Below are 144179 nucleotides of genomic sequence, written 5' to 3' on the forward strand. Positions count from 1 at the left end.
CCTCTTGTAAAATATAAGGATATTATAAGTTACCGAGGAGTTTCATGACCATATAAAAACATGAGGCCGAAGGCCGAGTGTTTTTATACAGGTCATAGAACTCCAAGGTAACTTCTAATATCCTCATATTTTGCAACAGGGGGTACTTTATTTATTATAATACACAAATTTCAGTGAGTCGTGACAGAAATGAGATCAGAATTCACCGTTTATAACTGATGACATCAGAACACACCTTTTATAAGGATATAATTTACAAGATATTCATGGCTTTTGTGTATTATATAAATATATATAACTACATATTATAGTTAGACTTTTTAACTAGCTCATGCACGTGGGCGCAGAATTCCCGAAATACCCATCTATAGACTAAAAGCACCTGAAAGTGCCTGCAGCAACCTTTGTTAGTTAATGGGGTGGTTCACCTTTAAGTTAACCTTTACTATGTTATAGAATGGTCAGTTCTTAGCAACTTTTCAATTGGTCTTCATTGTTTCTTTCTAATAGCTTTTAATTTATTAACTTTCATCTTCTGACTCTTTCCAGCTTTCAAATGGGAGGGCGGGGGGGTCACTAACCCCCATTTAAAAACAAATGCTCTGTAAGGCTACACATTTATTGTTATTACTCTTCTTTCTATTCAGGCCTCTGCTGTTCATATTCCTGTCTATTATTCAAATCAGTGCATGGTAGCTAAGGTAATTTGAACCCTAGCAACCAGATTGCAAGTTGGAGAACTGCTGAATAAAAAGCTAAATAACTTAAAAACCACCAATAACAAAAAATGATCCTCAATTGCAAATTGTGTCAGAATATTACCCTCTACATCATACTGAAAGTTAACTCAAACGTGAACAACCCCTTTAATTCTCTCTTTTTGGGCAAAAGCCGATTGGCTGCTAGGCCTAAATCAAATTTTACACCTGCTATCGCTTTATAGCAATATAGTTTTTTATTAGAAGTACTTATACTGGATTTGCCTGCTTTCCAGTACAGCTATGGGATCAGTTATTCAGAAACCTATTATCCAGAAAGCTCCGAATTACGGGAAGGCTATCTCCCATAGAACAAAATATAATCAAATAATTCATTAAACAAAGATTCCTTTGTTCTCTGTAATAATAAAACAGTAGCTTGTACTTGATCCTATCGAAGATATAATAAAGCCTTATTGGAGGCAAAACCATCCTATTGGATGTGTTAAATGGCCTGCAGTAAGTATATCGTTTTTTTACCTTATCTTTTATTTTTATCTTATAGTTTTTTTATCTTATCTGTTAAAGGGCATGTAAAGTCTAATATAGAATAAGGCTAGAAATGCTGTATTTTGTATACTAAATATAAACATGAACTTACTGCACCACAAGCCTAATCAAACAAATAATTTATGCTTTCAAAGTTGGCTACAGGGGGTCACCATCTTGTAACTTTGTTAAACATCTTTGCATGCTCAGTGTGGTCTGGGCTGCTTAGGGATTGTCATAAACAAAGCTGCTTGAGTTCTGCATGGCTGGGAAGTAAGGCGGGGGCTCCCCCTGCTGTTCATAAGTATGATTGTTTCCCTGCTCAGCAGTTAGGGACCGTCTGACAATTCCTATCCACAGCAGTAAATGAAGGGAGAATTTCACTGCATACAGTCAGGTTTCTTATAAAACGGTACACATTTTTTAATTAAAGTATATTGGAGATAGGTTTCTTTTTCATTAAAGAAAGTAAAAATGGGATTTAATTTTTTGCCTTTACATGCCCTTTAAGTATCTGTTAAGTGGTCCGCAGTAAGTATATCGTTTTTTTTTCTTACATTTTTATATCTTATAGTTTTTTATATCTTAGTTTTTTTTCTCTCATCTGTTAAGTGGTATGCAGTATGTTTATAGTTTTTTTCAACATTAGCAAAGTTAACATAAAAATAACTAAATATAATGCAGCCTATTTTAGTTTTTAAAAATACAGTTGTGTTCACAATAATAGCAGTCACATCACTAACCTGATCAATCACTGTTTTTGGTAGAAATTATATTTCTACATAACACATAATTTACTAGTAGATGTAGAAGTAGTCATGACATGCTTGCTTATTCAATGTAATTGAATCATTAACTGAGGTTTTTTACAAATAACAGCAGTGTTCAAAATAATGTAATAGGCAGACAAATGAGGACAATGCAAAGGTCACCTCCAGCTTGCAGACGACAGCATTGGGCAATCAAGAAACAGTAAGGCTGATGTCGTGTGACTGTGTAAGGGACGATGGAAAGAGGAAGGCAAGTTGTGAGTAGGCACATATCTGGCAGCAGCAGCAGGGAGACAGAAATCCCCTGGGATATAAAGTTAATAACGTGCAGGAGAGACTGCACCAACTGCAGGTTCCACTTAGCGTGCCAGTGAGTGTCAGTCAGGGAAGGACTTTAGGCCCCTCATGTTCCAATAGGACTTTGCTGTAGCAGATCTAGGGCTCATTTAGGGACTCAGGGAATGGTCTCATAAGAACCAGAAGGTTCATTAGTCAAGCCTCTTCTCTGAGCAGAGTAGGTTAGAGTTCCAGGTTCCAATGCCCATTAGGAAAACCGTATGGATACACATATTTGTGTACTGGATTACATGGATGCTAAAGCTGGGATTACAGATAAGTGCACACCAATTTAAAGTGTACACATAGTGCTGTAAAGTAAATGTGATAATACAACTAAATCACATGAATTCTATACATAGAACATATGGAGTTACATACATCACAATCAATACCGGTATAAAAGGTGAGGAAGGCCCTATGCAGAAAGAGCTTACACTCTAAAGGGAAGAGAGTAATACACAAGGTGTGGGAGTGGGCAAGATCGAATTAAGCGGGTGAGAAATGTGGTACTGTATGTGGTGTTGTGTTTGGTAGTTGAGCAGAGTGAGGGTAGGCTTCTCGAAAGAAGTGCGTTTTAAGAGATTTCTTGAAAGCAGAAAGGTTGGGAGAAAGTCGGACAGACCGTGGGAGAAAGTTCCAGAGGAGGGCTGCAGCCCTTGCAAAGTCTTGAATGCGAGCATGTGAGGAGGTAATGAGAGAAGAGTTGAGTGCAGGTCAGTAGAGGAGCATAGTAAGCGGTTGGGTGAGTATATAGAGATGAGTTCAGAGATGTAGGGTGGGGCAGAGTTATAAGGTGCTTTGAATGTCAGGGTCATTAATTTGAATTTAATCCTGAGAGGTAGTGGAAGCCAGTGCAGGGATTGACAGAATGGAGTGGCAGAGGAGGAGCAGTTGCTGAGGTGTATGAGCCTTGCAGCAGTGTTCATTATGGACTGGAGAGGTGACAGTTTCTGGAGGGGAAGGCCAATTAAAAGAGAGTTACAGTAGTCTAGACGTGATATGACAAGAGAGTAAATAAGAATTTTGGCAGCATCTTGGGTGATAAGGAGGAGGAGAGGGTGATCTACAGTGTCAAATGCAGCTGAGAGATCAAGCAGTATTAGTAGTGAGAAATGATTGTTGGCTTTTAACGGTTAAAAGGAAATTAGTTAGTCGGGTCAGGGCAGTTTCAGTGGAGTGTTGTGGCTTAAAACCAGATTGTAGGGGGTCCAGCAGGTAATTGTCAGAGAGGTTAGTCGGTTGTAGACTAGGCGCTCAAGTAGTTTAGAAATGAAAGGTAGCAGAGAGATAAGTCTGAGGGATCAAGAGAGGGTTTTTTTCAGAATGGGGGTAACAAGAGAATGTTTTAGTTGAGAAGAAAACAGTCCAGTTGAGAGTGAGAGATTAAATAGGTGAGTTAAGACTTTGATTAAACAAGAATTGGTATTGCAGAGAAGTTTTGAGAGAATTGGATCAAGCGGGCAGGTGGTAAGGTGAGAAGAGGCCAAAATCTTTGAGACTTCCTCATCAGTGACAAGGGTGAAGCACAGGAGAGACTGGGGAGTGTGATGGAAGTCTAGGGGTGTTGAGTAGTGTAATGTCCCTTCTGACATTCTGTCGATTTTGTTTTTGAAGTGCTCAGCAATATCTTGAGCAGAGACAGATGTGCATGGAGGGGGTGAAAAAGGGGAAAGGAGAGTGTTAAAGGTGGAGAAAAGTTGTGCTGTTTTTTTTTAGAAAGGGAGTTAATGAGTGAAGTAAAGTATGTGTTTGGCTTGGAAGAGGCTGGTGTTTTAGGAGCGCAGGGCAGATTTGTAGCTCTAAAAGTCCAATTCTGAGCGGGATTTGCGCCAGCAACGCTCAAGTGCACGCAAGTGTCTTTAGAATGCTTTTGTATGAGCAGTATGCCAAGGTTGAAGTGTTTTGGGTCAAATTAGGTTAATAACCGTCTTTACTGACATTATTTGGATATGTATGTTCATGGTTCCGATTTACATGTTTTAGTTCTGCATTCACTCTCATTACCTAAGTGTGGCATCTTTACTTTGTACCAGGCTGTTAAAGGAACCCATACCTTGCCAGGCTACCTAGAAGGTGTCAGATAATTTGGTAAAATAATAGCTTGTTTGAAATAGCAGCAGTACGGAGTTCGATTTATGAGGCATTCATTCTGTGAAAAAACACGTGTCGATTACATTCCTTAATTTAAGGAAGAAAGGCAGCAAATGTTGTCCATGCTGGTTATAGTGCATTTCTCTCTGAAAATAAAATGTAAAATGGGTTGTTCCAGACATTGTTCAGAACAGAGTTCTTTAATTAAAAAGTTGATTGGAAAGGGAAAAACATATAAGTGCACAAAATTATCTCAAATGCTTTAAAATGGCAACTACAACCTGAAAGAAAACAGAAAACTACCATTTGAATGGATAGAAGAAATGACTGAGCCAGTGATCAGCTCCAGGAAGATCAAAGAAGGTCTAAAGTTACCTGTGAGTACTGTTACAATTAGAAGAAGCCTATGTGAAGCCAAACTATTTTCAAGAAGCCCCCGCAAAGTCCCATTGTTGAAAAAAAGACATTTGCTGACAAAGTTACAATTTGCCAAAGAACACACTGACTGGCCTAAAGAGAAATGGTGCAACATTTCGTGGACTGATGATTTTTTTGGGGTCTAGGGCTGCAGACAGTTTCTCAGATGACCCCAAACACTGAATTCAAGTCACAGTACAGTGTGAAGACAGTGAAGCATGGTGGCACAATATCATAATATGGGGATGTTTCTCAAACTATGGAGTTGGGCATGGGAAATAGGTATTTCAACAAGACAACGACCCCAAACACACCAGTAAACATCTTGGTTCCAGACTAACAAGATTGATGTGCCAGAAGTTGGTTGACTCCATGTAACACAGATGTGTAGCAGTTCTCAGAAACACTGATTATACAACTAAATATTAGTTCAGTGATTCAAAGGAAAGCAAAATCTTGAATTTTATCAGTTTATACAGTGAATGTAAGTTTATAAAGAAGAATTCAGACACAGCTATTTTTTGGAACAGCCTAATATTCCCTTTTCTTCACTTTCTGTAAAGGAATAACATTTGATAAACGTTTCTTCATATTTTGATTTGAAATAGAATGTGCAGTGTTCGCAATGCATTTGCTTGTATGGAAATAAAACCTATTTTAAGGATTTGAGCTTTATTTGCTTTTTTTTTTTAAATACACTGCTATTATTGTTAACACAACTGTATATCACAAAATGCATTAGTTATAAGGTCAACATTAGGGACTGGTGAATTTGACCCATTTCGCTTTGTCCAAATGCATTTCAGTCAATGGGGCATTTGTCGCACAACATTTTTTTTTTTTTAATTACACATTAGAATCTATGGGCCTTTATTTTTGGGGTGGGTTAAATGCAGCAAAATATTTCCCTCGTCCCTAGTTAACATCTTTCAAAAATTGTTAATTCTAAGAATTCTGTGTGTCATAAAAAAAATACACTAGACGGGGCTAAGGAGGTATATAGGCAAGCAAGGGAATAGTGATGTGCGGGCCGACCCCTGGATGAAATGCGCGGGTCGAACTCTTCTCCTGCTCTCCCCGCCTGCGACCTAGTACTGCCGGCGCTGGAATTTACAAACTTCAGCCTGCCCCACCCCTTTTGTCACTGTGGGGCAGGCCTATAAATAAAGGAGAACAGCGGGCCCGGGTCGGGTGCGGGCCGAGAAATTCTCGACCCGCACATCACTACAAGGGAACTATTAAAAGAACAGTCTTGTAAAAACAATAGTACAGTATACTGGTTTACGGAGAATCAAAAGCAACCAGGGAGATATCTTTAACATCCCTGTGGACTTTATATGTGGACAAATTTGATACATGCATTTGATCACTTAAAATTGTGAGTTTTGTTCAGCTCTTCTTTAATGCAATAAAACTGGGTTTGATCTACAATGTCCCTCCCCCCTTTCTTTTAATACATACATGGCATGGTTAGAAGACATTATTGTGGCCCTGTACAGGTTTGGGACCCGTTATCCAGAATATTCGGGACCTGGGGTTTTCCGGAGGATCTTTCCATAATTTGGATTTACATACTGTTAGTCTATTAAAAAATCATGTAACCCAATAGGTAGGCTTTGCATCCAGAATTAATTATATCTTTGTTTGGATCAATTACAAGGTACTGTATCACTATTACAGAGAAAAAGGAAATCATTTAAAAAAGAGAAATTGTATTTTTTGATTATAATGGAGTCTATGGGACAGCCTTTCTATAATTCTGAGCTTAGCAGATAACAGGTTTCCGGATAACTGATCACATACCTGTAGCAACAAATAAAAAAGCCTGATGTATATCTCCTTCTACTGCAATATATTTCCCCCTTACACCTCCGCATGCTTCAAGTGCTGGTCTGCTTGTTCAGCCAATAAACCAGTTGTCATTTATTTTTATTTTCCCACTAAGCACTGATCAAAAAATCAATGCTGCATTTAATCTCATCGAGTATCTTGTGATGAGTGTAAGGGTAGGGGCACACTGGGCGAGTCGGGGAGATTTAGTCGCCTGGTGACTAATCGCCTCGTCTTTGCGGCGACCAATCTTCCCTTACGCCTTCCCTCTGTCTTGCGCCGGCTATAATGTAAAGTTGCCTGCGGCATGGCACACGCGACGCTTCATATTCTGAAGTTGCCTCACGAGGAAACTTTGGCCGACTTCGGAATACGAAGCGCCGCGTGTGCTATGCCGCAGGCAACTTTACTTTACTCTCCTTTGGGGAGATTGGTCGCCGCAAAGATGAGGCAATTAGTTGCCAGGCGGCTAAATTTCCCCGAATCGCCCAGTGTGCCCCTACCCAAAGGGACCTGCTTATAAAGTGTCCCTGCCACTCATGCTGTGATGCAGAAAACCAAGTAGGGTCTAGACCCCCATCTGTCACAACTTCACTGGATCAGCAGGGGCTGGAGGCTGTAAGACATCCAGGGAGTCCTTTAGAGGTTTGTGTGCTGAAACAATTCTGTGATTGTATAGAAGTGCAATTATACAGCAGATTTTAGCAGGAAGGGGACATATGTGAAGTCCAATTTCTGCTGCCAAAAAAAGAAATAATCAGGTTGTTTCCCAACTGTGGGAGTGGCTTCTGCATTTATAAAGTTTGTCACTGCCGATACTGTTTTATGGGGGACCCAGAAGCATAAATTCATACGATAAGACTGCATTGAAATGGATAATGGCAATTGAAAATGGTCCCATGGACACCATTAAAAATTAATGAAAAAGCAGCCCAAAAACCTGTGTAGCTCACTCCAGCACACAGGTCCTACAGTTTTGGCAAAGTTATTATTGTGTTGAATCAGAAGATAGATTTTTTTAATGAAATGAATTTACTTATATACATACCACCAGACTGCTTTCAACATGATGTTTTATTTCAGAGAAATGGCTTCTTATAAAGAGAAAAGGGGCACAAAATGACTTTAGGTGGACATAACCTTTCACACTCAAAAGTTGGGTTGCCAACCCAGCAGATGCCAAATTTGGCACTCATTCCTCTGACTTAAAGGAATTATTCAGTATAAAAATAAAAACTGGGTAAATAGATAGGCTGTGCAAAATAAACTTTTCAATTTAATAAGTAGGCAAAAATGTAATGTAAAAAAGACTGGAGTGACTGAACACTACTACTATAATACTACTATAATAGCTGGAACACTACTTCCTGCTTCTCAGCTCTCTTGGTTTCCACTGATTGGTTACCAGGCAGTAACCAATTAGTGATTTGAGGTGGCGCCACATGGGTCATAACTGTTTGCTTTAAATCTGAGCTGCATGCGGAGGATCAATTGCAACCTCACTGAACAGTTATGTCCTATGTGGCCCCCCTTAAAGTCACTGATTAACTCAGCCTTAGAGTGCTGCAAAGCAGTAGTGTTCTGTACGACATCCTTTCACTCCAGCCTTTATAGATTACATTTTTGGCTACCTAACTATATTAGAAACATTTTTTATTTTGCACAGCCTATTTACCCAGTTTTTATTTGTATCCTGAACGGTTCATTTAAAGTTAATGGAATAAACCTGTTTAAAATAAGGTTTTTCTTTTTAACTCTTTCTCCAAACATATTATTTATACTGTATCCCATCCAAAATAAAAGTTTCCAGATTAAATTAAACTTTCTCATGTTGAATTTGCCCAGTCAATGCTCCTGCTGTGGGAGTAACAAATGAAAATACATACATATAATATTCAATATGCAGATGCAGCAGATTTTGTTGATGCACCTGGCACACAAACACATTTTTTTTTTTCAGGGAAACAGGTGTGACCCTGTGTACCATATTCTTTAATAAAGTATGCTCCATCAGTACATGCGTATAAAACACACATACATTTGGAGCAGAGAAAAAGAAAGAGGGCTTTTGCCGCAAACTGAAAATAAACCAAGGCAAGAGGGGCTTATGATACAAACAAAACATCTCCAGATGCCGGGAATGAGCATACTATTTTAACCTGATCTGTAATCTGAAGTTTAACACCCAGATTTATTTGAATACCAGTATTTAATCCTTCTTGTGGGTTCTGGAAGTGCATTTAAATCACACAAGTAAAGGGACTGTAACCCTCTTCTATTGTCCTTCAACAAGATAACTGCAGGTCCCGTTAGCTAAAGTCCATCTTGTCTCCACCGAACATCTTTTAAAGGGGACATAATTTGGTGGATGGTCCTGAAATTCAAAAGAATAGATCTGAGTTAATGGTTGATATCTAAACACTTCTTTGCAAAATACAAAAATCTTAACAGGTTTTTAATTATTCGTATGAGACAAATTAGGAACATACCTAAAACTTCATACTACAGTTCAAACGACCAATTCCCTAAGATTTAAATTATTAATAACGAGTATTTGGCTTTCTGACACGTAAAGGCATGTGTGAATATAACAGCAATATTACACTGTAAATACCACTATTTATTTTTTCCAGAGGAATGTGGGAGATTAACCCCAGCAGACAGTAGAAGACGGCTGCATCCATATAACTCGACTTTGGTTAAGAATAATATGTTGTCTACTTACATGCACTCTGCATGCAAGTACACAGTATGTGAGCCATTAGCTCACCGTTAAAGGAGCACTAAACCCTAAAAATGAATATGGTTAAAAATGCCATTTTATATACTGAACTTATTGCACCAGCCTAAAGTTTTAGCTTCTCAATAGCAGCAATGATCCAGGACTTCAAACTTGTCACCATCTTGGAAAGTGTCTGTGACACTCATATGCTCAGTGGGCTCTGAGCAGCAATTGAGAAGCTAAGCTTAGGGTTCGTCGCAAATTATCAAGCAGAAAATGAGGTTGGTCAGTAATATAAGATGATGCTGCAAGGCTGATTATTAAATTCTGATGCTAATTGCACTAGTTTCTGAGGTGCCATTTAGTAATTATCTGTATTAATTAGTAATCTGCTTTATATTGTGACATTTATATTCTATGTGTACTGTATATTTTGAGTCAGTCCCTAAGCTCAGTAAGTGACAGCAGCACAGAGCATGTGCAGTGAAAGAAAAGAAGATAGGGAGCTACAGGGTCATCTTTGGAGGCACAGATCTTTACTGTTAAAGAGCTGTGGTTTCCTTGGGCTGGCACAAAAGCTGAAACCGTAATGCACAATATTTCTAGCCTACTTTTTTAGTTAAGCTTTAGTTCTTCTTTAAGGGCTATTTATCTGTCAATGATATAAACTATAGGATGCAGTTCTCATATCACTGTTGTCTAAAGGTTCTGTTATACAGTAAGGCATTTGCCAAACCAAGCATGAAAAAAAAGTATGCTTTCTGGAAGAAAAATACAAGGATCAAAAGGGATAATGTTAAGATTTTTTTTCAGGTAAAAGCTATATGTAATGGAGTTAAATTATGCAAGTTATGGAAAAATGTTTTTGTTTATTCCAAGAATAGTTATGAGGAATGTATTTCTGGTGCACATGGACTATAAATCTCCTATTGCCTAGGCTGGCAAGCAGAACCAAAACCTGTATAAGGACAATGGAATAACAGAATTTTGTAATAATCATCTTTTCAGGGTGACCTGCATGGAACAAGTCTTCCTTTCCATGGCATTTAACATTAAATAGGAACCATTATGACCATGCCAAATCTGAAATGCCAAAGGAATTTATTTGGTTACTCATTTAGAATTCTATTAATTTATAGAGTACCTATGTTGGAAAACAAACCATATCATCTGAATTAAATACAAAAGCATTCTGAAAGTATATGGACCTCACCTGTTTTTTTCTCCCACTAATTCTTGATCACCTAAAAGGAAGAAGAAAACACAAGAACTTTTGAAACAATTACAAGCAAGAATTAAAATAAATAAACTGATGACATCTTTGAGGTTGAGCAAGTGACTGCTCAATTCTTTAGAATGACATGCCTGAATAATACACAGGTAGAATTTAGCAGTGTGTAGAAAACACACACATTTAACTAGGGAACAATTAAAATGGCTGGATGTTTGTTGGGGTGTGGCAAGAAATTGTGTACCCAAAGTCTCCCTAGGCATTCTCATAGGATACAAACTTTGAAGCTAGTAACCAAACCTGTGGTCTTAATCTGGCTAATTCAAAGATTATCTGCTTTGTTAAAACAAGTATTCAGAAATTGCTTTGATTCCAGCATTCTGTTATTTAATCACTAACAGCACTATCATTGCAATTAAAATTTTCCTTTAACAGACAGAAATAATGCTAAATAGCGTTACACAACATTGTTTTGGCAGGATAATATTTCCAAATTACTCAATTTGACAATTTGTGAAACAAAATATTGTGCTAGTCCACACTATTCATATTTTTAGACGTGTACAAAAAAAAATTTACTTATACAGATACATTTAACTTTTTTTTTTTCAATCAAATTATAACAGCAAGCGTAGGCCTGATAGGCAAGACCTGCATCAACATGCCAATATAGCCATCAGCTGAATTTTCCAACCTAATTGGGAGGGTAGTTTAGCAAGTGTCATACACAGGTAGATAAACTGCCAACTTTGTCTAGAGGGGTTGAATCAGCAGCTTAAATGTACCCATGAAAGGGAAGCTTTAATCTTCAATTTCACCCTCTTAGAATACGGACACTGACTTTATGAAGTGTTTGACTGACCTCTCTATTACATCATTATTATTATGCGTACTCTTTACCTAGACAATGTATGACGGCTAATCGGTTTTTCAGTTAGCTGCCCATCAACCGGAAGAATACAAAATTCACTAGATTTATTGTAGGCCCTTACCTTTTTGACACTATCTTCTTCCTCTTGTCTCTTCTCATAATGAGAGAAGTCATCGAAGATGGAGGTTGTGTGCTTGTAGCTGGCGATGATTCGAAGCACCTGACGTGCTTTTTCTAACGGGACCTCCTGTGTGTCCCGAGAGTTGGTGACTGGCTTGTTTTCATTATTCTCTAGACGAATGTGACGTAGCTGTCCATTAGGTACATCCTTGACAAACAGCCAGCGCACGTCAAAACGACCCTTCCATTTGTCCTGTGACCACACTCCTGCACAAGTATTATAGTCTACTGCTGAGCACATTTCTGCTACTCCACAGAAGTGGCCACTACCATTAACACTAAAAAGCAGGTAAAGCGGACCCTTTCCATTAAGAGAGCGAAAAGCTGCATCAAGACGCTTGTTGCCATGCTCTGTGGAACACCAAACATTGTACTTGATGGAACGGTGAATGTCATCCTCTGAATAGCTTTTTATAATGAACACACGACCAAGTTTAAGGCTGAAATCAAAGTCCTTGGGATTGTAGTTGTTGACTAAACGCAATTTCTCCAGGACAGGGTGAGGCTCAGCATTTGAGGGTGGAAGCTGTGTCTGCTCTGAGCTTCTGTTACGATGGGCAGACCAACGTGTAGGGGCCTGGGGTGCAGTGGGAAGAGTCTGCTGAAGCATCGGTGGAGATGATGTCTGGCAGACGCTGACTGAGCATACTTTGTTGTCCCAAGTTCCAATCTCCATGTTGTGTTTGGAGGATGGAGGATGTGGAGGATGAGGAGGAAGAATTTTAGAAAGGTTTTGCTTAGCAGGTTTGCTTGCAATGTCCGCCCAAGATGCCTGCTTCGGTGGTGCCACAGATGCAGGTGGCAGACTACCCACAGCTGCCTTCAGACCACCCCCTTCTCCACTCAGTTTCAGAGCCCCCATTCCTTGTTCTATACTTCCCACTGCTTTTCCCCCACCAAAGCTTGCTTGCCCTTCCAAAACAGCTCCCCCTAAAGTGCTAGGGGCATATGCATAGCTTCCCCCATATCCAGAACTAGGAGCAGATGCTCCTGGGGAGTTTCCTCCACTGCCCCAAGCTGAGAAGTCTACACCACTTGGAAAAAAATTGAACCCGGGCTGTCCTAGGAATGGGGCACTGCCCAATGTTCCAAACACAGCATCTGGCAAATAATGCGGTTCTCCATTGCTCAGCTGGCCATAGGAAGTTAGGTACGGCATAGTAGGTGGAGGATCGCCTCCAGTAGACCAAGCTCCCTCTCCTAGGGAGTATGAGAAACTTATAGATGGGCTGTAATAACTCGGCAAGTATGAGTCGGAGAGGGCTGTGTAAGCACTGTTCTAAAAGAGAGGGAAAATAAATGCAAGTTTAAGAAATGAAGTGATCAGAAACAAAAATTGTGATACAGTAGTTGAATAAAATACTCCTCAAAATAATAATGTACACTAAAAATTATCATTAGATCATGTTGATCGTTTTTCCACTGATGCGTTTTTTTCCTACTTGTCACTTCTTGACCTGTCCATTTGAATTTCTAACAATCATGGATTACTGCAGTTAAAGTAAGATGTACAAAAAAAATATTTTTTTTCATTTGTGAGGTCAGAATTTCTGAATGAGGAAAGGACAGATGGAGAGGTTCTTTTTTTAATAAAGAAAAAAAACAATGTCCACAAATGCAGAACTGTTAAGTATTAGGTTGGATTGGTTGGAATATCTAATTTAGGTCTAACTTACCTGCCGCTCTTGTGCATGTAAATATGGCTCAAATTCATCATCATTCAAGCCATCCTTTGGGTGGAGAGATCCATTTTGCACTAAAAAATTAAGACATTTGATATTTGTAGTATAGTATTTTTTGCCTTTATAAGTATTATTTTGCCTTGGACTGCTAAAGTCTACATCTCCCATTGTACCATATTTTTAATACTTCTCCCAACTACTTTTTTTTACATAACATTTTTACTGCACCTCAAAAAGAAACGGGAAGCTTACCAGCATATTTAAAAGTGGCTAAAGAAAATGAAACTGTTCTTCTACAACCCTACCCCCAGCAAAATTCTAATTTGTGACCCCTTTTTTTCTTGGTTGTGCTCCACTTTTCACCTAATCTCTAAGGCTCTACCATTCCAGCTGAAAGTAATGTCCACAGTGCTGGATGCTCCAATCTCCAAGATTGTGTTTGAAATATCCCATGTTCCATTGCCTATTCCTGCCTCTCTTATAGCATTCACAGAGCTTTTTCTCATTTGCTCATACAATGTGTGTCCATTTTCTTACCTTTGTTTCCTTGTCCTTTCGGTCTCTGCAAAATAAAACAGAGAAAGATAATTAACAAAAACAGCTATACAAACCATTCAAAAAGCCCAACAGAACTAACAAAGCTATATATTCATTGGTAAAAACACAGAAGAAAGTTAACTCACAGTGCATTAAATGGAACCAATAACACTTTTTACACAAAATGTTAGGCACCCTGCAGTGATTAACGTTGTTTACCCGATACCTGCTCCTGTTCACTAAACACTTTTCCGCTCCAGAATATTGCTGCACAAGTCCACCATCATCTTATTTGGCTTCTTCTGTCTTCTCTTTGATTAGGTCTGGGTATGTGCAGTAAAGTGAAAGCTGAAAATGCCCAAGCACGAAGAAAAGATAGAAGAGGAAGAAGATTGTGGTGGATCAGCTTCTACAGAAGTACTCCAATGGTGCAGTTTACTGCAAACAGGAGCACCAGTCTGGGGTACAGGTAAGCAATTATACTCACTATTGGGTGCCTAATATTTGGCCCATTGCCCAGTTAGTAATATGTCTATTTAATATCCAGGTGTCCCATATTCCAGTGTATAGCTCTATCTGGTTATCCAAGTGGCATTGTAGTTATTTTCTGTGTATTTCCTTTACTTTTACAAATCAAATGTGTTTGTGTATTCCAAGTGTGGCCCCAGACAATTTTTCAAATGTGGCCCGGCGAGCCAAAAGTTTGGAGACCCCTATTTTAGGGGTTGTCGCAAATTATCCAACCGAAAAGAGGTTTGTCGTTAATATAAGCAGATGCTACAAGGCTGATTATTACATTTGGATGCTGGTTGCACTGGTTTCTGTGATGCCATGAAGTAATTATCTTTATTAATTACTAATCAGCCTTATATTGTGGGGTGGTCCCTAAGCTCAGCAACTAACAGCAGTACAAACCATGTGCAATAAATCAGCAGAAAAGAAGATGGGGAACTACTGGGGCATCTTTGGAAGCACAGAAAACATAATGTACAACATATCTAGCCCAATTCTTTATTTAAGCGTCAGTACTCCTTTAAGTTATTTGTATATGTATTGCTATTGAAAGCAGTGTTTGTCCGTCCTTTCGTAGTAGATACGCTGTTGCCTCACACCCAAACAACGGTCCAAAATTGTGTGAGCAGCTAGAATAAAGATGGGACTGTACCAAGAGGAATGAGAATCAACGCTAAATGTTATAAATAAATGAGCAACACATTATTTATTTTGTAGCAGTCAGTGTGGATACCTGCAACTCTAGATACATAACCACTGGAAAATATTAGATAACACAAGAAAAGGAAATCATTTTAACGTAATTAAAATATGATGTACTGTTGCCCTGCATTAGTAGAAGTTATGTGTTTGCTTTAAAAAGACTACAAGTAATAGCAAAACAAAACAGTACTCTTGATTGCCTATTTATAATTGTATATCTTAGTTTCTGTTGAGGTCTGACCTAGGTCAGCAGTAATCAAATTCAACAAAATAATTTTTCCAAAGGGGAAAAAAAAGGAAAAGCACCCCACAGAAAATACTCTGTCACACGTCACCTTCTCTTCTACCCACCACTATAATACATACAAATTAGGGATCAGTGATTCTTATTACAACCTAAACCGTGGTATCTACTATAGTAGTATGATTATTATATACTCAAGAAGGATTATTTGGTTTCACCTTTATAACGTGCAGTGTAACATATGAGTTTTACTAATTTAAACCCACAAAGGTTCTCTATTAGCAGTGCTGACAGTAATCAAGTGAACAAACCACAATTAATTATAAACTTGTAGTACTACAATTTAATTACCACTTAATACACATATAATTCATCCCCATTAATTAGGATAATAGTTTATCCATATAAAGTGCCGCGCAATAAATACCCCTATAATTTGAATCCCCAATTAAAAATGCAAATTGTAATAGGAGAATAAATTAATCAATGTGACCAGCACCAATCTGAGATACAGTTCATGAAAATAGGGATAGAAAACGGAAAAGATCGATGACGTTGTCTCAAAGTTAAACTGCCTATATTTTTTCTATCAAGGGACATCACAAAGCAAAGGCAGGCAGGATAACCACGACTGTGGTCTCAAATTTAAAACTAAACCTATGCTCGAATGAGAGGCTATCTAAAACTAAAAAAGAAAACACGTTATAAAGGTGAAACCAATTAATCCTTCTCGAGTATATAATAACCATACTACAATAGTAGATACCACGTTTAGGTTGTAATAAGAATCACTGATCCCTAATTTGTATGTATAATAGTGGTGGGTAAAGACTTCAAGTATTTATATAAATAGGCTGCTGTCTAACCATAGGGGCAGCCATTTAAGCCGAAAAAGCACAGGATATGCAACGGATAAGCTCTGTAATGAAATACAATGGTATTCTACAAAGTATCTGCTATGAAACCTGAACCTTGAATGTCTGCCTTCATGGCTACACAGTGGCTTGTTTGTATGAACTATAGTTGAAAACACCAGTTTTACTAGCGCAGGAAAACAGTACATTTTATTTTAATTACTTTAACTTTTTGGTATTACTGTTTCTTTAAAAGGGATTATGTCATGATTTATATAGTGTAGATTTATTTCTAAATTACACTGCAAAGAATTCACTCTACAATATAAAATGTAATTCCTGAATCAGCAAGTGTATTTTTTTTTAATTTGTAATATTGGTGTGTAGGCAGCCATCTCAGGTCATTTTGCCTGGTCATGTGCTTTCAGAAAGAGCCAGCACTTTAGGATGGAACGGCTTTCTGGCAGGCTACGGTTTCCTACTCAATGTAATTGAATGTGTCGCAGTGGGATGTGGATTTTACTATTGAGTGCTGTTCTTATATCTACCAGGGAGCTGTTATCTTGTGTTAGGGAGCTGCTATCTGGTTACCTTCCCATTGTTCTGTTGATAGGCTGCTGGGGGGGGGGGCAGTGATATCACTCCAACTTGCAGTACAGCAGTAAAGAGTGACTGAAGTTTATCAGAGCACAACTCACATGACTGGGGGCAGCTGGGAAACTGACAACATGTCTAGCTAGCCCCATGACAAATTTCAAAATTAAATATATTAAAAAAAAAAAAGTGTTCTTTTGAGAATTCTGCTGGAGCATCACTATTAACTGGTGCATTTTGAATTTATTTTCCCCCATGACAGTATCCCTTTACCTACTACTCACTGTCATGTGTGAACATAATGAACAGCGACAGAAAGAGCATTTAAAAAAACAAAAACAAACCATGACTGATGTGTCAGGAGCATTTAGGGCACGGATATCATATTTAAATGTATTGAGTTACAATAAGTAATTTATCACTTATCCAGACAGACTCGTACAGCAGATCCTTCCTCTGCAAATGTTTCGGGTGGAAGAAATGTTGTATGTATTAACACAATAAAATAGTAAATACAGAGGAAGAGTCAGCTGGCAAGTCTTTGCCTTATTCAATATTTGGACAAGAGACTTAAACACTAACATCTAAAAATAAAAGGGTTTAAATTAATGCCCATATAATGTACTTTAAAACTGGTATGTTTGCTTCAAAAACACAACTACAGTTTATATAACAAGCTACTGGGTAACCATGGGGGCAGACATACAGGCACCGGATACAAAGTAGTTAACAGATAAGCTGTGTAGAATCCCATTGTATACTACATAGCTTATCTGTTTTTATCAGCTTTGAATGGCTGTCCCTATGGCTATACAGTATCTTGTTTATATAAAATATACAGTAGTGTTTCTGAAACCAACACACCAGTTTTTATCAAGGCAGGGCAACAGTACATTATATTTGAATTACTTGAAATGCTTTAATTTTGTGGTGTTCTTTTAACAGGCACAAAGTATTGTTTTGAACAACAAAGATAGTAAGTGGGGTATGAACTTTAGGCAGAACCGGTTTCATTTGAATACTGTGAGCTACAATAGGCACAAGATGAAAGAGGCAGAGTTAAGTTTCTCCTCTGGGGTTATTCTGAACTATGAGAAATGAGTAGTGATAAAGGATCCTTGTGATCCGAAACATGTTGTGATGCAATAAAGCGGCAGAGACTGCGTCTTACGTGCTCCATCCATACCTCTGTTTGCTGATAGTGATTAAAGGGGTTGTTCACCTTCAAACCATTTTTCCAGTTTAGTTGTTTTCAGATTGTTCCCCAGAAAGAAAAAAACTTTTTGCAAATACTTTCTATTTGTGATCCTTTTTCTAATACTGAAGTGTAAAGTTTCATTTTTCACCTTCTAAAGCAGCCCTGGGAGGAAAGGTCACCGACTGTAACTGTTATAAATTGAAACATTTAGTTGATACATTTGTTATCATTGCCTTTGCTGAGCGGAATCCCTGAGTTTCATTAAAGGCAGCTGTTAGAATTGATACTATTGTTGCGAATATTACAAAGATACTCCTGAGAAATGTATCAACTAAACGTAGGAAATTGTAACAGTCCAGAATTTGCTCCTGGATCACTGATCTGCCATACTGAGACACCAGAGACAAGAACATTGCAATTTTGGAAAAACGATAAATTTAAAATGTAAAGCAATTTAAAAAAAAAAAAATCTTTATTTGTGGTTTGTGTTTGGAAGGTGAACTACCAGTTTAATAAGCGTCTGTGGGGGAAACAATGTTTTTGCTCATATGATTGATAATGGAGTTGGAGTCCAAAAAAAACTTGAATTCTAAAAACGGTTGAGAAAAGTGTGATTTCTACAAGCAGCATATGTAGAGAGCAGTTAGGTTTAAGTCCACAAACATGCCATGGCTAAACAAAAGTAAAGTAGTGAGGCTAGACAGAGAAATCAAGCGTTAAAGTTATGGGATCCATTGTCCGGAAACCAATTATCTAGAAAGCCATCTCCCATTGACTCAATTTTAATCAAATCATTCTGAGTTTTAAAATGTATTTCCTTTTTCTCAAATAATAAAACTGTAACTTGTATTTGATCCCAGTTAATATATGACCTTAATGGAGGCATAACAGTTCTTTTGGGTTTATTTAATGTTTAATTTACTTTTTAGTAAACTTGAGGGATATATTTTTTTTATTTGGATCTCCATACCCTATCTGGAAAACTCCAGGTCCTGGGCATTCTGGATAACAGGTCCCATACCTGTACTACGAGCAAGGATGGAACTGACAACTGCTGCACAACTACACAATATTTATGAATGTTCACAAAAATAAATGTTATCGGCGGTACTATATTTTTCACTACAGTCCTGTCTTGAAAGTCCGTCTTGGGACCACTAGCAGAAGTACAACTCCACTTTAGATCATGGAGGAGTGCTGGATATTGCAGTATAGCAACTTCTAAGATGTTCTGCCCAACCCTGTGGCTAAGTTACCCAAATGTAATCAGTGTATGACAGATGCAGTAAGCTGCGAGAACCAGCATTTTCTTTGGCTTATCACTTTTTTTATGATAAATAATGTTACTTTGGACATTTCCCAGTCACTAAACATAAACCCAGTTGCTCCTCTTTAAAGGGATACTGTCATGGGAAAAAAAATTTTTTTTCAAAATGAATCAGTTAATAGTGCTGCTCCAGCAGAATTCTGCACTGAAATCCATTTCTCAAAAGAGCAAACAGATTTTTTTATATTCAATTTTGAAATCTGACATGGGGCTAGACATTTTGTCAATTTCCCAGCTGCCCCAAGTCATGTGACTTGTGCTCTGATAAACTTCAATCACACTTTACTGCTGTACTGCAAGTTGGAGTGATATCACCCCCCTCCCTTTTTCCCCGTAGCAGCCAAACAAAAGAACAATGGGAAGGTAACCAGATAGCAGCTCCCTAACACAAGATAACAGCTGCCTGGTAGATCTTTGAACAGCCCTCAATAGTAAAAACCCATGTCCCACTGAGACACATTCAGTTACATTGAGAAGGAAAAACAGCAGCCTGCCAGAAAGCATTTCTCTCCTAAAGTGCAGGCACAAGTCACATGACTGGGGCAGCTGGGAAATTGACAAAATGTCTAGCCCCATGTTAGATTTCAAAATTGAATATAAAAAAATCTGTTTGCTCTTTTGAGAAATGGATTTTAGTGCAGAATTCTACTGGAGCAGCACTGTTAACTGATTCATTTTGAAAATATTTTTTTTTCCCATGACAGTATCCCTTTAAACCAGCCCATGGTATATTTCTTTCAGCATAGCACCAGGATGTTATGAAAGATTTCTTGTTACAGTCCTGGATGACCATGCGCAGTATAGTAAAAGTCAACAATTTTACAGTACTGCACATGTGCTTGGTCCAGACAGCCACGGTGGACTGCTGGGGTGTTTCACACCATTGCAGTGCAGCATCAAGAGCATCAGCCTGAGCTTTAACATTAGTTCAAGCACTGGATGAGGGGAATCCAAATATACTGTACAAGGGGCAGTACATGGCACATCTGCCTATTGTGCTTGTTCAGGCTAATGCCCTTACCAGGGATCCCCAACCTCTAGAACACATGAGCAACATTCAGAAGTAAAAGGAGTTGGGGAGCAACACTAGCATAAAAAAATATTCTTGGGGTGCCAAATAAGTGCTGTGATTGGCCATTAAGAAGCCCCTATGTGGATTGTCAACCTACATTGAGGCTCTGTATGGCAGAGTTTTTATGCAACCAAAACATGCCTCCAAGCACTGAATTAAAAAATAAGCACATGATTTGAGGCCACTGGGAGCAACATCCAAGGGGCTGGAGAGCAACATTTTGCTCACGAGTTACTGGTTGGGGATAACTGCCCTAGACAATACACAAATCATACAAGCACCAAAATTTGGAGTTTGTATGACCAGCTTCACCTAACATAGGAATGCCACTTAGTGCATAGCAGTTTTCTAGCCAGCACCCACTTTCCACCTCTTGTTGAGATTTTAAGTTTAAAAAGCCTTTATTTAGCACATGGCTTTCTGATCTGCAACAATACCACGTTTTAGGCCTGAAAAACTGGGCGGAAGCTGGCCTGAAATGTTGTATTGTTGAAGATCATAAAGCCATGTTCTAAATAAGGGCTTTTTAAACTTAAAATCTCTGAAGGGAGCGGTGTCAATATTGGAGCTTGATAAATATCACCCAAGACGCTGCCAAAATTCTTATTCACTCTCTCGTCATATCACATCTAAACTACTGTAACGCTCTTTTAATTTGCCTTCCCCTCCAGAGACTGGCTTCCACTACCTCTCAGCATTAAATTCAAATTAATGACCCTGACATTCAAAGTACTTCATAACTCTGCCCCACCCTACATCTCTGAACCCATCTCTATATACTCACCCAACCGCTTACTACGCTCCTCTCCTGACCTGCTACTCAACTCTGCTCTCATTACCTCCTCACATGCTCGCATTAAGACTTTGCAAGGGCTGCACCCCTCCTCTGGAATTCGCTCCCACGGTCTGTCCGACTTTCTCCCAACCTCTCTGCTTTCAAGAAATCTCTTAAAACGCACTTCTTTCGAGAAGCCTACCCTCACTCTGCTTAACTACCAAACACAACACCACATACAGTACCACATTTCTCACCCACTTAATTCGATCTTGCCCACTCCTTGTGTATTACGCCCTACCCTTTAGACTGTAAGCTCTTTTGCATAGGGCCTTCCTCACCTTTTGTACCAGTATTGATTGTGATGTATGTAACTCCATATGTTCTATGTATATAATTCATGTGATTTAGTTGTATAATCACATTTACTTTACAGTGCTACGCAATATGTTGGTGCTATATAAATACATGTTAATAATAATAAATTCATGCCACAAAGTCAGCTGTCCCCTATGGGAGAAACTAATAGCAACAGGAAGACAAGTGCATACCACTTTACTAGTAGCAGCACTACCTAGTAACTAGAGATATGTCAATAGCCCTCTCTACTTGCAAAGCGTCTAGAGCAGCTATATCCAGTGTATTGAATATTCTTGCCCTGGGTGCTTCCTTGCCAGCATACTTACACAATATGAATAAAACCCACCTTGCCCATGCCTTACAAATGAGGCCTGACCTACCAGTCTTCAGTACATTTAAAAAGAACGAAAACAAAGATCCTAATGATGCCCCTTTGTTTAGATGGGATATAAATAACATGAAATGGACGTAAAAGGTACACTAATCCAGTGAGGAGGGAAGATAGCGAGTCAGAATAAAGGGAACCAGATTGTTCTTCAGGTTTGCAGGAAGCAAACGAGTAGGAGAGGGGGAAGAACATAGACTAGGCACGAGGAAGTTAAAAGGGATCAGGGTCGGTGGCAGTGGAGGAAACAAAGTCGTTCGGAAAGACCAGGCTATGAAGGCGACACACCGGGAACGAATTACGCGAATAGGCAAAGGGAAAAACCACGGAGCTAAATTTACTACCGCAGACAGAAAAACAAAGACGCGTAACATTATGAGAGCTATAAAAGAAGAAAAGGAAAACAAACTCTTATTACCGGCTCCAGAAGACTACTGGCGGACATGGCGGCAGCTCAGTGACCGGAAGAGATGCCGGAGCTGCGCGCCCTGAAAGCAGGAAAGGGGTGGAGTTTACAGCCAGGAAGCGCATGCGCTGTGAAGGACAGAGGCCCGTCTCCCCCCCGGAGCCGTGTTAGATTATGGTATGGAAGCTTTATTGGTTTATTTGCTGTGAGTTTTGTTGTATATTCCTGACACACTACTGAACTAAGACTTTGTCACTCTGTTGACAATTGCCGGGCTATTTTCGGCTACTTTTTCTTTTAATGTCGGTCATTTTTTTTTCTTAATGACTTCTTAATAAATCAAGTGATTGCTCTGCAGTTGCTCAACGCAACCATTTCCTGCAACCTTCTTGGCGGGGGATATCGGGTGTGTCGTCGTTTCTCAACACCCAAAGGGCCGAACGTTGAGGATCAAATTAAATTCTCTTTGCGCATGCGCCCCGCCTGAAGCACACGGAAGTGTTGGAACGGTGAGCTGGTGCGCTTGCGCAGTAAGCGCCTGCATCTTTGCGTACATTTGAAGTAAAGATTGGGCATTGAGCGTAAACACTTTTTCTATGAATGTCTAAAGATTTGCATGACGGATACTGCTATTTTAGACAAGCTATTTGTTGACATTTTCTTGAGATCTACTGATCCCAGTTAAAGGTCTGCTGGTAGATCCCAATCTACCTTTTGGACACCTCTGATATAGAAGATAAAAGGAGAGACAATATTGCTGGGAGAGCAAGGAGGTGGAGGCATCAGAGAGGGTTATAGAGATAAGCAGAAAACAAAAGAGAAAATGAAGGTATTAAACAACAGCAAATTAAGGAATAGTGAGAGAATGATGTATATGAAATAATTGGGTATTATAGAACATGATGGGGTAGTTATGACACAATACACAAGCAAGGAGCTGTGTTTGCAAAAGCTGAATTGACCGCCAAGAAAAGTCATATGCACAATTTTAGTTTTAGGGTTCCTATAGGTCAATAATAAAGAAAATCTATACATACTGGGCATTTAACTGGGCATTAGAAGGAAATACCAAAATGGAAATAGCAAAATGGTTTTACTAAATTAGTATTGAGGCGTGAGGCTTGTAATAACAGTGGGTGTGGCTTATGGTTGTGGGAGGTGCTTGTTTTAGCACGCTGCGCTGCGCTCACCACACAAAGCATCCCCCCACTTTTCTCACTCCAATTCAAGCACTGACTGTATGAGAATGGAATAATGCTCTAGTAGTAGGTGGAAGTCTGTGACATCTTCCTACTTGGAGGGTAGGCACAATCGGAAAGGATATGGTGTCTCTAGTTAATTTACAAATTCTTGTTGTTTTTCTTTATGGAGATAAAAAAAAAGTGTATAATTCACATCCCATCAGTCCCTGCCCAAGTTGGTCTTACCATGAAGATTGTTAATGTAATGAAGGTACCTCTGATAATCACTTAATCCAATGTGCAGATCAGTAGGGGACTACTAGGTGCAAAACTGTAGTGCTGCAATGGGAACCTGTTGTGACAATGGAAGGAGTTGGGGGTCTATTATACATTAGTTCCTTCACTGGAGTGAGTAGCCTTTTTTTTCAACCGTTGCACTATTTATTACATTACCCCAGAGCAACTTCTTATGTTCATATGGGTTTGTCTCCTGAGAAGAGAGGGTTGCCTTCCCATGTTTCTTGGTAATAACAATTATTTTTACTGGCTTGGTTGTGAGTACCAGCCAGGCATCAAACATATCCATAAACTGTTAACTTGCCTGCTTTGATTTGGAGCATTGTCAAAATTCAGGGAAAATCCACACAGACAACCCTGTGTTGGTAGCTTCTAATTATGTTAGAAATTACTACAACTTGGCTGAAGAATCCTGCAGGCACAACAGTGTGATGGATTAACAAGCATCAACAAAGAAAAGTAATTTTATTGTGCCTAGCACAATATTTAATCATTTTATCACTTCGGTTAAAAAATGTCAGCTTTAAAAGCAGAATTACAAAAAAAATCCTGGTTTCCTCCTGCGCAAGAATTACAACAACTCTGTTGTATATGGCATTAAATGCAGTTCAAAGCACTGTTCATCTGTGTCCTGATCCTTATATACAGTAGGAGTAGATCATGCAATAAAACTGCCTCTTCCTTCCTGTATGAATTAGGTTTCAGAGTAACGCTGCTCAATCTGTGTAACTCATGGCCAATGCTGAGGTGACAGTCCCTATGGGGGACGTGGTTGTGATTCCCAGTGACTGTATTGAGGGGGAAGATCCAGAGGATACCAAGACACAGGTCATTCTGCAGTTGCAGCCCATACCTCATGGGTAGGTGTAATTTATTTATCTCTTGTCTTCTATGTCATTTTAACCCCTATTTACCTTTGCCAGAGAAATGAGCTTTCTCTCTACCGAGGGATTTGTTAGGTAATCAGTTTAGCAAAAATTATTATTTAGTCTCCAAACTGGGTAATCCCCAAAAGTCTTTAAACATATCAGTCCCAAAAACTTGTTGGTGGGGAGTGAATCTGAAGGAACTCTGTGAAGGCAAATACATTTTCCCTGGGTGTGTAAAATGGTGGGATAGGTAACGGGTATGTGTTGCATGACATGATGCTGTCACAAACGCTTTTTCTTTGGATGATAAAAAAACAGCTATCTTAAAAGGCACAATATTTAATAATTTAGTAAAATGTAAAACCTGGTTAAATTAGTTAATGGAGACCTTGGCTCATTTGTGTTATGGTGCCAGTAGAGTGGAGAAAAGCAAATTTAATCCCAGTATTTTATTTAAACATAGTAATTATGAACTTAAAAGAATAGTTCAGTATAAAAATAAAAACTGTTTCCAATATAGTTAGTTAGTTAGCCAAAAATGTGGCTGGAGTGACTGGATGTTTAACATAATAGCCAGAACACTCCAGCCTTTATACATTAAATTTTTGGCTAACTATTTTAGAAATATTTTTTATTATGCACAGCTTATCTATTTATCCACATTTCACTTGAAGTGAGGGATATATTTGAAAATATTTGTAAATAACAAGATTGCAGTATTATTCAGTAGGACAGTACCTCATAGCAACCAACCAGTTAATAGCTTTTTTTTCCAGCCAGGTTAAAGTAGAACATTAAAGGGGTTAACTTCCAAACACTTTTTTCAGTTCAGTCGTTTTAAGATTGTTCACCTTAAGCAAAGACTTTTTTTCAATTGCTTTCCATCTTTTATTTTATACCGTTTCCCAAAATTGAAGTTTAATGTTTCTGTTTCTAGTGTTTCAGTCTGGCAGCTCAGTGATCCAGGAGCATTCTGAACTGTTACAGTTTGCTACATTTAGTTGATACAATTAGTTGATGCATTTCTCAGCAGTATCTGTGGAATGTTAGCAACTATTGTATCAATTATAACAGCTGCTTTTAATGAAATGCATCCACTAAATCTTATAGGAATGAACAGAACATGGGTGAGTTTTTATTTATTAAGCTCTAAACTCACATTTTGATAAATCTGCCCCTTAAATTAAATATGATTTTATTTACATAGCACTAATTATGCACATAGCGCTGAACAATAAATTGATAAAAAATGTCATTGAAATAATAGTTAAATACATACAAAGTACAGGTGCTAAGTGTTAGACACAAGGATAAAGAGGTCCCTCCCCTCCAGAGCTTAAAATCTAAGTGGTCTTGGGGTCTCGTCAGGCTTAAAACACACATAAAAAGTGTCAACAAGGATTTAGCTTGCCAATGTCAGTAAATAATATTTCTGTACTAACTTGTTCTCAATACCAATTCAACTGAATTTGAACATAGTGTTGCTTCCTCTGACATAAAACAGAACTTTAGTAGATTTTTTCAAGTTGTGTATTGTTCGTAGAAGGATCTAAACAGAATATTTTGGCATGGGTGGCAGCAGAGATACTTTTTCAATAAACATAAGGTTATACATTTGAAATATAAAGCATGTATCCTTTTTTATACTTGTTGGAAATGGTTAAGGGAAACATTTTGCGAAAGACCAAGGATTACTTTTATAAGAAAAAAAAAAAAAAACAACAACTTTGCTTTAGAAAATATTGCATAGACTCATATTATTTGAACTATTCTAAAATAAACTGTTAGGGTTACAAAATATGCCTAACTGATAAGAGAACTGATAAGAGAACCATACAATAAACCTTTCTTAATTCTTTTATATTTCAATCTTCATGCACGTTTTTGATTGGAACTTGCACCAAATTGATTCCTTTTAGGTCTGTTATGTGGTTTGTTTCTCTCATCTCTACACAATTCTCTGATTAGTCAAAATAGTAACCAAGGGGCACATTTACTAAGGGTCAAATATTGAGGGTTAATAAACCCTCGAATTCGACCATACAAGTAAAATCCTTCGAATATCGAATTAGAACGATTTTGTGAAAATTCTACGATTGATCGAAGTAAAAATTGTTCGAACGATGAAATCCTTCGAATCGAAGGATTTCAATCAATCAATCAATCTATCAATCAAAGGATTTTAATCAATCGATCGAAGGATTTTAATCAATCGATCAAAGGATTTTTCTTAGAAAAAAAGCTTAGAAAACTGATGGGGAAGGTCCCCATAGGCTAACATTGTACCTCGGTAGGTTTAAAGTGGCGAAGGATGTAGTAGAAGTTTTTTTTAAAGAGACAGTACTTCGACTATCGAATAGTCGACCGTTTTTTACTTCGAATCCTTCACTCGAGCTTAGTAAGCCCCCAAGTGTACACGACTTGTGTGTCGGCTAATTTTTACTGGTATAATGCTTTGGTAAATTTAAAGCAAAAAAACAATAATGATGATTTTTTTAGTAAAAGTACACTGATAAAAAAAACAAATGCAATATAATCCTGCTAGAAAAACTTTCCTCTTAATTTTTTTTATTTAAGCTGTGCGGAGAGGGGTTGTAGAAAGCAATACAGGCTGGCACACAAAGCGATTCAAACCGGGGTGCAACCCCTTGTACGTTTATTACGGAGAGGGGTTGTACTCTTTAAATTAACTTTTAGTATGATATAGAGAGTAATATTCGGAAACAATTTCCAATTGGTTTATTTTTTATTATTTGTGGGTTTTGAGTTATTTAGATTCTTATTCAGCTCACAGTTTGCAGTTTCAGTAATCCAATTGCTAGGGACCAAATTAGTAAAGCAACCACACATTGATTGGAATAAGAGACTGGAATATGAGTAGTAGAGGGCCTGAATAGAAACATAAGTGATAGTAGCGACCCCCATTTTGAATGCTGAAAAGAGTCAGATGAAGAAGGCAATAATTAAAAAACCATAAAAGAGAAAAAGTGAAGGCAAATTGAAAAGCTTAGAATTAAAAATTATATGATATACTAAAAGTTAACTTAAAGGTGAACCACCCCGTTAAGGGAGGACATCGCCTGAGATGAGAGAATAGTATGGCAGCTGGGACTCTCAATTTAGTACAGACTACAGATGTGCTATTTAATTGGTCAACCACATTAACACCCCCTGCCATCAATTTCTACCTAGATATTCTCCTTTTTGCTTTTACTACTTGTAACACTTATAACTACTTGTAATATTTATTTAATTTCTATGCATATAGGATTTATGGGGATATGTCTGACACCAATGCAGCTGTTGTTTCACTGGAGACTCACACCTTAAAGATGGGTGACACCCTAGGTGAGTTTCTGTTAATTTTCGGACTTAACCGTTACATGACATTGGCTCATTATTAAATCTCTGCACAGATGGTGGCACGGTGGAGCTGAGTGAGGACATTGACATTGCTTACCCAATAACATGTGGTGATAGCAAGGCTGTCTTGCTGTGGAAGAAATTTGTGTGCCCAGGAATCAACGTTAAATGTGTTAAGGTAACTGCCAGAGAGAGGTTTTCCTAGCACATAACAATTTTTACAATTTTGTAAATTATTTTATTAAAGCGATACTGACACATTCCTATAAAAATTATTGGAACGTGTCAGTATCAAGTAAATGCTGCACCCAGAATAGTTCCCTGCAAAGCCGCCCCCGCAAACCTGCGTTCATCCGACCCTCCGACACTGCTTAATGATCTTCTGTACCGTTTCAGTGACGTTTAGCTGGGGGCGGAGCGATCTTTCCATAGGCTGATTATGAATGAAAACAGGAATTCATCCTATGGAAGGATCGCTCCACCCCCAGCCCAGCGTTACTGAAGCAACGCAGAAGATCTGTTAGTAGTGTCAGCCAGTCTGCTGTACACAGGTTTGCGGGGCTGGGGGCAGCTTTGCGGGGAACTTGAATGTGTCAAAATTGCTTTATGTATAATAGGACTGGTCCAACATTTCCTTCTTGAACCACTAACTAGCAGTAATTCTCATGCACACAGTCCTCAGAAACATATCTGATGTTCAGTAATTGGGGGGGGGGGTGAAAAGGGCTTAGGAGCAACCCAATAGCTAATAAACAAATAGTACTGTCACACAGGAAGTGGTTGGTGATAACCCCTGTTACATAACACAGACAAAGGTACACACCCCAAAATATTGTGTGACCTTGTCATGATACAATAACTGTGCTAAACAGCTTGCAGTGTTCCAAAATTGTTTTACATGCTTTGGTTATAGTAAACCTTACCAAACAGTAGGTGTCATTTACTGCTTTTGTGTTTCAAAAGAAAAATACTTCCCTTTTCCCTTATTTATATATTGTATTTTTACCTCTTTTGTTTTTAGTTTAATGATCAGCTGATCAGTCCAAAACATTTTGTTCATTTGGCTGGAAAATCCACCTTAAAGGACTGGAAGAGAGCCATTCGTCTTGGGGGAACAATGCTAAGGTAGGCAAATTGCTTGGTCTGTAGTAGAATCAATATATTTGTTCTGTTCAGACTGTGGTTTGTGCTCATAGTTTTTGTGTATTTGTAGAAAGATGATGGATACTGGCCAAATTGACTTCTACCAGCATGACCAAGTCTGCACAAACACATGCCGCAGTACTAAGTTTGACCTGCTGATCAACAGTGCTCGTGCCCCTGTACCTGGACAGGGTACTATAGTGCAGACTCCCAGCACTACAGAAGGTATGGAGAAAATATTTTAACATACACTGTGGTTGCCAAGCACATTTTTAACATATTGTGCTCTTTCAGTTTAGGGGCTTTTCCTGGGGCAGTTTTTACTTCATCTAGCAAAATTATAGGTCAGTTTTTAATTGTAGTTCTGAAACAGACAATATATGACTCATAATGCATAAAATATAATTAATATAGAGGATTGTAATGCAAACTTTACTGGATATTAAAACGTGTCTATTCACATGTCCAACTTCCCATTCTGAAATCCAGGGTTTTAATATGAAGTTGGTCCTCCTGTTATAACCATCTCTGCTCTGAGATTATATTATACAACAATGTTTTTGGAATTTGCTTCAGTTAATTCCTAAGAGGATAAGTGAGGTTTGAAACTGGTGTTGATGAATCAGGCAAAGTTTGCACTTGGTGATCCAATTCATGCCAGTGGTGTTGAGTTAAGGTCAGCGATCTGAACAAGTCAAGTTTTTCCACTTCCATCTTTACAAATTGACTTGACAGACCTTGGTTTGTGTATGGAGGTATGGGTTCTGCAAGCATCCACTAAACACAGACATGAAGCACAATTTATCACTTCAGAAAACCTATTTTCACTTCTCCAGTGGTAAAGATCCATACATCACCCCCAATAATTATTGCACATGGTGTAGGCTTGGGTATTGTCCAGAAACACTGTTAATATTGTTGATTGACACTTGGGCTACATGCACATTATTGTTTTTTTGCACTTTAAAATTATGTTGAAGGTGCATTGCGTTTGAGCACAGCTTCAGGGCCTGTCCCACTGGATTTGGGAAAATACTGTAAAGACTAGTACAATAATATTGTACTATTATTGTACTAGTCATTTGTTTTGTGCTATTATTCTTTCAAATTGTTTTTAAATTAGTTTACACATAGTTTTCTACTGGAATATTATGGACATGTGTGGAATTGAAAATGTAAATGTATATATGATTTTACTTCTTTCAGGCAGCCTTTCATCTGTTACTGTATCAGAACAGACAGTGGAGGATACTACAGTTGAGTGGGGCCCAGGTCTTACTGCCACCTTGCAGATGAACAGAGAAGAGATGACCAAGGAGGGGGAAGAGATATCTGGTAATAACTAGGCAAAAGAGTAATAGTACTTTTAAATGGTTCTACTCAAGCACTATTTAATGACACTCAAAATATTTGCAGACATAGTGGGGGACTGAAGACCCATGGGTCAATTGGAGCACCTGACCTCTGCTGTTCTGTGGGCATTACAATGTTTTCCCATGGTTTTAATTTTTTTTTTCGGTCGCATAACCAAGCAATTTTTCCCTACTGCATGCTTGTTGTTCTATCAGAAGCCAGTAAGAATTAAAGCTTCCTTTAGTGCACAGTTGTATTGGTGTCTGCAATCTTCCTGATATTATTTTTTGGGGAAGGGCATCATTATTTATTTATTTTTCTTCACCAACTCTCCTATTTTTTTAGGAGAGAATGTAAATGTATTATAAATAAAACTGTACATGTTGTAATTTTCTCTTTCTGAAACACAGCTTGACAACTGTCATTTTAAAAACTACCTTTCATCACCCACACATTAAAAGTCATATGCTGACTTGTAATTACTATTCAGTAGCTTGGGGAAGTGGGGAAGGAAAATGAGTCAGACAAAAGTCCAAGGTTACTGCAGCCCTGATGAGCACATTAATTAAACAGGAGGAACAGGGTTAAAAATAAATACTTAAGCAAAAGATGCACATCATATTAAGTGGCATATTAAAGAATTTTAACAAACTGGGATTCCCCAATGGCACATACTACAAAAAAATATATTATTGCATGTTGTATTTACATGGAGCAAGGTTTTACATATGAGCTGTTTAATGCAATATATTAAGTGACCTACGTTGACCTACTATATGGTATTCGATATGGTTCTAGATATTACCTGAATTAAATAGAAGAAATTATTAAACCTCTTCTGTGTCTCTCTTTAGAAGAAACACTGTTGTTTTGGAAAGGTATCTCTGATGTGGGGCTAATGGATGAAGTAATAAACAAGATTCACAATGAAATTGAGGAACTTTTAAATGGTGTCCAGCAACGAGCGGGACAGATTCCCTTCCAAGTGTCTGGTATGTGTCCGTATTCTTTCGTTCTTTTTTTTTTTTGTTTTGTTTTTAACAATCCGAATGGTTAATCCTCCAGATACAAAGAAACTTTTGTAATAAAATTTAATTAGAAATATTTATAATAATGTGCCTGTGTTCTTTCAAAACTTGCTTTTTGAGGTGCATGGTCAATATTGTATGTGCATTCGTTATGGGGACTAGCATTCTCATATAATTTGGAAAAAAGATCTATCTCATTATTCAATCACATGCATCTGTATGCATATAAAAGTTTGGTTTTCCTCGGGAACTTGATTGACCTGAATCTTTGGACACAGCCGTTCAAGTTGGAAAAAAGGAGAAAGGGCACAGGTTACATAGCACATAACAGATAAGCCCTGTCCAACACAATGGTGTTTATCTGTATGTATCATGTGCCTTTTCTCCTTTATTCTAGCTTGAATGTTTGCCCCATGGCTACACAACAGCTATAGTAGTCTTTCTGAAGCAAGCACACAACTTTTACCAGTGCAGCACAACAGTACATTATATTTTAATTACTTTGATACATTTTCAGTTTTTGGTGTTGCTGTTCCTTTAAAAACAGATAAATCGGGGGGACCATAAACTGAGGAGCCTGAGTTGAAGGATTTATGTAGCCACTCCACAGCTCTGAAGGAAAGTTTTATTAATATTAATATTTGCATAAAAACCAGGTGTACTACCAAACAGAGCATGTTGCCAGTCCACATATGGCCAATCACAGTACGTATTTTGCCAGGAACATTGTTTATCTATGCATTGTTCACCAACTCTTCAATTTTATTTTTTTTTTTTTTTACATCTGAATGTGGCTGACAAGTATAAAAAGTGTGGGGACCCCTGACCTAGATCACAACTGTTATATAGATGTGGAAACTTTTCGGCTGGTGCAATTTCGCTCCATAAATAAAATATGGCATTTCTATCCATGATAGGTTTTAGAGTTTAGTTCTTTTTAGTGGAGGAACAGATCGGAAACCTATAGCTATTTTTAGAAGGAAAACCTAGAACCCCTTTGATATTGCTGTACTCGAGAAAGAAAGAAGAAACCTCATTTATTTCCTGAGCAGAAACTTCAGAACAATTCTCTGTTCTCCTTCTAAACATATTCTCTGCAACTGTACATGCCAAAGAACTGACAAGCAGGTGGGACTGTTTCATTAAAATGTGTGTATTACCAGGTTATAAAAAAAAAAGCTTAATAGCTTTGAAACAAAAAAAAATTATGTAAATTGCAAAAGTGCTCAAAAGAGCACCCTGAGCAATTTGTTTAATGGGAGGCCAATGGAAACTTGTTAGGAGAGGTCTGCATCAAAATAACCAAATATCCTCCTTCACCTCCTTCCACGGTGAAGTGATGGATTCTGGGAGGACCTTTAAAGGACCAGTAACATAAAAAAAAATGTTTAAAAATTCGTTAGTGCACAACGAAAAATAAACACTAAGACAAAAGAAACTTTTAAATAGCAAAGCCTTTATTAAAAAATAACTTACAGAATGTCCACTTCCTGTCTGCTTCAGAAACGGCGAAAAGGCGACCATCCATCCTGCAACAATCAATTTCTTCTCCCTGGCTAGTCACTGACAGGCATCGCTTTCATCCACCTGCTGCTGTGTGTCTGTGGCTGCTGCTCCCGCTGTGTGCCCGTGACTGGCTGCTGACACTGCTCCCTGCGCTGACTCTGCCAAGCCGTCCCTTTCCCATGGTCCGAGCGCAGCCGACACTTCAGTACTGGTGGCGGCGTAGTGCAGGAAGCGGAGGGGTAGCGGCTGGGGCAGGGAGTGGTGGAGGCCCGGGCAGTCCGCAGCTCGGCGCTACCACCTGTGACTGCCCCAACTGCCATGAAGCTGAGGTTCTGTCCCGCTGGTGCCGGCGATTCATGTGCAGCTGCTGCGCCAATGAGTGCGCAAAGCTTTCTGCGGCCAATGAGTCACTGTTGCATCAGCCTGGCGCTGAGTGTTTTTACGCCGCCACCAGTACTGAAGTGTCGGCTGCGCTTGGACCACGGGAAAAGGACGGCTTGGCAGAGTCAGCGCAGGGAGCAGTGTCAGCAGCCAGTCACGGGCACACAGCGGGAGCAGCAGCCACAGACACACAGCAGCAGGTGGATGAAAGCGATGCCTGTCAGTGACTAGCCAGGGAGAAGAAGTTGATCGTTGCAGGATGGATGGTCACCTTTTCGCCGTTTCTGAAGCAGACAGGAAGTGGACATTCTGTAAGTTATTTTTTAATAAAGGCTTTGCTATTTAAAAGTTTCTTTTGTCTTAGTGTTTATTTTTCATTGTGCACTAACGAATTTTTAAACATTTTTTTTTTATGTTACTGGTCCTTTAAGTCACAGAATTCATCGCTTCATTGAAGAAGGTATTGAATAACACTCCAAGGGAGTGTTGGGAAATGGTTCCTGCAACCTCTCATCTGAGGAATACTTTGTGCAAAAAATAAATGAATAATCGAATGTCATACACACCGTCTGATAACTTTGCTTCATTCTCGTAAAGGAACAGTAACACCAAAAAATTAAAGCTTTTTAAAGGAATGACAATATAACGTACTGGTGCCCTGTATTGGTAAAACTGCTTCAGAAACACTACTATAGTTTATATAAACAAGCTGCTGTGTGGCCATTGGACAGTATTTCAAACACAGGATACATCGTAGATAATACATAAGTTCCCATAGTTTACTACAGAGAAGATCTGTTATCTGCTTTGTATCCTGTGTCTTTTCTACTTTTTCAGCTTTGACTGGCTGCCCCTTGGCTACACAGCAGCTTGTTTATATAAACTATAGTAGAGTTTCTGAAACAATCATACCAGTTGTAAGAGAGCGTGGAAGCAGTACTTTATATCTTTAAAACACTTTTTTGGTGTTACTTATCCTTTAATTTGTGCAGTTAATGGTTGTTGGCAGATCACATCTATGCATATTTAACATCAAATATGCTTGTTCATGTTTCACTTCAAGCTACATGTAATAAATATTGGGGATATATGTACTGAATAATCTTTATGTTAATGTTAGATGATAATTATTATCCCAAATAGGGAACCTACAATATATACTGTTCTTTCAATGTTCCAGTCTGCTTATTCTTTGTCAGATGCCACTGCGCTAAATAACGTTGCTCACAGCTTTGGATTATTGGACTCTGTGAAAAAAGTACTGGAACAAAAGAAGAATCAAACCGAACAGAGTGAAGAACAATATCATTATGCATTAGCAGGTAATCTTTTTAGCTTGGTAGGTACCTAAATATAACATAAAAGACATATAATATAACTAAAATATAATATAACTAAAAGACATTGGTGGTACAGTATCAAGGTTTTGTTGTACTGATGCAGCATTCTTTAAATACTGGCGCATTATTACATCCTTTATTTTCTTAAACAAAGACGATCTAAAGGAGTGCTATTGTTGGTTTGATGCCAAACCAAGTTTTAATCTGGTTTATTTCTGCCCTGTCCTTTTCTACATAATAGATTTATCCTGTCCCCTTCTTACCTGCTTCATTCATCTTCTGATCTGCTCTGGAAAACTTCAGTTTGCTTTCACCCTCTATTTTGCTCACCTCCATCCAGCACCTTCTATACATATATATTGAAACTAAAGACGGTATACTATTTACATAGTTAAATCGGGTTAAAAAAAGACAAAGTCCATCAAGTTCAACCCCTCCAAATGAAAACCCAGCATCCATACACACCCCTCCATACTTTCACATAAATTATATATATACCCATACCTATACTAACTGTAGATTTTAGTATCACAATAGCCTTTGATATTATGTCTGTCCAAAAAATCATCCAAGCCATTCTTAAAGGCATTAACTGAATCAGCCATCACATCACCCGGCAGTGCATTCCACAACCTCACTGTCCTGACTGTGAAGAACCTGACTGGTATTAGGCTATATAAATAGAACTCCAGTGCACCACTAGAATTTTTTGTTATAGACTTTGACCCATGTGAAGATTTAGGTCTCTTAGTGAGCACCTGCTGCCACAAATATTTATTTGCTTGCAAGGTTTGAGTACTCTATCTTATCTTATTTTATTGAACTAATGAAAATTATTAGCAAAACATAATTATGGACATCTCAACCTCTTATGCTTCTTTAATGTGCTTGAATTCTCTCCATCTTCTCTTTGTTGCGTACCATTATTTGCTAAATTTTATTATTTTCCAGCTTTGAACTGTGTTCTATAGATACACACTATACATTAGATACACACATTTGATATTTTATTTTGGTAATTCTCAACAAAACTGTACATTTAGGCCATTGTTTCTGACATAAGTGAATTGAATTTTTCTTCCAGAATTGGAGAGGCAGCTAGAGGAGCAAAAAAAGCAAGAGGGCAGCAAGTCCCCTCTCCTTCAAAATGTTGTCTTGATGCCTGTGAGCGCACAGAAACCACCCAAGAGACCACGTCTCCAGCGCCCAGTTTCTGCTGGTTCTATAAACAACCCTTCCTCCCAGCCCCACTATACTGTATTGTCCCCTTTAACACTGGCATCAATTGGTCAGCAATTCTCCTTGGGTGGGGTACGCTATGCCACTCTACTGGGTAAAGCTGGATCCGGGGATACACTGGCAGTACTCACAACAGATATGCAAGAATCGGGTGAACTAACTGGGGTAATGAGCCCTGTAGAGTTGGTGGCCATGGATACAGGACTTGGTCAAGATGGGGTGGGTGAAGAAGGCCAAACAATCATACAGATAGATCCAGCACCAGACCCAGAGGGAGGATCTAAAGTGATGGAACTGGGAGATGGAAAAGTCCTAGGTGTTAATCCTGATGGAATACACAATGTGGAGATTGTGGTCCTGGAGGATGACTAGAACTGAGGGCAGTTTGTGAATGGTCCAACCTAGAAAGAAACATAATTTGGTGACCCTTTGTGGTTAGCCCTAAGGAGAATCAAAGTAAAATAAAATAAAAAAATGTAAGTTTCTGGTAAGCTCAGTATACCTCTACATTTGAGAATGAACTTTTTGAAGTCAGAAACTGTTCTGCTAGACTAAACTGAAGGAAAATAAAAATGACAAGCCTAATTCTCCTTTACAACATTTTCTGTATATAAAGTGTGTAAAAACATAAAAATGAATGTAGAAAGTTATTGAACTTTTTTGTATTAATATAAATTTCAGTGATACATTATTGTTTTCTTTCTGGGTGTCTTTATTCAGTATTGTTCCCAAATACTGAAAACAATTCAGTATAATGCAGTTAATTCAGTGTAACACTTGCATGCATAAGCGTCAGAATTCCTTGCAGATCCGGAATACCAGGGACTACACACAGGGGCAACAATTTCTTAGGTTTCTGAACAGCACTGAATATATATTCCTACCACTTTTTACTTGTCTCATTCCTCTGACATGAAATACAAGCATATGGCAAGAATTGGCAGTACAAATCTGAACAAAGGTATGCCAAACTTCATTTACATATGTGTACATATATGAAATACATACTACCTGTTACATTTAGGGGCCAATTCATTAACTTCGAGTGAAGGATTCGAAGTAAAAAAACTTCAAATTTCAAAGTGTTTTTTGGGCTACTTCGACCATCGAATGGGCTACTTCGACAACGACTTCGAATCGAAGGATTCAAACTAAAAATCGTTCGACTATTTTACCATTCGATAGTCGAAGTACTGTCTCTTTAAGAAAAAACTTCAACCCCCTAGTTCGCCACCTAAAAGCTACCGAAGTCCATGTTAGCCTATGGGGAAGGTCCCCATAGGCTTTCAAGTTTTTTCTGATCAAAGGATAATCCCAGTCGAATATCGAGGGTTAATTAACCCTCGATATTCGACCCTTGGTGAATTTGCCCTTTAGTGTTTAATGTTACTCCAGCATTCCTCTATAGCTTCTCTTTATCTACCTTACAACAAGGAATTGCCTTTTTTTTTGTTTTTTAAAGTTGTATGTATAATGCAACTTAATGTATTGGTATGGTTTTAATTCTGCTGCTGACATTAAACATACGTTCATCCAATGTCATCCACCCCCACTGCAACCTATAATAACAGGCTTCCATACACATGAGGTAGAAAGAATAAAGGAGATGACAATAAGTGGGAGGCAATGTTAAAGCAACATTAACACCAAAAAATTAAAGAATGTACTGTTGCCCTGCACTGATAAAATGGGTGTGTTTGCTTCAGAAACTCTACTATAGTTTATATAATCAAGCTGCTGTGTAGCCATGGGGGCAACCATTCAATCACAGGATACACAGTAGATAACAGATACTTTCTGATGAATTCCATTGTGTACCACAGAACTTATCTGTTATCCTCTGTGTATCTGGTGCCTTGGTTACAAAGCAGCTTGTTTATATAAACTATTGTATGAGATGCTGAAGCAATCAAACCAGTTCTACCAGTACAGCACAACGGTGCATTACATTTTCATTACTTTTAAACACTTAAATTTTTTGGTGTTACTGCTCCTTTAAAGGACTACAAACAACAACAATGGCATTTATTAACCTGAGTTTACATTTTATTTATATCCTGTACATGTAAACAGATTTTCTTTGATGTAGAAGTTTTGTATCTTGGTACATTTGCTGGTTCTTCTTTTATCTATTATCTAGCCAGCCCAGTCTATTGTGTTCATGAAGTGCCCCAAAAAGCTGTACCAGATAAACTAAAGGTTTTGTCAAATTAAATATTCTTTAAAGAAATTGTGTCAAATGTCCAAAAGCAGTCTAAGAAAATGTCATTATAATAAGTGCAATCTAAGAAAATGTTATCAATTGTCTACTAAAACATTATTATTATATGTAGATATTTTTAGCACACTTTGATTGGCAGGTACTTTGTATGTATAACTATATTTGTAAAGAGCTGTTAAGGAGCCACAGCGCTGTACAGTTCATAAAAGTACAATATATAAAAAGAACACACGGGAGGACACGTCACATACACAGAGCTTATATAAGGGCACAGAGTTAAGAGACACAGTAGGTAGGAGGTCCATGCACCATAGAGCTTGCAATCTAAGTAGGTTGGTGGCCAACATGCAGGCACAAATTGGAGGGTACTTGTACCCTGAATTGTTATTTATCTAGTAAATCTTATAGTATAGTAAATCTTAATACAATATGATAGTATGTGAGATGTTGCTTCAAATGAGCTTTGGAAAACCTCAGGCCAATGGTAGAAGTAAAAAAAAACACAAATGCCACTAAAATTGTGTCTCTTTGATATCTTGATAACATTGCTTATTTTTTTACGTGTGCTTGTTAGTTTTTTTTATTCTTCCCTTTTCAGGCCTCACTCTTCAGGGTGTTGGACTGGCCTGCTGGGGTACTGGTATTTTTCCCCGGGGCCTTTTGACCTTTCTGGAGCACAAAGCATTAACTCCTTTTTTACCCTTTTTTTTTTTTTACCCCTTTTACTGGTTTGCTTGTGTTTTTATTTATTACCAGCAGTTAGAAAGATAATTTAGAAGTTAATAAAGTCTGTGTTGGTGTACAGTAAAAGACAAGCTAAATTTATTGCCACTTACAAGCAGGAGAATTCAGGGTGAGTTTCTCAGGAAGGATTTGCACAGAGAGAGGAAGAGCAAGAGCTAATAGAGATATTATAGGTATCGAGCACTTCAGTCTGCACACTGTCTGTACTACCAAATGTGTATACTTCCAGATAAAATATGCACAAGGGATCAGCGCCTGTGGCAACAGAAATGAGGAACTCGCATAGCGTAATACGTTCGATGTACAATGGTATATATCACCGTGTGCTTTTAATTAGCTTACTTTATGTGTGTTCCCCCTTTTTTGGGTTAGGTTATTCTATAAGTGCTCCCATTTCCCTTATACACAGCTGGTTAAAGGGAACAGGTGCAGGGGGGGTGCAGATTAGAAACAACTTTAAAAGCCAATTTAAAAAGCAGAATTTAAAAAGCAGATTTAAAAAGCAGAGTTCTTCGGTGCAGCGATGGGTGAATACAGTTTTCAACACAACACCTCCACCGTTTGGTAAAATTGCCTACTTACAAACCACTCTCGTGGTCAAGCGTATTCATTAACTCCTCCCGAGTGGTCTTAGCTTGACTTTGTATCCTCCATAGGCTCCAGGGGAAGGATAGAAAAACCGGAAATAGTGTAATAACGTTTTATTTAAAAAATCTTAAAAACAGTAAAAGCACTCACATTTTGTTCTCAATAAAATCGCATTCAGTCCAGTTTGGTATGGTTTTTCGAAATCACCAGGGATGGTCCTTGCCAGCCGGATCCAGACCTCCTTGTGGTGTGCGTGCTGAACTGGTAAGTGATCTCCTTCTCCTAACGCGTTTCACTGTTATTCACAGCTTCATCAGAGGCTTAGTTTCTAAAAAATCCGTTACCCTATTTAAACTATTTCCGGTCGTTCGTGTTTCAACTATTTCCGGTCTGTACTATTATATGCAGTCCGGGCATATAGCAAATAATATGATTTTTTGTGCTGTATATAAAAATATAGTATATAGTGTGTTTGTTGATCTGAAATGCTGCGTAGAAATGACTTCTATTTTGCTAAATACATGGAGTATAATTATTACCCAACACTATACAAATCGTATACGCATTAAAGGAAAATATCTGAATTTAAGCATATGTACAATGCACATGTTCATTGACACTTCCCATGAAGGTAGTGTCCTTGTGCTCGTCCCAAGTAACTCTATTATATTATGCATCGGGAGGGGTCATATTTTCTTCTCTGTTTATGTTTTAGTGGACAAGCTGTCATGCTCAAGCCTATCATATAGCAAATAATATGATTTTTTGTGCTGTATGTAAAAATATAGTATATAGTGTGTTTGTTGATCTGAAATGCTGCGTAGAAATGACTTCTATTTTGCTAAATACATGGAGTATAATTATTACCCAACACTATACAAATCGTATACGCATTAAAGGAAAATATCTGAATTTAAGCATATGTACAATGCACATGTTCATTGACACTTCCCATGAAGGTAGTGTCCCTGTGCTCGTCCCAAGTAACTCTATTATATTATCCATCGGGAGGGGTCATATTTTCTTCTCTGTTTATGTTTTAGTGGACAAGCTGTCATGCTCAAGCCTATCATTACTACTTTATATGCAATGCGAAGCGTTTGCTGAAATGGTGTAAGAGTTACAGTCCTTGGAGTCTTGGGCAATGGAAATGCATTCTCTGGAGTGATGAATTTTGCTTCCCCATCTGACAGTCTGGTAGTTATGGGTTCATTACATGCCACGAGAATACTACTTGCCTGAATCCATACAATTTACTAAAGAAGGAAGAATTGTCTGGCTGTTTTTTAATGCTTGTGTAAAGTGAAGTCTGTTCACTGAAATGAGAATAGAAGAACTTGATTGGCCAGCACAAAGCCCTAAAATCCAGAAATCCAAATCCAGATGAACATCTTTGAGATGAAATGGAATTCAGACTAGGGGTCCAGTCCTCATTTCTCATCATCAGTTCCCCACCTCGTGAATATTAGTGGCCAAGTGAAAGCAAATCAAAAGCTTTTCCAATGTCAAAGTGAGCAACCCTCACAAAGGGAGGACCAATTCCATGTTAATATCGTTGTTTAAAATAAGCCTTGGACAGGCAGTTGTAGAGATACTTACAGTATATACAGCAGGAGTGCCCAGACTTTATTAATGCAAAGTCTACTTTTAGTCATGATTTCCCATTATAATCTACATGCCTAAAAGCTTTGTTAGCATACTGTTCCATGTGACATATTACATAAATATCGATTTATGAGAAAATGTATGATGTTATATTTAACAAACACCCATTTCTTATGTAACCTTGACGTAATAAAAATCTGAATAAAAAGCATGAAATAGGAGATTTAGACAAGCTGTTTGTTAACAGTGTCTTGAGATCTACTGATCACCAACTAAAGGTCTACTGTTAGATCCTGATCAACCTTTTGGACACCCCTGATATACAGTAACTAATGATAGTAAGCTCTAGGGACAACTCTGTTGGCATATACAGGTAGATGTGTTTTACATAGCAGCAGAGTAAAGCTGGCCATAGATGCAAAGATAAAGAATCTTTGATTTGTGCAAATTTCGGACCTTGTGAAGATTGCACCGACATTTTTTGTACTTTGGCGATCAGGTTAGAGCAGTGTTCCCCAACCAACAGCTCGTGAGCAACATGTTGCTCTCCAGCCCCTTGGATGTTGCTCCCAGTGTCCTCAAAGCAGGTGATTATTTTTGAATTCCAGGCTTGGAGACAAGTTGTATTACATTAAAACCAGGTGCACTGCCAAACAGAGCCTCAATGTAGGTTGACAATCCACATAGGGGCAAGTAAATGGCCAATCACAGCCCTTATTTGGCACCCCAGGAACATTTTTCATGCTAGTGTTGCTCCCCACCTCCTTTTTCTTCTGAATGTTGCTCACGGGTTTGAAAGGTTGAGGATCCCTGGGTTAGAGGATTTCTGACGGCTAACGATACTACCTCTACATATATTGCCTATCTGACAATATCAATGGGTGACTGTCACTACTATTTGTCAGACATAACTTGAGTACGATTGCTGTAAAGCTTTCCATAGATGTTGAGATTTTTAAAAGATCAGATCCTGATCGTGAGACCACCATCAACTAAAAAGACCAATTTACCAGGAAAACAAAGGGGAGCTGCCTGCTTGGCCCTGCAAACATAGATAGATTGCACTGGGACCGACAAAGATTTTTTGACCTGGCCGATCAATTTCCTGACAGATGTCGGCCGAAAACTCGTAAGATGTACGATCATTTGAATACCACTAACCGCACGATAATTTCGAAGGATTGGTCGGGCTTCCCTAAAATCGGTTGTTCGGCAGGAAGAATCGTTGCGTCTATGGGGAGTTTAAGGGCCAGAACAGTAGTTATTTTACTACTTTATTTGATTTGAAGGGTTAGTGGCAGGTTGGAACGTACAATCATTCGATACAAGGCACGTCTGCACGTCTATGGCCAGCTTAAGCTGCTTGCATAAAGGAACTTTCTAGCCTACTATAATTAAATAAGGCATAAAGAAGGCAAGGAACACCCAGGTTATTATCTCCAAGACAGTGTCTATGCCTTAAGACAAAAATCTGTGAAATTATTCAGGAATAAGTTTTTGCATGTTTTGTATAGAATAGATGCTCTTGACTCGATTGCTCCTTCTACCACCTGTCACAGTGTACCAGCAAAACACCAACCCTGGCACACTAGTGTAACTCTGTACCTCAGAAGATGTAGTAGATCAGCTGAATGACGGTGGAGAAAGTCACAAACTGATTCTGACTTCACCCACTTCAAGGTCATACTATCCTGCATACTATCCTGCTCTATCAATAGCTAAAAAACTGTACTTCTCTTCTTTAAAGGAGAACTAAACCATAAAAATGTCTAAAAATGCCACATTTTATATACTTATTACACCAGCCTAAATTTTCAGCTTCTCAATATCAGCAATGATCAAGGACTTCAAACTTGTCAAAGGGGGACACCATCTTGGAAAGTGTCTGTGACACTCACATGCTCAGTGGGCTCTGAGCAGCTGTTAAGAAGCTAAACTTAGGAGTTGTCTCAAATTATCAAGCAGAAAACTAGGGTTGTCTGTAATATAAACTGTTGCTACAGGGCTAAATATTCAGAACAGTTCTGGGAGAGAAAAGCAACAGTTTGTTGTTTTGGCATAAGAATTACTTGCTGGACAACTGGGGAAATATATTCTCTGGTAGCAAGGACTGGCTATTATCTGCTGCCATTGAGAGTGAGCTGCAACTGCTTCAGATAATGTACTGGGAATCTTCAGAGTACTGTGAACTTAAAATGCTATAGAATCTCATCCTTTATGTGGGGAGAAGAAGAACAAGAAACTGCTGTATATCCCCCCTATAAGCTCATCAACCACTAGCAAGTACAAAGTATCTTTTATCCCCTGACTGACCCCGTGAGGATATGACCACGGTTGAACTAGGAAGTAGATGAGAAGACGCCGAGACTGTGGGACATGAGTCAACTAATGCTCCCGTGAGCAGGATCGCAAGGAAAGCGAGCACAGCATATGTGAAACCGTAAGGAGAGCAGTGACACCGCGTATAAGGAAAGGGTTCAGCTTTACCACACTGTGGGTCTATACTAACTTGCAGCTGTGTCCGGGAAATCCTGTAAGTACCAACCAAGCAGGGCCCTGATACTGGCTTTTACGATATTTCACATTGGTGTGCCTTTTTCTCTTGTTTTTTAAGACAAGAAACGATCGCTGGCTGCAGGGATTGTGAACATAATATTCGGACAGATCCTTTTGGCTCCGGATCTCTGCATAATACAGGGACTTTTGAGACATTTGGGGCACGCAAAAGTTGGTGTATTTTTATTTGTAAACGGAAGCGCATACAAAACCAATTTTTTAACATTATTTAAGGGGTGGAATCCCTCTGTACCTTGCGCATCCAGTGTTTTATTTTTGCGCAAGACATATACTGTTATATACTTCTAACGACTACCAACCTATTATGTTGAGGAATAGGCATTTAGGATCACCTTAAAATCTAAATAATTAAAATATTATAATTGACTGATCACTGCTCAATAAAGGAAACCCATAATTCCATATCCATTAGCTTATTGTTTTCCAAATTAAGCTTCTCAACAGGCTCCTTAATTTAATCACATTTTTGGAGGGGTTAGAACAAACAAGTAGTGAATGTTAGGGCTCAAATGCAGAGCATTAGGGCTCAGATTTCTCCCGAGGGCTAGAGCTGGCATTATATTCCATTTATATGGGTATTGTCTCCTACAGAGATCATTGTTCTGCTAGGACTGTTTAGGACAGTAAAGTTTTTCAGCCTTAGAGATCAGGTGTGCTAGATGCCCCAGAGCTGTGTAAGGGCATATTGTGAATGAGACTACCGAATCTAGTCGCGCTAAGAACAGTTTTGGAAATTGGTAGGTCAGTTCCATTGTATCTTCTTTGCTCTTATTTTATAGGTTTTCATGGAATGGCTCAATAGGAGGAGCAAAAACCGCAACCGGTATGATGGGTTAGTGGGAGATAGCTAGAGGCCCCTCTCCAACAAGTGGAATAAGGGTAGAAAGCAACATAAACTACTTTTTGTAATAAAACACTAAATTTACAGAGGCAAAGGTGTTTTTTCGTCATGCCTCTTTAACCAATAAGATGCAAGCAAAAAGAAAAAGCGGAAGTAACATGATTCGGAAGAGAAGAGGAAAATATTTCTGCAGTGTGAGTTTCTTGTCCAGACATGGCAGAAAGAAACAAGAATGTGGAAGACAAGAAGAAACATGAAACAGAGTCTGTTAACTGGATATACTGTAAACGCAGTAAGTGAGTGAAGACAGAATGAACCGTTCAGGCTTCTGCAAGCCACTGTGATTTACATAGTCTGCAGATCACGTTTTTGTCTCAGCATGGCATGTGCCTGGGACTTTCAGTTTCGAGTACTTTTGTTGGGAGACTCAGGAGTGGGTAAGACTTCTCTACTCCATCGTTACACAGATGGACAGTTCACAGACACAACAACAGAGACAGTAGGAGTTGATTTCTGCTGCCAGGAAGAAGAGCCAGAGCCTGGTGTCAAAGTCAGACTGCAGTTCTGGGACACTGCAGGGCAAGAGCGATATAGGTGAGATGGGTGCATGAGATTGGTGCATGAGATTGGAAGGGGGGTTGTTTAGAAACACTCGTATACTATAACACAACATTGTTGTGGGATATTTGTGTACTTATGTACAGTAAATTAAACATAAAACATTACAGTATACTCTGATCCGGTGAAATCAGAATACCAGGTACGAATGCTGTACAAGCTGATACACTGTAGCTAATACCATATACATTATTATTTATGGGCCTCTAGTCCCTGTGCAAGTCTTTTCAGCTAACTACAACTTTCCTATCTTCTATTTGTCAAGTTACAACAGGAAAATATGTATCCCCTGCACCTCTGCAACCTGCGGGCTTGGAGCAAACCTCCAAATTTTCCCATATTCATCTGGACACAGCAGAATCGGACTCATTTCCTTCTAACTGTTCACTATATAGCTTATGAGCAATATCTGCTAACTTTTAGTATGATGTTATAAAATTTACAGTTAGTTTTCATTTTTTATTATTAAAGGTTTTTGACTTATTTAGCTTTTAATTCAGCAGTTCTCCGGTTTGCATTTTCAGCAGTCTGGTTGCTGGGTTCCAAATTACCCTAGCAACCATGCACTGATTTGAAAAATAGACTGGAATATGAATTGGAGAGGTCTAAAAGATAATTAATAAAAAGTAGCAATAACAATACATTTGTGGCCTTACAGAGCATTTGTTTTTAGATGGGGTCAGGGACACCCCCATTTGAAATCTGGAAAGAGTCCAAAGAAGGCAAATAATCAAAAAACTATAAAAAAAATAAATAATGAAGACCAATTGAAAAGTTGCTTAGAATTTGCTATTCTATAACATACTAAAAGTTAACTTGAAGGTTAACCCCTTTAACTGCACCCTCAACTTTGTTTATGCCTGTAACAGAGCAACAATTGTTGAATTGGTTCCTGGCAGTGCTCTGGGAAAACAATTACGATTAATTATTTGTGGTGTACTATTAGAAAATATGTTTTGTGAAGATGACCTGCACCTTTATTAACTTCTGAGATGCCTCATTATTATTGGTGAAACAAACATTAGCTGTCAGGAGGGGTAACGGGAATTGGGGGAGATGTGCACTTTTGCATTTGAAGGAACTTTTTGTCATTAATTGGAACCCAATTTTCCAGTTCCCTGAGTGACTGCAACAGACTATGTTCTGTGCACTGCTCTCTTCCTGTATGTGAAATAGCTTCCAGTTGATTCTTTTTCTCTTTGCCTACAGAGCTGTGACACGTTCCTACTACAGAAATGCTGCTGGGGTTCTCCTTCTCTTTGATCTCACCACACGGCAATCTTTTGATAATGTCACTGAATGGCACAAGGAGGTATCTGAGCGAACCCAAGCCAAACCAATGGTCTTCATGCTGCTTGGAGCAAAGAATGACCTGAAGCAGAAACGGATAGTAACCCAGGAGGAGGCACAGAGACTAGCAGAAAATCTGGGGGCTCCTTATTTAGAAACCTCTGCCCAAACAGGCAGTAATGTGTCTGCGGCACTTTCACTTTTGTGCAGAGAACTGCTCAGAGCTGCTCGCTCACAGACCCAGGCATCAGCAGAGGAGTGTAGCAGGGCCTACTGTACAAATGAAGAAATGCAGAAAAAGCAAGAAACAAAGTGCACATGTTGAAAACAAGGTTGATTATGCCTATATAGCAACTTTGCATTTCTATTACACTTTTATTCTCACTACAGGAGCACTATCAGCACTATCATACTCTTTGCTGCTTTAACCTGGACTGATATTATGGATGGACAAACAGAGTCAGTAGCCACAGCAATTATGTCAGCCATGTTTAATTAAACAAACAATCCTATGTATATACAAAAGGTAGTCAGGGGATCGTTTAACCCTTTCCCAGCCAGAGGGTTGTAGAATTTCTGTCCCCTAAATTAGGCTCTTCTCTGAAGAGGTTGCCTCCGCACTCATCTGTGGCAGTTTGAAGGTGTCAAGATCAGAATGCAAAGGGACTGCAGAAGTCCAAAGTCACAAATAGATTTTATTTCTTTTGCGTTTTCTTAATTAAAGCCATTCTCTGTTGGAAAAACACAAGAAAAAAAAAAAAAGGATGAGGAGGGGATGGTAAGTGGGCAGGTAAAACATAAAAATCGGCAGAGCAAATTGAAAGTGAAAAAAAAATTAAAAAAACTAATTTAACTGCAGCTGAACTGATATTGTTTAAAGGACAATGAAAGTTCCTATTTTCTGAAACACAAGTCATATTTACAGCCACCACTGACGTTCTACCAGAATGGATGGATAATGATTTTCTTTTTACTACCTATTAGGCTAGGACGAAATCAGCCTGCTGAAATTCAAAGGCCAACTTTAACCCCTCACCATGAGCAGCATCTTCCTTCTTTTTATGTGACCAGTATCCTTTTGTTGGTTCCTGCTCGATCACACTCAAATGATTTTGGCAAAGAAATGCGACACTTTGCATTTTGTGCCAAAATCCACGAGAGAGTTTGGGCCGGAGCAGACACAAAGGTTCCAGAGGCAAAAGAAGGATACATTGCACGGTGAGGGGCTGAGATTGCCCAGCGGATTTCAGTTTCTCTTCTCGCTCTAGCCTTAGACCATTTTTCTCTCCAACTTACTCAAAGGGGCCGATTCACTAAGCTCGAGTGAAGGATTCGAATGAAAAAAATTCGAATTTCGAAGTATTTTTTGGGTACTTCGACCATCGAATTGGTTAAATTCTTTTGAATTCGAACGAAATCGAACGAATCGAACGAAAAATCGTTCGACTATTCGACCATTCGATAGTCGAAGTACTTTCCCTTTAAAAAAAACTTCGACCCCCTACTTCGGCAGATAAAACCTACCGAAGTCAATGTTAGCCTATGGGGAAGGTCCCCATAGGTTTGCTAACCTTTTTTTGATCGAAGGATTTTCCTTCGATCGTTGGATTAAAATCCTTCGAATCGTTCGATTCGAAGGATTTAATCGTTCGATCGAACGAAAAATCCTTCGATCGATCGATCGCAGGATTAGCGCTAAATCCTTCGACCCTTAGTGAATCTGCCCCAAAATGTATCCAATTTTCTACTCATCTCACCTTTTAATTTTCTTAAGCCATGCTCACATTACCCCAGCAATGCCCCAAAGCAATATGGATACATATATCTTACGTCTATTGCAAATATTCCAGCCAAAGTTCTAATCAACCCTTTAGTGCAAGGTATCTCAGATGAAACGCACCCCAACTGTAAGAAGATCTAAGTGTCTAACTATACATTTATTGGAAGCAGCCATACATCTTATGTTTATACAAGCTGCTGTGTAACCATGGGGGCAGCCATTCAAAGCTGAAAAGGCACAGGATACACAGCAGATAACAGATACGCGTTGTAGTATACAACGGGATTCTTCAGAACTTATCGTTTATCTACTGTGTATCCTGTGCTTGAATGGCTGCCCCCATGGCTACACAGCAGCTTGTTTATATAAACTATAGTAGTGTTTCTGACACAAACACACCAGTTTTACCAGTGCAGGGCAGCACTAAATTATATTGCCATTCCTATAAAATGCTTTCACTTTTAGGTATTACTGTTCCAGACAGTATTTTAAAAGAAAATGGATAGTTGATTACCTGTTTGTGTGCTTCAGTAGTACAAGCTTTTTTATAAGGCCGGATTTCTTCTGAACCAAACCCTGGAATCCACATGTTCCACTGTCTCTCTGTGTAACCAAGAAGACAAAATGAACATCTATGACTTGTATGTATGGTTATGGCTAGTTTCACATTTGATGTCCGTATCATATGCTATACAACAGTCAAGGTGGAAGGATTTTTTGTTTTAAATATGTCTATTTTACATTATTATAATAAGAGAATATGGTGAAAGAATAATAAAAGAAAAAACAACCAAATATACTTTTATTTCTACTCATAATGAAATATAAATAAGCACTGTGTTCCTTAGGTTCCACCAGTAGGTGGCACAAACCGGTATATTCATTTCATAAATAAATGCAACCTTATCGTTATTAACAAAGGGGCAGTATACTCCTTTGTTCAGCGTGAAAGCAATGGATAGGGCTTGTGCTGAAATTACTTTTTGACTATTGTTTCAATCATGAAAAATCTATGTTATGTTATTTTTTTAGCTAAACAGGCAAATGTTGAAACTACTCCAGTTTAGTCCTTGCAAAGTAAATCCATGAACAGACAATGCATAATGGACAATGCTAGGCAGCTTCTCTGGTGAATACAATTGCTTATTCTTTAACCTAGTGTACTTTCCTTCTGAACACTGCACTGCCATGTTGATGGTTTTTCCCCAGGATCCCTTTTTATACACATGATAATAAAGTCAAGAGTATTCTGTGCATGTTCTGCTCCAGCATCAGTGCAAATGATAAATATGAACAGACAGAGTGGGGCTCAAAGTGCATGAACAGTGGCCGGTGTTTTTTTTTTTTTTTATATATATATCTTTATACAATAAAGCAAATCTCTAAACTAAAAAATGTCTATTGCTCTGCATTTGTTTGCCAATTTTTTCAATTTCCTACTATATTAATAAAGATGTGCACAGACCCCCAACAGGCTTATTTTTTTTAAATTCATCAAACAGTTGCTTGGAGAAGTACATGGTGGTTGAAGTGTCACAACAAGAGTATAGAAGGCTTAAAGTATCTGGTTATCCCCTGAATTTCGTTCCTTGAAGGGCAAGTCAACACCAAAATAAGAATTTGAATAATAAAAGAAAACATACTTGTAAGTAACTTTCCATTAGACATTCATTATTAAATTTTCAGTGCTTTTAAAGTTATTTGTAAAAATGTTTGCTATTAAAAGCAGCATTTGCTTAACTCCTGCTTTTTACTTTTTAAACAATGTTGCGAAAGTCTTGGTTCCCCAGCAAAGACAGGTCTGTTAATCAGCTGCCTTGTCTTACATTGTATCAACAGTCTTAGCCATCAAGGCAGAGAGGAGAAAGGGACAAACACTGCTTTCAATAGCAATACATATACAAATAAATTCATATATTGCAAAGTTACTTAGAATAATGTTTTCTTTTATTAGGCAAATTTTTAGTTTGGGGTTGACTTGCCCTTTAATATCAACAAAACCTTTGCATCTGCTGCTTTCCCCATTACATTTTGCAAGGTAAACACATAGGAACTTTTTGCTTAGCTCATGACAGGATTTTTCTATACACAGTGAGAAAGCGGATCACGTGTAGCTCATCTAGATGGCATATTGGAATTAAAAAAAGAAAAGTTGGCATCATATCATATGATTAGCATACCAAGATGGAGCTGTACATCCTTAACTTCTAATGTGTTGGATTTGCGGTGTCGGGCAAGCTGGCAGGCTGCAGATACCACGCTCTCAATGAAATCATCTGCGATCTGTAGAAGCATCTGTGTGGACAGAGGAAAGTCATTGATATTCAGAGGAGAATTTGAGTACGAGGCAGATTTCTTTCATTCAGCTTTGGATATCTTACCTCCTCCACATCTTCATCCAGCTGTTCGTTGGGATCTACTTCTCTAACCAGTTCATGAAGCTTCTTCTTAGTAAGAACCTAATGGATAAATGTGATGATGGTGTTGAATTTACAGTGTAAAATTTCCAAGGCAGATCGATACTGGAGGGTGGTGACCGCAGCAAATGTCTGAGACACGGAGTATTTTACATGGTATAAAATGGCTGCGTTAAGCATCTGATGTAGCAGCTAAGAATTTCTGTATAAGTTTATATCAGTGCACCAAATATTACTTTATCTATGGTGTTGTCTGGCACGATTGGAACATCCTATATAGATGGTTTCAGGTCTCCCATTAAATGGAACTGGGCTATCATATTATGTGAGAATAGTAGTTCAGAAGCCACTGAACATTTTTGATAGTGGATAACAGCCTTTATATACTTTTTTTTTGTTTTACTTGCAAGATAAACCTTATAAAACTTTGGTATATTTTTTGGTTCAAACATGTACAGATAGAGACTAGGCAAGTCCCTACAAGTGGCAGCAATAAATGCTTTTAAAAATAACATGCTATATTATATCAAACCTATTTCCTGGTAAGAATTTGCAAACACTCAGATTATACATTTAATACATTGTACCATTTGGCAAAGTCTTTTTTGCATTATGACATTTGTACATCCTATATTTATGTTTACATTTACATTATATATTATGACTAGAATCCTGCTAACGGTACATAGATAATACAGGTGTTGAAAGTTTTGTTTACCATGGAGGTAAACAAAGGTATTTTTTTGTCACTACATGATAATCTTTTCACAATAATGGTTGACTTTTTGACTGTTAATTGTCCCATAGTATGTGGCAAGGAATATCCCCATGTTTAGGATTTGTTAGATTCTATACAAACAGGGAAACCATTTTATTTCTGTGTGTTGAGCAGCTTATTTAATTAAAAGGGAAATAATTTAAATTAATTGCAAATGGCAGTAGATGGCAGTAAAGAGGGGTCCACCTGGTTGGATGTCCTATAACTCACTCCATAGATTAAACAAACAGTAACACTAAAAATGTATATGGGAAAACCCCACTCTACCCCACTCCAATAACACTTCTATCCTGGACAAAATCAACTATCTTTCATGATAAATAATGCAATAAAATCCCACTTCCAGTTGTGTACTGTGTTTTAGAAAAGGCAATGTGGCGACATTCACTTAAGTGCGCACTCCAGTCTCCTGCTAGCCGACTTTCTTTTTAAAACCGGAAGTTAGTTGTCCTGGCTTCAGGGAGGCTTTGCCTGCATTGTTCTCCCCCTTGTTTGTATCCCTGCATTCATGTTCAGGTCAATAGGGTGTGCGTCTAGAATTATTTCCTCAGCAGCATTTATTTCTCTAAAGGCAGTGAGCAGTGAGCAGAGAAGACACCAGCCAGCTCAGCGATAAATCTTGCAAGGATCAGAGAAGACCCGCCAAATAAGTTAGCGTGTCTCACATTCCACTGCTTCACCGCTTGCAGTTCTTCGCAAAATAAATCGTAGACAGAAAAGTCATCTAGCAAGAGATTGAAGCGCACACGTAAGTGAACGTCGCCACATTGCCTTTTTTAAAACATAGTACACAACTGGATAGTTGACTTTGCCCAGGATAGAAGTGTTATTGGAGTTTTAGTGTAACTGTTCCTTTAAAGCACAGTGATCTACAATCTATTAACAGTGCTACATGTCAAAGGAAAGAAATGCAGAGTTAACTAATTATTTCAATACCTCCACTGTGTTCTGTCCTGTTCCTAAAATATGAGTGCACAAACAAAACACAAAACATTGGCATCAACAAATCTATAAACTACTATAATCTTGCAACATTAACCTTGCAGATATGTGGGACCCCTACACACATCAAACCTTGGAGCTGATCCCTAAAGTAAGTTGATTGATGTTCCCCAATCATGGTTTTTATGTTTTTTTTACCATTAGGAAATATTCAAAACTCATGGTGTGCTGCAAACCCCTTACACAGTTATTACACAATTATTGTAAAATATACTCACTTGATTTGCATCTGGACTTGCACGCCCTCCTCCAGCTGTTGGTACTGGCACTTTACCCACTGGAGTACTATTTGCCATGGCTGCCTCCTGCTTGACAGCGACTGAGGTAGGAGTGGTGGTAGAGGAGGAGAAACTTGCCAGGTTGATCAATGCGGATGCTCCAAACTGGTTCATAATCTGGAGGGCTTTTGCTCGCAGTTCACCCAATCGGGACACGTCAGCACGTTGTTTTGGGGTATGAGGCCCAGGGCCTAGAAACTGTGAAATATGATAGAAAACCGTAGGCTTCAAGTCAAAAAGCCCTTAAAAAAATATTCTTTATTTGCTCTTATATATCAATTGAGTGCCTATACTGCAGTTACTAAGAATAACCAAAAGGAATCCTATACAGAAGAAATATATGGTGGTAGTGCTTTTTATACTACAGTCATTATGCATCAGCCAAGACAAATAAGAGGGCTCATTTACCTAAATATAAATGTATCAGTTACAGAAATACCTTTAAATAGATATTTGCATTTACTTTGCAATTTAATGCTCATTATAAGTTGTTAAATGCTAGACCTGTTCTAGTGTTTAAAAGTCACCCATCGACATTACTAAGACAAGATACCGATTATGTTTGCGAGCCATGTTTACCCAACGATTATAAAATGTTATAATATAGCTAATTAGATGTAGGTTTCATATGATTTTAGGTACATGTATATTAGGCGTATTTGTACCAAGGATAAAGGCAAATTGGGCACAAATAAACATTTTGACTAGGCTGAATTAAAAGAGTGCCAATACATTTTTTTTTATTGAAGCAAAAAAGAAATAGCTGACGTTTCGGCTAGCCATCTAGCCTTTCTCAAAGTGCAGCACTGTAAGGGGCCCGAAGGCTCAGCCAGGAGTAGCGGACCAAGGAGGAAGCACAGTTCAACCGGTTAAAGGTATCCAAGGGGTTTAGAGAAAGGTGAAGTCAGGTCAAGGCAAAAGGGTCGGTTCTGGCGGCAAAGGTTCAATGTATGGTTTTCAGGCAAGGTCAAGATCAGAATCAATAGAAGTAGTATAGCGCACCCAGGAACTCACGTTGTGGAACCTATTGTTGGGCAAAGTCTGGAGTGCTCTGGCACCTTAAATAGCCGTTCATTGGCACCAAAAATGTATGTGATGACGTCATCACGCTGGCGTCCCTGTGTTGGCGTCCAATCCGGCACTGGCATCTTTACGCTGGCGTCCAGATGATGACATCACAGAACTGCGCCCAGGAAGAATTGCATGGGAGGAAGGGACGCCACCATCTTTGGAGGACGAAATGCAGTCATGCTGTGGAAGGTAAGCCTTCCTTACAAACACACAGTACAAACCAATCATTTAATCACCCAGTGGCGGGAAACCGTAAGTGCTGACGTCATCTGGGTTTTCCCGCCACAAAGTGTGTTGCACTTTGAGAAAGGCTAGAGGGCTAGCCAAAACGTCAGCTATTTCTTTTTTGCTTCAATAAAATTTCACCTTATTTCTTCATAAGACCTGAGAGTGCTCGTCTTTTTCATGGATATCTATTTTTCTTGCTGATAGCACCCAGGCACAGTACACCTGTTATACGAGAAGTGCCGGCTCCAAACAATGCTGGCACAGTGCGTCTGGGACTGTAGGTTGCCTGGGTGCAAAGCTATGAAAATCATGTACATGCTCGATTGAAGCTCCTACTCTCAGGTCTTATAAAAGCAAAAAAGTTTATTAAGCAAAAAGAGAAACTAATGTTTCAGCTAAGACAATAGCCTTTATAAAGGCTATTGTCTTAGCCAAAACGTTACGTGTGTGTATATATATATATATATATATATATATATATATATATATATATATATATATATATTGGGAGTTTTACTTTGAAAGCAGCTAGTAAGTTGCAGGTAAAACGTATTCGTCCCTTTTATAAAATGTATAATTAAACCATAGAATTCTTAATGAATCAGATGAAAATTGAGCATAGGACTGGCCAGATATGGGATGACTTTGACGTAGTTGGCCAGCTTAAATATATTGCAATATATGGACAAACAATCCCTGTTTTGTTTAAAGGGTAAGGCATTTTTCAGTAGCAGTATGCACAAAATGTCTCTGTCTTAAATATATTGATAATGGGTTGAGTGCAGAGGAATCTTGTATTTGTCTACATGTATTTTGTGGTCACACCCTCATTGCACCCCCGCCTAATGTTTTTAAAAACTAGTGGTGAGCACAACTTTCCCTTGTTTGTTATAGTTCTACAAGAGCAGTGACCAGCTCCATGTTGTAGCTCCCACCCCCTCCAACTATAGTCAGGTGATCCCACTGGTGTCTAATAAAAGGGCAGCCAAGTTTGGGAGTTTTACTTTGAAAGCAGCTAGTAAGTTGCAGGTAAAACGTATTCGTCCCTTTTATAAAATGTATAATTAAACCATAGAATTCTTAATGAATCAGATGAAAATTGAGCATAGGACTGGCCAGATATGGGATGACTTTGACGTAGTTGGCCAGCTTAAATATATTGCAATATATGGACAAACAATATATATATATATATATATATATATATATATATATATATATATATATATATATATATATATATATATATATATATATATATATATATATATATATATATATCCTAAATCCAGCCTAGCAGTGGTCTTACCAACAGTCATGACACAAATACACTACAATACAAGCAGGAACATGATAATTTGTTAGGATTTGGTGAGATTGGTTGCTTGATAATAGTAAGAGAGGATATGTTATCCAGAAACCTGTTATCCAGAAAGCTCTGAATTACAAAAAAGGCCCACATACTTCACTTTATCCAAATAATTCAGATATTTAAAAATGATTTCCTTTTTTTCTCTGTAATAATAAAACAGTACTTTGTACTTGATCCAAGCTAAGATAGCATTAAACAATATTGGAAGCAAAACCAGCCTATTAGGTTGATTTAATGTTAACATGATTATCTAGTAGACTAAAGGTATGAAGATCCAAATTATGGAAAGATCCGTCATCTGGGAAGCCCCAGGTCCTGAGCATTCTGGATGGCAAGTCCCATACCTGTATATACAGAGTTGTTAAAAGGTGTCATTTACAAAAAAAGAGCACTTGATTTAGACGGAAGCCTCTTGAATGAGAAGTGATTAATGCAAAACAGTGCTTAAACAAAACATACTACTATACAAAGGGGAAGTCACACTCATTGTTTAGATATCTTCAGGAATAAAAAGTAAGGGCTCAATAAAGGTGTGGCCACATTTTGCAAAGAAACAATCGATCCTCTCCACTTACCCACCCACTATGATCCAGACTTCATTCAATTTCCTAATTCATGTGCATAGGGACCAGAGATCACAATGGGATCATCCTAATATCGCCCAGCGTGTGGGTTGACAAATCAGGTCCAAATATGTTAATTTTGACTACTTTGCCAAATGAGGGAATCCAGCCATGTAGAACCACCTTTATATCCACATCAACAGCACCCTTTCATTGCCTGGAAATGTCTTTAGAGAGCAGTACCTTCTTGAACACTGGATGAAAGCCTCTGCATTTATGTGTTTAGTGTAAAGAAGTAAATATAATCACTTTTAACAGTACGACTGTTCTCAAAACATTTACTGGAAGTACTTTATATACACTGCACACTTCTCCTCTTGTTTCCACCAGTTTATATTTAATTGTTGGTCCTGCATCTTTAAATGCAATATTTTATCTTGCAAGATTTTATGGCATGACATGGCCAGCTGCATCTGTTGTGGATAGTCATCTGTCTGGGTGTGTGTAGGCTGTAGGCTAATACTTTCAATTACAAATGCCTTTGAAATATACCTAATGTAGTGTTGCACTGGTTTTTACGCAAACTGCTTTTTTTTTTTAAAACTCATTAAATAAAAACATAAATTGGCAATGCTAAATTGCACTTGAATTGCTACCAATGAAAAGTGAAGCATAGTGGGTTTACTTACAGATGCTAAATTTTACCAGAATTATCAATTCTTTGGCATTTATTTTGTAAATTGATCAGTTGCTATGGGTAACTGCAATGTAGCACCTATGTTGGCAAATTACATTCATTATATATATATATATTTATGCTGTATATATAGAAGTGATCAAAATGCCTTATGTGCCATAGATCTAAGGTAAATATTAAACAGCTTTCTAACATGACAAGATGCAAAAAGCACAGTATTAAGAGCTACAGCCCACAATTTTCCTTGAGGGAATTCACAATACACTAGGTGTACCTTAACTCGGATTATTACAGTTACTTTTAAGTGTAACAGTAAATTTATTTTTTTAGGCTTTAGAGGTTTACTGTACAATTTGTGAAGCATATGTTTAATGTCTGTTATGTTGTAACTGGTAATTTGCTGCATTTTCAGCAATAATGTAAGATATATGTAAAATATTTTAAGTCACCAAGATCCTCCATGACCATATAAATTTACACAGCCCTAGGGCAAAAGTTTCTATACTGTCAAGGAACTACATGGTGACATCACATTTTAAAGTTAAATGATACATTATTTCTCATAAGACACAGCTTTAAAGGAGACAAGTGACGAGAGGCCTCACTATGCACAGTTTATAAGAAACAAATCATAATTTCAACTTTCTGCATAGAGTGCTGTGTAATTGTGTCAGTGCTATATACAGCATAATATTAAGAGATACACAACCTCCCTTATGTTTAGATCTAGTGATGGGCGAATCTGACCCGTTTTTGCGAAATGGCGAAAATTCGTTGAAATGCATTGAAGTCTATGGGCGACAATTTTTTTCACCCATTAAAGTCTATATTATAAAAAATCCTGAAGCACACCAAATAATTGCTTGTAGGCTTGATAAAGGGGCCGGAGGGGTCCAAAACGATGCCTTACATTTGAATTATGGGCTAAATAAATCCCATATTTTCACACAGCAATTTTTGGTGTGCTTCTGGATTTTTTCTAATATTGACTACTGTCCCCGTGCAAGGAAGGGGATTTCTGGTTGAGCACCCACCACTTTCAACAAGTGGAAATCCTACAGGTGGAGCACTCCCATTATAGTGCATCATTAAAGTCTATGGGCGGCATTTTGCATGAAACTTGGTGAAAAAAATATCTCATCACTTTTTATATCCCTTCAGGGTAACAAATCTATAACACATCTATATTAATAATTGGAGTGAGAATATCTTATGCACCTAATAACTGCAGCAACACATTTTTAACAAGGTTGCTTGTTGCTCTTCTGCTAACTATAAAGCACAACCTAGTGCTACTTACTATATAGCTGCTCTGCCTAAATACCCAATGGAAAATATCCAAAGTCAGGCTGAAACACAATAAATGACAGAGGGGCTCATTTATTAACACTGTGCAAACTTGCCTCTGTACCATAGCAACTAATCAGCTGTAAGCTTCAATTTCTGCAGTGTGAAGAGAGTCCCAGTGAGTAGGTTTTCATTGTGCATACATTAAAAACCAGCACTGAGAGACACGCATACAGTATTACTACACACACACATCATTGCACAGCGCAGAAGATGGTTAATAAGGCTGTATGGTACAGAGATACTCTGTATCTCTATACAGTGGCACATGCTAATACACTTTTTACTTACAGCCAGTTGAGTATCTAGCTCTGCAATGACATCGCACACGGCGGTGGAACCGCTGAGCACACACGTCATGATCACCGGCCTTCTGCAGACAATAACAGCATCAGTTGGGCAACATTGTGTGAGGTTGTTCGTATATTCCACAGGAACACTGGCATTTACTTGCTATAACTCACACTATCGAAATGATTTAACCTGGAAGTTACTAGTATATAACTAAAACAATGCAAGGACACACAGTGATGTACAGGTATGGGATCAGTTATCCGGAAACCCATTATCCAGAAAGCTCCAAATTACGGAAAGGCTGTCTTCCATAGACTCCATTTTATCCAAATAATCCAAATGTTAAAAACGATTTGGTTTTTCCACTGTATTAACAAAACAAGACCTTGTACTTGATCCAAACTTATTGGAATCGAAACTAGCCTATTGGGTTTATTTCATGTTTACATGATTTTCTTGTCGACTCATGGTATGAAGATCTAAATTGCAGAAAGATCTATTATCCGGAAAACCCCAGGTCCCAATCATTCTGGATAACAGATTCCATAACCTGTACATTAAGTACAGACAGGGAGGACAAGTAACATAATAAATACAATTTATATAGCTATAATAGACAAAAGCCATGAATATCCTGTAAATTATATCCTTATAAACGGTGATTTCTGATGTCATCAGTTATAAACGGTGAGTTCTGATGTCATTTCTGTCACATGACTCACTGAAACTTGTGTATTATAATAATAAACTCCTCGGTAACTTATAATATCCTTATATTTTATAAGAGGGGGTACTTTATTTACTATATAAGTACAGAGGAGCAAATTTACGAAAGGCGAAGTGCCTAACGCTGGCGAAAATTCGCCAGCGCGACGTCATTTTGGGACTTCACTGATTTACTAACAGGCATAAATTCGCTAGTGAAGGAGATAGACTGTATCGCTAATTCGCACTCTAACGGCAGACGAATTTTCGCTCTGGCGAATAAACGCAACTAAACAAATTCACTAAGATGCGGATTTTAATGAACGTTACCTCTTGCGCCAGAGTTGCCTTCCTCTCCTCAGACCAGGCAAAGTGCAATAGAGTAGATGGGACTTCCTCGAAAAAAATGTGAAAAGTCCCAAAAAATGCTGGCGACTTTTCAGTTTTTCAGAGTGATAGGCTGCAAAAGATCTTTAATTTTATGGTACCTGGCTTTCCCCCTACATTTCCTAACATATGGCACATAAACTATACACTGGGCTCATGTGTAGGGCAATATAACAACTTTATTTTATTTTATTAAGGTTCCTTGGGCTTGTGTAGTGTAATGTATTTGCTGCATTGAAATGTAACTTCCCGCCGTATGCAAATTAGCCAACGCTAGCGCAACTTCGCTTTGCTTGCCGAATTAACGCTAGCGCAACTTCGCCATCGTTTGGTGCCCTGAACGCAACTTGCATTTTAGTGAATTAGCGTTGTCCTGGGGAATTGTCGCCTGACGAAGTGTGGCAATGTGAGCGAAGCCGCCGCTGGTGAATTTCTGGAAGTTAGTGAATTTGCCCCATAGAGTGTACAAGTACCATGTGTTGAGAGAGGGAGTAGGAAGGAGGTCCCTGCCCTGTAGAGCTCATAGTCTAAGTGGGTAGATAACATTTGCAGCTCCTTTATAAGTTCTGATAATGATGTCATTAATACAATATTCCAAAATAGGATGTTATTATACACACATTTAAATGAGGGGGAAAAAATGACTAATTGATATCCTTTTTTTTGTCCCGTTGCTCAACAAACTCATCACAGAATGCACAAATGCAGAAAGAAAGAACATCCAGAATAGAAGATTATGTGTGTGTGTTTTTTTTTCTTTTTTTTTTGCAAGTGACTACAGTATTTTTGTATCCCTCCTGCTCTCTGGTTCTGACTCCTGACACAATCCTGAAAGGCAGTCCTCCTCCGGGTCTGTTAATCAGCTGGCTTCTAATACACTGTGTCTGGAGTCAGAACTAATGAGACAGAGGATATAATCAGCCAAATAGATAGTGCTTTCGACAGTTATAGATAAAAGTAACTTATATATGGTGTATAGTGTTCAATTGATATCAAAGTCGCACTGAATTTAAACAAGTTAATAGAGACGGGGACCAGCATTAGTCTATGTTACCTGCTACGCACCAGCAGTTGGTCACTGTAAGCAGTGATGCGCCAAGAAAATGGCTGCACAGAAGTTACACACAGGAGTATCCTGTACAATTCGCAAATATACATAATAAACACAACATTCACTTACCAATCTCTCTGCTTTCTGGTTCCGCTATCGCTTTCCCGGCGGCGGACGTTACGTCATGCATTCTTTCCGCTCAGGCGCTCATAGCTATAGCTCTCCAAACTTTATTAACACGAACAATTCAGACAATGAGCGGGGAACCGGAACAAGTAAGGTTAATAAACGTCGCAGTTACGAGAGCTGCCCTCTTATCGCGATTTTTAATGGCGGACTTCCCATCATCCCTCTGTTTAGCATATATTTGCATAAGGCAAACTATTGGCAATAAAGAACAACGTAATCTACTGTTGTGTTCGTGACAGTAAAGTATATTATATTCTTAGGCATTCCCATGAAAGACTAATATGCAAATATAAATCTTTCATAAGCCGAATATTTGTCGCCATATAGTAGTTGATGGTGTGGCTGCCCCTGGTGGTTGCGGAACGCAATGAATCGGTAAAAAGGGCTTGTGCTGTGTATGGCACACTGTGGTTCTTCTGTTTGGAGAATCGCGGTGCGGAATCGATATCAAGAGATTTCGAAAGCATAATTTTTGTGAACAGGGCTGCTTGTGGTCGTCATCCCGGGCGCCCAATATACTTGTTTAAAGAAAGATTAATGTTTATCTCACTGTATTTTGTAGTGTTAGTTTATTTTGCTCATTGAGGTGGGAACGCTGATGGGTTCAATTCCTTTCGGATTTACTTTATATATTCATTTACAACACCGTCACTTAAGAGTTCTCAGGACTTTCTAGTGAATGCCAATGGGTCGGACGAGTCACTACTCCCTTGCTGGGGGTACGTAAAACAGCAAACGAATTGCCGAGGCAGCTGAGAGTTATAGTTAACTTTAGTTAAAGTTATAGTTAAGTGCTGGCTGGTGAAAGAGTAATTTAGGGACAGCGGCTTGATGTACCAGTGAAAGGGGGCGGTGCTGCGTTACTCGAAGCCACACCCCCTGTTTTCTATTGGTCCATGGAGCAAGCAACTGACGAAGAACGTGTCTGGCCAACTTGCAGAGCCAGGTATGTCGAGGGGAGAAAAGTTTAACAATTTTGAAGGCAGTTTTGAAGGGTACAGTACAGCTGTGTTACATTTGTGCATGTGATGATATCCTTACATATTGCTATTGCACTCCCTTCTTTAGTTCAGGCGACTTTCATGGTACTAAATCTGATCCCATTATCCACAGTGGGACTGCACGTTGTTATGGATTAGAAATTGCCCTGTTATTATTGGGGTATGTATAACAGCTGTAGGGTGTGTGTCAGGGTGAGCTCAATATGTCAGGCAAGTGGTTTCTTGTCATGTGTGAATATGATTCACTGGTACAGCTGCAAGCTGGGCATGGGATCCAAGGAATAATGCAGGGTGACAGTTTTTCTGAGGTGCAACTGTCTCTGCCCATGTGCTGTACACATAGCCCTCCTTTCTAAAACCACGCCCACAGCAATGACAGTTAGGTCAGTTGGAAGGAGGAAGTCCTCCTTTCTTAAGCCACGCCCACAGTAATGACAGGTCAGTTGGAAGGAGGAAGTCCTTTCTTAAGCCACGCCCACATCAATGACAGTTAGGTCAGTTGGAAGGAGGAATCAGGAGGATGAACTGCTGGTTGGGTGGTCTCGCTAGTATCTTGCAGCATGTACCCCAATAATGGCAGGAAGGTGAGATATTATCTTTTTATAGTTATATTGCAGCAAGGGTTGAAAATATATGATCATCAAGGTTATCTTTTTGATTAACTAAATTGTAACTAACTTCTGTGATAAGCTGCCCAGCAGACAGCAATGACAGTTAGTTTAAGGAATAATAAGTAGGATGGATTCATGGTTGTGTGGTCTGACTAGTTGGAAGCAGACAGCAGCATATACCCCAATAATGGCAGCAATGAAGGCAGCGGAGGGGATGACTGGAAGGTGGTGGGTAAGGAGAAAGAAAAAGGAGCCCAGTGGGGAAACTGACAATTGAGAGTGAGAAAGAAAAGTAAGAAAGACCGGGGGAGCAGCTTTTTACAGTTATAGCAGCAAGGGTTGACAAAATACACATAACCATCAAGGTTAACTTTTTGTTTAACTAAATTATGCCTAATTTCTGGGCTGACCTGCCCAGCAGATAGTGATGACAGTTATATCTGTTGGCAGGAGAAATCAGGATGGTTTGCAGCATGTTGCCCAGCATGCCTAAATTCTGTAGCATGGGTCCATCTTCTATGCCTGTTAGAAAATAATATCTGTGAGTATATGTAGGGGTGTTGGCATTATATTTACATATGTATGAATATCACTATTACTGTAGCTAGTAGCCCAGCAGATAGTGATGACAGTTATTTCCGTTGGCAGGAGAAATCAGTAGGATGGGTTAATGTAATGATTTAGTTCTTTGTTAATGGATAATATCAGTTTTGTTTGATTTTTGTTTCTGTAATAAATAATTTTGTATATTGTTTTAATTCCAATAGAATTCCCAATAATGGCAGGAAGGTGACATAGTATCCTGTTATAGTTTTAGCAGCAGGGGTTGACAAAATACACATAACCATGAAGGTTAAATTTTTGTTTAACTAAATTATGCCTAATTTCTGGGCTGACCTGCCCAGCAGATAGTGATGACAGTTATTTCCGTTGGCAGGAGTAATCAGTGGGATGGTTTGCTGGTTTGCAGGGTGTTCCCCAGCGTGTCTAAATTCTGTATTGAACAATAAGTAGCATGGATCCATCTTCTGTGCCTGGTTGGGAAATAATATCTCTTCGTATATGTAGGGGCGTTGGCATTATATTTACAAATGTATGAATATCACTTTTACTGTAGCTAGTAGCCCAGCAGATAGTGATGACAGTTATTTCAGTTGGCAGGAGAAATGAGTAGGATGGTTTGCTGATTTGCTGGTTTGCAGCATGTTGCCCAGCATGCCTAAATTCTGTAGCATGGGTCCATCTTCTATGCCTGGTTAGAAAATAATATCTGTGAGTATATGAAGGGTGTTGGCATTGTATTTACATATGTATGAATATCACTATTACTGTAGCTAGTAGCCCAGCAGATAGTGATGGCAAGGTTATTATAACAGCAGTGGGTGTGTGTTGATGGTGGGCTTGAAAAAATAGAAATGTCCTAATCTATATATATATATATATATATATATATATATATATATATATATATATATATATATATATAGGGTGGCTAAATGCTAGTGCAGTTACCCATAGCGAAAAAATATGGAAATAGTTCTGATCCGTCTACTACAAGGAAGATTTTGATTGGTTGTTATTGGAATATGCTCTGATGCAGTTACTCTTTTTATAGTAAAAAAATATATATATTTTTTGTGTTAATTTTTTTTTTTTTTCTACAGCTGCTGGTTCTTCTGGCTGGTTCATTCCAGAAGAAAAGGATAAAGCTCCAGAGAAAAATACATGGCAAGGTATGTTGGAATTATTAAAAATTTTATCAGGTCCCAAAGCAGTATGGGCAGCTCACTCAGAAATGACTATTTTAGGTACTTATACACTAGGCCCCTGGCACACAGGAAATTTTGTTTGTTTGGCTATTTTAGGTACTTATACACTAGGCCCCTGGCACACAGGAAATTTTGTTTGTTTCTCCGTTCCCTTAGGGCAGGGGTCCCCAACCTTTTTTACTCGTGAGCCACATTTAAATGTAAAAAAGACTTGGAGAGCAACACAAACATGAAAAAGTCCATGGGGATGCAAAATAAGGGCTGTGATTGGCTATGTGGTCACCCCTAGGTGTACTGGCAGCCTAAAAGAGGGTCCGTTTGGCAGTAGACCTGGTTTTTTTGCAACCAAAACTTGCCTCCAAGCCAGAATTTCAAAAATAAGCAACTGCTTTGAGGCCTCTGGGAGCAACATCCAAGGGGTTGGTGAGCAACATGTTGCTCGCGAGCTACTGGTTGGGGACCACTGCCTTAGGGGCATAGTTTTGAAATGGGGGAAATAGGGCAAACTCTGTTTTAAAAACTTGATATTTTAGATCCTAAAAATTGTATATGTGTGAACAGAGAACTAGTGATCTGTGGCAAGATATATTTTTATGCTTTATTATATTTTTACCTATTTATCTCTAAATTGCTAGAGATGTATATACAAATCTGGTAAAGTGTGAGTGGGCACTTTGCTTACGATAAATGGTGATACTGCTCTTTCTTGAGAGAGAATTTAGATGTCAAATATATTGCAATGTGATTGTATTTCTTTTTAGCTGTGGGAGTAATGTCAATGCACTGTCTATATATTATCAAATATTGTATACTTTATGATAGTAGTTCAGTTTATGATGTAGTTGTTTTTAGTGTTTTTTTATGCGTAGCCTGTTGGTATGTTAAGTCAATATTTATTTAGCATTACAGCATAGAGGTGTAGTAAATTTGTAAATTTGTCGTCTTTTATGGTTTGTTTACGAGTCAATTTATACCCATGGAGGGGACAATAGGGCTGAACTGTGTAGATGCGGCTGCTGCACCCTGTTTGATCTTGCAGTTCTGCATCTCTGTTGATGTAATATAGTTTATCTGCAGTGTTTATATCTTTCTTTCGATATGTTTTAATAGTTTATAGTATTTTTAATGGTTTGTAGTATTGCAGCCTATAATGTGTATAGCATTAGTCAAAAGCATGCATGGGCAGGTAGGGGTGGCATTGGAGGAGAGTGACCCTCACACAGGTCTTGGCCCACTGTCTATTAATATGTAGAAGTAAAAGAACTAGACTATGCTGATATGCTACAGAATGTAGCAGCTCTCCTTAAAATTCAGAAGAACCCTCCCATTTGGTGCTGAACAGTGTGAAAACAAATACAGCACTATGCACTATGATACAATTTTCCGAAAGGGCTGCGTCTGTGCTGAAAAATGGCAATATGAATTGGATTTGTGTTTATGTCATTGGTCTAGTTTGTGATGAGTTTTCTGTATCAATGTATCAATTCATGAAAAAACTTAAATAAAAAGGATATCCCGAGGTAGCTTTAAAAGTGACACAGTAGCTACAAATTAGGCTGTTTTAGATCCATCAACCTTAATATTAACACACGTTTGGAAATTTCGCTCTAGTACTCAAATCACTTTACATTAGAGTACATTATCCTTTCACATGTGTTTGTGGTAAGGTAGGATTAAGGAAACTGCAGGTGCAGAGTGTGGCTGACGTGTGTGCCTGGGGCATTTGCTTGACACACAGGTTGCTCCCCGCCCCTTTCGTTTGCTCTAGGATTATCGTGGAGCAATGCGAAGGGACCCGCTGAATATTTTTTTCACTTGTGACTTAAAGTAGTGTTGCACTTGGTCTACATCCGCATCTTGTTTTGCATATGACCAAAAATTTTCGATATTGTCGTTTTTGTATTGGGTTTATCTCTTGATATTTCTGTCTCATGGGTATATTTTTGCTAAAAGTATATTGCATTTCATGTTTTCTTATTTTTTGTCCAGTTTATTTCTTTCCAATATGTATGTAGAGTTATGGTCGTTAAGAATGCGTTTAGATGCGTAGTGTGTCGTTTTTAGGTTTCTCTATTTCTTTATGGTCTTGTGGTGGTCATAGAAACTTGATGCCTGTGGACATAGATGCAAACAGGCATTTTTGCTTATTATTACAGATATGGGTAGGTTTGCCACCTTTCTGGATTTCACCCGCACAGCCCAGTTTTTGGAGGGGCTGCCTGGGTTAAAAGTGCCTTTCCTGATATCCACATTTGGAAATCCGGACAGGACATTGAAGAGAATGACATGTTGATCAGCCAATTGCTGATCGACACGTCATATGTCCCTCCCCCACGTCATATGTCCCGCCCCTACGCCATCTGTCCCTCCTCTACGTCATCTGTCCCGCCACTAAGTCACCCGCCCCGCCACCTGTTCATCCGTTCTGCCCTCAACGTCACCGTCCTGCCCCGCTATCATACGGCCTGCCCCCCAACATCACCACCCTGCCCTTGATGTTATCCGGTGCGTTCCCCGACGTCACCCGGCCTAAACCCCAACATCGCGGCCCGCCCCCTTTCGGGTTTCCCCAAGGATGAAAGGTGGCAACCCTACATTCAGGGGCGGAGAGAGGTGGCATCAGGGGTCTGACGTGTGTGCCTGGGGCATTTACTTGGCACACAGATTGCTCCCTGGCCCTTTCGTTTGCTCTAGGATTATCGTGGAGCAATGCGAAGGGACCCGCTGAGTATTTTTTTCACTTGTGACTTAAAGTAGTGTTGCACTTGGTCTACATCCGCATCTTGTTTTGCATATGACCAAAAATTTTCGATATTGTCATTTTTGTATTGGGTTTATCTCTTGATATTTCTGTCTCATGGGTATATTTTTGCTAAAAGTATATTGCATTTCATGTTTTCTTCTGTTTTGTCTAGTTTATTGTTTCCAATATGTATGTAGAGTTATGGTTGCTAAGAATGCGTTTAGATGCAGAGTGTGTCTTTTTGAGGTTTCTGTATTTCTGTATGGTCTTGTGGTGGTCATAGAAACTTGATGCGTGTGGACATTGATGCAAACATGCATTTTTGCTTATTATTACAGATATGGGTAGGATTGCCACCTTTCTGGATTTCACCCACACAGCCCAGTTTTTGGAGGGGCTGCCTGGGTTAAAAGTGCCTTTCCTGATATCCACATTTGGAAATCCGGACAGGACTTTGAAGTGAATGACATGTTGATCAGCCAATCGCTGATCGGCACGTCATCAGTCCCTCCCCCGCGTCGTCTGTCCCACCCTTACGCCATCTGTCCCTCCTCTACGTCATCTGTCCCGCCACTAAGTCACCCACCCCGCCACCGGGTTCATCCGTTCTGCCCCCAACGTCTCCGCCCTGCCCGCGATGTTATCCGGCCCGCCCCCCAACATCACCACCCTGCCCTTTATGTTATCCGGCGCGTTCCCCGACGTCATTCGACATAAACCCCAACATCGCGGCCCGCCCCCTTTCAGGTTTCCCCAAAGACGAAAGGTGGCAACCCTACATTCAGGGGCGGAGAGAGGTGGCATCAGCGGGCTGACGTGTGTTCCTGGGGCATTTGCATGGCACACAGGTTGCTCCCTGCCCCCTTTGTTTGCTCTAGGATCATCGTCAAGCAATGCGAAGGAACCCGCTGACAATTTTTTTTTTCACTTGTGATTTGAAGTAGTGTTGCACTTGGTCTACGTCCGTATCTTGTTTTGGACATGACCAAAAATTTTCGATATTGTCGTTATTGTATTGGATTTATCTCTTGATCTTTCTGTGCCATGGGTATGTTTTTGCTAAAAGTATTCATTCATTATTGCTCTAGGATTATTGTGGAGCAATGCGAAGGGACCCGCGGACAATTTTTTTCACTTGTGACTTGAAGTAGTGTTGCACTTGGTCTACTTCTGCATCTTGTTTTGGACATTAGCAAAAATTTCTGATATCGTCGTTATTGTATTGTATTTAACTGTTGATATTTCTGTCTAATGGGTATGTTTTTGCTAAAAGTTCGTTGCATTTCATGTTTTCTTCTTCTTTGTCCAGTTTATTGCTTTCCAAAATGTATGTAGAGTTATGGTTGCAAACAGGGGTGTAACTATAGAGGAAGCAGACCCTGCGGTTGCAGGGGGGCCCAGGAGTGTAGGGGACCCAGTGAGACCCTAATTAATTAGCAATTTTAATATATCTTGGTAAAATAGGCCAACTTATAAATATTTTGGGGCCCTAAATTGAATTTGCTATGGGGCCCAGTAACAACTAGTTACGCCACTGGTTGCAAAGAATGCGTTTAGATGCAGAGTGTGTCTTTTTGAGGTTTCTGTATTTCTGTATGGTCTTGTGGTGGTCATAGAAACTTGATGCGTGTGAACATAGATGCAAACAGGCACTTTTGCTTATTATTACAGATACGGGTAAGATTGCCACCTTTCTGGATTCCACCCGCACAGCCCAGTTTTTGGAGGGGCTGCCTGGGTTAAAAGTGCCTTTCCTGATATCCACATTTGGAAATCCGGACAGGACATTGAAGTGAATGACATGTTTATCAGCCAATCGCTGATCGACACGTCATCAGTCCCTCCCCCGCGTCATCTGTCCCGTCCCTACGCCATCTGTCCCTCCTCTACGTCATCTGTCCCGCCACCGGGTTCATCCGATCTGCCCCCAACGTCACCGTCCTGCCCCCGCTATCATACGGCCTTCCCCCCAACATCACCACCCTGCCCTTGATGTTATCCCGCGCGTTCCCCCGACGTCACCCGGCATAAACCCCAACATTGCGGCCCGTCCCCTTTCAGGTTTCCCCAAGGATGAAAGGTGGCAACCCTACATTCAGGGGCGGAGAGAGGTGGCATCAGCGGGCTGACGTGTGTGCTTGGGGCATTTGCTTGGCACACAGGTTGCTCCCTGGCCCTTTCGTTTGCTCTAGGATTATCGTGGAGCAATGCGAATGGACCCGCTGAATATTTTTTTCACTTGTGACTTAAATTAGTGTTGCACTTGGTCTACATCCGCATCTTTTTTTGCATATGACCAAAAATCTTCAAAATTGTTGTTTTTGTATTGGGTTTATTTCTTGATATTTCTGTCTCATGGGTATGTTTTCTTATTTTTTGTCCAGTTTATTGCTTTCTAATATGTATGTAGAGTTTTGGTCGCTATGAATGTGTTTAGATGCAGAGTGTGTCTTTTTGAGCTTTCTGTATGTCTTTATGTTCTCGTGATGGTCATTGAAACTTGAAGCGTGTGGACATAGGTACAAACAAGCATTTTTACTTATTATTAAACATACAGGGGCGGAGAGAGGTGGCGTCAGCGGGGGCAACGTGTGTGCCTGGGGCATTTACTTGACACACAGGTTGCTCCCTGGCCCTTTCATTTGCTCTACGATCATCGTGAAGCAATGCGAAGGAACCCGCTGACAATTTTTTTTCACTTGTGATTTGAAGTAGGGTTGCACTTGGTCTACATCCGCATCTTGTTTTGCATATGACCAAAAATGTTCAATATTGTCTTTTTTGTATTGGGTTTATCTCTTGATATTTCTGTCTCATGGGTATGTTTTTGGTAAAAGTTTATTGCATTTCATGTTTTCTTTTTTTTTGTCCAGTTTATTTCTTTTCGCATATGTATGTAGAGTTATGGTCGCTATGAATGCGTTTAGATGCAGAATGTGTCTTTTTGAGCTTTCTGTATTTCTATATGTTCTCGTGGTGGTCATTGAAACTTGATGCGTGTGGACATAGGTACAAACAAGCATTTTTGCTTATTATTAAACATACAGGGGCGGAGAGGGGTAGCGTCAGCGGTGGTGACGTGTGTGCCTGGGGCATTTGCTTGGCACACAGGTTGCTCCCTGGCCCTTTCGTTTGCTCTAGGATTATCGTGGAGAAATTCGAAGTGACCTGCTGAATATTTTTTTCACTTGTGACTTGAAGTAGTGTTGCACTTGGTCTACATCCGCATCTTGTTTTGGACATGACCAAAAATTTTCGATATTGTCGTTATTGTATTGGATTTATCTCTTGATATTTCTGTCTCATGGGTATGTTTTTGCTAAAAGTATATTGCATTTCATGTTTTCTTGTTTTTTGTCCAGTTTATTGCTTTCTAATATGTTTGTAGAGTTATGGTCTCTATGAATACATTTAGATGCATAGTTTGTCTTTTTGAGCTTTCTGTATTTCTTAATGTTCTTGTGGTGGTCATTGAAACTTGATGCGTGTCGACATAGGTGCAGACAGGCATTTTTGCTTATTATTACAGATACGGGTAGGATTGCCGCCTTTCTGGATTTCACCCACACAGCCCAGTTTTTGGAGGGGCTGCCTGGGTTAAAAGTACCTTTCCTGATATCCACATTTGGAAATCCGGACAGGACATTGAAGTGAATGACATGTTGATCAGCCAATCGCTGATCGACACGTCATCAGTCCCTCCCCCACGTCGTCTGTCCCGCACCTACATCATCTGTGACTAAGTCACCCACGCTGCCACCGGGTTCATCCGATCTGCTCCCAACGTCACTGCCCTGCCCTTGATGTTATCCGGCCTGCACCCCAACATCTCCACCCTGCCCTTGATGTTATCCGGCTTGTTCCCTGACATCATCCGGCCTAAACCCCAACATCGCGGCCCGTCCCTTTTCAGCTTTCTCCAAGGATGAAAGGTGGCAACCCTACATTTAGGGGCGGAGAGAGGTGGCATCAGCGGGCTGACGTGTGTGCCTGGGGCATTTACTTGGCACACAGGTTGCTCCCTGGCCCTTTCATTTGCTCTAGGAATAAAGGACCAGTAACATCAAATTTTTTTTTTTCAAAAATTCGTTAGTACATAACGAAAAAATAACACCAACACAAATTAAAATTTAAAATAGCAAAGCCTTTATTAAGAAATAACTTACAGAAACTCCACTTCCTGTCCTCTTCAGAAACGGCGAAAAGGCGACCATCCTTCCTGCAGCGCTCGATTTGTCCTCCCTGGCTAGCTCCAATATTCTACTGACAGCGTGTGAAGTGAGGTGAAGAGAGTTGAAGCTGCGGATCAAGACCCTGCGGGACCGACACATGAAGACCTTTCTGCTGTGACACGACGGGGAACTTGTAGAGGAGACGCGCGTAGAGCCAGTCGAAGTGTTTTTGTAGCGGCGGTGAACCTGCAGCCCCGTGTGACTGGGGAGGAGTCGGTACGAGATGCAACTCTTTATGCCCTTGAACTTGGTCTGCTTCGTGGGCTCGTCTATGTTACAGCGGAACGGGTAGGGATTCTCCTGCCACTCAGGCCCGTCCGGCCCCTGCACCAGACACAGCTTGTCCCCGTCACGCACAAACCCCGCCGCCTCCCCCAGTACGAAAGCCTCCCAGCCGCTCTGCACGAAGGCCGAAAAGAATGGGACGACAGTAGCTCCACTGCGGCCGAGGAACCAGCTGGTCCGACGTGTGGCAGTTACTCGGGCGGTTACCATGACTTCGAAGGCTCCGGCAGCAGCAGATTCCGCTTATCCACCCGCTCCGACCTGCCGCCCGGCCCTTACTCCACCTCCGCCTCCATCGCCTCCTCACAAGCCCCTGGCAAAGGCTCCGCCACGGTCAGCCGCAACCTCAACCGCTTCTCGGCCTTCGTGAAGAGCGGCGGGGAGGCTTTCGTACTGGGGGAGGCGGCGGGATTCGTGCGTGACGGGGACAAGCTGTGTCTGGTGCAGGGGCCGGACGGGCCTGAGTGGCAGGAGAATCCCTACCCGTTCCGCTGTAACATAGACGAGCCCACGAAGCAGACCAAGTTCAAGGGCATAAAGAGTTGCATCTCGTACCGACTCCTCCCCAGTCACACGGGGCTGCAGGTTCATCGCCGCTACAAAAACACTTCGACTGGCTCTACGCGCGTCTCCTCTACAAGTTCCCCGTCGTGTCACAGCAGAAAGGTCTTCATGTGTCGGTCCCGCAGGGTCTTGATCCGCAGCTTCAACTCTCTTCACACGCTGTCAGTAGAATATTGGAGCTAGCCAGGGAGGACAAATCGAGCGCTGCAGGAAGGATGGTCGCCTTTTCGCCATTTCTGAAGAGGACAGGAAGTGGAGTTTCTGTAAGTTATTTCTTAATAAAGGCTTTGCTATTTTAAATTTTAATTTGTGTTGGTGTTATTTTTTCGTTATGTACTAACGAATTTTTGAAAAAAAAAATTTGATGTTACTGGTCCTTTAACGTGGAGCAATGCGAAGGGACCTGCTGAATATTTTTTTCACTTGTGACTTAAAGTAGTGTTGCACTTGGTCTACATCCGCATCTTTTTTTGCATATGACAAAAATGTTCAATAATGTCTTTTTTGTGTTGGGTTTATCTCTTGATATTTCTGTCTCATAGGTATGTTTTTGCTAAAAGTTTATTGCATTTCATGTTTTCTTATTTTATGTCCAGTTTATTGCTTTCTAATATGTATGTAGAGTTATGGTCGCTATGAATGCGTTTAGATGCAGAGTGTGTCTTTTTGAGCTTTCTGTATTTCTTTATGTTTTTGTGGTGGTCATTGAAACCAGTATTCGGATTCGGCCGAATCCTTCTGCCCGGCCGAACCAAATCCTAATTTGCATATACAAATTAGGGGTGGGGAGGGAAATTGCGTGACTTTTTGTCAGAAAACAAGGAAGTAAAAAATCTTTTCCCCTTCCCACCCCTAATTTGCATATGCATATGCAAATTAGGGTTCAGTTCGGTATTCGGCCGAATCCTTCGCAAAGGATTTGGGGATTCGGCCGAATCCAAAATAGTGGATTTGGTGCATCCCTACCAAAATCTAGTTGGGAATGACCAACAGTGTCTGTTTTTTAACTTCTAAGGGGGTCCCTGATTTTACCACAGGGATACTGTGGAGTATTTCTCTACTGCAGTTTTGTCTAATAGTTTCCTAGCAGTTGATTATTATACACATGTACTGTTGTCAGAATATAATACATTGATGACAGTGGTGGGTCAAGCCGGCCGGGCATCCTTGGCAATTCAGCCTATAAAAATATAGTTCACTTGTAATTAATGTTCACTCACTTGTATTACCCAATTTTAGGCTGTATAGAGGTATATACACCAGAATAGGGATACTAAAAACAAGAAAAAGCAGTAAAACCCCACACTTTAAACTTTTCAACTTTATGATCATAACTTTGTAACTAAAAACCCCTGTCTTTGTTAAACACATGCATTTGCATATCTACTGAATTACTTAGACAGGGGCCCAGGGAATGTGCACTGACCCATTTGGTTATGCCAGTAGCACTTCCCTTATACTTCTATATATTTTTACTTAGCATGCGGGTGCTCCCACAACCCCCCCTTTTGTAAAACCCCACACTACCTTACTAAAATTAATTGAGATCTAACTATATAAGTGTGTTACATACAAATAATTAAAATTATTAAAGTGCTTAAGTGCTATGTATTAGGTGCTGTGTATCTACACACAATTTGTGAATAATCTAAAAGGTCATGGTTCTTATATGAATTAAATAAGGTGCTAGTGCTGTAGTTATAATATTAAAGTGAGTTCATGGTATCAAACAATTAAAAATAAAGCGTCAGCAATTCATGAATAAAAGTTAGAAATTAGAAAATAGTATAGAGGTGGAGTTGTCCCGAAGAAACTGGCTGGGTTGTTCTTAGTCCTGGGACACCACACGTGGGAGAAAGGCAGAATACTGAGGACTGTCGTCTCATTACTTCGTTTAACTGTCTTGTAAGGAGAGCTAACTTTGCTATAAAACCAACAAATCCTCAGTGCCTTAGAGATAAAAGAGAATAAAAGGAATGAATGTTGCGCTAGTAGCGCTACAATTCCATTAAATTTCTCTGGATCCGAGATTCAATTCAAGTTTAAAAAAGGTAAGATTTCAATAATAAGCTTTTTTTAAAAAAAGGTTTGAAGGCTCGCGGATGCATGTTTCGCATACGCTTTATCAAGGCAAATCGTCTTTTCATTTTATTGAAAGTCACAACATCTAATCTGATTTAGAACTAAGCATATGATTATAATAGCACTAAGCACTTATATAATTAGATCTCAAATTAATTTTAGTAAGGTAGTGTGGGGTTTTATTGCTTTTTCTTGTTTTTAGTAACTCAGCCTACTATGTCACTCTCCCCCCCTTGTGTGCGTGCACGTGAAGTCAAGTGCATACACGCACAGACCATTGTTAATGGGAACAGAACAGAATAGATGCAGGTGGTGGGTGATAAAAGCAACAGGATTAGGGGATGAAGGAAGAAGAGGTGTGTGCCTGGCACCCCCCACATTTGCACCCTAGGCATATGCCTCTTCTGCTCACCTCTAGTTCTGGCCCTGATTGATTGCATCATAAAAACATGAATGCAATTCATTGGAAACGTTTTTCAGTTTGTCATGTTTAAGATTCTTAGCTACAAATATATGGTGCATTGGCAGATAAAAGTGAAGTTCACAGCTCCACTCACTTCCTGTTGTTTCTAACATTTGTCTGCCTAAATGAGTGGAATCATAAAAAGGTGCCTATGTTGTGTATGGCTGTATCAATCCATTTGGCCGCAGGCTGATTGATCGTTTATTACCTGCTTGGCCCTTGTATGGCCACCTCTAGCCCCCACACACAGGGTCCAGTGCCCTTTCCCCAACCACATCACTGCCACTGATTCAAACTTTACAGGCCACATGTACTTAGCCTACAAATGCAGAACTGCTTAGCAGGGTGGTGGCTGCCATGTAGGACTGGCCTAAAAAAACAAAAATAATAAAGTAAATAAAATATAATGACCACAATATGTTTTTTAATCAATCGTATTTGGTGAAGTTCTGATAGTAGATATTATATGTGTTGTTTTTATACTGCTGGGGCAGGTGCTGTTGAAATATTTCCATCTCCCATTTGCTTTTATGTAATATGTGTTTTTTTCTGAGAGTGTATAGTACTTACTGTATAGTGAATGAGCAATAAAATAAGTGAATATTTGGACTAACAGTCACTTTGTGCTATAACAGAGGCATTGCAGTGACTGATTTTGTAGAAGTGGGACCTTTGATCTCCAGTCTAGATACTGGCATGTGTGTAGAAAACTGGGAGACAGCACCTGGGATATGGCTGTATTGGAGTGTGTATATGTGTATATATAGTAAGCTTTATTCTACTTAAAGAACATACATTCTTGTCCCCTCCCTCTCTCTCACTTAAACGATAAGTAAACCTTTAAAATAAGTGAATGTAAAATTGACAAGGGTGCTATCCTAATGTACATTCATTATTTACAGTATTTTGTTTTCATTCCATATTTAGGGATACATGAACTGTTAATAAGAATTAATTTTGTTACAACAGCTCCATCTGCTGGTCAGTATCTGACCAGTCTGGCCACCAAGTAGTCAAGGAAGTTGTCAGGAGAAAGAAAGAGGCTGCTCTGATGTTCTTCTGCTTTGGAAAAGAATTAGACACCTTCCTCAAACTTTTACTAAGCAGAAACTGACCAGCAGGTGGCTTTGTTGTAACAAAATTCATTAATATTAACAGTACATGTATTAATTAATAATATCTTGGAGTTAAAGAAAAATAAATGATGAATCTAAATTACATAATTTCTTAGAATAGCACTCTCATCAATTTTACATTCACTTATTTTAAAGATTTACTTATCCTTTAAAGGGCACCTGCCACCCTGAAATTGTTTTCCCCCTCCAGAGGTGCAGTCTAATTGAGCCCACACTCTGGTTTGCAGAATCAATATTTTTTTAAAAAAACTGTGGCAGTGCGCAGGCGTAAACTGTACATTTATGAGCAGATATAGGAAGCTGATTTCAGCAGATCTGCTTCTCTCATCTGCTCACCGCATTTATTTTCCCTCAGGCGGAAAGAAGTGTTCAATACCCTAGTCTGCCCTTGCCGTAAAGCAGGCATTTTGGTCCGACCTCCACATCCACTCTGCTGTGGAAGCTGTGATTGTGAATGCAGCTATACGGAGAGGCAGATGGGAGCAGATCCGTTTCTCTTAGCATGCAGAAAAAACACAGGCTGAGAGCAGCAGAACTAACGCTCCACGTGCCCTTGCCCTTACAAGATTTTAGTGAAAAGGGTAGCAGAAGCATCAGCAATTGCTTTAATGCACAGACTGAAGTTTAGTGTCTTGCACTCCAGAATGAATATATTTAATGTATTTACAAAAAGAAGGAGTAGTTACAGGCAGCCTAAGCACCCCAACCCCATTCTCCTCCAGAGAATCAGGATTTCTGGAGTATGAGTCTTGCCGTATCCTCTACCCACTGCATGGAAGGCCATGCAGTGACAGCTTCTGTAAAATATCTGTCACCATGAGAGTTTAATTCCTGTTACTTTGACAGAAATGTAGGTTCTCCAAACCGGAATAGCAGGTTTAAAAATCAAAACCCGCTGCATCATCAGTCAGGTGCACCACTAGGTACTGAAGGAATGGGGCACAGGTCGACGATTATTACAGTTATAATCATGTATATATATGGAGCATTGATTCTTATGTTCTTCTATATTTTGCTCTTCCTTCTGTTTTTCACTTCTTTTTTAAAGACTAATTTGTTTTTATTATGTACTTTGTTTTTCTTTTTTATTCTGTTATATTTCTCTCTTTCTCAGCACTAGAGATGTCGCGAACTGTTCGCCGGCGAACTTGTTCGCGCGAACATCGGGTGTTCGCGCTCGCCGGAAGTTCGCGAACGTCGCGCGACGTTCGCCATTTTGGGTTCGCCATTGTTGGCGCTTTTTTTTGCCCTCTCACCCCAGACCAGCAGGTACATGGCAGCCAATCAGGAAGCTCTCCCCTGGACCACTCCCCTTCCCTATAAAAACCGAAGCCCTGCAGCGTTTTTTCACTCTGCCTGTGTGTGCTGAAGAGATAGTGTAGGGAGAGAGCTGCTGCCTGTTAGTGATTTCAGGGACAGTTGAAAGTTTGCTGGCTAGTAATCGTTTTGATACTGCTCTGTTATTGGAGGGACAGAAGTCTGCAGGGGTTTGAGGGACATTTAAGCTTAGGTAGCTTTGCTGGCTAGTAATCTACCTTCTACTGCAGTGCTCTGTATGTAGCTGCAGTGGGCAGCTGTCCTGCTTCTGATCTCATCTGCTGACTGCTGCAATAACAGTAGTCCTTGTAAGGACTGCTTTTATTTATTTTTTTGTTGTTTTACTACTACTACTACTACTACTACTACTACTACTACTATAAGAGCCCAGTGCTATTAGTCTAGCAGTGTTGGGGAGTGGGACTGGTGTGCTAATCTGCTGCTCCTAGTAGTTCAGCAGCACCAACTTTAATTTTTTTTTTTTAATATTCATTTTTTTTTTATTTTACTTTTTTTTATTTTACTACCGCTGTAGTAGTGTATAAGTTGACCTTTTAGGCATTATTTGCCCTGTAGGCATTATTTGCACACTGTTTTCTTCAACCCGCCATCGAGCTGTGTGACCTTGTTCACATTCTGTCTAAATATCCATAATATTACCGTCTCCAGAAAAAACACCGGAGTCACTTTTTTCAAGCAGCCATAATATATTTTACGTAATCCGTATCCACCGCTGTAGTAGTGTATACGTTGGCCTTGTAGGCATTATTTGCACACTGTTTTCTTCAACCCGCCATCGAGCTGTGTGACCTTGTTCCCATTCTGTCTAAATATCCATAATATTACCGTCTCCAGAAAAAACACCGGAGTCACTTTTTTCAAGCAGCATTCATATATTTTACGTAATCCGTATCCACCGCTGTAGTAGTGTATACGTTGGCCTTGTAGGCATTATTTGCACACTGTTTTCTTCAACCCGCCATCGAGCTGTGTGACCTTGTTCCCATTCTGTCTAAATATCCATAATATTACCGTCTCCAGAAAAAACACCGGAGTCACTTTTTTCAAGCAGCATTCATATATTTTACGTAATCCGTATCCACCGCTGTAGTAGTGAATACGTTGGCCTTGTAGGCATTATTTGCACACTGTTTTCTTCAACCCGCCATCGAGCTGTGTGACCTTGTTCCCATTCTGTCTAAATATCCATAATATTACCGTCTCCAGAAAAAACACCGGAGTCACTTTTTTCAAGCAGCATTCATATATTTTACGTAATCCGTATCCACCGCTGTAGTAGTGTATACGTTGGCCTTGTAGGCATTATTTGCACACTGTTTTCTTCAACCCGCCATCGAGCTGTGTGACCTTGTTCACATTCTGTCTAAATATCCATAATATTACCGTCTCCAGAAAAAACACCGGAGTCACTTTTTTCAAGCAGCATTCATATATTTTACGTAATCCGTATCCACCGCTGTAGTAGTGTATACGTTGGCCTTGTAGGCATTATTTGCACACTGTTTTCTTCAACCCGCCATCGAGCTGTGTGACCTTGTTCCCATTCTGTCTAAATATCCATAATATTACCGTCTCCAGAAAAAACACCGGAGTCACTTTTTTCAAGCAGCATTCATATATTTTACGTAATCCGTATCCACCGCTGTAGTAGTGAATACGTTGGCCTTGTAGGCATTATTTGCACACTGTTTTCTTCAACCCGCCATCGAGCTGTGTGACCTTGTTCACATTCTGTCTAAATATCCATAATATTACCGTCTCCAGAAAAAAACCGGAGTCACTTTTTTCAAGCAGCATTCATATATTTTACGTAATCCGTATCCACCGCTGTAGTAGTGTATACGTTGACCTTGTAGGCATTATTTGCACACTGTTTTCTTCAACCCGCCATCGAGCTGTGTGACCTTGTTCACATTCTGTCTAAATATCCATAATATTACCGTCTCCAGAAAAAACACCGGAGTCACTTTTTTCAAGCAGCATTCATATATTTTACGTAATCCGTATCCACCGCTGTAGTAGTGTATACGTTGACCTTGTAGGCATTATTTGCACACTGTTTTCTTCAACCCGCCATCGAGCTGTGTGACCTTGTTCCCATTCTGTCTAAATATCCATAATATTACCGTCTCCAGAAAAAACACCGGAGTCACTTTTTTCAAGCAGCATTCATATATTTTACGTAATCCGTATCCACCGCTGTAGTAGTGTATACGTTGGCCTTGTAGGCATTATTTGCACACTGTTTTCTTCAACCCGCCATCGAGCTGTGTGACCTTGTTCACATTTTGTCTAAATATTGATAATATTATCGTCTCTAGAAAAACCACTTGAGTTACTTTTTTTCAAGCAGCATTCATATATTTTACGTAATCCGTATCCACCGCTGTAGTAGTGTATACGTTGACCTTGTAGGCATTATTTGCACACTGTTTTCTTCAACCCGCCATCGAGCTGTGTGACCTTGTTCCCATTCTGTCTAAATATCCATAATATTACCGTCTCCAGAAAAAACACCGGAGTCACTTTTTTCAAGCAGCATTCATATATTTTACGTAATCCGTATCCACCGCTGTAGTAGTGTATACGTTGGCCTTGTAGGCATTATTTGCACACTGTTTTCTTCAACCCGCCATCGAGCTGTGTGACCTTGTTCACATTTTGTCTAAATATTGATAATATTATCGTCTCTAGAAAAACCACTTGAGTTACTTTTTTTCAAGCAGCATTCATATATTTTACGTAATCCGTATCCACCGCTGTAGTAGTGTATACGTTGACTTTGTAGGCATTATTTGCACAGTGTTTTCTTCAACCCGCCATCTAGCTGTGTGTATTATCGTTTCCAGAAAAACCAACTGAGTTTTTGTTGTTGTTGTTGTTTTTTTAAAAATAATGCCAGGCAAAGGCAGGCCGCCACGCAGAGGCCGTGCTAGGGGCCGTGCTGCTATGCAATCCTGTGGCCCTAGCAAATTGCCCAGTTTTAAAAAGCCAATGACCCTGAACTCCCAAAATGCTGAAGAGGTAGTTGACTGGCTTACACAGCACACCCCATCCTCTACCGTTTCTAACTTTACCACAACATCCTCCTCATCCTCCACTGCTATGGCCACCCCACGTAACACTTCCTCCACCACCGGTGCCCCTTCTTCACTGGGGTCAGAGGAGTTATTTTCCAATGAGTTTCTTGAACTGAGTAATGCGCAACCATTATTGCCAGAAGAAGATGAAGGAGATGAGGACCTTACACCAGATTTAATTCTGGCAGAGAACACGATAGAGATGGACATAATGAGTGATGAGGAGGAGGTCCCCGCTGCTGCTTCCTTCTGTGATGTGTCAGAAGAAATTGATGCATCTGAGGAGAATGATGATGAGGAGATTGATGTTTTGTGGGTGCCTAGTAGAAGAGAGCAAGAGGAGGGTAGTTCAGATGGAGAGACGGAGAGTCAGAGAGGCAGTAGGAGAATAAGACTTAGAAGAAGCAGGGAGGACAGCCCGCAGGGATCAGCAGGGCAACAACATGTATCGGCACCTGTGTTCAGCCGGCCAACGCACCCGCCATTGCCGCCAATACCGCCAACTCCGCCAACTTCTACTGTTACCGCCAGATCGCACACTTCCAAAAAGTCAGCAGTGTGGGATTTTTTTAATGTGTGTGCCTCTGACAAAAGCATTGTAATTTGCAATGAGTGCAGTCAGAAACTGAGCCTTGGTAAGCCCAACAGCCACATAGGTACAACTTCTATGCGAAGGCACATGAGCGGCAAGCACAAAGCACTTTGGGAGCAACACCTCAAAGGCAACAGGCAAACTAAAAGCCACACTCCTTCTGGTCCAGCATCTTACTGCTCTACCTCTGCTCTCCTTGACCCGTCTGAACCACCCTCCACTCCGCCTTCCACCTTGACCACCTGTTCCCATTCCCAGTCATCTGCCACCAGCCAAGTTTCTGTGAAGGCCATGTTTGAGCGTAAGAAGCCAATGTCTGACTGTCACCCCCTTGCCCGGCGTCTGACAGCTGGCTTGTCTGCACTCTTAGCCCGCCAGCTTTTACCATACCAGCTGGTGGACTCTGAGGCCTTCCGCAAATTTGTAGCAATTGGGACACCGCAGTGGAAGGTACCCAGCCGCAATTTTTTTTCTAAAAAGGGAATACCACACCTGTACCAACATGTGCAGAGCCAAGTTACCGCATCTCTGTCACTTAGTGTTGGGCCAAAGGTCCATATGACTACTGACGCATGGTCCTCCAAGCATGGTCAGGGCAGGTATGTCACCTACACTGCCCACTGGGTGAACTTGGTAATGGCTGGGAAGCAGGGAATGGGTAGCTCAACAACAACAGTGGAGTTGGTGTCACCGCCACGGATTGCACGCGGTTCTGCCACCACCTCTACTCCTCCATCGCTCTCTACCTCGTCTTCTTCTTCTTCTTACTCTGCTGCTGGGTCCTCCTTCTCCTCCTCCACACCTGTGCACCCCCAGCTCCCCCTAGGCTATTCGACGTGCCAGGTACGCCGTTGTCACGCTGTCTTGGGGATGACGTGCCTGGAAAGCAAAAACCATACCGGATCTGTACTCCTGTCATCTCTGCAGTCACAGGCCGATCGGTGGCTGACCCCACACCAACTGCAGATCGGAAAAGTGGTGTGTGACAATGGAAGCAATCTGTTGGCAGCGTTGAGACTAGGCAATTTAACACATGTGCCCTGCATGGCACATGTGTTAAATTTAATAGTCCAACGTTTTGTCTCCAAGTACCCAGGATTCCAGGACGTTCTCACCCAGTCCAGAAAGGTGTCGGCCCATTTCAGACGTTCCTACACAGCCATGGCACGCCTTGCTGACATTCAGCAGCGCTACAACATGCCAGTCAGGCGTTTGATTTCTGACAGCCAGACTCGCTGGAATTCAACGCTCCTTATGTTGGAACGTCTGCTGCAACAACAAAGGGCCGTCAACGAGTACCTTTTTGAACTGGGTGGTAGGACTGGATCTGCACAGCTGGGGATTTTTTTCCCCCGTTACTGGGTGCTTATGCGCGATGCCTGCAGGCTCATGCGACCTTTTGAAGAGGTGACAAATATGGTCAGTCGCACCGAAGGCACCATCAGCGACCTAATACCCTTCGCTTTCTTCCTGGAGCGTGCCGTGCGACGAGTGACAGATGAGGCTGTAGACCAGCGTGACGAGGAGCTGGAAGCGCACGATTTCTGGTCGGAATCACCAGAACGAACCCAGGCACCTGCTGCAACGCAGGGAGAGGTGCCAGAAGTGGAGTCAGAGGAGGAAGGTGGCTTTGTGGAGGAGGAGGAGGAGGACCAACAGGAGCAGGCTTCCCAGGGGGCTAGTGGTGACCTTTTGGGGACCCCTGGTCTTGTACGTGGCTGGGGGGAGGAGACCGTGGATGATGCAGTCCTTGATAATGAGGAAGCGGAGATGGATAGCTCTGCATCCAACCTTGTGAGAATGGGGTCTTTCATGCTGTCATGCCTGTTGAAGGACCCCCGTATCAAGAGGCTTAAGGAGAAGGACCTGTACTGGGTCGCAACGCTACTAGACCCTCGGTACAAGCATAAAGTGTCAGAAATGTTACCAACATACCACAAGTCCGAAAAGATGCGGCATTTACAAACCAGCCTGCAAAACATGTTGTACAATGCTTTTAAGGGTGATGTCACTTCAGGAACTCATCAACATTCCAGGGGCAGAGGTGCCAGTAATCCTGCCACGAGCACACCTGCAAGGACAAAGCCCTTTGGCCAGTCTGTAACGTCAGACATGCAAATGTTTTTCTGTCCAAGGCAGCGCCACAACCCTTCTGGATCCACCCTCAAAGAACGCCTCGACCGGCAGGTAGCGGACTACCTGGCATTAACTGCAGATATCGACACTCTGAGGAGCGATGAACCCCTGGACTACTGGGTGCGCAGGCTTGATCTGTGGCCAGAGCTGTCACAATTTGCCATGAACCTCTTGTCTTGCCCAGCCTCAAGTGTGCTCTCAGAAAGGACCTTCAGTGCAGCAGGAGGGATTGTAACTGAGAAGAGAACTCGCCTAGGTCACAAAAGTGTCGATTACCTGACCTTTATTAAAATGAATGAGGGGTGGATCTCGGAGGGTTACTGCACGCCGGAAGACTTGTTCTGACTTCTATGCAGCTGTCCTTCTCTTCAAGCCTCATGACTCCACACACAGCTGTCCTTTAGCGTCCTCCTCCTCCCTCCGCCACCGTTACAAACTAGGGTGCAAACCCTACTGGTTTAATTTTTTCTGGCCTCTGTGCTTCAGTGGCTGCAACCAAAAAAACTGGGCAAACAATGTCTACAAGGTCAACGTATGGCAAAAAATGACTATTTTCAGCATTTATATGGCATATTTTTTCTGGCAACTGTGCTTCAGTGGCTGCATCCAAAAAAATGCATATTTTCTGCATTTATATGGCATAATTTTTCTGGCCTCTGTGCTTCAGTGGCTGCAACCAAAAAAATGCATATTTTCTGCATTTATATGGCATAATTTTTCTGGCCTCTGTGCTTCAGTGGCTGCAACCAAAAAAATTTATATTTTCAGCATTTATATGGCATAATTTTTCTGGCAACTGTGCTTCAGTGGCTGCGACCAAAAAAATGACTATTTTCAGCATTTATATGGCATATTTTTTCTGGCCTCTGTGCTTCAGTGGCTGCGGCCAAAAAAACTGGGCAAACAATGCCTACAAGGTCAACGACGTTGACCTTGTAGGCATTGTTTGCCCAGTTTTTTTGGCCGCAGCCACTGAAGCACAGAGGCCAGAAAAAATATGCCATATAAATGCTGAAAATAGTCATTTTTTGCCATACGTTGACTCAACGTATATGGCAAAAAATGACTATTTTCAGCATTTATATGGCATATTTTTCTGGCAACTGTGCTTCAGTGGCTGCGACCAAAAAAATGCATATTTTCTGCATTTATATGGCATAATTTTTCTGGCCTCTGTGCTTCAGTGGCTGCAACCAAAAAAATTTATATTTTCAGCATTTATATGGCATAATTTTTCTGTCAACTGTGCTTCAGTGGCTGCGACCAAAAAAATGCATGTTTTCTGCATTTATATGGCATAATTTTTCTGGCCTCTGTGCTTCAGTGGCTGCAACCAAAAAAGTTTATATTTTCAGCATTTATATGGCATAATTTTTCTGTCAACTGTGCTTCAGTGGCTGCGACCAAAAAAATGCATATTTTCTGCATTTATATGGCGTAATTTTTCTGGCCTCTGTGCTTCAGTGGCTGCAACCAAAAAAATTTATATTTTCAGCATTTATATGGCATAATTTTTCTGGCAACTGTGCTTCAGTGGCTGCGTCCAAAAAAACTGGGCAAACAATGTCTACAAGGTCAACGTATGGCGAAAAATGACTATTTTCAGCATTTATATGGCATATTTTTTCTGGCAACTGTGCTTCAGTGGCTGCGTCCAAAAAAACTGGGCAAACAATGCCTACAAGGTCAACGTATGGCAGTTGTTTAAAGAGAACAGTAGATTACTAGCCAGCAAAGCTACCTAAGCTAAAATGTCCCTCAAATCCCTGCAGACTTCTGTCCCTCCAATACAGAGCAGTATCAAGCAGATTACTAGCCAGCAAACTTACTATCATCTGTCCCTGAAATCACTAACAGCTCTCCCCCTACACTATCTCTTCCAAGCACACACAGGCAGATTTTTCAGATACATTTTTGCCCTTGATCCCCCTCTGGCATGCCACTGTCCAGGTCGTTGCACCCTTTAAACAACTTTAAAATCATTTTTCTGGCCAGAAATGTCTTTTCTAGATGTTAAAGTTCGCCTTCCCATTGAAGTCTATGGGGTTCGCGAACCGTTCGCGAACCGCTCGCGTTTTTGCGCAAGTTCGCGAATATGTTCGCGAACTTTTTTTCCGACGTTCGCTACATCCCTACTCAGCACATGTTCTCTTGTACTCATCCATATCCATATAGCTACTAGCGCCCAGCTACAAAGGCATCCTTACCAGAGTTTCTTTTTCTTCTATTTAAGATTTTATCCCACTTTTCCTCCCATCTTATCAACTCTTTCCATTTTTATGGCTTCTCTATTTTTGGTATTTCCTTTTATTTCACACCTCGTCTCCTCTCCCTACTCTCTTTCTTTTATCCATTCATGTTCACCTTCTCCTTTCTCTCCTTCTATCTCTCCCATTGTGTTTTCTTTCTGCTATGCCATTATCCTCTAGCTCTTCTTAGGGCATTGATCCTGAACCAGTGGCTCGTGAGGAACATGTTGCTTACCAACTCCTTGGATGTTGCTCAGTGTGGCCTCAAAGTAGGTGCTTCTTTTTGAATACCATGCATGGTAGCAAACGTCTTCCTTTGCATCCCCATTCTCTTCCACCTTTTCGATTTCTTTCTGACTTCCCTCAAGCCATTTGATCTTTTTATATACTGCATAAATCTATTAGGATAGTATCATGCAGTGTCATACTGCCTTCCCCTCCTGTTTTTGTGAACACTTACAAGCTTGATATTGACCTGTTATTGCTTCCTTTATAGCATAAGGTTGCAAACTTTGGGTCTGCCTTCTACTAACTGTGACCCACTTTTTCCTAGTACTAATGACATCACAAATTATGCATATGGTATGCGTAGCACGGTCCCCATTAGTTAATGCGAGATGCCCAAGTTTCATGTTGAAGTTATTATTTTTACAAAGCGCTTTTACTGAGCACATTTTGATCAGGAATACTGTGGTACAAATTGTTAGTCTATAAATTAGTCTATACTAACAGTGTTACTGTGAAAATATTTGCAAAAATATTAATAGCTGCAATAATTTTAACTTTAGCCTCCAAACACTCCAAGGACTTGCCTGGCTAAAATGTAGATCACACTTTTCATCTGTTCATGTGCTCTTCAGCTGTCTTAGATCCCCATCAATTTCAGGGAATATATGGTTTTAGACAATTTACTTAACTCTAGCTAAACTACCAGGCCCCTCTTTGGATCAAGATTTCACCTGGGCCTCATTCCAACACAACTGGTTTACAAGGCACATGCATAACAAAGGATCCATACATTTTAAGAAGGGATTTGAGATGTAGAATATTATCAGTGTGTCACAAATCAGAAGGTTTTCCCTTAGTATTGGGGTTCCATAGCATGGACAAATTCCGTGCATTATTACCCGTCTGCCAATATTGTGTGTACTTAGAAATTGCTACATAGCAAACCTACAGGGACAGGTGTAGGCGTTGTACACACATGCATCTTCTTACAGTATATGTCCTATGAATATTGTATTGTGCATTTTAGGTGAGAGCCAGTTTGCTCATGTGCATTTATTCCCCTAAAGGAAGGTGGCACCTCAGAAGCCAGACTATGAAAGGTTGAATGGGCTTTTATGTGTTACCAACCTGCCAAATGCTCTTATAGTTCCTGCACATTATTTTTTAGACACAACCTCCGCCCGAATTCAAAAGGCCACCAAAGGGCAGAAGTAATAATATTGATATATGTAATTTTGCAAATGTCATGAAATATATCATTGCTAGGTTTAAAAAATATGTCCCCCTGAAAATGGGCTTTATATTCACTTTCTGTGAACAGTTAAAGAAATGGATAAGAAATTTTCAACAAAGTGCCCAGTTTATTTCCGTTTGATTATTTCTCACGAGAGGAGAAGCTGCAATACTTGCCTGCACCCAGAGGCTTTTTCTTCGTTTGCAGAATATATGAGTTATCATCTGATTAACCCTGTATTATCATTTCTAAATTGCACGTAATCCCTCAAAAATTCCACATTTGCCCTGAATTAGATGTTGTTAATGATTAATGTGAGTTTCTTACCACTGGAGTCATGTATACAAAAGTATACAAGTATACAAATTCTACTGTTGATGGTGTTATTGCCATACAGTCGTTCTACTGCCAAAACAAAGTCCACGATCATATACGCAGGCCAAAATCAGCCCCATGTTGGAACTAGTCTAAGGGATGTGAGAGAAGAAAGACCTGAGTCATTAAAGGTGGGTGGGAATATATAAAATGATGTAAGATTCATTGGCTATACAGGTGACTGCCATGTATTTTTTAAAAATAATCTATGGGTCTGTACTCTTTCTAAGTACCTGGACACAGGAAGGACAAGTTAATATTAAAAAGATACTGACACCAGAATATAACCCTTTTTTTTATATCCATCATAACATTATCTGTTGAATGCTATTTATAATTTTGCCATAAAAGTATTTGCCTGATGCTTTTACATTACCTTTCTTACCCCCAGTTCCTCTACGAGGGGGCTGCCATATTTGTGCAGCCAGCAGGAGTCTGTTAGCTTTAGAAACTCTGACAGACTGAGATGGGACAGTCAGGTTGGCAAAACAGTCAGGTTTAGGAACTTCAAGTAATAATTACAAAAGCAGAACTATCTGCAAAAAACGATCAACATGACCTATATGTAACTTTTGGGGTAGAAACTTTTGATGTCAGTATCACTTTAAGAAGCACAAACCTCACGCCATTGTCAATAAGAAAAAAAAACAATCCCTCTTCTACTCTAGGCCTGGTTGTAGTATAATTAAAAAAATTTTTTTTTTTTTTGTTGCTGTTTGTGGAGCACAGGCCCCATATCAGCAGGAGAATTAGATCCATTGTGAGATATTACAATGTTATATACATATGTTTATAGAGAGCACAAAAGAACCATCATTTTTTTTACCAATGGATAATCCTCCTGGGAATGTAGATATTGTAGTCCACAAATCATCTCCGCTTAGTAGAAGCTTTTCAAAATAGAATAGTTTAGATAAGAGAAAGTGCTATTTGTAGGTGCTATAGTGTATACCAACTGAAGTCACAAATGACTTTGGGCTAACTGTAACTGCTACCATTGCCATGGATAATTCAACAGAAATGTTATTTGTATGTGAGAGAGAGAAACCAATTATGCAGTACTTACTCAATACTATGACTATTAAAAGCACTAGTGGGCAGGTTACTATGGTCAGTTTATTCACGTTTAAGGAACTTTAAAATTGGCAGTGCAAAATTGAGCATTTTTGTGTTAATTTAAGTTGCACTTGCACCTGGGTCTTGCTGTACTCTACACCTCATAGATAACCTGGTGCAGAGTGCAGAGTGCTCTGCTGGTGGGTGTAAGACAGACTCCTTTGTGACCTACATCTGCTGGCACTACCAAACTTGTGTATCTGACAGATGTGCAGTTTAAGGGATAGAACTCCTGTCCTCACTTCTTTAGAAATGTAGCTCTGCTAATTGCAGGCAACAATGTATTCATGAGGCAGACATATATGTCATTGCATTTTGGGGCACAAAGAGTCTTGGCCCCAGGTTGCAGAAGTGCAACAAACATGACCCCTCTGGTGAGTAAGTTTGCAACTTTGTATGGGGTCATGTAAACTATATAAACCCATAGCTACAGATAACAAGCAGGTGACCTATAAATACAGCCTTATAATTGAGCAGTATCAGTTATTATTACACTTCATTACTTTATTACATTAGATTACATGACACCTATTTGTTGTTTACTCTTAACACTTCAACCTAAAACACTAACACAAATAACAAAAGTAAAAACACCGGTCTAACACTTTTAAGAAAAATACAATTTCTAATCTTATATTTCCTTCTGCCCTAAAGTATGCATTTGAGAAGTTTTGCTCCCCTTTGGGAAATGAATCATGGTAAATTCTATATAGTAAAAAATGTCACTTAGACCCTTTGGGGGTAATGCAGTTGAAGGTGCATAATTTACAGTCGCCTAGTTACCTATTGTAACCAATCCAAGCCTCACATTTACTATTCACCTGCTTGAAAGAAGACATATAATCTGGTTCCCTTTTTTTTTCACCTGACAGAAAAAAGCTGATTGGCTGTTGCAGGTTACTATTCCTTGGCAAAGTTTGTACATTTCATTATTTTAACACTTTGCTTCATGCTACAGACATGCCCTTTTGGTATTACATATACAAATACTTCTACCTGACACTGTAAAGATACTCACCTATCTGTGCCGCTTCGTCCACGACGATTGTCAGTCTTGCGCGGGTTCCGAGGCGCCCGTCCGGTTCAGTGCCTTCGACTGACACCAGCGTCGTGACATATGGGCGTAAGGGTTTCGCAGGTGATGCAGGTGTACGTCTGATTCATTGCCTGTGTCAATTCAGCGCATGCTCCTTGCCTATTTAATGACGCCATCGACTTTTGACAAAGTGATCTTTGCTCCTGCAGATTCTAAACCTTTTCTCTGGTTTTTGGCTTTGGCTTGTTATTGAACTTCTGACTCTCTGCTGTCTGACCCAACCCCAGCCTGCTTTTCGTTTAGGATCCTTCGCTACCTGAACCAACCTCGGCCTGAACCTTGATCTTGATTTCGTCTCTGCCTGAACCCTGATCTCCGTCTGGTTTCCTGTATCCATTTCCATCCACAACCGGCACTCCTGCCTATTTACACAATCTCTCCCCTGTTCTCACTCCCAGGGGTTTGTATTGTGAAATCTGAAGGTGTTGCTTGAGAACATCTAATGGAAGCATCAAACCTAGGTACGTGATCGACACCTATACCAGTCTGAAGATAACATTGAGTAATATAGCATTCATTGCAATGCAGTGAGGTCTGTCTAATATATTTAACTTAATATCTTACAGTAGGGGAACATTATTCCATATTTATGATCATTATTATCTTATTAAATCCATTTCCCTTAACAATGATGATGACACTGACATTGCTGTTCAGGCTTCTTGTCCTCTTCTTGTTTATTTCCTTGCTTTTCTTACTGTTCTTTCTTCCAATAAATTCTTCTCTTTCACTTCTTCTTCTTTGCCTCCCTGATGGTCCTTGGTTTGCATGGGAGCCCCCAGCAAAGATCTGATCTAAAGATTTAGCACAAACTGTTACTGAGTGTTAGGCTCGTCACATGTCCATGCCAGCACAGACAAACAGCACCATTTTCACAGACCTCTTCACAAACGTTTCTGCAATTTTTGTTCAGAACCAAGCTTTGTATCAAACTTATGGCTGCACCCTTATCTGCCATTGTTATATTATGCCTTTGTTCCTCTATTTTATTTGACTGCTTGGCATACTGTAGCTGAAGGGGTGCTGCAGGGGCATTAAATGCAGGTCAAGCAGTGATGACTTATACCTTTACCAGACAAAGAAGGGTACAGCTCACATCACTTAGCTACATAGGGTGCAGTTGTATATGCTTTCAAATGTATTCAATACCCAGCTCCATGTGGAGCATTTTCCTACTCCAGAGAGATTACCATTGCCTTCTGAATTATGGTGATTTATACTATAAATTGCAAAAGGCACTTGCACAGTGCTACTGTGTGTATTTTAAAGCCTAGGTTGTTCCAGAACCCTACCATTATATAATGTACCTTTATGTCATAAATGCATGACAATTAGCACGCATTGTAACAATAAATATCTGCTGAAGTTACACTTAGAAACTAAAGCTGGCCATAGACGCAAAGATCTGATCGTACAAATCGAGGATTCGTACGATTTTCGAACCGTGTGTGGAGAGTCCCGCCATTTTTCGTCCGGCGTAGATCGGTCGTTTGATCGATCTGACAGGTTAGAAAATTTCTGTCGGCTGCCGATAATATCTCTGCGTGTATTGCCGATCGTACGATTTTCAGTGGGAGACTGTCACTAGCTTTGGTTGGACATAGATATCGTACGATTGCTGTCAGGGGCAAAACATTGCTGATCTGTTCTTTAACTAATCTGACTGGTAAGACTTTGATCTGAATGGTTAGTGGCGGGTCGGGAGATGGGAAAGTCCGATCGTACGATGATTCGTATGATCGGATCTTTGCATCTATGGCCAGCTTTAGTCTTTCTTTTAAAAGAAATGGTCAGGAAAATATTGACATCTCTATTGTTAATTGTTTTAATATATGACCCAAAATGTTTATTGCAGATTAAAGTGTAGAGCATAGACAGGTTTCTTGAGACAATTTGCAATAGGTCTGTATAAGGTGTTTTTTTTTAATTTTTGAATTATATATATATATATATATATAGATAATGCAAGGATCAGCACACTCGTTTGTAGAAAAGCAAAGTGTATTTTATTTCAACACAGCATTGTGTCCAACGTTTCGGTTCCTCCTGGGAACCTTTATCAAGGATGCAGTGCCTTACAGTGCAAAGGTTTAAATACCCACCCCCACATGTGGATTTTGGCGCCCTGGTGACGTCATTAGTCCATATACAGATGTTGTTTACCAAAAAACAAAGTCTTTCCTGTGTATAGAGTGTCCTTTTGTTCCTACACCACTAGGTGTCAGCATAGTGCCTTGTGTCAAATCTTCTGTGCGCATGTGTCCAATTGGTAACATGGTTACACGATTAAAACAGTGTTACAATAAAGCAAAAAAAGGAAAAACAAATTACTTACAGATCAAAGGAAAAATACTTTGTATGCATTTCAGATCAAGAGGAGAATATTTTGTATGCATTTCCTGAGGAGCAAAAAAAAGTTTCAATCAATATTAGGTGTATATTAAGAAAGTTATTTAACATGTATATTATTCATGCCAGGAAACAATTCAATGCTAACTGTCCATTGAGTCCCTTGGGTGTAACGCAGTCCAGTTCATGTATCCAATGCGCCTCACGTTTCAGCAACAAATTGTCAATATCACCGCCTCTGGGCGGTTTCTGTATACAATCTATGGGCATACATTTAAACGTGGTAGGGTCATGTCTGGCCTCTTTCCAATGTTTGGCAACTGGCTGTTGCGCTATGTCCTGTTTATTGGCATCGACCTTTCTGTCCGTATCCAATGCTGCCCTTATAGTGGCCCTGTGCATATTTATCCTCTCTTTCAATTGTCTAGTGGTTTTACCACAGTAAATTAGTCCACAGGGGCACTTAATCACGTATATTACTCTGGTTGAGGTGCAAGTGAGCCTATGTTTGATCTCATATCTCTTTCCAGTTCTAGGGTGTCTAAATTCTTTTCCTAGTATGAGAGTGTTGCACATCACGCATCCCGTGCATTTATATACCCCCGGGCGGTTGGATAAAAAATGTTGGACCTTGGGTTGCGAATATTTACTTACTGGGTCGGCGGGACTCAAGTGTTCTTTTAAGTTGGTGTTCCTCGCGAAACTGAATTTCGGTCTTTTGGGAATCCTGGGGGCTAGCGCTTCATCTTTGGCCACTATATCCCAATGTTTGAGTACAGCTTCTTTGGTGGCCTTACTGTGGGGATTAAATTTACTGACGTAATAAATGTCATTGATATCGTTGTCTTTACTGTTCGTGGTGGCCGTGGTGCTTTGTAACAATTGTTCCCGTGACATAGCTGCTACTACTTTTGTAGTGTCTTTGATCAAATTAGTTGGATAGCCCCTGGCCAGGAATTTTTTCCCCATTATTGTTAAATCCTCCTTACACTGTGCTGGATCGCTGTCGATTCTAATGACTCGCATCATTTGCGATTTGGGAAGTGATTCTAGGAGATGCCTGGGGTGATTACTTTTGTAGTGTAGCAGGGTATTTCTGTCAGTGGTTTTTGTATATATTCTTGTGTGTAAGGCCCCATTTGCTTTGTAGACTTGAACGTCCAGAAAATTTATTTGTTGTACGCTGTAACTCAAGGTTAGCCTGATTGGAGAGTCTAGAGAATTTAGACTATTCACATATCCCTCCAGTGATTCTGATGTACCTGTCCATATGAAGAACAGGTCATCTATATAGCGCCTGTAAAAACTGCCGAATTTTGAAAAAGTTTATTGCCATAGATATGCTTATTCTCATAGCTGTGCATGTATGCATTGGCATATACTGGTGCCACTTTAGAGCCCATGGCGGTGCCCGTACGCTGTAGGTAGAATTGGGTCTCAAATTTGAAATAGTTGTTGGTTAATATGAAGCCCAGTAGCTGCTTCATATATTCAATAGGTGGGCCAGTGTATAGGAGGTTGTTTGTTAGTAATTGCTCCATTGCCTGTAAACCTGCCTCATGGGGTATACAGGTATAGAGGCTTTGGACATCCATCGTAACTAGTATTAAGCTGTCCACTGGCATCTTCACACTCCCAATTACTTTTAGGAAATCTGTGGTGTCTTTTAAATAACTACTGGTGGCTACTATACTGGGCTGTAACAACATGTCCAAATATTGTGCCGCTTTTTCATTTAGTGAGCCCGTAGATGAGATTATTGGCCTTCCTGGTGGTCTCTCAGGGTTCTTGTGTATTTTAGGTAATGTGTATATCACGGGCACTACTGGGTGTTTGGGTACAAGGTAACCCGCCAGTTCCTTGTTTAGCCAACCCTGTGTTACCCCCATCTGTATTAGTGTCATTAATTCTCTTTTAAACTTCTCAGTTGGGTCATATGTAAGTTTACAGTAGTTGTTGGTGTCCGATAATTGGGATAAAATTTCCATTTTGTAGTATGAGTAGTCCATTATTACTATGGCCCCACCTTTATCCGCATTCTTGATAATAATATCAGTATTGTCTTTAAGGCTTTTTATGGCCGATTTCTCTTCGGGGGTCAGGTTACTACGCCATGTATGCCTATCTGGTGCATCATGTGTGTGCACCAGATAGGCATACATGGCGTAGTAACCTGACCCCCGAAGAGAAATCGGCCATAAAAAGCCTTAAAGACAATACTGATATTATTATCAAGAATGCGGATAAAGGTGGGGCCATAGTAATAATGGACTACTCATACTACAAAATGGAAATTTTATCCCAATTATCGGACACCAACAACTACTGTAAACTTACATATGACCCAACTGAGAAGTTTAAAAGAGAATTAATGACACTAATACAGATGGGGGTAACACAGGGTTGGCTAAACAAGGAACTGGCGGGTTACCTTGTACCCAAACACCCAGTAGTGCCCGTGATATACACATTACCTAAAATACACAAGAACCCTGAGAGACCACCAGGAAGGCCAATAATCTCATCTACGGGCTCACTAAATGAAAAAGCGGCACAATATTTGGACATGTTGTTACAGCCCAGTATAGTAGCCACCAGTAGTTATTTAAAAGACACCACAGATTTCCTAAAAGTAATTGGGAGTGTGAAGATGCCAGTGGACAGCTTAATACTAGTTACGATGGATGTCCAAAGCCTCTATACCTGTATACCCCATGAGGCAGGTTTACAGGCAATGGAGCAATTACTAACAAACAACCTCCTATACACTGGCCCACCTATTGAATATATGAAGCAGCTACTGGGCTTCATATTAACCAACAACTATTTCAAATTTGAGACCCAATTCTACCTACAGCGTACGGGCACCGCCATGGGCTCTAAAGTGGCACCAGTATATGCCAATGCATACATGCACAGCTATGAGAATAAGCATATCTATGGCAATAAACTTTTTCAAAAATTCGGCAGTTTTTACAGGCGCTATATAGATGACCTGTTCTTCATATGGACAGGTACATCAGAATCACTGGAGGGATATGTGAATAGTCTAAATTCTCTAGACTCTCCAATCAGGCTAACCTTGAGTTACAGCGTACAACAAATAAATTTTCTGGACGTTCAAGTCTACAAAGCAAATGGGGCCTTACACACAAGAATATATACAAAAACCACTGACAGAAATACCCTGCTACACTACAAAAGTAATCACCCCAGGCATCTCCTAGAATCACTTCCCAAATCGCAAATGATGCGAGTCATTAGAATCGACAGCGATCCAGCACAGTGTAAGGAGGATTTAACAATAATGGGGAAAAAATTCCTGGCCAGGGGCTATCCAACTAATTTGATCAAAGACACTACAAAAGTAGTAGCAGCTATGTCACGGGAACAATTGTTACAAAGCACCACGGCCACCACGAACAGTAAAGACAACGATATCAATGACATTTATTACGTCAGTAAATTTAATCCCCACAGTAAGGCCACCAAAGAAGCTGTACTCAAACATTGGGATATAGTGGCCAAAGATGAAGCGCTAGCCCCCAGGATTCCCAAAAGACCGAAATTCAGTTTCGCGAGGAACACCAACTTAAAAGAACACTTGAGTCCCGCCGACCCAGTAAGTAAATATTCGCAACCCAAGGTCCAACATTTTTTATCCAACCGCCCGGGGGTATATAAATGCACGGGATGCGTGATGTGCAACACTCTCATACTAGGAAAAGAATTTAGACACCCTAGAACTGGAAAGAGATATGAGATCAAACATAGGCTCACTTGCACCTCAACCAGAGTAATATACGTGATTAAGTGCCCCTGTGGACTAATTTACTGTGGTAAAACCACTAGACAATTGAAAGAGAGGATAAATATGCACAGGGCCACTATAAGGGCAGCATTGGATACGGACAGAAAGGTCGATGCCAATAAACAGGACATAGCGCAACAGCCAGTTGCCAAACATTGGAAAGAGGCCAGACATGACCCTACCACGTTTAAATGTATGCCCATAGATTGTATACAGAAACCGCCCAGAGGCGGTGATATTGACAATTTGTTGCTGAAACGTGAGGCGCATTGGATACATGAACTGGACTGCGTTACACCCAAGGGACTCAATGGACAGTTAGCATTGAATTGTTTCCTGGCATGAATAATATACATGTTAAATAACTTTCTTAATATACACCTAATATTGATTGAAACTTTTTTTTGCTCCTCAGGAAATGCATACAAAATATTCTCCTCTTGATCTGAAATGCATACAAAGTATTTTTCCTTTGATCTGTAAGTAATTTGTTTTTCCTTTTTTTGCTTTATTGTAACACTGTTTTAATCGTGTAACCATGTTACCAATTGGACACATGCGCACAGAAGATTTGACACAAGGCACTATGCTGACACCTAGTGGTGTAGGAACAAAAGGACACTCTATACACAGGAAAGACTTTGTTTTTTGGTAAACAACATCTGTATATGGACTAATGACGTCACCAGGGCGCCAAAATCCACATGTGGGGGTGGGTATTTAAACCTTTGCACTGTAAGGCACTGCATCCTTGATAAAGGTTCCCAGGAGGAACCGAAACGTTGGACACAATGCTGTGTTGAAATAAAATACACTTTGCTTTTCTACAAACGAGTGTGCTGATCCTTGCATTATCTGTATCATTAATTTGATCCTGCACCTCAAACTCATACAAGTATCGAGTGCTGATACCCACAGGACGCATATATATATATATATATATATATATATATATATATATATAGATATATATATATATATATATATATATATATATATATATATATATATATATATATATATAGAGTATGTAAAGTATATATATATATAGAGTATGTGGCAATACCACATTACCTGTTTCAAAGCATTTTGTTGATTTGGGACACACGGCGGATCAGCTTAAATTTATGGTTCTGGAAGTAGTACCGCCCATGAAAAGAGGGGGGGATAGAGAATTGAAACTTAAAAGAAGAGAGGTATGGTGGATCAATATGCTCAAATCTTTATATCCTCGGGGTTTAAATCGTGATTATGACCTGTTTTTGTTTCTATAGATACATGTATATGATAATGCTCTGTACCTGTGTATATGCAAATTTTGAGGTCATTTCCTGTTTGTTGCCTATATAATGTGATACCTGTGATAAGCTGAGAGAACTTTTTTGGCTTGACAAAGGGCACATATGTTGTCCGAAACGTTGCCTTGAGTGATGCTCTGATCTTTTAATACAATTTTTTGCAATTGACGAGTGCTGCTTCTTCTTTACATACTCTATTTGATGTGGGGATGTGACGGCGTCTCCTATTGGAGCAAGCACCGACTAACACAGCAAGTATACTTCTAAGAGTGCTGGGGCACCCATTGTATAATTTTCTATATATATATATATATATATATATATATATATATATATATTGTATTTGTCTAAATGTATTTTGTGGTCACAGCCTCATTGCACCCCCGCCTAATGTTTTTAAAAATTAGTGGTGAGCACAACTTTCCCTTGTTTGTTATAGTTTATACAGGAGCAGTGACCAGCTCCATGTTGTAGTTCCCACCCTTCCCAGCTATAGTCAGGTGATCCCACTGGTGTCTAATAAAAGGGCAGCCAAGTTTGGGAGTTTTACTTTGAAAGCAGCTAGTAAGTTGCAGGTAAACCTTAGTCCCTTTGTAAAATGTATAATGAAGCAATAGAATTCTTATTGAATCAGATGACAATTGAGCATAGGACTGGCCAGATATGGGATCCCTGTTTTGTTTAAAGGGTAAGGCATTTTTCAGTAGCAGTATGCACAAAATGTCTCTGTCTTAAATATATTGATAATGGGTTGAGTGCAAAGGACCTCTTGTATATATATATATATATATATATGTATGTATGTATGTATGTGTGTATGTGTATATATATATATATATATGTGCTTTAAAGGCCAATCTTGAAGCTAATGATTATAATACTCTGTGCTACTCTGTAGATGCTCAGCCTTTCTCTTCTTTGTTATAATTGGTGTGGTAAAATAAAACAAATATGTTGGTTTTTCTTCCTTTGGAAAATTCTTGGTAGTAGTTGTATGTCCAACCCCTAAATTTTGGGTAAATACTTTTGAATATGGGTGGGAGAAAATGATCCTGCTTTGGAGTATTTCCTTCTCACATCCATGCAGGTCTAGGGAACTCTACAAGCTTGTTTTTGTGAGGGTAAGATATTAACATGACTGTGTAACAATGACATTAAAACACCAGGAACCGTTTGGTGCGGTTAATTGATAAACTATTTAGTTCATAGTAATTAAATAGTCCGTTCCACACTTGGGTCTAGTGACTTTCCAGCTCTGTGTTAGTAGTCAACACTTATCCAAATCTACATTGTCATTGAATACAGCAATTCTGGCCATAGGTTGTCATGGTGTTTTGCCAACTCTAAGCAAGCAAAGAGTTTTAGGCAAATAATGAGACAACCCACTCATTTTGTAAAACAAAAATATGCAGGGAAAAAAACTAGTACTACTGCCAGTTGGTGGCAATTTCAATGCAAAATATAATGTGGAAGAGTAATCTGTGCTCCCCTTTGCACATAAAGCTGGAATGGTTGCTGCTTAGATCATTAATGTGTGGACAAGGTCTCGAAAGGTGAGTGTTTTTCATATGACTAAATGTTAAAATAAAACATTCTAACACACATCCAACCTGTAACCCATTGTTTCTCTCACTATAGTCTTTGGAGTTAGTAGGTCTGGGTAAGTTGCCCTGCCTGGCTCTATCTGAAGCCACTAGCTCTAGTAAGGGGGAACAAGCACAGCATTAGGTTGCTGGGGACTAATTTGCTTATGGGATTATGATTTTGACTTTTATTCAAAGAGTCTGTTGAATTGTGGTTCTATACTCTTACTCAAATATAGTATTAGTATATTCATTATGCAATTTATGCTATTGAGTTCACTTACAATTTAGCTGTTGTGGCAATAAACCCAAGGAAATATAGGTTTTAATTCAGCAGTTTGATTTGCAGTCTCCCACCACATTTCATTTCAATCAATTTCACATTCACATCATCTTTCAATTCATTTTATTGTTTGTTGTTGTTTTTTATGTGTGGTTTCCTTTATTCAATAAAAACATGAATTCATACACTTTTTTATCAAGCACATTATTCTGTTTATACCTAATTTAGTTCAACTTAAGTTTCAATAAGTTTGAATCCTTTATTTCCAGGGCCACGCTCAGGGGTGGCATGGAGGACAGTCGTCTCAGGCCTGGTGGATTTCTACTTTCAAGAGTGGCCCTGACCACAAATATTTTTTTTAATTTGTAGGGGGCCCTGGCCACCAATGGTTTTTAAAAAAGGGGGTGGTCATCTGGCCACAAGTGGGTTTTTTAACATGTATGGTGGAACCCTGGCCACCATTTTTTTAACTTGTAGGCAGTGATGTAACTTGGGAGCATCAGGCCACCTGTTTTAAAATTTTAAACACTCAAAATAGTGGTGACTGTTTGGCTCTTTGTCCACTAAACAGAACATTTTCTAATTCCTAGCACTAGTTTAACACAAATTATGTAAAAGTAGTAGCAAGCAGCTGGGGAGAGCAATTTAAATGAAATGGTACAGGTATAGGATCCCTTATCCGGAAACCTGATATCCAGAAAGCTCCGAATTACGGAATGGCTGTCTCCCATAGACTCCATTTTATCCAAATAATCCAAATTTTGAAAAAATGATTTCCTTTTTCTCTGTAATAATAAACCAGTAGCTTGTACTTGATCCCAACTAAGATATAACAAATCCTTATTGGAAGCAAAACCAGCCTATTGGGTTTATTTAATGTTTAAATTAATTTCAAGTAGACATAAGGCATGAAGACCCAAATTACGGAAAGTTCCGTTATCCGGAAAACCCCAGATCCCGAGCATTCTGGATAATAGGTCCCATACCTGGGCAAGTGCCAGCATTGTGATGCAGACCTTTTACTGAGATTGTTTATCATTCACATCAATACCTCTCCCAGTGGAGCTTACAATGTTAAGTCCTTATCACAAAACACAATAGGGTCAATTTGATCAGGAGTCAAACAACCTGCCTGCTCACACATAGAATTGACCCCAGCACTGCAAGGCAGCAGTGGGTAACCACTGATCTATCATGCTGCCTTACTTAAAACAATGACCAAATGGCTAATACAGCAATATTTTCATATATCTTTAATCTTGTTATTCTCTAACGGGGTCCCTAACCCATTATTGGTAATCAAAAGTGGTCCTGAACCCAAAAGTCTGACACAGCACTAATAAAGCCTTGTACTTGACCTGTTGAAGTTGTTGGGCGTTTGGTTCCAAGACCATAGGTCGTGTTCCAGTCCATAAGAACATGTTAGTGGATAACTACCAACCTGGGAGCAAAGAGTAATGAATAATCTCTTGTAGGGTAGGAAACATGCTAAAAAGTTCCAAAATGTAACTCTGCCCTATTCAGATTCATCAGTATTAGTAAATGGTGTGTTTTCCAAAGAATTAAGGCCAGGAAACAATTTAAGTACAAAATTTATTGTGTTATAAAAAACTGCAATTATATTACATGATATAAACATTTTTAGCAACATTTATTGTCATTATTCCTTATCAACCCGTTTTTCCTTTTTTTCTTTGCTTCCGACTATAATTAAAATAATTTAAGAAGCAACTTTGCATACTTAAAGGGCCCCTGTGCAAAAAACAGTTTTAGAAAAAAAAATTGCCCCCCCCACCAGTTCTAGGCCAACCTGCACCAGACGAGGGCTCCTGGTTGGAGTGCCATGCTGGGGCACACACATGCACATAATGAGCGGATGACGCAACTTGCTCATTATGAGCACGCGGGTGACATCAGAACGTGTGTTTTTGAAATGAAGGCAGACAGTGACAATGTTCTTCTGTTTATGGTGACATAAAAAATAGATTTTTGCAGTTTTTAACTTTTATCATTGATAATGTTGTACGTTTTTAAAAAATGGCAAATATGGCTGCTATGGGAAATGATAGCAGAAATGTCTGGAGTGGATCAACTTCATGACATTTGGTCGGTTAAAATCTCTGTGTATTCTATTATCAACACACATTACTCCGATGTTTATAATAAGTGCTCAGTAAAAATATTTTTAAATAAAATAATTAGCTCTTTATATATAAAAAAAAATCTATTAAAGAGGAAGATCTGATATTCTTGTTTCCGCCTTACTACATGCACGCCTCATCTTTACAAAATAACAATGTACCAATTCATTCACATATTAACAACACATTTTTTACATTTTATAATTATTTGTTTAAAAAGAAGAGCTGTAACTCATATTTTAAGGTGGAGGCCTAGCTAGTATTTTAAAGCATTGATTGTCATCATATTTGAATGTGTAAATTAGGGTTCTGTTTTAGTTTGCGATTTGTCTTGTTATAAATATAAAACATTAACTAGTACTACCTTAAACAAAACCATAAAGTTAACAGCAATTTCAAGGATTGCTGGCCAATGCTTCACAAAATACCTAAATAATACCGCAAAGTTGTATTTCACAGAGATTTGTCTGTGGCCTTTTAAGGGCACAGCTGTTCATAAATAAAGCGCATATTGTATTATATAAAATTGTATATGCTTATCAGCACCATAGAGAACAAAAAAGGCTTATTTACTAACATAGGTTCTAAATTGCACCAGTGATGTTACTCTATACTAGCAAAGAGCAACTAACTACACACTGACTACAAATTTGATAAGTCAACTACAAGTTATGCTAAATGTAGGTGCACTGGTGAAACTGATCACTATGGTAGTAAATCATCCCCACTGAGACTACTTTACTAAAATAGGGCAAATTTGGACCAATAAGATAACCCAGGGCAACTAATTATACACAGGCTGGCCTGAATCTTATTTGCAGGTCAAAACAAAATAAATTACATTCAAATTGGGTGCCCATTGCACAGTACCTGTCTGTGACTCCCCATCCTTTATTTCATTGTTGGTGTGATTGTGCAGCCAATGACATTATCATTAACATCATCTGAGGGGAGGGGTGGGTAAGACTTGGCCTTGAAATCTCTTCTGAACAGGGTCGGACTGGAGGGCTGGGGACCACCGGGACTGCTGGTCCAGGGCCCCTGCTGCAACGCGCCGAGCTGTGTGAATGCGCCGCTCAGTGCGCATGCATGACCGGCACCATGCGCATGTGTGAGCAGCGTCACTCGGCACGCATGCGCAGAAGGCGCTGCACATCGCCGAAAACTTCCCCCCCCAAAATGTAAATATCGGGAGAGGGAGTCTGGCCCAGGTGGGGGCCCATGAGGGTTGGGGCCCACTGGGTTTTTTACCGGTGTCCCGCCGGGCCAGTCCGACCCTGCTTCTGAACATGGGTTGAGAAAGGGTGGGTTAGTGTGACAGCAGGTTGGGTAATTCCTGACCCGTGCATCACTAATATCAGCTAATTTACTTTGGCTATTCAACAGCAGTATACTATTAAAGGGGTTGTTCACCTTCAAACAACTAGTTGTTTTCAGATAGATCACCAGAAATAACAACTTTTTCCAATGTCTTTCTATTTTCTATGTGTGACCGTTTTTCTAATATTGAAGTGCAAAGTGTCATTTTTCACCGTCTGAAGCAGCTCTGGGAGGGGGGTCGCCGACCCTGTGAAATGTTCTAAATGTATAAATTTAGTTGATACATTTCTTATCTTTGTCCCTGCTGAGCAGAATCTCTGGGTTTCATTACAGGCAGCTGTTAGAATTGATACAATAGTTGCTAATACTACAGAGATGCTGCTGAGAAATGGATCAACTAAATGTTGCAAAATTGTAACAGTTTAGAGTCTGCGCATGAATTACTGAGCTGCCAGACTCAAACACCAGAGACACGAACATTCAACTATAAACGTAGATTTTGGAAAAACATTAAAAACATTAAAAAATAAGTAATGGAAAATATTTGAAAAAATGTCTATATTTCTGGGGAACAATCTAAAAACAACTGAATTGAAAAAAGTGTTTGGAAGGTGAACAACCCCTTTAAGCTTTACATTAGTTGCATTGGTTAAGCACTGCGTATCTTGACAGCTCTATATAAATAAATGATGATGATTGGTTACCACACTGGTGTAAATATGCCCCGGTTAGTAAATGAGCTCTGTTTCCTAATAAGGAAGACAGTTGTGCAAAAGACTGCATCCAGACATCACAAGCAGCACAATTCTATAAACATATTCTAGAGCAGCACAATGCTGAATGTATCACAGAAGTGAACCTTGTATTTTAATCACATCTTGTCCTTCAGAATGAAAAAAGTAAAGCTGTCATTGCTGTTACTCCTACACACTCACACATTTGCCATCTTCCACTAACTCCCTCAAGCTTCTTTCTTCATTTCATTTTTTTTTCACATACTGTAGTGGTGCTTCTGCTTTTCTCAGCACTGTGAGGTTTTAAGGTTTTGGGAAGTACCAGAAGTAAGAACACAGGGAGTATATGTAGCGAGAAGCCCAGAGATCTGCAAGGAAAATAATGTAAGTGGCAAAAATGCAGAGATGTCAACTCTCCCAAAAATTTCCAATTTTCCCTCTTGCCACAGTTTCCTGACAGTTATGAAATTATCCCAATTCACTCACTGCACACGCACAATTAGCATTCAGTGGATGCACAGTGATATAAATGGCAGTGTGTTAAATGAGAAGGATCTAGGAGTTTTTGTAGATAACAAGTTGTCTAATTCTGGGCAGTGTCAAAGGGCATAAACTCAAGGGATGAAAACATAATTATGCCTCTTTATAGGTCCCTGGTAAGGCCTCATCTGGAGTATGCAGTGCAGTTTTGGACTCCAGTCCTTAAGAGGGATATAAATGAGCTGGAGAGAGTGCAGAGACGTGCAACTAAATTGGTTAGAGGGACGGAAGACTTAAATTATGAGGGTAGACTGTCAAGGTTGGGGTTGTTTTCTCTGGAAAAAAAGATGCTTTTTAGATTACACTTTACAAGTACATTAGAGGACATTATAGACAAATAGCAGGGGATCTTTTTACCCATAAAGAGGATCACCGTACCAGAGGCCACCTCTTTAGACTAGCAGAAAATAACTTTAATTTGAAGCAACGTAAGGGGTTCTTCACAGTCAGGACAGTGAGGTTGTGGAATGCACTGCCGGGTGATGTTGTGATGGCTGATTCAGTTAATGCCTATTAAGAATGGCTTGGATGATTTTTTGGACAGATAATATCAAAGGCTATTGTGATACTAAACTCTATAGTTAGTATAGATATGGGTATATATAATCTATGTGAAAGTAGGGAGGGGTGTGTGTATGGATGCTGGGTTTTCAATTGGAGGGGTTGAACTTGATGGACTTTGTCTTTTTTCAACCCAATTTAACTACATGGAGACCCCCTTGAGCCACAACCACAATCCCTCTGCTTGTCAGCTGTCTATGTTGACAGCTCTGGGAATGTAACCCCACCCTCAAAGTCCACTGAAATCTCTAATCATTAGTATAATTTTATTTCCCTTCTTCCATCTTGAGAGCTGACCCAGCAAATCATTTTTGTATCCAAAATGTTATACTAAATCATTTTTGCAAACCCCTATACTGTCTTTTTATTTGTGCAAGCTGTGTTTTTTTTTTATCTTACCTGTACAGTTTAAGTGACAGACCCAGCTCAAGCAGCATAAATGGAGCCACGGTGTAACTCATTGCTATCTGGGTACACAACCAGGTGATCACATCATAGACTGTTTTATTTAGAGCATTACCCTGGAACCATGGGCGTATGGTTCTCCTCGCCTGTAGTGACAGAGGAAAGAGTTAATAATGAAAAATTAAAACCCAGAAGTAAATGATGGCCTTAAGCTTTAGTTGAATCATAGCTCCATGAATCCAGTGATATCTGGTAGCCTTAGCAATAACTTTTCAAAGAAGAAAGGCAGCGACTGCCTCTTGATACAAGTAGTGATCTGGTTTTAGATTTATTTCCCTGTTCAGTTGACCTTCAGTTTTTATCTTTTGTTGTAATTTTGATCTTCGTCTTTGTCTACTACAAAATCATTTAAACATAAAATAAACTCAATGGGCTGGTTTTGCTTCCAGTAAGGATTAATTATATCTTAGTTTGTACAATGAACTGTTTTATTATTACAGAGAAAAAGGAAATCATTTTTAAGAATTTGGGTTATTTTGATAAAATGGAGTCTATGGGAGACGGTCTTTCCTTAATTGGGAGCTTTCTGGATAATGGGTAGTTTCTAGGACTTGAAGTCTCTATAGAGAGTGGTGCACAGAATCTTTGTAAAGTAAGAGGAATTCAAGAATCTATCACTTTACAATGGAATATGGTGAGCCTAACGGGGATGGGAATGGGGAACTGGTCTCTGCAGCACAGTCATAGTATCATGGTTTTCTTTATGTACATCTTTTACGTAAGCCCAGTTTAATGATCTCATGTCAAAAAGGGGGGGGGGGATATATTTTCCTTGAAGTTTATAGGGCAAGGCAGTAGCAAAATCTTACACAGCAATTTACAAAAGTTTTAGGGAAAAGGCACACACGGTCATTTCAGATATTTTGTCCACTTTTTCTGTGTTAAAAAGAAAATTTCCAGAATTGCCCTATGTACATTATTTAGGTTTTACATTTAAAGGGGATGTAAAGGCAAAAAAATAAAATCCCATTTTTACTTTTTTTAAGAAAAAGAAACCTATCTCCAATATACTTTAATTTAAAAATGTATACCGTTTTTATAAGAAATCTGACTGAATGCAGTTAAATTCTCCCTTCATTTACTTACTCTGACTGCTGCCTATAGGAAACTTCAGTCAGTGCGTAACTGCTCTGCAGGGAATCAATCAGAGGAGAGGGACTTCCCAGAACTCGAGCAGCTTCATTACATGAATTTTATATATTGAGAGACAAAATGCAGTTCAAGAGACAATGTGTGTTTACATTCACAGTCTTGCAATGAGTTATTCATACAGGTTATCCATCATGCTGAGATTTGGTTGGTCAATTTGTCTAATTTTGGCCATATTATTTGGCCATTTTTATGCCACCGCAGGCATTCAGTTTTAAACAGTTCTGCAATCCCATCAGACTGCAATTTGTCTCTCTGAACTGTAACATCAGATGGCCCTCCTTGGGTCTTGTATGGGGCATCTACAGCCAGAGCCTGCACACTTCCCATCAGAGCCCATGTATGACAATCTTTGACAATCAGGATAAAAGATAGAAAATACGTTATCTTCCTAGACTTGTTTTTTATGCTTTTTGCATTACAATCAATATAATTTACTTACATTCCGGGCAGCCAAAGTGATAGGAACAGCAGTGAGAAAGGTGAGGTAGTAGCCTGGATGTACTCCATGCCAAACAGCTGACAACATGAATGTGGACAACAGAGGGTTATATGTGCTTCGATCATAACAAACCCTGAAAGAGAAGATGGGAATGTTAATGTGTTATGTATGAGGTGCTACATAGGGTGCCATTCACCTGGGCTTACTATGGGTATAATTATTATTAAAGAGTACCATTTCTATTATCAGATAGGGCCAGATTCAATTCCATGAGAACATTGTTTATGGTTTATCACATGAAAACTGATGGGTGAGATTCAATTTGAGGAGAAAACTTTTTTCCTAATTCAGATCCAGATTTTTCCCATAGACTTCAACACAGTTTTCATGTAATACAAGTAAGTGAATTGCATTTAGTTGTACAGTATAATACTCGCTTACAGTGCTGACTGTTCCGTAAGGAAGACACAATGTAATATTATATTGTAATATTAACCAGCGTCTTTACAGAGTGGTCAGCGATGTAAGCAAGTATTACCCTTTACAAATTGGAGTATTCGGGAGGAGTAACCGAAGTTTCGCGATAGCTGCGACTGGCAAGGGAACGCTGCACGCTAGGGTGAGCTCCGCCATGGCTGCTTCTTAATTGTTGCCGCAATTGCATTTAGCTCTCTGGGAAAATCTGTAATTGAATTAGTAGACAAGCTTTTCTCATCAAATTGAATCTGATCCTATGTAAGAAAAATTTGATAGAGATAGGCACTACAGGTATGGGACCTGTTATCCAGAATGCTTGGGACCTGGGGTTTTTTAGATAATGGTTCTTTTCATACCTTAAATCGACTAGAAAATCGTGTAAACATTAAATAAACCCAATAGGTTAGTTTTGCTTCCAATAAATATTAATTATATCATAGTTGAGATCAAGTACAAGGTACTGTTTTACTATTATGAAGAAAAATTAAATCATTTTTAAAAATTTGTATTCTTTATAAAAAATGGAGTCTATGGGAGATGGCCTTTCCGTAATTCTGAGCTTTCTGGATAATGGGGTTCTGGATAATGGATCCAATACCTGTACTTAATCTTAGAAAATAACATTGAAATGGATGCCTCCAAATTTTTTAAGTCATGGAATGTAGCAGAACAAAAATCCTCTTAGGACAAAATTCAAAGACTGAACATGCATTGACATTTAGAGGGTACTGAATAATCTTAAGGTGTATTACTTTTACATGTAGCATGTAGCATCAGAAGATCAGACCATAAATACATGGCACACAAATTTTTTTTTAGAGCTAGCAGAGGCATAGCTACAGAGGAGCAGACTATATGGCTGCAGTGGGGCCCAGGAGGCCCTAATTAATTAGCAATTTCAACATATATTAGTAAAAAAGGCCAACCTCTGGATATTTTGGGGGCCCTAAAATTAATCTGCTGTGGGGTCTAGTAAGATCTAGTTACACCACTGAGAGCTAGGATGAAATATGGTGTTGCCTGGCCTAGTTTTCACACACCTAGGAATGGAAAACTAGTGGATGATTATTGTTTATCTAATTTTGGTACGTAACTCTTTCAGCCACACTGCAGTCTGTATATTCCAGTTATCGATAAACATCTTGAAGCTTGTAGCAGTCTGGGAGAGAGAATGGGAACAAAGTGAAAAGCATAGAGATTATGATGATTGAAATTAAACAGAAAGACATAAAACAGAATCCTTATATCCAGAACCCTCAAAATTATGGGTAGAGGATTTCCATAGAGTCAAATTTAAGCAAATAATTCATTTTGAATGATTTTCTTTTTCTTAGTATTGTAATGCAGTAACTAACTGTCTTAATAAAACATAACTAATAACATGAGTGCAACAAAAATCCTATTGGGGGTAGTTAAAGTTAAAATATTATTTAGAAGCCTAAAGGTATGGTGATCCAAATTACACAAAAGCCCTCATCTGCAATCATTCCAAATAGTAGATCCCATATTTAAATGTTTGGATAGCCTGACTCAGTATACTTCTCTCTAACCTCAATCTTCACAATATCCAGATTGGACAGCAGATCCCATCTCTCTGTTCCATCTTCAGATATGCCATTGTATCCAAATCCAGCTGCATTATTAATAGCGTCTGCTGCTCACACAGAGATATAAGAGTTATGTGTTAGAGCAGTTGTTATTCACAGCATCTATGGTCTGATGGAGAGTCTGCATTAGCAGTCTCAATTGTTCATGTTAGAAATCCGATAATTCTCTAGTTTTATTCTTAAAATTGTGTTCTATAAAATTATTTGTTTTATATATATATGTATCGGTAATGTGCTCTGATTTGTGACATTGTATAAACTTTATGATACTGTAATACATATCCATAGAAGGCTTGGATACAAATTAAACTAGATATAATAATTAGCCTGGGTTAACCACAGTCAATTCTAAATAGGCCCATAGGGGGGCTGATATTAACTACTGGTTTGGTCATTCTTGACCAGACCTGCAACTTATTGGCTAGTGTATAAAAGCAGAAAATAATGGCCTGCCCAGTTGATTTGATCAGAGCTTGGTAAACTATCAAACAAGAAGACTGGAAAATTCCTTAAAGGAACAGTAAAATCAAACAATTAAAGCGATTTTGAGTAATTAAAATATAATGTACCTTTGCCGTGCACTGGAAAAACTGGTGTGCTTGCTTCAGAAACACAACTATATTTTATATAATCAAGTTACTGTGCAGCCATGGGGGCAGCCATTCAAGCATGGGATACATAGTAGATAACAGATACATTCTGAAGAATTCCATTGTATACTACACAGTTTATCTGTTATCTTCTGTGTATCCTGTGCCTTTTCTCCTTTTTCCAGCTTGAATGGCTGCCCTCATGGCTACACAGCAGCTTGTTAATATAAACGATAGTAGAGTTTCTGAAGCAAACATACAAGTTTTACCAGTGCAGCACAACAAGACATTATATATCAAAACACTTTCATTTTTGGTGTTCCTGTTCCTTTAAGGCAAGAAGTGCATTAATGTGTTTTCACTCTGTTCTGCATTGACATACCTCCACCTCCTCCTGTGTGGTGCATTCATTGGACTACAAAAGATTAAGCTTAGACCTTAGAGTACAATTATATGGTTAAACTGTAACCATTAAGAAAAGACTTACCTAGGGTCCATGCAAAATAATACTTCGGTCTTCTGGAGGCTGCCATTAGGTAAAGATCCAAGTACTGACCAAACACAGAGCAACCCTGGTCATCAGATATAGAGAAACGATCTGATAGGACAAGGTGGGCACCCAGAAGGAGACAGCAGAGACTTAGCTTTCTGGACACAGCAACCTAACATCACAACACATCACATGTCATAAAACTATTTATTATTTTAACTGCAACCTACAAGATAGTCTTCTTTTGAGATCTAACAAATGTCATAATGTGTTTCTACACATGAAATAACATTCAGTACTCAAAATACGGGAAAGGTTAAACTATAATCAATCATCCGCAAATATTTTTGAAAAATCAAAAGCCAGGTATTACTATTTTTACAAAGAGGTCAACTGTTGACTAAAGTATTAACTAAAGGTGATATTACTTTATGGGAGTTATTTATCTAAATCCTAATTTTTCGGATATTTTAAATAAAAAAAGTCTGACCAAACTAGAACCCGCGATTTACCCTTATCATTAAATTATCATTAAAAAAACACGGAAATATAGGATCGGGGAAAAGCAGCAACTTTTTCGGATTGTCAACAAAGACCACAACTTTTTCGGATTGTTGCGTGAACTTTTTGGATTTGACGACCACATTTTTTGGGAAATTGAGGGAAAAGCCTGAAATGTTTATTTTATGGATTATTTTACGAAACCCAGCGCAGACTGTAATATCTTCAGCACATTTCTAATGGTGATTGGTTCCTAGATGATTAAGCTTTGTAGGCAAATTCATATGATAAGAGATTCTCACATAAAAATAATGGGCTAAACCTGCAAAAAATGATGGTCATATACAGCAGTATGTATGTGGCCATATGCTCAGGACTGTATTTAGGTCCGATTCTGCCCTAGGCATCGGACCTAAATCCGCCCTTAGGTTTTGCGCCATGACGTCACGCGCCGTATTCAGCGGAAGTGAAGTCACTTCCACGTGCTTCCTCAGTCCCCCTATGGAGGAGGGTGGGGGGGTTAAAAAAAACAAAAAAGAATAGGCACCCCGAGGGCCGCCCCTAAAACCGTGCTGCCCTAGGCACAGGCCCTCATGGGCCTTAATATAATTATGGGCCTGCATATGCTGTGTCTAAAGATCTCTACCATATTATGGATCTGTGGTTGCTAAGTGAGGTTTCAAAGTAATTCGACAATGTAGGTGGAAGACTCTATTCTATCTAGTCCTACGGACTGCCCTGAAAACCATGATGTATGTTTCAAATTAGTAGCATTACTCATGCATATTATAATTATTCCTAACATTTCTTCAGTTAATTCTTGGCTTTGGATTCATATTTGGATGACGTTCTCTACCCAGCAGCAAATATTTCTATTCCTATTCCCCAACCCTTTCAGTCTGCTACTTTAAATTTGTAGATCATTGATAGACATTTTTATTACAAATACACAAAGATTTTCACAAATCTTGGCCTACAAAAATTATCTAGACAGGTGCTTCACCTAAAACCAGCTGCTCTCTCCCTTTGCCATGTTAACTTTTTGCCAACAGGTTCTCAGCAGGTGGCCTTTAACATTGGGTATTCATCACACAGCATACAGTAGATGCTTGCTAATAAGAATGTGGACCCTGATATCAGTTAAGTATAAGTACAGAGTCTTGCACCTCATTACACCCCCATCCTTTATGAAAGGAATATCCATTTTACTACCAGCCTGGTAAAGCCACCTGTTTCCATATAAAAATGACCTACTAACTAATACGTGGAAAAATGTTGATCTGACAAAGCTATTAATTGGTTTCTCTATAGCTTGCCATTATCATAACCCATCAAGAACTTTTAAAAGTCACAGCTAGTAGAAATACTTGCAGAATATAGCTTGGCTTTATTGCTACTCACATTTGGGTTCCCAGTCTTCTCATTCCCATGGATAAATATCTGGTAGTCATTATATGAACACACAGGACCAGCCAGAAGTCCCAAGAAACCTAGGGTGTAGCTGACATAGCTGAGAGGGGAAGGCAGGGGCCTAGGGAGACAAATTAAGAGAATGTGAGAGGACACGAGAATCAGGAGGTAATGGAGTGAGAGAGAAATATAAATCTGCAGATGGAAATTATATTCTTTGTTACTGAGCAATAATATACACTCTGTCTGTCTTGAAAGCACACGTATGTTTTTTTCAGATAAATGGCAGGAGAGCTGTAAGAATGTATATTAATTGCAAACATGGAGGCACAAAAGTTACCGAATAACAAGACGTCTCTGTAATGGGCTGAGAGGTTTCTCTGTCTGGAAATGGCCTGTAATACAGCACAGAATGTTATTTAGCAGATTATCTAATGCACACAGAAAATAATCCCAGGGATAGGGAATAGAAGGCTGCAGCAGAATGTAAATTTGGTTAACTAAGGAAAAACCTATACACTGCCACAGAAGCTAAGATGCTGAATTTCAGTAGTCTGGGAATCAGACATTATCCTGGTCTCTTTAGGTGTACACTTATTACATGCATACCTTCCAACATTTTGGAATTAAAAAGTTGGTGCACGTAGCGCGGCCAAAACTTTTTTGACAACGCCCAATTTTGCGGCCACACCCTCGAATTACCATGTTCATTTTACAAAATTTGGCAGGTTGTGAAAGTTTGAACACATTTCTGTGGGTTTTTTTTCCGGTTATTACAGTTTTGCTAATGAAGGTGAATCACCCTTTAAGCTGTGAGTCACAGTTTCCCCAAGAGACCTGTTATCTTATATTGTTACAATTACTTATTTGCTTATCTGAAATTGTTACAAACGTTTCCAAGTGCACCTGGTGGCTGTTCTGGGCTTGGTGCAGAGAAAAACTGGACTTTTCAGTACAAATGAGGGACTGCCGGTTGAGCTGTCAAAAGAGGGACTGTCCCTCTAAAAACAGGACAGTTGGGAGGTATGTTATATGCATGCATCCCACATTTTAAAGGGAACCAAGCAGTCCATTTTTTCTGGATCTCCGCCTGGGGTATTCTTACAGTTGTTTATATTGGAAGAGAAGTTTTATATCATCCCACAACTAGTTTGTTGTAGAGGGGACCTATTACAATCAGGAAGTGGGTATGGCAATGGGAAGCCCGTTTGCTCCCAGTTTTGCCAATTTATACCCAAGGCATTGGGAACATCTTTTTCTATATAAACACTATCCACAGCACTGATATAGATGACATTTTAATTATTTGGCATGGAAATAAAGTGGATTTGGAGAAAATCCTTTTAGGTCTGAATGCCAATGAGTTCAATTAAAATCCACATCCACTATCACATATTTACCCATACAGATAGATAGCTCCCCATAAAGTTAAAACTGGCACAAGTGCAGATCATCTCTTTCCCAGGACTCACAAGCACAAGGGAACCCAATGCATTCATGATATTTTTCCAAACACACTACCAATACAGTTCATTGATGGGCTATGTGCATATACCTGCAGTAAAACCCCACCATGGTTTAGTGATAGGGAGGATTTATATTATCCTTTGCAGTAGACCAATACAATGCAGTATTGCACTGAGTTCATATTACCCTACGCTAAATATCAATAATACCCTTTTTGGTAAGTGGGGAATCATAAGCTGTGGAAATCAGAGGAGTCCAGGCCATGCTAGACTGATGTGCTATTTGACAATACAGGTATGGGACCGGTTATCCAGAATGCTTGGGACCTGGGGTTTTCCTGATAATGGATATTTGTTATTTGGGTGGTAAACCTTAAATAAACCCAATAGGCTGAGGTTGCTTCCAATAAGGATTAATTCTATCTTTGTTGGGATCAAGTACAAGCTACTGGTTTATTATTACAGAGAAAAATCAATTTTAAAAATTTGAATTACTTGGCTAAAATGGAGTCTATGGGAGACGGCCTTTCCATAATTCTGAGCTTTCTGGATAATGGGTTTCCGGATAACAGGTCTCATACTAAGTAGAATTCTGAACCAGTTTAGAACTATTACCTATTTTATAAGTAAAAATAACTGACAATTAGTGGATTTACCATCATGAAATTCGAAAGCCACTCTGCTTATTTTCTGAGTCAACATCATCAAGGGTCTTGATAAGATAAGAAAAAAAAATGAGATTGTAAATGGTCACTTTGTCAATTCACATAGATATAGACAACCAGTGACGCTCTCACAATTGCTAAGCAAAAATCTTTCATTGGAAACTATTGGGAAACTACACATTTATTATAACTTTTATCATACGGAATTAAGAATTAAATATCAATTACGAATTTCTGACTTTTTTCTGAAATAATAAAGTTACTCTTCACTATCCACTTCTCCATATCTATCACTCTTCATTCACTCTTGATACAGAAGTTGGGAGTTTGACAGCTAGGTCTAACATGGCATTGGGTGGGGGTGCTTATTTTCCCTAGAAGATGTATTAGAGTTCACTCAAAATCTCAAGAAACCCTGTCTTTAGTTATTTTGTCATATTTTGTTTGTACTGGAATTGGTTATTTCAGTGAGGTCTAATACATCTGATAAGAAAGGGAGCCCCCTTAAAATATGTGCCGGATTAAAATCTTGACACCCACCTCCTGCAGGAAGAAAGAATGAAGAGAAACAGATGCTGAAATTGGGAGAATTTGATTAAAATGGTACAGCATTTTATTTAATTCTATTTAGAAAGTTTTATATGTTGGTGTGCTTCATCAAAAATGAAATTATATTAAATGTTGATTATCACAACAGGATGAAAGACAGTGGTCATATAAACATGTGCTAATAAAATAATAAATGCTTATCCTTACACAGTGAAGTCCAGCTGATCTTCTGCAGGGTATAGAAATCTCTGAACATGGAAAAGTGTCAGATATGCCATAGTTAGGAACAGAGTATACCTAAAGAGAGGCAGACTTAGTATTCCTAATGCCAAAAGTTTAACAAAGAATTAAGCATAATTAGGTACCACCCCCCACTGCCAAACTTACACATGGACTCTTCTAGAATCCGCAAGCAGCAGCAGAAGGTATCCTAGGACCAGTTCTCCAATAAGAAATAGGGTAAGCCTAGGAAATGTACAGAAATACAGGTGAAATAATTTTCTTGACAAGAAAGATTCTTAACAACTGCCTCAAACCTTAACAACTTAACAACTAAATTAATTTTGTTATACTTTAGTTAACAATAAGGTAAACTACCCTTCAACCCATGCTGTAGTACTAACAAGCTGCTCAGATTAGCCTACACTCTGGAGTTGACCAGCTGCTATAAATTATATATAGCCATTATTTATTTATAAAGAGATTCACATAGGCTGAACTTGAGCGCTAGCAGGGTTGGACTGGGCCGGCGGGGCACTGGGAAAATATCTGGTGGGCCCCTTCTCTTTTGGAGCCAGCTGGCTCAGACCCACTCCCTTTCTGGTCATGCTGCCGTGCCGGTAAAACCTGCGAACTAGCTGCCGTGCCAGTAAAACTTGTGCATGCGCACGGGGAGGGGTGGTGTCAATGGCGGCAGCACAGAGTTGTTTGCGACACTGAGCGCTAGCAATGCTAATCTCTCTTTTTTGTTTTTTTGCCTACTGACAGCACTGTCTACTATAGACATTATTGAGTTTTCCGTGAATGAGTTATAGCTCTCAGCAGACACAAGCAGACTGATCACTGCGTTTCCATCTGTGAGGACCACACTCATAATCAGATGATCTTTTAAGTACACCACAAGCTCAAAACATATCAAGATTAGGGAGTGACAGTTTATACATAAGGAATATATATCTTGGTGTTATCGAACTGCAAACTTCCTATCCCACTAATAGCAGGATGCTGTATGTCAACAACTTAAATCAGCAGGTTGGACACCATTGATTTATATTATTCACCCTGTCAGACCATCCGATTAAGGCCTTGTCAATACTACATTGCAAGTGATTCACTTTAAAAAAAAAATGCTACTGCAAGGGTCATAGGTTCCTAGGCTGTGTGACTGTGTCACTGCAGTGTTTACAAGGAAAGTATAGGTTGATAGGCTTATCACTGAATCTTATCTCTGGAAAAAATGAGTTGTGTCAGTCTTATAATGCTATTAAATAACTATATACACATGTATAATGTATATTCTATAAGTCAGATAGCCACTGACTTGTGCAAAAAAAAATAGGCTAGTTAAACATCGCTCTTAGGCTATACATATGTTCTAGTATTGTTGTTGCCATTGACCTTTACCCAGTTTTTTAGGCTACCATTCATTGCATCGGGTGAATTATAGCTAAAAGTTCCCTGTTGGTTAAAGGCACTGTGCTATATATTATAGGTGGATTGTGATGTAAAGAGATATAGTGCAACCTGAGATTGTAAATCAGTGACACATACATGCACAAGTGGATTACTGCAATATTTTAATATACAATCCAATATCAGGACTTGCCCATTGTAGAGTTAGGCTGGGCCACATGGCTACAACATGCAATATTATTTAATCTATTTAGTCTTCTATATAGTGATCACATCACTGCATATGTAGGAACAGAAGCGCATTTCAAGACATTTATCCTAGTGCAGGTCTAAGTAACACCGCACATTCTTTTTGGAGGGTGCAAGGTTACCTGTGGTTGATAACACTGCCTTACTTTGTCATTATGGTGCTCTCTGGATTTGCAAATATTAGCTAAAGTTCACCTCTGCTTTTCACACCTAAACTTCCCAAAAGCAGAACATGCATATATCCTTTTGGTATTAATCATTATTATTCTTTTTATTTCAGTAACACTTGATTTTTTTGTTCTCTGCTCATGCATTTTGGAATTTGCAATGCCGTCTTTTTGCTGGAGCACATGTATAACATATAGCAATAAACACAGCAGAGGGTCTGAACTGAAAGATATATAAAAAAAAACACAAACAGACAAAAAATGTATATTTAGCCATCCAATCAGTCTGCTTCTTATTTCTGTGATCACTGACCTTAGCAAACACATATTATCCTAGCAGTAAAGACAAGCATGTTGGCTAAGATGAATTTTGCAAGAAAATAAAAATGACTTTTAAGGCAAACTTCCCTGTTTAAGTGCCCCTGAAACTTAATTCACTGTGGATTCCCATCCAAATATAATTGTATGGATAAGGAAGGACTGAATGTGGATAACAATACTCTTGACTTGATTTCCAGTTAAGTTGAGCAATACCCAAGAATTATTGCCCTAGGCTAATTCCCACAGCTAGAAAATAAAACCTCTATACCTAGAAAGCACTGCTTATTTACAAGACAATGTTTTGTTGCTCACCAGCCAAAGCAGTAGATGGACAGGCAGATGCCAAACAGAGAAGCTATGCTGTGTCTGAATATTGGACCATATTGTGAGGTAGGTAGATACCAGCGGAACAAGAATGCCAGGGCCAAGGCTGATACCTGGCCAGTCAGGAAAATGCGCTGTGAACAGAAAAACACTTTTTAATTTTCTGCCATAAACATAAAGCGTTTTAGTAGGTGTGATATAAAGAAAGAATGATAAAAAAAATTAATTCTCTGTATTTACATTTTATACTGCATTCTCTCACCTCTTTGCAAAATGATGTTTAGAATTTTCAAACATGCAAATCAGTGGGACACAAATCATACATTCAGGCTTTAGAACAGTGGTTTCCCAAACTTTGAGATCCTGGAAGCCAGGTGGTGAGATTTGGGGACAATGCCTATTTATTTTTCTAGATACTCCAGGTCAAACAGAGGGGATTTGATCATAAGCACTTAATTGCTCTTCTATGTATTGCTGGAACTATGGCTGGTACAACAATATTTTCATATACCCAGAACCCTGTTATGAGCTACCTTCACTAAGGGGCAGATTTATCAAGGGTCGAATAGTAAATTCAAATTTTCAAGTTTCAAAATTCATACATTCTAATTTTAATCCCCCTATTCGAATATACAGTAAATTTGAATGTGAGATTTATCAAATCTCGACCATGGAAACAGTCCTAATTTGAATATTCGCCACCTAAAACCTGCCGAGTTCATGTACAGGTCAATGACAGAAGTCTGTTGAGCCATTTGGAGATGTTAATAGCCTTCCTGACATTCAAGTTTTTTGTTTTTTTTTGGAGAAAAACTCTATTCGTCAGATCAAATACAAATAGAATTTTCGGGTCGGAACCATTCGATCAAATATTAGACATTCAATTTTTTTCTTAACCTCCCAGTTGAATTGTGACTATATTCGAATTAAAAAAAATTCACATAAATTCGAACTTTGATAAATGGGCCTTTAAAGGTTTGATGTCCGAGGGAGGCTTGAACAAAACAATCTGACAAGCACTGACTTAGAAGTATCCATGCATCAGATAGCAACCAACATACTGCATCATTGTCAAGCTGGGAATATAAATTGGTGTCTGGTTGCAGGGGTCCCAGTTATCCTAGCAACCAGACAGTAATCCAAATAGCTGACTGGGAGAGGGCCTGCCCTGATAAAAAGGAAGAACAGAATCAAACAATAAAGAGCAAGCATCAGAATGAATCTGCACAGGTTGGGAAGAAAGGCAAGTAAGAAGAATAACAGTTCCAAATTGTCTCAGAACATGTCAATATTGTACAATATTTTCCTTTATGTTTGCAAATGCTGTATAGAAAAAATCAATAAGGTAAAATGCTGTACTGTAAAGATAAGTAAAATATTAGAAGAGATTAGTTATTGTTAAGTCAATACAATGTGAGTAAATTCACATTTAGTAACACTAAACCAGTCAATACTAATCAAGGTTTATAAACTACAATCCTATGATAACATTATCAGGCCACTGTTCAGCTGCAAGATATACAGAAATGTATTTCACCTACATTCTAACAGTATCTGACGCTTAGTTTGCTGGAGGTTTCCTTTATAATCATTACCCCAGTTTTTTCCCCCAAATTTTTTTTTATTAAATAACAGTTTATAAAACATAGCATTTTCTAATTTCTTTCCAGAATAATGATTTTTTTCAGTTCCTTTCTATTTTTTATTTTTAAACGGTTGGTTCACCTTTTAGTTAACTTGTAGTGTGTTATAAAATTGCCAGTTCTAAACATCGTTTCAATTGGTGTTCATTATTTATTTTTATAGTTTTTTAATTATTTGCTTTTTTCTTCTAACTCTTTCCATTTTTCAATTTGGAGTCACTGACCCCATCTAAAAGCAAATCATCTTTCTATTCAGACCCTCTCCTATTCCTGTCTCTTATTCAAATAAATGGATGGTTGCTAGGTTAAAGTGGACCCTAGCAACTAGATTGCTGAACTGAAGAGCCATTGAATAAAAAGCTAAATATCTCAAAAACACAAATAATAAAAAATTAAAACCAATTGCAAATTGTCTCAGAATATCACTTGCTAATCATACTAAACGTTAATTGAAAAGCGAATAAAAAAGAGGTTTTTTTATAATCCTTAAATTTTATTTTATTCCTTCTGATATAAGCTATGTCACTACTCTCCTAAAGTGTTAAAATGTGAGAACTTTGTGGATATATTTCTCAGCAGCATCAGAAAATTACCAGCAGGCTACTAACTCTGCAGAAAATTCCAAATTCTATGCCCAAACAATGGCATGGCAACCAAGGTTTCTTAAACTTCTTTGTAGCCCCCTGATTACTTACCAGAAGCCCTTGTTTTAAGAAGTACAAATAACGCACAGTGTGGGTTAGTAATAAAGTTTGCGCTGTGCATATTTTTTAGCAAATGGTAATATTGCCCATGTTTTTTCCTGAGCGCTAACATACTGTATTTCACTGCAATGCATGTCTTTCCGTTCTTTGCAAATTCTCATTGCGGAAAAAATATTCGCAAACGGCTCGCAAATAAGATGGCAGTTTGTGTGAGTGCAGGCCCTGTGCGAGGTCATTATGCGTGAAAATAGTGTTGACAGTAATTCAATTTGCAACTTGCGAAAACTGTTTTGCGAAAATTTTCTCAACCACCAAACTTGTGGTGTAACTTAAATGCAGAGTTTTGCATATATATTCATGATTTGAACACACTTATCCAGCTTTATAATTATAACCATACACAAGGCAAATGTATTCAGTGTGTGAACCAATCTACCCTGCGCAACGTTTATAAATGAGCCCCAATGGATTTCATAAATGGAGAAATGGCTCTCTGGGGGACTGATGTAAATACCAATATATACCAAAATATATCTACTATACTAGGGCTGTCCAACTTTAGAATCAGGGCCGGATTTGATCCTACAGGGGATTTTTTAAAGCTTCCGGTCTACTCAAGCACTAATTAGACTACTTTATATAACATAATTTTAACTTTGAACATACAGTACGAGAATAATCCCATAACATGCACACAATTAAACGGCACTGTATCAGAGCATGAATGTTGTACCTGACCCAAACAGGTATGATATAATAGAAATACAAACCTGCAGTACAGAAAAATTTTAGGAGGCGAGCCATATATGCCTAACATTCCTTTTGTGCAGGTGGGGTGTAAAGTAATTCCAAACGGACAGGTTTACCTATCCACTGCACCACATACTGTATATACATTATATAAAAGTGGTTCTTGGCCTTAATATGTGTAGTGAACCATGAGAGATTCCAGTTCTGTGCACACAGGTGACACTGACTTATAGTTGTTACAACCAATCTTGCAACACCAGTTTATCAACTATCAACTATATCTACAGATAAAAATAGAAGGGGCAGAAGGAATAACAGGAAGATCATACATGTGGAACTTCAGAAAACCAGTCTGTTAAATAATTTTCTTAAGATAACCAAATGTGGGTTTTATAAACAGTAATGGATTTAATAATGGAAAAAAACACCAGTAATGCAATTTCTGCCAGACATTTAGTTGTATCTAGCAAACCTACACTAGTACTATTTCATGCGTCCTGATTATTTGGCCACTACAGGCACCTTGTTTGCAGTTTATTGGATTTACATGTAAATAATTCTATCTCACAGTTTTATACAAATATAGCAAATGTAGCCATTTACTATTTTACTCTGCGTGTTGTAAAGTGTAACTTTGACCAAGTTTTAGTTTTGAGTCACAAGAGTCATGCCTATGTACATCCAGTTATCAGTATTTAGGGGGTTATTTATCAAAATCTGGATTTTTCTGATTATTTTATTTAAAAAAGTCAGACCAAACTAGAATCCATGATTTGACCTTATTTATTATTTAAAAAGCTTGATTTTTTTTTTTCGGATTGGGGAAAAACTCGATAAAATCTAGCGAAAATCCGAATCGTACTATTTTTCATATTTTTTATATACCACCTCGGCAGGTCTGGGATGGCGAATTTTTGGATTTGGACTTTTTGCAGCCTCAGGGTATAATAAATCTTTTTTTTTTCACTACAAATTCGGATTTTATAGTTGATAAAAACTCAAATGTTTCGAGTTTTTGGCATTCTGACTTTAATAAATAATCCCCTAAATCTTTTAGGGCTCTTACACATGGCCATTTTTTTTTCTTTATTTAACTTAAATGCAGGTTAGATCACAAATAAACGCAGTCGCTAATTGATTCCATTATATTCTGCCTGTTTGTACTCACGAGCATTCTGAGTTGCATTTTACTCAATTTGCTTTTTATTGCGCTTGTTTAAACGCAGCATGTTGCATTTTCTTACCTTGGTGTTCGGCTATCAATAGAACAGAGGATTGCGTTTGGAACAAAAAAATTGCCCTTGCGTTAATAAAACGACAGCATGTGTCTAAAAAATGCCTGTGTGTAAGAGCCCTTACTGCAGTGTCGAATATATTAGTTGTAATGCCACGGCTCATCATCAGGGTCAGCTTGGAAAACCCACTTTTTTTACAGGAGGCCCTTACAAGTGTAACATATAGACACAGAATCCAATGCAACACTACTTATTATGGGTTTTTATGGGTGCCTAGAATTGTAAAGCCTGTACCTCATAATAGTGACTAGAAAGGGTGAAATCATGTCGTAACACACACATAAACATAATACACATATTACGGGAATATAATCTTGCCATCTATCTACCATCTATCAAGTTCCATCGATTTTTCATGCTTATTGTTCATTCATTTTTATATACACACCATCAGTCTTACAGAAATGCACATAAAGCATAACAAAGTATCAGTGGATATAGGTACACACCTGCTCTGCTGGTAGATTAATAACCATGTGTCCCACTGTTTCCAAGGGTCCCCATCCATCAGCAACAGCATAGCCCATATTTCCCCCTATCATTCCCTGTTTGAGTGTGTTTCACACTGACTACAACTGAAACTCAGCTGACTCTTTGCCTACAGAGCCTCACCCACATACCACACCTGCATAGCTCTCTGCATGGAGAAAACCTGCTCCTTACTGCATGGCGCCACCTTACCCTCGTAAGGAGGGAGGAATTCACACATCTTAGGGAGGGGACCTGAAAACACAAGGTACAGTTTTGCTATTGTGTGTGGGATTATGGTTGTCCTGCCAATTTTAAATAAACAAAACATTTATCAGGATGAAATCTCACAGTATAAAATATGTAAGTTAGGTTTCCACCTTTTCTAGAAATAATATATTAGCCTGTCTTTCCCAATAGCATTGGCATCAAGTAACATTAGTAACAGGTGGCAAACCAAGTCATGAGGCAATATAAACAACTTCTCCTTGGCAGATGTGAAGTATGGTGGTGCAGTGATAAAGAGCAAGTACTGGATGCCGTTTCAGTTATGATTCTGTACAGGCCCACAGTTTCTATACAGGGACTATGCTGGTGATGTATACAGCATAGAAAACACATTTGGGGAAAACTAGCAACTTTTAGCTGGAAGGCATGTTTAAGGTACCAGTTTTAAGACAGAAAAAAATGATTAAGAACTAGCTGGAGGATCACGGAGGACTACCCTAAACAGGGTACCCATCTTTGAGTCTCAACTTGACTAGGTGAAGAATCCCTTGGATAATATAAAGGTTTTTTGTACCCGTTTACTACACCAATTGCCCCTGTATGTGCTCAATAAATGGGGAACTACACCAAAGGTGTTGGGGGGTGTAAAAATAACCCCTCTGTCTACCTAGGTGAAATAATCTTCATCTAAAAACATGCTATTCTATGTTGTCAGGCTGTTCTTTTTCTCTGCAATTCTAGTTCTTATTCTAGTTCTTATAACAGACACCAGCTGATTAACAAACCTGGAGAACTGACTTCTGCTACTAATATTTATGAATATGATGCATATAAATAGATGTTACAACTCTATTAAATTAGAATTTAATGCAACACACACTTTCTTGGCTGTGAACATGCATGCCTGCAAACAATAGAAAAAATTATATGAATCACTCTCTGACTAGCACGTTGATATTATTTTATAGGAAGGATGACACGTTATCAATGAGTTTATAAAAAACTGATCCGTAAAAAGAAAGATGGGAATGAAATTTACACATTTTTTAAACAAGTTAGCCAGATTCATGTGACATAGCTAGTGTATATAAAATAATATAGTAGTATAGTAAAAAAAAGTAAGGGAATTGCTAATTCCTTTATGGTTACAACTAGCAGAGAAACCCACTGGGTACAGCTGCTGGATACTGACATCCTACTGTGATTTTACACTAGAAACATCTAATTACTGTACATGTAAAAGGACTATAAATCAATGGGAGCCTAGGCTGTTAGCAGATTTTTAATCATTAGAATAGAATTTTAATCATTGATATATTATGAGCTATAATGTGCTCAGAATTGTTTTTTTGTTGAAAGTCCAGCACATCTAAACAATGGATTTCACTTTTGTAAAGGTACAATTGTGTTATTGGAAATTGTATCTAAGTGCATAGTTAATAAAATATTGTTTTACACATATTGAGATCTTAAATGTTTGTTTTTTTAAGTGAACATATTACATGAATATATGCAAAAGAAAAGCACATTAGGTGAAATCTAAAAGTTCTTATGATGGTCTGGCGGTGTTCACACTTCTTTAATTACCACCACACCTACATAGGATAGGTACTGAAGATTCATTTTATATCACATTACCCAGTGACTTAAGCTGGCCATAGATGTTGAGATTTTTAAAAGACCAGATCCTGATCATGAGACCACGATCTTCTCAGAGTACGAATTTACCATCTACTAAATTTGCCAGGAAAACAAAGGGGAGCTGCCTGCTTGGCCCTGCAAACAAAGATACATTGCACTGGGACCGATAAAGATTTTTTGACCTGGCCGATCAATTTCCTGACAGATGTCGGCCGAATAATTGTAAGATGTACGATCAATCGAAATCCACTAACCGCACAATAATTCCGAAGGATTGGTCGGGCTTCCCTAAAATCGGTCGTTCGGCAAGAAGAATTGTCGCGTCTATGGGGAGCTTAAGGCTTACCCCATTTCTGTACCTAAACTGGAGGTTCTTGCTGAGGGAAATGACAATAATTCTGGGGGTTCCCATTAAGGGTGAGAGTGATACCACAAGGTATGACTGAATGATATGTTGTCCTGTAAGGGCAATTAAAGGGCACCAAGGATTCGGCTAAAAATAATGCTCCTTATGTATACGGCCCCAAAAACCTCTAAAAATCCAAACTGATTTAAAGCGTTCCAATAGGATCAGCACAGTTCCAATAGGATCAGCACAGCTCCCATTCTATAGGACCCCAACAACTTTTACTTGGTGGGTTTAACCTTAGAGGTTTTCATGGTTTTTACACTTACTAAATCTTAAAGTTTTAGAGCTTTTTTAAAATATAGGAAATTAAATTTTTCAGGAAAAAACAAAATTTGATTGCTAGTAAAAAGCGCCCCTTAGTTTCATCATGATTCAACTTAGTGGCGGAACTGTACACTCAATTCCCCCCTCACCCCCGCCAGCACAGATATAGAGCAGATATAGAGCAGACAGATCCACATAATGTGCTATTTAAAGTTTTAAACATGTAATTAGTAATGTGCTGTCTTCTTATCTGCAAATAAATAAATTCCACAAAACTAAACCGAGAGCCAGCTAAACATTACAAATTGTACCTCAGCATCTTCTGAAGGATTACTATAAATATAATACTGTACTCTACTGTAGTATAAATAATATACAGGCAGGCCTGGGTTATGTACGAGAGCAAGTATCCACCGGGAAGCACTGCTATATATAAATGGAAATGGAGAAGTCAGCATTTATTTATACAGAGCAGTGTTAATCTCACATACTGTATCACTGAACATTTTATTTTTCAATTAGAAGAAGGAACAGTGCTTATAGCAACATGACATGGGATCATTTCATAGACCAAACAGTGCAGACTATTAAAAAAAAAAAAAGAAGAAATCATACCAAGGAACTTGTATTGAAAAGTAAAGTAAGTATTAAATACACAGAATACCATGAGAAGTTTAACAGGTGAACCAATACACTCACATGAAAGCCACCACTATGCTCCCATGCAAAGCAGTGCATTTGAATTAAAGATTATAAAAGGTAGTCATTAAAACAGCAGAGTGGAGTATATGCAAGCAAATCCTTACCATACTCTATGGCAGGGGAGGGGTTTCTGTGGGTGACTCAAAGGTTGAGAAATTCTGTGGGTGACTCAAAGGTTGAGAAATAGGTGTGGGACAATAGGATATTGACATGGTTGCCAAAAACAAATGTTTTCTGTTGTTTTCTATGTCATGTAAGTGTGCAGATTTAGCTTCTTCCAACAATACAGCACATGAATAGAAGACTATTCAAATAAGTTCGTTAAAACGTACCTTTATGAATGAAAAGTGTGTGTGATGTCACAGTTTCAATCCGTGAATGGAATTATGTGCTTTACCACACTTGTCAGTTGTAAATAACTTTAGAGCAGTAGTTATAGCAACTGTCTTAAAAGGGAAGCTCATGGAAATGTAAATTAAATATAAGCTGCAGTTCAAAAAAATAATAAACTTCCTAAATATAATCAATTGAAAAATTCTGTATCATTTCTGAAATAATGAAGTTACTGTTCACTGTCTGCCTTTTTCAGCATCTGTCTCCATTCTCTTATTATGCAGGAGTCAAAGTCAGATTTGATTGACAGGATCAAAACTTGAGTATTTTAGAATATTAGAGTTCACTCTTTCAAAATAGCAGGAAATACTCTCCTGTCAATTAAAATCTGACCCCAATGTCTGCATGAAGAGAGACAGATTGCTGAGAGGGGTGTGGGGAAGAGTAACTTAAATATTTGTAGATTCTGGATAATGTGTTTGATTATATTTACAAAGACTTATAATTCCATGAGAAATAAAGTAGTGGGCTGTTCACTATTGATTGGGATTTGAAAAAGTTTAACAGTGTTGCAGTAAACTTTAAGGGAGAAGGAAAGCTATCTATGAGTTTATTACCAATATATTAGCTGCAATAGTGCAAGCTAGAATGCTATATTTATTCTGTAGAATACTTTACCATACCTGAGTAAACAGCTTTAGAATCTCTCTCTGTTTGTTTAGGCTAGCAGCTGCCATGTTAGCTTGGTGTGATATCACTTCCTGCCTGAGTCTCTCCCTGATCACTCATAGCTCAGGCTCAGATTACAGCAGGGAGGGGAGGAGGGAAAGTGGAGGGGGAGAAGGAGAGAGGAGCAAACTGAGCATGCTAAAGCCTAAGCCATGATTGAAGCTGAAAACAGGGAGTCTGATAGAGAAGTTCATGTGTACACAATAGAATGAAAGAAATGCAGTGTTTATTTTGACAGAGGGCTCAGTTCAGCATTACTTTGAGGGTTTACTGGTGTATTTATATAGAACTTTCTGATAAAGCTTACTTAGTTTTAACCTTTCCTTCTCCATTAAGGTAGTTTGTAATGTGAAAAGTTCCATGGATTTTTTTTATAACAGGGCAAGTCTAGTAGGTGCTGTAGGTACTGTATTACTGTTGCAACCAGTGCAGTTTTGGAACAAATGTCAAAACCCCATGTCACTGCTATGTTCACAGCCCTCTTTCTAAATGTTATCACCCTGTCTATGACAGCATATCTCTGCCCAGTGCTGGATTTGTTTGCCAGCCGCCCCTAGGCCATGTCGTCCGACCAGGTGGCTGCGTGGTCCTAGCGCCCGCCTACACTTTCCCTTCCCAGCGTGCCGGCAAAAAAGCGCCGGCGCAGCTGGTGTAATTAAATGGGGACGCACACGTCCCCATAATGCGGCTGGGCGGCATGCCGTCCCTATTTTTTGCCGCCCTAGGTCCGCCTCGCCACAAATCCGGGCCTGTCTCTGCCATATTCCTTACATTACTGCCCCTCAGTAAAGGTGGCAACCCTAGAGTATAAAGATGGTTATACACAAGAAAACCTGACAGCTACCCAGCTTGAGGACTGAACAGACAGAAAAGTGGGCTCATTAGTAAAAGTACTAAATGCTATAATGCATTCCAATTTCCATAATTTTACCCACATTTATATGTGCAAATTGTGCATGATTTACCAAAGGGGATGCTAATTATTAAATTACAAAATGTGTCAATGGAACAATTTACCCACTCCCACTTGCCAGGGGAACCCGTCAGGGCTGTCCCCTCTCCCCACTGCTATTTGCAGTGGCCATTGAACACCTTGCACTTATTCTTCGCCAAAACCCAGGAATTATTGGACTCAAATATGGTCAAATAGAAGAAAAGTTGGCCCTATATGCGGATAACCTTTTACTTTTTCTTGGAAAATCCCTATGAGTATTGCAGGCGGCCCTTCATGACATTGAGAGATTTGGGAGATACTCTGGGTTGATAATAAACAAATCTAAATCAGTCATACTCCCAATACATCCTATTTTATATAAATTACATAACTCCCCGATATGGATCCCTGAAAGTGCATTTTGCAAAATAAACTCGCTCCCCTTATAGCCGTATCGGCAATCAGTAGACTATAAGGACTACCCACTACAGTATCTAACCCTTTCAGAGCCTGGAAAATGGCCTGCACAATCACTGGTCACAAGCCATCACTACTGTTACCATACCTACCTCTCTGCCGAAATTCCAACCTACCTCACCTTAAAAATCTTCCGGACTTTCACTATTGGCCATCACTTGGCCTAAAAGTCCTTGGAAAGGTCTTAATAGATCAAACCTTCCCTACCTTTCAACAACTTAAATTGAAGTTGGGGGTTCCACACCTTCAATTATATAGGTACCTCCAGCTTCAACATGCCTTTAGGGCACAATTCGCTGATCTGTCCATATCCTATGCTAATTCTCCATTAGAGGTAATTCTTCACGACCCTAAACGTAAGAAACTAACATCAAGACTATATCAGGCTCTGGTGGATAAGATATCCTCCCTACTTTATTAGAGCTAAAAGATGCTAGCAGCAATCTATTCCAACCCTTAGGGGCAAATTCACTAAGCTGCGAAGTTGCGCCAGGCGCAACTTCGCCGCACTTAGCCACACTTCGCCAGGCGTAGTTTCGCCAGGGCTCCGCAAATTCACTAAAATCCGAAGTTGCGCACAGGGGTAGCGTAAGGTTGCGAATTTGCGCTAGCGTTGATTCGCTATATAAAGCGAAGTTACGCTAGCAAAGGCTAATTTGCATACGGCGCGAAATTCAAATTTCAATGGAGGAACACGTATCTGCACTACAAATGCCTAGAAAACCTTCAAATCAGCAAATAAAAATTTTATTTTGCCCTACACATGTGCCCACTGTCTAGGTAAGTTGCCATGAGTCAGGAAATGTAGGGGGGAGGAAGGGGAGCCCCAAAAAATTTTCGATCTTTTTCAGCCTATCAGCCATCATGTAGAAAACACGCCAGCGTTTTTTGGGACTTGAAAAAAAATTTACTTTTTTTTAAACAATCCCTATCTACTCTATTGCGCTTCGCCAGGTCTGAGGTGGCGAAGGAAGTCTAGCGTAAAAGTTAGCGTTCAGTACACTGCGCAAGTTAGTGAATTTGTGTAGTTTCGTCACTAGTGAAAATTCGCCTGGCGTAAGGTTGCGAAGTAACACTAGAGAAACTACGCTAGAGAATTAACGCTAGCGTTCAGCGCTTCGCGCCTTAGTGAGTTTGCCCCTTAGTGAGGAGCAATGGGACGAAGCTATTGACTCCCTATATGATGGCTTAATTTCTCTCAGAGACAGACTAGTGCAATATACATTCACTCATCACCCATCAGACAGGGTCCAAGATGCCAAGAGCCTATTGCATCATTCCTGCACCTATTTCAGCATGAACAAAATAGCAGCTGCTATTTTGTTCATGCTGAAATAAGCCCTTTTGGAATAAAGGCATTTTAAGAATTTACCTCAAGTGTGGTGCTGTCTGCTTTTCTACATTGTGTTTACAAAACGGGTGGAAGTGGCCACCTTAGACCTGCACCTGCGTCCAATATACCCTATGGGTGAGTGCTGACTTCTAATCTCTAAATCATTCCTGCACCTAGCATGGCAGTGCCCCTCAATACAGAAATTTTGGAAGCAGGTTTCACGTACCTAGCGGAACACCTTGACTTACCACATGTATGCTCCCCAGAGGTCTGTTTGTTGGGGTTAGTAGAGGATTTACTCTGAATAGGACGAGAATACTCATGAGAGTAACATTTTACTATGCTAAGAAATTGGTTGTGATGGGTTGGATGGGAAACAGCACCCCAACAATTGCAGCTTGGATCAATTTAATTAACAAAACCCTACCATCCCTTAAACTCACCTACATAGCCCGGCGAAAGTCCGGCCAAGTTTGAAAAGATATGGAACCCGTGGCTAGATGCCAACCAGGTAGAGATGCCGAACTAATGTCATAGGCTAACAAAGCATAATTGTGCCTCACCCCGGCAGTGATATGAACGATGTAACTTGCCATGAATATACTTTATTTGACGTTGACGTACTCTCACAAGTACAATTGCGAAACCTCTATATGCTATGTACTTTGGATATGAACCATGTTTAGTGTGTAATTACTTGTTTTCTCTCCCCCCCTTTTCCCACTCCCTTTTCACCCTCCCTTTAAAACTTAAATAAAAACCTTTAAAAAAAATTGCAAAAAGTGGCAACACCCATTTTCATCATGTGGGATTCGAGGCACTGATGTGCTCTGCTTTGCCATGTCATTCATAAAGTCAGTTCCTTATGAAAAGGATATGCAACATGCAAAGGAAACCTCCTCAAGTCTGTGTCAATTCCAGTTCTAATAATTGAATGTGGAATAGCTGCAGCTGATTTCATTTCCTCATCTATTAATGCCTTGCCTACATACTATCTATCATGCCTGAAATATATACTGAAAAATGTGTGTGACAGTGTCAGATTTATAATGAAAGTTAGTTTTTGGTTCATATTAATCCAGTCCTGGGTATTGTATCAGGGAATTCAAATCATGGAAATCATGCTGCCTGTAACACATGGGGTGTTGTCAGGGAGCCGGGAGGTCCCTCCAGGGAGGTAGTCAGGATCGAGGAGGAAGCCCTCTTGAGGGAGCAATGTCGCGGTGTCCAAAGGGTTAATCAAAAGAGTAGTCGGGATCCAGGCAAGAGTTCAAAGGCAGGCAGAATATTAGCAAAGTCCAAAAGTCCAGGCAAGAGGTCAGCAACAAACAGGAACAAGATAAGTCTTCAGCAAAGCAGACAGGAAACCCAGGAAACTTCACAGGAATGAATCCTATTCTTGGGCGCTGTCACAGTGTTTTGGGCGCCCTTTTATGATGAGATCCCGGCACCAGTGATGACATCATCATGCAGCGACGCTGCAGCCATGTGTTCAGCATGGGCGCCGCCATCTTGGATCTTCACTGTGACCGCCGGGAATGTAAACAGCGCCGTCGGGTACTTCTGGGTCGGGTACTTCTGGCAGTCCTGACAGTACCCCCTCCCCCACGGGGGGCCTCTGGACCACCAGGACAAGGCTTTTGGGGAAACCTGGCGTGGAAATCCCTCACAAGACGAGGAGCATGAACATCAGAGTGTCCTTCCCAGGAGCATTCTTCAGGGCCAAAGCCCTTCCACTTGATGAGGTACTGAAGAGAACCCCTGGAGATTCTGGTGTCAAAGATCTTTTCCACCTCATATTCTTGTTGACCATCCACAGAGATAGTAGGAGGGGGAGACTGGTCAACAGAAAAGTGGTTGGAGGTAGCTGGTTTCACCAAGGAGACATGAAACACGTTGGGAATTCGCATCTCAGGGGGAAGCTGAAGTCTGACAGCCACAGGATTGATCACCTCCGAGATGGAGAATGGACCTACGAACCTCGGACCCAACTTAGGAGATGGTACCTTCAACCGAATGTTCCTGGAAGACAACCAGACTTTATCACCGACCTTGTAGGGAGGAGAGGGTCTACGTCTACGATCTGCAAACGTCTTATGAACCAGAGCACTCTTCTCCAGGTCTGACTTGGTTGCAGCCCAAACAGCAGACATGTGGGCTGCATGGTCATCAGCGGCCGGAACATCAGACAACACAAAGTCTTGTGGGAAGGCTTGAGGATGTTGACCATACACCGAGATAAATGGGGATCTTCCAGTGGAAGTGTGGCAGGCATTGTTATGAGCAAATTCCGCCCACGGGAGGAGATCAGACCAATCATCTTGACAAAGGGAAACGTGGTTCCTCAAGAACTGTTCCAAGGCTTGGTTCACTCGCTCAGCCGCTCCATTTGTCTGGGGATGATAAACTGAGGAGAACTGAAGATTAATACCCAGATCTTTGCACAGGGAACGCCAGAACTTCGCCGTGAATTGGGACCCTCTGTCAGAAACGATCTCGGCCGGGAAGCCATGCAGGCGAAAAATGAACTGGATGAACAACTGTGACAACTCCACTGCAGATGGAAGCTTCCGTAGAGGGATAAAGTGGGCCATCTTACTGAAGCGGTCAATGACAACCCAGATCACGGTGTTCCCACAGGAGGGAGGAAGTTCAACAATGAAGTCCATTGCCAAATGCGTCCAAGGACGAGAGGGAACAGGCAACGGCTGTAGTAACCCACTGGGGCGAGAATGGCTGGACTTGGAAGTGGCACAAACAGTACAGGCAGAAACAAAGTCTTTGACATCTTTACGGATTGTCGGCCACCAGACTAGACGTCGTAAAAGTTCAAGAGTTTTAACAGGACCAGGATGTCCCGCTTGTTTGGAACTATGAGTCTGTTGCAGGATAGGCAGACGAAGCTCAGGAGGTACAAAAGCCATTCTGATGGGGGTATCAGGAGTGGCAGAAGATTGACCAGCCAGGATTTGATCAGCAAACTGAGGGTACAATGAAGCGATGATCTTGACAGGAGGAATAATTGGCTCTTGTCTTTCAGGAGAACGATCCACCGGAGAGAAACTTCGCGACAGAGCATCGGCCTTCCGATTCTTGGAGCCAGGGCGATAAGTCAAGATAAAGTTGAATCGAGAAAAGAAGAGAGACCACCTTGCCTGTCTGGGATTCAGCCTCTTGAGAGACTGAATGAATTCGAGATTCTTATGATCGGTGTAAATCGTGACTGGAATCAAAGAACCTTCAAGGAGGTGACACTCTTCTAAGGCAAGCTTGACAGCCAGAAGTTCTCGATTTCCTACATCATAGTTATGTTCAGCAGGCGAGAACTTCTTAGAGAAATATGCACATGGGTGCAGCTTTCCATCAGAGGGATGTCTTTGGGACAAGATAGCTCCAGCTCCAACTTCAGAAGCATCCACCTCAATGAAGAAAGGTAACCCCGGATCAGGATGGCGGAGAACCGAAGCGGAAGTGAAGGCATCCTTCAGGGATTGAAAGGCTTCAATAGCAGATGGGGGCCAAGAGCTGGGTTTACCCCCTTTTCGGATGAGAGCCAGGATAGGAGCTATACAAGAATAGGGATGTAGCGAACGGCGGAAAAAATGTTCGCGAACATATTCGCGAACATGCGTCCAAAAATGCGAACGGTTCGCGAACGTCACGAACCCCATAGACTTCAATGGGAAGGCGAATTTTAAAAGCTAGAAAAGACATTTCTGGCCAGAAAAATGATTTTAAAGTTGTTTAAAGGGTGCAACGACCTGGACAGTGGCATGCCAGAGGGGGATCAAGGGCAAAAATGTATCTGAAAAATACATTGTTGACACAGCGCTGCGTTTTGTGCTGTAAAGGGCAGAAATCACACTACGTCACTCAGGTGATGTTTCTGGACACGGAATGTGAAAAAGCTCACACAGCTAGGTGGCACTTGGTTAAAGACTGGGCAAACAATGCCTGCAAGGGCAACGTATACAGTAGTGGATACGGAATATATTATTGCTGCTGTAAAAACATCACTCAGGTGATGTTTACGGACACGGAATTATTATTGTTATTTAGACAGAATGTGAAAAAGCTCACACAGCTAGGTGGCACTTGCATACCTCCCAACTGTCCCTCTTTTGACCACTCAACCCCCTGTCCCTCTTTTGTACTGGAAAGTCCCTCTTTTCTCTGCACTGAACAGCCAGAAAAAAATTGGCTTTTGGCAGAGAGCTCAGAACAGCTAACAGGTGCAAATAAGATACTTTGTAACAATTTTGACTCTGGTTGGTGCTGGTAGTGGTGAACTACTAGGAGGAGCAGCACACCAGTCCCTCTTTTCTCTGAACTGAACAGCCAGAAAAAAAACAGTTTCTAACTTAATTAGCTTTTGGCAGAGAGCTCAGAACAGCTAACAGGTGCAAATAAGATACTTTGTAACAATTTTGACTCTGGTTGGTGCTGGTAGTGGTGAACTACTAGGAGGAGCAGCACACCAGTCCCTCTTTTCTCTGAACTGAACAGCCAGAAAAAAAACAGTTTCTAACTTAATTAGCTTTTGGCAGAGAGCTCAAAACAGCTAACAGGTGCAAATAAGATACTTTGTAACAATTTTGACTCTGGTTGGTGCTGGTAGTGGTGAACTACTAGGAGGAGCAGCACACCAGTCCCACTCCCCAACACAGCTAGACTAATAGCACTGGGCTCTTACAGTAGCAAAGTAATAAAAACAAAAAAGAAAATAAAAGCAGTCCTTACAAGGACTATTGGGTTACAGGCAGCAGTCAGCAGATGAGATCAGAAGCAGTGCCCACAGCAGCTACATACAGAGCACTGCAGTAGAAGGTAGATTACTAGTCAGCAAAGCTAACTAACCTAAACTCACTGTCCCTCAAATCCCTGCAGAGTTCTGTCCCTACAATACAGAGCAGTATCAAGTAGATTACTAGCCAGCAAAGTTACTATCAACTGTCCCTCAAATCACTAAACAGCTCTCTCCCTACACTAGCTCTTCCAAGCACACACAGGCAGAATGAAAAAACGCTGCAGGGCTTCAGTTTATATATGGAAGGGGAGTGGTCCAGGGGGTGTGGGGGTGGTCCAGGAGGGAGAGCTTCTTGATTGGCTGCCATGTATCTGCTGGTCTGGGGTGAGAGGGCAAAAATAAGCGCCAGCTAAGGCGAACCCAAATTGGCGAACGTCGCGCGACGTTCGCGAACATTCGGCGGACGCGAACGGTCGATGTTCGCGCGAATTAGTTCGCGGGCGAACAGTCCGCGACATCCCTATACAAGAAGAGAATCCCTTAATGAATTGCCGGTAGTAATTGGCAAAACCATTGAATCTCTGGATCGCCTTGGTGCTCAGCGGAAGGTGCCACTCTTGGATTGCGGACACTTTAACAGGATCCATCTCGAATCCCTCTGGGGAGATGATATAGCCCAGAAAAGGAATCTTGGACACTTCAAAGACACATTTCTCCAGCTTGGCAAAGAGAGAGTTCTTCCTCAAACGAGAGAGTACTTCCTTCACCTGGGAGCGATGGCTTGCAAGGTCCTTGGAGAAAATCAGGATGTCGTCTAGGTATACAACCACAAACTTTCCCAAGAGATCCCGGAAAATGTCGTTCACGAATTCCTGAAAGACAGCGGGGGCATTGCAGAGACCAAAGGGCATTACGAGGTACTCATAGTGCCCATCACGAGTGTTGAATGCTGTCTTCCATTCGTCACCTTCCCGGATGCGGATAAGGTTGTACGGCCCACGGAGATCCAACTTAGAGAAGATTTTAGCCCCCTTCAGTTGGTCAAAAAGTTCTGCGATCAGAGGCAAGGGATACCGGTTCTTAACGGTGATTTTGTTTAGACCCCGGTAGTCAATACAAGGACGTAGGCCTCCATCCTTCTTCTCCACGAAGAAGAATCCAGCCCCTGCAGGAGAAGTGGAAGGGCGAATAAACCCCCGCTGTAGATTTTCTTGAATATATTCTTTCATGGCAGAGGTCTCTGCTGGGGAGAGAGGATAAGTGCGACCTCTAGGAGGCATGGTTCCAGGCAGGAGATCAACTGGACAATCGTAGAGACGATGAGGAGGGAGAAATTCTGCAGACTTTTTACAAAAGACATCAGCGAACTCCTTGTAGAAGGAGGGAAGCGTCTTCAAATCTGACGAAGAAATATTCACCCTCTGGATGGGTTCAGCAGGAAGGCAGTGCTGTTGACAGTAAGGACTCCAACGGGAAACCTGCCCCGAGGACCAATCAATAATAGGGTTGTGCAGGCGTAACCAAGGAAGCCCCAAGACGACTGGAACAGAAGGACAGGAAATAATCAGGAACGATAACTTTTCTTTGTGTAAAGTCCCAACCTGTACAGGCAATTCCCCAGTCGTCATAGAGATAAACTCAGATTCAAGGGGTCGATCATCAATGGCGGTTACACGAAGTGGAGGAGTCAATGGAAACAGGGGAACATTCATATGCTTGGCAAAGAGAGCGTCCACGAAATTGCCGGCAGCTCCAGAGTCAATAAAAGCAGAGCCAACAATGGTCTTAGAGGACAGACGGATCTGTAAAGGCAGAAGAAACCTATGAGAGTTCTCTTGTGACTTGGGAGTAACACCCCCTACATGAGTCTTTGCAAGGTTACCTTGAAGAGAGGAACTCTGAGGCTTCACAGGACAGGAGTTGGCAAAGTGAGATTGACCCCCACAGTAGAGACAAAGTCCAGCCGTACGTCTCCGGAGTTTCTCCTGTTCAGAGAGACGAGCTCTTCCGACTTGCATGGGTTCCTCCGGAGGAATAACAGAAGGCTGCTGGGGGGTAGGAGGTAATAGAGGTCTTTGAAAGCGAGGAGCCAACATGGGTTGAAATTTCTTGACTCGGTCCCTATCAGCTTGATGTTCTCTCTGACGGGTGTCCACCTTGACAGACAAAGCAATGAGGTCTTCAACCTGCGTGGGTAATTCACGGGAGACCAGGTCATCTTTGAGGCGGATAGAGAGACCATTGTAGAAGGCAGCATGATAGGTGTCATTGTTCCAACAAGTCTCTGCAGCGAGAGTACGGAATTCAATGGCATATTCTGCTACACTGCGATTTCCTTGGCGGATCTGGAACAGACGAGAAGCAGCGGTTGCCACCCGACCGGGAGCATCGAACACAGTCCGGAATTCTTGAAGGAAGGCTTTGGAATCATCAATTAAAGGAGACTCCTTCTCCCAGTGCGGAGATGCCCATTCGAGTGCTTTCCCAGCCAGACGAGTGATCACGAAACCAACCTTTGCTCGTTCAGAGTTAAATTCTGCAGGTTGCAGGGCGAACCGTATCTGGCACTGATTCACAAAACCACGACAGGCTTGAGGGTCGCCACTGTAGAGAGGCGGTGCAGGAATACGTGGACCAGAAGTGGAGGACTGTGTAGCCATGTCGGCAGGAACTAGCGTGGGCGTTGGAGTAGTCGGAGTCAGCATAGATAACTTTTCCAAAATCGCCTCCAGCGTGCGTCCGGCATAATTTTGCCGAGCTTCGTACGCCTCCATGCGAGTATGCAGACCTCGAAAGGCCCTGCCGAAATCTGGCTGAGCTTCCTCAGTGGGATCCATGGCCCAAGAATAATGTCAGGGAGCCGGGAGGTCCCTCCAGGGAGGTAGTCAGGATCGAGGAGGAAGCGCTCTTGAGGGAGCAATGTCGCGGTGTCCAAAGGGTTAATCAAAAGAGTAGTCGGGATCCAGGCAAGAGTTCAAAGGCAGGCAGAATATTAGCAAAGTCCAAAGGTCCAGGCAAGAGGTCAGCAACAAACAGGAACAAGATAAGTCTTCAGCAAAGCAGACAGGAAACCCAGGAAACTTCACAGGAATGAATCCTATTCTTGGGCGCTGTCACAGTGTTTTGGGCGCCCTTTTATGATGAGATCCCGGCACCAGTGATGACATCATCATGCAGCGACGCTGCAGCCATGTGTTCCGCATGGGCGCCGCCATCTTGGATCTTCACTGTGACCGCCGGGAATGTAAACAGTGCCGTCGGGTACTTCTGGGTCGGGTACTTCTGGCAGTCCTGACAGGTGTTTATCATCCTATATTAAAAAAGGTAGCAGTCAATGTGCAGTCAGGTAGCCTAATGAAACTACAGTAATCAAAGTATTTAGCACACCAAGACTCTGCAGCACACCAAGCACACCAAGACCACCTTCTATTTTGTGGCAAATATTAAATTTTTTTTTGGCAAAACCAAACTATGGATGAACAGGATACAAATGGCCTGGCGTTAATGTTAGTTTCAGTTCCCAATTATCACTGCTTGGTATATACATAAAAGGAGACCCCGATGCACCCTTTTCCTATGGTCACAACATAACAAACAAGCCAAATGAAACATACCGAACAAAAAACAAAACAAAAAAACAAATATTATTTTATATCAACTGGAAACAAAATGAAAAAAATAAGACATTTTGTATCAAAGATCATTTTGCAAAAAGTATTTTACTGTCCAATGATGCAGATAAACATCTGCAATAAACATGAAAATGTTTAGCCATAGGTTGATTTACACATGACAAATGTAGGCTATTTTTAAGGTTATCCTCTGGTGAAATACCCTTGGGTGATATAGCCTGATTCTTTGTGTGGTAGTGTTATGACAGTGACTAAATGAACTAACAAGGTGATCAAACACACCACATAGGACAAAGTGTAATGATAAGGGATATCTATGTTTCACTACTCGCTGTGTTTCACTGGGTTAAAGGGACAATTCATTATATAGGAAGCCACAGCACAAAGTTAATGTGAGAGTGAAGGAGGACACATTACACATGCCATATCTCATATACTCAGCAACAATAAACAGTGTATTTATTGAACACCCAACTTTATAGCATTTACCGTCTGATCTCTGAACTCCAAAACTGCAATGTCAAAGGAATCCTCATGCACTGTGCCTTTAGGAATAGGATGTCCAACACCCGGGTGTGTGAGTTGTACCCACAAGAAAATGAGTCCTGGCACCTCTTTAAATGTGCTGCAAAAACTGGGCAAGGGTGCCCTGTGCTAGTGAACTGTGCCTTAAAGGGGAAGGAAACCTAGTCAGCCAGCAGATGGAGTCCCGCAGCTGTCATATTTCTTTGCATGTTGTTTAAGGGCAGGTAAATATATTGTGTACATTTTAAAATGGTATGTTCTTTCTGATACATTGTAATTTTAGCCCTAAGTACATTAAAAACAGTAATATTCAATGGATCCTGACATCCCAGATGCTCCCTTACCCTTACAAAATGCAGTTCTGGAGTAGATTTCAGCAAACCGTAGTTTAAAATTCACTCAGTAATTGTCTGCACTGGTAAAGATGCACCATACTTACTTGTGGTAGATGAGAGTACCACCCAACAGCAGATATAGGAGTGCATGTGCCAGACAACTTCTCCTAGACTCTAAACACCAACGATCCTGGCCCCTTCGCTTGAGCAGAGAATGCAATTGCTAGAAGGTTCTTAAAATGACAGGAGCTGTATTTTGCCGCCCCTGGTAACTAGTGTGAGATGGAATGTCTTATAGAAATCATGTAGTTTTGGCAACATGAAGAATGTTTTGCAGCCATTTTTGGAACAAACTAGTCAACTGTTATGTAAAGTCACCTTTAAATCAGGCAGCATTGTAGCTGTAGTGAATAATAATTTTAGTGAAGAAATTCTGGAAGGCATTCAAAGAGGCCAGCGAAAAATGATTTTTATTTCTGTGCGTAAAGCAGTAAAAAGTGACTTGTTTTCAATTATTGTTTATAGCATTTTGTGCCTGTTTCAGAGAAAATTGTTTCCTTGCAGTATGAATTCTTGAACACAGCCTATATATTAAAGAGATACCAGAAATTTAATTTTTTACATCTATAATAAAATTGACTTTGCATGCTACTTATAATTTTGTCATAAATTATTTGCTAAAAGCTTTAACATTACCTATCTGACTCCCTGTGATCGTCTATGAGGGGGCTGCCACATTTGTATAGCCTCCGTTAGCATTAGAAACTTTAACTAACAGGCTGAGATGGGACAATCGGGTTGGTAAAACACTCAGGTTTAGGAACATCGACTAACAATTACTAACAAAAACAAACGTCTCAACAAAAAACTTGACTTATAGGAAACTTTTAATGTTCATTCATATTATAAAAAGTAGTTTTTTAGTGTCATTATCACTTTAACTACAGGGCTTTATTACAGAATGCAAGTAAGCCAATGTTCAGAGGTAAAGCTGTGACTGAAACAACTAGCTTTAGTTTCACAGCCCTATAGTGAGGAATGGCCTGTTTACAACAAAAGATATACAAATAGGCAGTAAAAATATGGGTAAAAATATGGGTCCTAAGTTTGCCATCTCAGCTTCAATTGCAGAATTCAATTGCATACGCACTCATGGCTCAGCTCAATCTAGTCAGTGGCTTACTCAGGATATGATTCATAAAGCTTTGAAGCAAATTAATGTAAACAAGGCTCCAGGGCCTGATGGCATACACCCCCGGGTTCTAAGAGAGCTTTAGTTCCAGCCCTTATGTCTGATTTTCTCAGATTCACTTTGATCTGGTATGGTACCTATGGATTGGAGAAAAGCTGATGTCATTCTAATATTTAAAAAGGGATTACGATCTCAGCCTGGCAATTATAGGCCAGTAAGTTTGATATCTGTGGTGGGCAAATTATTTGAAGGCTTGTTAAGGGATCCTTAATGGGACTGCACTAGGCAAATCCATTATGGAAAATGACCTTGGAGTCCATGTAAATGATAAACTTGGCTGTAGCAAGCAATTCCAGTCGGCAGCATCAAGGGCAAATAAGGTCTTGAGCTGTATTATAAGGGACATAGATTCACGGGAGGAGGGGGTCATTCTTCCACTTTATAAAGCACTGGTAAAGCCCCATCTAGAATATGCCAAACAGTTTTGGTCCCCATCACTCAAACAGGACATTACTGTATTAGAGAGGGTGCAGAGAAGGGCAACTAAGCTGGTAAAAGGTATGAAAAATCTTAGCTGTGAGGAAAGACTGGCCAAATTGGGGATGTTCACGCTGGAGAAGAGGCGCTTAAGGGGTGATATGATAACTATGTATAAATATATAAGGGGATCATATAATAATCTTTCTTATGCTTTATGTACCAGTAGGTCCTTTCAGCTGACACAAGGTCACCCATTCCGTTTAGAAGAAAAGAGGTTCGGCCTAAATATTTGGAAGGGGTTTTTTACAGTGAGAAGATGTGGAATTCTCTCCCTGAATCAGTTGTACAGGCTGATATATTAGATAGCTTTAAGAAGGGGTTGGATGGCTTTTTGGCAAGTGAGGGAATATAGGGTTATGGGAGATAGCTCATAGTACAAATTGATCCATTTTGGAGCCAGGAAGGAATTTTTCCACCCTCTGAGGTAAAAAAAAGTTAAAAGGTTGAACTTGATGGACCTGTGTCTTTTTTCAACCTAACTTACTATGTTACTATGTTACTGTCTGCATTAAATGAGACAAGGCAGCTGCTTCACAACCAGGAGCATTGAAGATTGTATGGAGGGTTCTGCAGAAGGGCTCTGGCATTGTTGATGGAGGGCATATTCTTTTATCACTTTAGCCTTCTTTCAATATGGAGATAATACAGGTATAGGACTTGTTATCCAGAATGCTTGGGACTTTGGATTTTCTGGCTCTTTTCATACATTAAGTCTACTAGAAAATCATGTAAACATTAACTAAACCCACCAGGCTCTTACTGCTTCCAATGAGAATTAATTATATCTTAGTTTGGATCAAGTACAGGGTACTTTTTTATCGTAACAAAGAAAACGGAAATCATTTTAAAAATTTGGATTATATGGATAAAACGGAGTCTATGGGAGTTGGCATTTCCATAATTCAGAACATTCGGGATAACAGGTTTCTGGATAATGGATCCCATATATGTACAACTCACATTACTTGGAAAGTACAAACAAAATGAGCATGGGGCAATGTTATGTAGACCCTATGGAGGAAATAGACCCTACAGCTGCTGGGGGCCCAGGAGGTATAGGGGCCTCATAAGGCCCTAATTCATATTGGCAATATTGGCAAGACAGGTCAACTTTTAGACATTTAGGGGACCTGAAAAATAATTTGTTGTGGGGCCCAATAATATCGTGTTACTCCGCTGGTTAAATATTTTATATTAACAGGCTGAGACACATATTATTTCATTTGGGTTTGTAAGTAAGTGCATGAGTACCTATTCTTATGGATTTCTGTGTTCATTTTATTGTCTGGAATACTGGTGTGGCATCATATATATTCACCTGCATGTGCCTTTGTAAATACTGGAAGCAGAAGGGTGTGAAACATACTACACTATATACATTCTTTTTTACATGCTCCCTTTCTTATTTCCAGTTCATGTTAAGATAGATACACACTTTTTGCCATTTGTACTGACATGCCACTTGAATCCAGTTGAAATAGGATTAAAAAATACCTTTTAATGTTAATTATGTTTATAACTGTAACCAGCTGTCTGTCTGCACGGAGTGTCTGCAGAATGTGTGTTTGTTCGCATCAGTTACTCATGGACTTTAGTAATGGGTTTACAAAGTATCTCTCAGTCATATGGGAAATGAAGTATTTGAACTAGCAAGAATCATTAGCCATGTAATGTGTGCTTGGAGATCTCTGCAGTCTCCTGTGTCCTTCTGTAAACTAGTGGATAATATAATTATTGTGGTAGAGAGTAGGATGAGGCTCATGGCACATGGAATATTCTTCACTGGTTTTCTTCAGCATGCAGAGCAACTGTGCAGACAGTTCTGTCTGTCTGGTGAATTCCATGAATGTCAATGACAGATTGCACAGATTCTAGCACTTCTCTCATCAGCATGGATTTCTGCTTCATTAGGTGACATCAATCTTAAATTGTACCCAGACTGTGTCTATAATTGCAGCAGAAGAGCATCACACCTTAAAACCACAACAGTAACAATTGGACGTGCATTCCGAAGAACTATTTTTTTTCTTTTTTAGCCACGTCCATTGAGTGTCAGAGTACTCATCCAATTGTGACTGTTTTGTTGATGTGTAGAGTTTTCCTTTGGCTCTGCACCCACGACCATCTGAACGTGGTTGTGAGTGACTTTCACTGTTTGTATGCCTTTTTACTGACTGTGGTTCAGGGTAAGGCACCCAAACTAACTGTGCATATCATTGAGAGGTTTTTAAAAAGTGTCCCCTTTTATTTATGTGATTAATGTAAGGAGGTTTTCATTAGCAGCTTGAAGCATACTGAGTATGTTTAATAATTGGCAGAAGAGCGTCAGTCAAGAGTTGGCAATTTATTATTAAAACAATACACTATGGGGCAAACTCGTGGTGGGTTTTAGGGTAGAATTTTGGAAAATGAGGCAATATAGTTAGGTAATTGAGCATGAAGCACCATTGTGAGTTATGGGACATAATGGAGTAGTTATACAGTTGAATACAGTAATGTGTATTTTCTATGGGTTTTCCTGGGTGATATAATCTCATATAAAATGTGTAAAATGTTTTGATTTAACAAAAAAAATGCTGTCTTTCAGTTTTGCTTGCTGTTATTTCCTTTCTCCATTCTTGTCCCCATATGTAATAAAATACATGTAATAAAAAGTCTACTCAGGTGCAGTAACCAATAGCAGCCAATAAAATGCAGATTAACTTGTAACAGCTTAATTAATAAATGCAACTGCTGACTGGTAGCAAACTATATAGTAGACTGGGGGTTTCTGAATTTTCTGATTGCCCGCATATCTATTGGCTAAGCCATCGTGGAGGGCCCATACACAGGGAGATAAGCTGGCGACTTAGTCTGAAGGGGTCTTAAATCTTCCTGTGTACGGCCAACTTCTGTGTGGAGGGAATAAGAAAGAAAAAGCAAACGATTACTATATCCCTATTGTTGTTCCTTAATTTCACAGGATTAAATCGATCATTAATATTTTATACAAGGACCACTGATTATTTCTCATTTTTTCTAGAATCCTAAAACTGGAAGAAGGTAGCATGTAATACAATACTTTTTATGAATGTATAATCTACAAACGTGGCTATGTCTTAAAAAAAACAACAAAATAGTTTTTTTGCAACACCGCAAATTGCTTATGAGGTGTAAATAATTGCAAATTGCTTTTGCACCAGAGACGAGAATGCCTCTAGCATTATCTTTACAGCTCTTTCTGTACAAAAGCCAGGTATTGAACTACAGGATATCACTGCCAGAATACAACTGTGCTCGTCTTTGTACATCAAGCCAGATTCTCACACCCTTTATATGGGAGGATTAAAACCCCTTCAATAACCTGTATGTTTCAGAGACATCTCAAGGCCAAAGTGCACGAGCTGCAGTAAAAAAAAGTGTATAGAACACAAGGCTATTACAAAAGGTTAGGTAGCTGAATATTTTACAGCTTGGCAAGAGAACTTAATGGCCAATGATGGGGGGTGGCAAGGGTAGATAGAGTGAATGGCAGCCCTTGTTACTTCTGGTGTTTGGATGATGACTTCCCAAAGCGACTGATATGGTATTGGCCTTTCCTGATCTGCTTAGGAAACATGGACATAAAATGCTAATTTCCCCAACAACACTTTTTCATATCTGATTTTCTAAAAATGTGAAACATATAAAAAACAGAATCCATGTCCCCTTTAAAGGAAATAGCAACCCATAAAATAAGTTTTGCCTAATAAATGAAAATATTTCCAAGCAACTTTGCAATATACATTAGGGATGCACCGAATCCAAGATTTGGTTCGGGAATTTGGCCAGGATTTGGCTTTTATCAGCAGGATTCAGATTCGGCCGAATCCTTCTGCCTGGCCGAACCAAAACCGAATCCTAATTTGCATATGCAAATTAGGGGTGGGGAGGGAAATCACATGACTTTTTGTCACAAAACAAGGAATTCAAAAATGTTTTCCCCTTCCCACCCCTAATTTGCATATGGAAATTAGGATTTGGTTCGGTATTTGGACGAATCTTTCACAAAGGATTCAGGGGTTCGGCCGAATCCAAAATAGTGGAGTCGGTGCATCCTTAATATACATCCATTATACATTTCTATGGTTTTGAAGTTATTTGTAATGAGAATTATGTTTTCTTTTATTATGAAAATTGTTAATTTGGGTTTGGCTTGGCCTTTAAAAAACAATCTACATTCCGTTTAAGTGATTGTTTTATTTTACCCTGTTCTTTTGGCATGCAACAGTGATCAAATGGATTGAAGGTGTTAATTCTGAATAGAGTACTGAAAAACATCGTAGAAATTAGATAAATACATCAAGTGCAACCATTCACTCAAATCATTCCTACCTAGCTTGAAGTTGAGCTAGAAAAGAGAAAATTAATTAATACTTACTGAGATTTTCTTTTCCTGGCCACCCCCCTGGTAGCATAACAATTTGGGTTTATCCCTGCACTGGTCGGACACAGAAGGGTTAACAAGAAATTTTACAAATACCCCCACCCCCTTCCTGCCCTCACCAGTCTTTACCTGATGTACTGGACGGACAATGAAAAGGGTGGGCATGCTGCCCGGGAGATGGCCAGGAAAAGAAAATCCCGGTAATTAGTTAATTTTCTCTTTTCCTGGCCATCCCCTGGCAGCATAACAATTTGGGTTAGTACCCTAGCAAAAAAAGTGGGAGGGCAACTGATTGATGCTTGATAACAGAACTTTAATTAGATTACAGCTGCGGCCTGCAGTACTGAAAGCCCAAACTGCACCAAAGACGCAGATCTAATATCTAATTTTTAATGCTTGATAACTATGTTTGCAGTAGGCCATGTTGCAGCCCTGCAAATTGACTCCTGTGCTCCTGCTTCCACTGCCCATGATGATGCAACGGCCCTTGTGGAATGTGCTCTGATCCCCTCAGGCCCCGGCTTACCCTGTTCTTTATAGGCCTTCTGTATTGCCGTCACTATCCATCTCCTCAAGGTTGCAGTTTTGGCTGCCTCTCCCTTCCTAGACCCTGCTGGGACTATAAACAGTCTATCAGTTTTCCTGTTGCCCTCAGTTAGAGATCTCCATCTCAATTTCTCTATGTCCCAACTTCTGGGATGAAGGCTGGCAAAACATATGCTCATTCCTGTACAGAGCAGAGACTACCT

At 39.7% G+C, this 144179-nt stretch overlaps 5 protein-coding genes, 1 long non-coding RNA gene and 1 other non-coding gene across 10 annotated transcripts; 3 read left to right on the forward strand and 4 right to left on the reverse strand.

Moving 5' to 3' along the window:
- Window positions 1-7753: 7753 nt before the first annotated feature.
- On the reverse strand, window positions 7754-22397 carry ythdf2.S (YTH N(6)-methyladenosine RNA binding protein 2 S homeolog). Its single transcript, NM_001091271.1, is given in 6 exon segments — window positions 7754-9068; window positions 10630-10660; window positions 11640-12977; window positions 13375-13454; window positions 13918-13942; window positions 22360-22397. Coding segments are annotated over 5 exon segments (1485 nt in total). The 5' UTR covers window positions 22387-22397; the 3' UTR covers window positions 7754-9068; window positions 10630-10645.
- Window positions 22398-22483: 86 nt separating this feature from the next.
- On the forward strand, window positions 22484-36738 carry gmeb1.S (glucocorticoid modulatory element binding protein 1 S homeolog). Of its 2 annotated transcripts, none has more exon segments than NM_001091655.1 (10): window positions 22484-22524; window positions 24524-24685; window positions 27963-28042; window positions 28111-28235; window positions 29079-29182; window positions 29271-29425; window positions 30407-30535; window positions 31408-31545; window positions 34668-34790; window positions 35893-36509. In NM_001091655.1, coding segments are annotated over 9 exon segments (1509 nt in total). In that variant the 5' UTR covers window positions 22484-22524; window positions 24524-24557; the 3' UTR covers window positions 36420-36509.
- Window positions 36739-44505: 7767 nt separating this feature from the next.
- Window positions 44506-47212, forward strand: LOC108709529 (ras-related protein Rab-39B). Its single transcript, XM_018249463.2, has 2 exons — window positions 44506-45217; window positions 46451-47212. The coding sequence occupies exons 1-2, from the start codon at window positions 45003-45005 to the stop codon at window positions 46854-46856; spliced, it is 621 nt and encodes a 206-aa protein (XP_018104952.1). The 5' UTR covers window positions 44506-45002; the 3' UTR covers window positions 46857-47212.
- Window positions 47008-60787, reverse strand: taf12.S (TATA-box binding protein associated factor 12 S homeolog). 3 transcript variants are annotated; one of them, XM_018249459.2, is made up of 7 exons: window positions 60631-60766; window positions 58356-58437; window positions 52727-52984; window positions 50693-50770; window positions 50492-50606; window positions 48826-48914; window positions 47008-47262 (listed from the first exon to the last, which is right to left on the reverse strand). In XM_018249459.2, exons 2-7 carry the CDS (start codon window positions 58422-58424, stop codon window positions 47227-47229), a joined length of 645 nt encoding a protein of 214 aa, XP_018104948.1. In that variant the 5' UTR covers window positions 58425-58437; window positions 60631-60766; the 3' UTR covers window positions 47008-47226. The 3 variants fall into 3 exon arrangements, with proteins under 3 accessions (XP_018104948.1, XP_018104949.1, XP_018104950.1); XM_018249460.2 differs by lacking the exon at window positions 60631-60766 and adding an exon at window positions 59394-59434; XM_018249461.2 differs by lacking the exon at window positions 58356-58437 and having other exon boundaries at window positions 60631-60787.
- Window positions 60788-61067: 280 nt separating this feature from the next.
- On the forward strand, window positions 61068-61204 carry LOC121400823. The gene has a single exon (XR_005965953.1). It is a non-coding gene; the product is annotated as a U11 spliceosomal RNA (small nuclear RNA).
- Window positions 61205-99918: 38714 nt separating this feature from the next.
- Window positions 99919-101321, reverse strand: LOC121400578. The gene is made up of 2 exons (XR_005965829.1): window positions 100835-101321; window positions 99919-100041 (listed from the first exon to the last, which is right to left on the reverse strand). It is a non-coding gene; the product is annotated as an uncharacterized LOC121400578 (long non-coding RNA).
- Window positions 101322-102428: 1107 nt separating this feature from the next.
- Window positions 102429-121611, reverse strand: LOC108709530 (lysophospholipid acyltransferase 2). Its single transcript, XM_018249464.2, has 13 exons — window positions 120986-121611; window positions 116133-116278; window positions 113839-113916; window positions 113659-113748; window positions 112894-112949; window positions 111112-111166; window positions 110763-110892; window positions 108858-109032; window positions 107724-107827; window positions 107268-107332; window positions 105697-105829; window positions 104040-104191; window positions 102429-102907 (listed from the first exon to the last, which is right to left on the reverse strand). Exons 1-13 carry the CDS (start codon window positions 121076-121078, stop codon window positions 102781-102783), a joined length of 1404 nt encoding a protein of 467 aa, XP_018104953.1. The 5' UTR covers window positions 121079-121611; the 3' UTR covers window positions 102429-102780.
- Between the last annotated feature and the right edge of the window lie 22568 nt (window positions 121612-144179).

Source organism: Xenopus laevis, chromosome 2S (genome assembly GCF_017654675.1).
Source record: "Xenopus laevis strain J_2021 chromosome 2S, Xenopus_laevis_v10.1, whole genome shotgun sequence".
Lineage (NCBI taxonomy): Eukaryota > Metazoa > Chordata > Amphibia > Anura > Pipidae > Xenopus > Xenopus laevis.

What these genes read in the sequence shown, in the direction of transcription:
- gmeb1.S (XM_018248212.2), top strand. Translation starts at nt 24,558, where the DNA reads ATGGCCAATGCTGAGGTGACAGTCCCTATGGGGGACGTGGTTGTGATT. An exon ending in TCAACGTTAAATGTGTTAAG is followed by an intron (nt 28,236 to 29,078) that starts GTAACTGCCAGA and finishes TTTTGTTTTTAG; the next exon opens with TTTAATGATCAGCTGATCAG. An exon ending in ATATCATTATGCATTAGCAG is followed by an intron (nt 34,791 to 35,892) that starts GTAATCTTTTTA and finishes TTTTTCTTCCAG; the next exon opens with AATTGGAGAGGCAGCTAGAG.
- LOC108709529 (XM_018249463.2), top strand. Translation starts at nt 45,003, where the DNA reads ATGGCATGTGCCTGGGACTTTCAGTTTCGAGTACTTTTGTTGGGAGAC. An exon ending in GCAGGGCAAGAGCGATATAG is followed by an intron (nt 45,218 to 46,450) that starts GTGAGATGGGTG and finishes CTTTGCCTACAG; the next exon opens with AGCTGTGACACGTTCCTACT.
- taf12.S (XM_018249459.2), bottom strand. Translation starts at nt 58,424, where the DNA reads ATGACGTGTGTGCTCAGCGGTTCCACCGCCGTGTGCGATGTCATTGCA. An exon ending in AGCTAGATACTCAACTGGCT is followed by an intron (nt 52,985 to 58,355) that starts GTAAGTAAAAAG and finishes CATATTTCACAG; the next exon opens with TTTCTAGGCCCTGGGCCTCA. An exon ending in CAAGTCCAGATGCAAATCAA is followed by an intron (nt 50,771 to 52,726) that starts GTGAGTATATTT and finishes TTTATCCATTAG; the next exon opens with GTTCTTACTAAGAAGAAGCT.
- LOC108709530 (XM_018249464.2), bottom strand. Translation starts at nt 121,078, where the DNA reads ATGATAGGGGGAAATATGGGCTATGCTGTTGCTGATGGATGGGGACCC. An exon ending in CAGAGACGTCTTGTTATTCG is followed by an intron (nt 110,893 to 111,111) that starts GTAACTTTTGTG and finishes TTGTCTCCCTAG; the next exon opens with GCCCCTGCCTTCCCCTCTCA. An exon ending in TTATTTTGCATGGACCCTAG is followed by an intron (nt 107,828 to 108,857) that starts GTAAGTCTTTTC and finishes CTGTGTGAGCAG; the next exon opens with CAGACGCTATTAATAATGCA.